Source organism: Staurois parvus, unplaced genomic scaffold (genome assembly GCF_062004578.1).
Source record: "Staurois parvus isolate SC_StPar_1 unplaced genomic scaffold, SC_StPar_1.0 ptg000209l, whole genome shotgun sequence".
In the NCBI taxonomy this organism is placed as follows: Eukaryota; Metazoa; Chordata; class Amphibia; order Anura; family Ranidae; genus Staurois; species Staurois parvus.
The window spans coordinates 12057956-12202134 of NW_028318005.1; the positions used below are offsets into that span (position 1 = coordinate 12057956).

At 41.9% G+C, this 144179-nt stretch overlaps 3 protein-coding genes and 1 long non-coding RNA gene across 7 annotated transcripts; all 4 read right to left on the bottom strand.

Moving 5' to 3' along the window:
* Positions 1–48470: 48470 nt before the first annotated feature.
* Positions 48471–79090, bottom strand: LOC149461176 (monoacylglycerol lipase abhd6-A-like). The gene is given in 8 exon segments (XM_089678780.1): positions 48471–51917; positions 52765–52865; positions 54527–54581; positions 64258–64418; positions 68054–68186; positions 74339–74452; positions 75982–76138; positions 78605–79090. Coding segments are annotated over 8 exon segments (1104 nt in total). The 5' UTR covers positions 78811–79090; the 3' UTR covers positions 48471–51740.
* A 1343-nt stretch (positions 79091–80433) lies between these two features.
* LOC149461177 (hydroxyacyl-thioester dehydratase type 2, mitochondrial-like) lies at positions 80434–81110 on the bottom strand. Its single transcript, XM_089678781.1, has one exon. It carries the CDS (start codon positions 81108–81110, stop codon positions 80616–80618), a length of 495 nt encoding a protein of 164 aa, XP_089534907.1. The 3' UTR covers positions 80434–80615.
* On the bottom strand, positions 81041–91663 carry LOC149461178 (ribonuclease P protein subunit p14-like). 4 transcript variants are annotated; one of them, XM_089678784.1, is made up of 6 exons: positions 91529–91663; positions 90700–90812; positions 90270–90354; positions 87079–87155; positions 81762–81840; positions 81041–81179 (listed from the first exon to the last, which is right to left on the bottom strand). In XM_089678784.1, exons 2-6 carry the CDS (start codon positions 90789–90791, stop codon positions 81123–81125), a joined length of 390 nt encoding a protein of 129 aa, XP_089534910.1. In that variant the 5' UTR covers positions 90792–90812; positions 91529–91663; the 3' UTR covers positions 81041–81122. The 4 variants fall into 4 exon arrangements, with proteins under 4 accessions (XP_089534910.1, XP_089534908.1, XP_089534911.1 ...); XM_089678782.1 differs by having other exon boundaries at positions 91478–91549; XM_089678785.1 differs by lacking the exon at positions 91529–91663 and adding an exon at positions 91221–91465.
* Positions 91664–103732: 12069 nt separating this feature from the next.
* On the bottom strand, positions 103733–106441 carry LOC149461179 (uncharacterized). Its single transcript, XR_016312948.1, has 2 exons — positions 106289–106441; positions 103733–103927 (listed from the first exon to the last, which is right to left on the bottom strand). It is a non-coding gene; the product is annotated as an uncharacterized LOC149461179 (long non-coding RNA).
* Between the last annotated feature and the right edge of the window lie 37738 nt (positions 106442–144179).

Below are 144179 nucleotides of genomic sequence, written 5' to 3' on the forward strand. Positions count from 1 at the left end.
TTGTGAATTAAAAACCCACCCTTTTTGTCTGTGTAATAAATCCCATTCTTTTAGAACATTCAAATTATACTTACTAGTTCTCTCCTCTAATTCCCTATATTGTGCTGGTACCCAAATACTTTTACTTAAACTTATTCCACTCAGTGCTTTCTCAATTTTAACCCAACTTTTCTCCGGATTATGGATCCAGTCAAAAATTGTCGCAATAATCCCCGCTCTATAATATCTCCTGAAATCTGGTACTCCCAATCCTCCTCTCTCTTTACTTCTAGTCAATATCTCATAGCCTATTCTAGGTTTTTTATTTCTCCATATATATTTTATCATCATTTTCCTAAGTTCTTTAAAATATGTCTCTGGGAGCTTAATTGGGATCATTTGAAATTTGTATAATACTTTAGGGACAATTATCATCTTTATCAGGTTTATGCGTGCCATCCACGATGGGTTTCCATTTCCCACCCTTCTCAGCTCCGCCTTTATCTCATTTAATAGTGCTATATAATTGGCTTTATATAAGTTCGTAGTTGAGGCTGATAATTTTATTCCTAGATATTTTAAATCTTTATCTCTCCAAAGGAGAGGGAATTCCTCTTTTAGTTTTTCCTTTTCTTCATTTTAAAGGTTGATATTTAAAATTGCAGTCTTTGTCGGGTTTATTTTCAGATTTGACAGTTCTCCATACTCACTCAATGCTTTCATTAAATTTGGAAGTGATGTTCTGGGATTTCCTACATAGAACATCAAATCATCCGCATACGCCGCTACCTTATTTTCTCTATCTCCTATCTTTATTCCTTTTATATCTATATTCTTCCTAATCCTAGACAGCAAGGGCTCCAGTGATAATACATATAACAGTGGGGACAATGGACATCCCTGTCTTGTACCATTTGACATCTTAAAATACTCTGATCTTCCTCCATTTACCATTATGGTGGCGGTAGGCCCTCTATCTAACTCTCCAATCCACCCTCTTATTCTATCTCCCATTCCTAATGCTTCCAGGGTGTCCATCATAAAACCCCAACTTACTCTGTCGAATGCCTTCTCGGCATCGATCGACATCAATATCATTGGGGTTTTCCCTTTCTTGCCCTCTTGTGTAAGCAGCAGTGATCTCAGAGCGTTGTCTCTACCCTCTCTTCCTGAAACAAACCCCACTTGATCTCTATGTATCCACTCCGGCATCCGTTCTTTTAATCTATTTGCCAACACCTTTGCAAATATTTTAGTGTCTACATTCAATAGCGCTATTGGTCGATAACTCGCACATTGCGAGGGATCTTTATCTTCCTTCTGAATCAGTACTATATTAGCCTGTAACGATTCTCCCCTCATCTCCATCCCATTCCCCAAGGCGTTCATATAAGTCTTCATCTTGGGTATTAAAAGCTCTATATATTTTTTATAGTATTTAACTGTGTATCCGTCTGGACCCGGACTTTTCCCTCCCGCCATGCTTTTTAACGCTATTTTTATTTCCTCTGAAGTTATTTCTTCCTCTAAAGAGTTCAGTTGTATTTCTCTTAATTTCGGTAGACCTGCTTCCTCTAGGTATATCTTTCTTTTCCCCCTATTTACTATTTTCATTTTCTTAAACTTATCCTGGGGTATAATATTATACAACTCATTGTAATACTCTTTAAATATTCTGGCAATATCCTTAGTTGAGTGTAGAAATTCACCCTTGGGGTTTCTTATTTTCTCAATATAATTTCTATTTTTCTTCTTTCTTAAAGTTCTCATTAAATACTTTCCCGGCCTATCTCCCCATCTATACCTTTCACATGTTATTTTATTAAAGACTCTTCTTTTTTCTTCCTCCATTACATTCTCTAGTTCTTCTTTCTTCTTTATTAACCCCTGCATTATCTCCTTAGATCTTTCCCTTTTATGCACCTGTTCAAGATCATTTATTTCATTTAATAATCTATTTATCTTTTCTTTCCTTTCTTTATTCTTTTTTGCCCCCATTGCAATGAGCAGACCTCTGATGTAAGCTTTATGAGCTTCCCACACCGTTGCTACCGATACATCCTCTGTCTCGTTCTCTTCAAAAAACCATTCAATTTCCCTCTCAATTCTTCGACTAATCTCTTCATCCATGAGGAGTGCCTCATTCATCCGCCACACATATCCCTCTCTCTCTTCTCTACCCCATCTTAACCTCATTTCTACCGGGGCATGATCCGATAGGGTGCTTACTCCTATTTTTACTTCCCCCACCCATTCTATCATTTGGTGTTCTACTAATATGTAATCTAGTCTAGAATAAGTCTCATGTACTTGCGAAAAGAAAGTATAATCTCTCTCTTTCATATGCCTAATTCTCCAGATGTCCACCAGTTGACACTCATGCATCCTTTTTTTTAACCTTCTCAAGGACTTGCTTTCCTCTCTCCTCACACAGGAAGTGGTATCCATCTTCAGGTCTATACAGAGGTTAAAATCACCCGCCACTAACATACACCCTTTTTTAAAGTCCATCAATCTCTTCAACACTTCTCTCACAAATGTCACTGGCTTCTTATTTGGACTATATATATTTGCTATTGTGCACTCAATTCCCTGTAATTTACCTCTCAAAAATAGGAACCTTCCCTCCGGGTCCGTCAATCTCTCCTCAACCACAAACCTTATATTTTTAGCAAAGCCTATAGCAACTCCTTTTGCTCTTTTAATTGGTGAATCCGCATAAAACCATGTCGGAAAGTATCTGGTTCTCAGTCTAACCTTCGACTCTATCTCTAAGTGTGTTTCTTGCAAGAATATCACTGAGGATTTTCTATGTTGTAGTTCTTTAAATAACCTAAATCTCTTTCCTGGACAATTTAGCCCTTTTACATTATAGGTTATATATTGGATTTCTTCCATCTTACTCTTTTCCTCCTGACTCCTTTTCCGCCTTACTTTCCTCTTTCTTATACCTGTAGAGCGTATTTATCCCGCTAACCTTTTCTCTCCCCTTATCCCTCCCCCCCCTCTTCCCACAATCCCTCCCCTCTCCCTCCCCTCCATCCCCTCCCCCCAACCTCACCACCTTCCTTCCCCCCTCCCCCTCTTTTTAGGCCTTCACTTTGCCTATTCATCATTTGTGGAACTAACATCCACCTTTGATTTGGTCCTTAGGGCTACACTCCTCCCATGGCTAGCCTCCCCTCCATCCAGATCTCCCTATTGACCCCTTTCTACTTGTACTTCTTAACAAAAAGGGGAAGAATTAGAGCAAAGCTAGAGGACTGAAGGATGAAACAGGAGGCAAATTAGGGAAACGGAGGGGCAGAGAGAAAAAAAAAAAAAAAAAAAACATCTCTCCCCTCCACCCCCTTCTTTATGGAGCTTCTATACTGTTCGCATGTACGTCTCTTAGAGGCTGATCCCTCTTTGCAGATCCCTCTCCTAGGTCGATCACTGTGTAAAGAGGTAAATCGCATCTTAGAGTTCGGAAACGAAGAGTTGGAACTCTGCACTGCTGTCCCGTCTGCGTGCCCAGTCTCGACTGTAAAAGTGGGAAGAAGGTATACCCTTTTACGGAGGATAGACAGCAGGACCTTTTTGCCCTGAATATCAGCTTTACATCCAATCAGCCCTTTTATCTTTGATGCATAGAAAAGTAGACAGACAAATATATAGATTGATAGATAGATAGATAGATACCAACCGGGCATCCGCTTTTACCACAGAGTAAACTCAGACCAAATAATGTTCCAGAAAAGTAATCCACTCTGGCCAGAGCACAACACATGTAAAAAGGACACAATACTGACAAGAACATTAGACGCCCCACGCTCAACATGTTTCTGGCTGACATATTTTTCATTGCTTATTCACAATCAAAGTAAAAAACTTAAGACCGACAAACACTAACTGTTTACTCTAAACAGTATATGTTACTCCTGGCCCCTTCTCTGCACTGTCTATTGTCTTTGCAATAAACTCCTCTCTTATCTTTCTATAGTCTGTGTTACACTGTACATTATACTTTTGACCCATTCTCTGGGTAGTGTATGTTGTACTCCTGACCTTTTTTCTGTATAGTCTTTATTGTACATTAAAAAGCTATGTTTCACATTACACTTCTGACCTCTTCTCAGCATATTCTGATTCTTTGATATGAAGGGCTTATGGAGCTTCTTTTTTTTTTTTTTTATAAATATTTATTTATTTTCAAGTCTTATACATGTCATTTCAACATTTCTATTATTATAATTATCAAAACAGTAATTTATATGATTTATTTGACCATATATATAAACTTCCTTTTCTTACCATCCCCCCTCCCAAAACTCCCCCTCCCCTCCCCCCTTCCCTCTCCCACCCACGCTCCACTTTCCTTTTTCTCTCATTAACTCCATATCTTCCTATTCTTCCTAAACCCTATTCTAATTCCACTTCCAGGAATATTATCTCCTCATATATTTCATCTTTACTTTATATTCTTCCCAGACTTTCCATTTTTTATTATACAACTCCAACTTGTCCTCATATGTATAATACAATCTTTCTGTCCCGGATAGCTGATTTACTCTACTTATCCAATCCTCCTAAGTTGGCACCTCTCTTTTCTTCCAGAACCTGGGATCAGACTCTTTGCTGCGGTCAAGTATTGCCATATCCCGAGACTCTTGTATACTTTCGTAGAGAGCTTCGAGATATGGAGGAGACATAGTTCTGGATCCAATCCTATATTGATTTTAGTCATTTTCCCTATTACATAAACTATCTTCCGCCAAAACACCTGTATTTCTGAACACTCCCACCACATGTGATACCACATGCCAACCTCACCACATCCTCTCCAACACATCCGTGACATCTCCGTATTCATCTTGTGCTCTACATTAGGGGTAATGTGCCATCTATTCAAACACTTATAATTTACTTCTATTTCCCTCATACTAATATTTTCATGAATTAATGTGAACATTTTCCTCTTCTCCTCCTCCTCTATTTTCCGTCCTATATCTCTTTCCCATTTCTCTATGTGCATTAATTTTGTGTCAGTGTCAATCTCCAATAATATCTTGTGTATTTTTGCCATTCCATGTCTACCATTTCCCCGTGTCTGAAATAATCTCTCAAATGGGTTTCAATCCTTTCTAGTTCTTATGGGCTTAGGGAGACTCTCAAAAAATACTTCAGTTGGTAATATCTTAATCTATCCATCTTATTAAAAACTTCTCCCTTTCTGTCTTCCATATCCTTATATGACCCAATTTCCTCCCCTACCAATACATCTCTCAATTGCGCCTCTTGTTTTATAATCCATTTCCCTGCTATACTATCCATACCCGGGATCAAATATTTTGTGTTCCTAAGTGGTATTAATTGTGAATTAAAAACCCACCCTTTTTGTCTGTGTAATAAATCCCATTCTTTTAGAACATTCAAAGTATACTTACTAGTGCTCTCCTCTAATTCCCTATATTGTGCTGGTACCCAAATACTTTTACTTAAACTTATTCCACTCAGTGCTTTCTCAGTTTTAACCCAACTTTTCTCCGGATTATGGATCCAGTCAAAAATTCTCGCAATAATCCCCGCTCTATAATATCTCCTGAAATCTGGTACTCCCAATCCTCCTCTCTCTTTACTTCTAGTCAATATCTCATAGCCTATTCTAGGTTTTTTATTTCTCCATATATATTTTATCATCATTTTCCTAAGTTCTTTAAAATATGTCTCTGGGAGCTTAATTGGGATCATTTGAAATTTGTATAATACTTTAGGGACAATTATCATCTTTATCAGGTTTATGCGTGCCATCCACGATGGGTTTCCATTTCCCACCCTTCTCAGCTCCACCTTTATCTCATTTAATAGTGCTATATAATTGGCTTTATATAAGTTCGTAGTTGAGGCTGATAATTTTATTCCTAGATATTTTAAATCTTTATCTCTGCAAAGGAAAGAGAATTCCTCTTTTAGTTTTTCCTTTTCTTCATTTTAAAGGTTGATATTTAAAATTTCAGTCTTTGTCGGGTTTATTTTCAGATTCGACAGTTCTCCATACTCACTCAATGCTTTCCTTAAATTTGGAAGTGATGTTCTGGGATTTCCTACATAGAACATCAAATCGTCCGCATACGCCGCTACCTTATTTTCTCTATCTCCTATCTTTATTCCTTTTATATCTATATTCTTCCTAATCCTAGACAGCAAGGGCTCCAGTGATAATACATATAACAGTGGGGACAATGGACATCCCTGTCTTGTACCATTTGACATCTTAAAATACTCTGATCTTCCTCCATTTACCATTATGGTGGCGGTAGGCCCTCTATCTAACTCTCCAATCCACCCTCTTATTCTATCTCCCATTCCTAATGCTTCCAGGGTGTCCATCATAAAACCCCAACTTACTCTGTCGAATGCCTTCTCGGCATCTATCGACATCAATATCATTGGGGTTTTCCCTTTCTTGCCCTCTTGTGTAAGCAGCAGTGATCTCAGAGCGTTGTCTCTACCCTCTCTTCCTGGAACAAACCCCACTTGATCTCTATGTATCCACTCCGGCATCAGTTCTTTTAATCTATTTGCCAACACCTTTGCAAATATTTTAGTGTCTACATTCAATAGCGCTATTGGTCGATAACTCGCACATTGCGAGGGATCTTTATCTTCCTTCTGAATCAGTACTATATTAGCCTGTAACGATTCTCCCCTCATCTCCATCCCATTCCCCAAGGCGTTCATATAAGTCTTCATCTTGGGTATTAAAAGCTCTATATATTTTTTATAGTATTTAACTGTGTATCCGTCTGGACCCGGACTTTTCCCTCCCGCCATGCTTTTTAACGCTATTTTTATTTCCTCTGAAGTTATTTCTTCCTCTAAAGAGTTCAGTTGTATTTCTCTTAATTTCGGTAGACCTGCTTCCTCTAGGTATATCTTTCTTTTCCCCCTATTTACTATTTCCATTTTCTTAAACTTATCCTGGGGTATAATATTATACAACTCATTGTAATACTCTTTAAATATTCTGGCAATATCCTTAGTTGAGTGTAGAAATTCACCCTTGGGGTTTCTTATTTTCTCAATATAATTTCTATTTTTCTTCTTTCTTAAAGTTCTCATTAAATACTTTCCCGGCCTATCTCCCCATCTATACCTTTCACATGTTATTTTATTAAAGACTCTTCTTTTTTCTTCCTCCATTACATTCTCTAGTTCTTCTTTCTTCTTTATTAACTCCTGCATTATCTCCTTAGATCTTTCCCTTTTATGCACCTGTTCAAGATCATTTATTTCATTTAATAATCCATTTATCTTTTCTTTCCTTTCTTTATTCTTTTTTGCCCCCATTGCAATGAGCAGACCTCTGATGTATGCTTTATGAGCTTCCCACACCGTTGCTACCGATACATCCTCTGTCTCGTTCTCTTCAAAAAACCACTCAATTTCCCTCTCAATTCTTCGACTAATCTCTTCATCCATGAGGAGTGCCTCATTCATCCGCCACACATATCCCTCTCTCTCTTCTCTACCCCATCTTAACCTCATTTCTACCGGGGCATGATCCGATAGGGTGCTTACTCCTATTTTTACTTCCCCCACCCATTCTATCATTTGGTGTTCTACTAATATGTAATCTAGTCTAGAATAAGTCTCATGTACTTGCGAAAAGAAAGTATAATCTCTCTCTTTCATATTCCTAATTCTCCAGATGTCCACCAGTTGACACTCATGCATCCTTTTTTTTAACCTTCTCAAGGACTTGCTTTCCTCTCTCCTCACACAGGAAGTGGTATCCATCTTCAGGTCTATACAGAGGTTAAAATCACCCTCCACTAACATACACCCTTTTTTAAAGTCCATCAATCTCTTCAACACTTCTCTCACAAATGTCACTGGCTTCTTATTTGGACTATATATATTTGCTATTGTGCACTCAATTCCCTGTAATTTACCTCTCAAAAATAGGAACCTTCCCTCCGGGTCCGTCAATCTCTCCTCAACCTCAAACCTTATATTTTTAGCAAAGCCTATAGCAACTCCTTTTGCTCTTTTAATTGGTGAATCCGCATAAAACCATGTCGGAAAGTATCTGGTTCTCAGTCTAACCTTCGACTCTATCTCTAAGTGTGTTTCTTGCAAGAATATCACTGAGGATTTTCTATGTTGTAGTTCTTTAAATAACCTAAATCTCTTTCCTGGACAATTTAGCCCTTTTACATTATAGGTTATATATTGGATTTCTTCCATCTTACTCTTTTCCTCCTGACTCCTTTTCCTCCTTACTTTCCTCTTTCTTATACCTGTAGAGTGTATTTATCCCGCTAAACCTTTCCCCCCCCCTAATCCCTCCCCCCCCTCTTCCCACAATCCCTCCCCTCTCCCTCCCCTCCATCCCCTCCCCCCAACCTCACCACCACCCCCCCCTCCCCCCTCTTTTTAGGCCTTCACTTTGCCTATTCATCATTTGTGGAACTAACATCCACCTTTGATTTGGTCCTTAGGGCTACACTCCTCCCATGGCTAGCCTCCCCTCCATCCACATCTCCCTATTGACCCCTTTCTACTTGTACTTCTTAACAAAAAGGGGAAGAATTAGAGCAAAGCTAGAGGACTGAAGGATGAAACAGGAGGCAAATTAGGGACACGGAGGGGCAGAGAGAAAAAAAAAAAAAAAAAACCATCTCTCCCCTCCACCCCCTTCTTTATGGAGCTTCTATACTGTTCGCAAGTACGTCTCTTAGAGGCTGATCCCTCTTTGCAGATCCCTCTCCTAGGTCGATCACTGTGTAAAGAGGTAAATCGCATCTTAGAGTTCGGAAACGAAGAGTTGGAACTCTGCACTGCTGTCCCGTCTGCGTGCCCAGTCTCGACTGTAAAAGTGGGAAGAAGGTATACCCTTTTACGGAGGATAGACAGCAGGACCTTTTTGCCCTGAATATCAGCTTTACATCCAATCAGCCCTTTTATCTTTGATGCATAGAAAAGTAGACAGACAAATATATAGATTGATAGATAGATAGATACCAACCGGGCATCCGCTTTTACCACAGAGTAAACTCAGACCAAATAATGTTCCAGAAAAGTAATCCACTCTGGCCAGGGCACAACACATGTAAAAAGGACACAATACTGACAAGAACATTAGACGCCCCACGCTCAACATGTTTCTGGCTGACATATTTTTCATTGCTTATTCACAATCAAAGTAAAAAACTTAAGACCGACAAACACTAACTGTTTACTCTAAACAGTATATGTTACTCCTGGCCCCTTCTCTGCACTGTCTATTGTCTTTGCAATAAACTCCTCTCTTATCTTTCTATAGTCTGTGTTACACTGTACATTATACTTTTGACCCATTCTCTGGGTAGTGTATGTTGTACTCCTGACCTTTTTTCTGTATAGTCTTTATTGTACATTAAAAAGCTATGTTTCACATTACACTTCTGACCTCTTCTCAGCATATTCTGATTCTTTGATATGAAGGGCTTATGGAGCTTCTTTTTTTTTTTTTTTTTATAAATATTTATTTATTTTCAAGTCTTATACATGTCATTTCAACATTTCTGTTATTATAATTATCAAAACAGTAATTTATATGATTTATTTGACCATATATATAAACTTCCTTTTCTTACCATCCCCCCTCCCAAAACTCCCCCTCCCCTTCCCTCTCCCACCCACGCTCCACTTTCCTATTTCTCTCATTAACTCCATATCTTTCTATTCTTCCTAAACCCTATTCTAATTCCACTTCCAGGAATATTATCTCCTCATATATTTCATCTTTACTTTATATTCTTCCCAGACTTTCCATTTTTTATTATACAACTCCAACTTGTCCTCATATGTATAATACAATCTTTCTGTCCCGGATAGCTGATTTACTCTACTTATCCAATCCTCCTAAGTTGGCACCTCTCTTTTCTTCCAGAACCTGGGATCAGACTCTTTGCTGCGGTCAAGTATTGCCATATCCCGAGACTCTTGTATACTTTCGTAGAGAGCTTCGAGATATGGAGGAGACATAGTTCTGGATCCAATCCTATATTGATTTTAGTCATTTTCCCTATTACATAAACTATCTTCCGCCAAAACACCTGTATTTCTGAACACTCCCACCACATGTGATACCACGTGCCAACCTCACCACATCCTCTCCAACACATCCGTGACATCTCCGTATTCATTTTGTGCTCTACATTAGGGGTAATGTGCCATCTATTCAAACACTTATAATTTACTTCTACTTCCCTCATACTAATATTTTCATGAATTAATGTGAACATTTTCCTCTTCTCCTCCTCCTCTATTTTCCTTCCTATATCTCTTTCCCATTTCTCTATGTGCATTAATTTTGTGTCAGTGTCAATCTCCAATAATATCTTGTGTATTTTTGCCATTCCGTGTCTACCATTTCCCCGTGTCTCAAATAATCTCTCAAATGGGTTTCAATCCTTTCTAGTTCTTATGGGCTTAGGGAGACTCTCAAAAAAATACTTCAGTTGGTAATATCTTAATCTATCCATCTTATTAAAAACTTCTCCCTTTCTGTCTTCCATATCCTTATATGACCCAATTTCCTCCCCTACCAATATATCTCTCAATTGCGCCTCTTGTTTTATAATCCATTTCCCTGCTATACTATCCATACCCGGGATCAAATATTTTGTGTTCCTAAGTGGTATTAATTGTGAATTAAAAACCCACCCTTTTTGTCTGTGTAATAAATCCCATTCTTTTAGAACATTCAAAGTATACTTACTAGTGCTCTCCTCTAATTCCCTATATTGTGCTGGTACCCAAATACTTTTACTTAAACTTATTCCACTCAGTGCTTTCTCAGTTTTAACCCAACTTTTCTCCGGATTATGGATCCAGTCAAAAATTCTCGCAATAATCCCCGCTCTATAATATCTCCTGAAATCTGGTACTCCCAATCCTCCTCTCTCTTTACTTCTAGTCAATATCTCATAGCCTATTCTAGGTTTTTTATTTCTCCATATATATTTTATCATCATTTTCCTAAGTTCTTTAAAATATGTCTCTGGGAGCTTAATTGGGATCATTTGAAATTTGTATAATACTTTAGGGACAATTATCATCTTTATCAGGTTTATGCGTGCCATCCACGATGGGTTTCCATTTCCCACCCTTCTCAGCTCCACCTTTATCGCATTTAATAGTGCTATATAATTGGCTTTATATAAGTTTGTAGTTGAGGCTGATAATTTTATTCCTAGATATTTTAAATCTTTATCTCTCCAAAGGAAAGGGAATTCCTCTTTTAGTTTTTCCTTTTCTTCATTTTAAAGGTTGATATTTAAAATTTCAGTCTTTGTCGGGTTTATTTTCAGATTCGACAGTTCTCCATACTCACTGAATGCTTTCCTTAAATTTGGAAGTGATGTTCTGGGATTTCCTACATAGAACATCAAATCGTCCGCATACGCCGCTACCTTATTTTCTCTATCTCCTATCTTTATTCCTTTTATATCTATATTCTTCCTAATCCTAGACAGCAAGGGCTCCAGTGATAATACATATAACAGTGGGGACAATGGACATCCCTGTCTTGTACCATTTGACATCTTAAAATACTCTGATCTTCCTCCATTTACCATTATGGTGGCGGTAGGCCCTCTATCTAACTCTCCAATCCACCCTCTTATTCTATCTCCCATTCCTAATGCTTCCAGGGTGTCCATCATAAAACCCCAACTTACTCTGTCGAATGCCTTCTCGGCATCTATCGACATCAATATCATTGGGGTTTTCCCTTTCTTGCCCTCTTGTGTAAGCAGCAGTGATCTCAGAGCGTTGTCTCTACCCTCTCTTCCTGGAACAAACCCCACTTGATCTCTATGTATCCACTCCGGCATCAGTTCTTTTAATCTATTTGCCAACACCTTTGCAAATATTTTAGTGTCTACATTCAATAGCGCTATTGGTCGATAACTCGCACATTGCGAGGGATCTTTATCTTCCTTCTGAATCAGTACTATATTAGCCTGTAACGATTCTCCCCTCATCTCCATCCCATTCCCCAAGGCGTTCATATAAGTCTTCATCTTGGGTATTAAAAGCTCTATATATTTTTTATAGTATTTAACTGTGTATCCGTCTGGACCCGGACTTTTCCCTCCCGCCATGCTTTTTAACGCTATTTTTATTTCCTCTGAAGTTATTTCTTCCTCTAAAGAGTTCAGTTGTATTTCTCTTAATTTCGGTAGACCTGCTTCCTCTAGGTATATCTTTCTTTTCCCCCTATTTACTATTTCCATTTTCTTAAACTTATCCTGGGGTATAATATTATACAACTCATTGTAATACTCTTTAAATATTCTGGCAATATCCTTAGTTGAGTGTAGAAATTCACCCTTGGGGTTTCTTATTTTCTCAATATAATTTCTATTTTTCTTCTTTCTTAAAGTTCTCATTAAATACTTTCCCGGCCTATCTCCCCATCTATACCTTTCACATGTTATTTTATTAAAGACTCTTCTTTTTTCTTCCTCCATTACATTCTCTAGTTCTTCTTTCTTCTTTATTAACCCCTGCATTATCTCCTTAGATCTTCCCTTTTATGCACCTGTTCAAGATCATTTATTTCATTTAATAATCTATTTATCTTTTCTTTCCTTTCTTTATTCTTTTTTGCCCCCATTGCAATGAGCAGACCTCTGATGTAAGCTTTATGAGCTTCCCACACCGTTGCTACCGATACATCCTCTGTCTCGTTCTCTTCAAAAAACCACTCAATTTCCCTCTCAATTCTTCGACTAATCTCTTCATCCATGAGGAGTGCCTCATTCATCCGCCACACATATCCCTCTCTCTCTTCTCTACCCCATCTTAACCTCATTTCTACCGGGGCATGATCCAATAGGGTGCTTACTCCTATTTTTACTTCCCCCACCCATTCTATCATTTGGTGTTCTACTAATATGTAATCTAGTCTAGAATAAGTCTCATGTACTTGCGAAAAGAAAGTATAATCTCTCTCTTTCATATTCCTAATTCTCCAGATGTCCACCAGTTGACACTCATGCATCCTTTTTTTTAACCTTCTCAAGGACTTGCTTTCCTCTCTCCTCACACAGGAACTGGTATCCATCTTCAGGTCTATACAGAGGTTAAAATCACCCGCCACTAACATACACCCTTTTTTAAAGTCCATCAATCTCTTCAACACTTCTCTCACAAATGTCACTGGCTTCTTATTTGGACTATATATATTTGCTATTGTGCACTCAATTCCCTGTAATTTACCTCTCAAAAATAGGAACCTTCCCTCCGGGTCCGTCAATCTCTCCTCAACCTCAAACCTTATATTTTTAGCAAAGCCTATAGCAACTCCTTTTGCTCTTTTAATTGGTGAATCCGCATAAAACCATGTCGGAAAGTATCTGGTTCTCAGTCTAACCTTCGACTCTATCTCTAAGTGTGTTTCTTGCAAGAATATCACTGAGGATTTTCTATGTTGTAGTTCTTTAAATAACCTAAATCTCTTTCCTGGACAATTTAGCCCTTTTACATTATAGGTTATATATTGGATTTCTTCCATCTTACTCTTTTCCTCCTGACTCCTTTTCCTCCTTACTTTCCTCTTTCTTATACCTGTAGAGCGTATTTATCCCGCTAACCTTTTCTCTCCCCTTATCCCTCCCCCCCTCTTCCCACAATCCCTCCCCTCTCCCTCCCCTCCATCCCCTCCCCCCAACCTCACCACCATCCCTCCCCCCCCCCTCTTTTTAGGCCTTCACTTTGCCTATTCATTATTTGTGGAACTAACATCCACCTTTGATTTGGTCCTTAGGGCTACACTCCTCCCATGGCTAGCCTCCCCTCCATCCAGATCTCCCTATTGACCCCTTTCTACTTGTACTTCTTAACAAAAATGGGAAGAATTAGAGCAAAGCTAGAGGACTGAAGGATGAAACAGGAGGCAAATTAGGGACACGGAGGGGCAGAGAGAAAAAAAAAAAAAAAACCATCTCTCCCCTCCACCCCCTTCTTTATGGAGCTTCTATACTGTTCGCAAGTACGTCTCTTAGAGGCTGATCCCTCTTCGCAGATCCCTCTCCTAGGTCGATCACTGTGTAAAGAGGTAAATCGCATCTTAGAGTTCGGAAACGAAGAGTTGGAACTCTGCACTGCTGTCCCGTCTGCGTGCCCAGTCTCGACTGTAAAAGTGGGAAGAAGGTATACCCTTTTACGGAGGATAGACAGCAGGACCTTTTTGCCCTGAATATCAGCTTTACATCCAATCAGCCCTTTTGTCTTTGATGCATAGAAATGTAGACAGACAAATATATAGATTGATAGATAGATAGATACCAACCGGGCATCCGCTTTTACCACAGAGTAAACTCAGACCAAATAATGTTCCAGAAAAGTAATCCACTCTGGCCAGGGCACAACACATGTAAAAAGGACACAATACTGACAAGAACATTAGACGCCCCACGCTCAACATGTTTCTGGCTGACATATTTTTCATTGCTTATTCACAATCAAAGTAAAAAACTTAAGACCGACAAACACTAGCTGTTTACTCTAAACAGTATATGTTACTCCTGGCCCCTTCTCTGCACTGTCTATTGTCTTTGCAATAAACTCCTCTCTTATCTTTCTATAGTCTGTGTTACACTGTACATTATACTTTTGACCCATTCTCTGGGTAGTGTATGTTGTACTCCTGACCTTTTTTCTGTATAGTCTTTATTGTACATTAAAAAGCTATGTTTCACATTACACTTCTGACCTCTTCTCAGCATATTCTGATTCTTTGATATGAAGGGCTTATGGAGCTTCTTTTTTTTTTTTTTTTTATAAATATTTATTTATTTTCAAGTCTTATACATGTCATTTCAACATTTCTATTATTATAATTATCAAAACAGTAATTTATATGATTTATTTGACCATATATATAAACTTCCTTTTCTTACCATCCCCCCTCCCAAAACTCCCCCTCCCCTCCCCCCCTTCCCTCTCCCACCCACGCTCCACTTTCCTATTTCTCTCATTAACTCCATATCTTTCTATTCTTCCTAAACCCTATTCTAATTCCACTTCCAGGAATATTATCTCCTCATATATTTCATCTTTACTTTATATTCTTCCCAGACTTTCCATTTTTTATTATACAACTCCAACTTGTCCTCATATGTATAATACAATCTTTCTGTCCCGGATAGCTGATTTACTCTACTTATCCAATCCTCCTAAGTTGGCACCTCTCTTTTCTTCCAGAACCTGGGATCAGACTCTTTGCTGCGGTCAAGTATTGCCATATCCCGAGACTCTTGTATACTTTCGTAGAGAGCTTCGAGATATGGAGGAGACATAGTTCTGGATCCAATCCTATATTGATTTTAGTCATTTTCCCTATTACATAAACTATCTTCCGCCAAAACACCTGTATTTCTGAACACTCCCACCACATGTGATACCACGTGCCAACCTCACCACATCCTCTCCAACACATCCGTGACATCTCCGTATTCATCTTGTGCTCTACATTAGGGGTAATGTGCCATCTATTCAAACACTTATAATTTACTTCTACTTCCCTCATACTAATATTTTCATGAATTAATGTGAACATTTTCCTCTTCTCCTCCTCCTCTATTTTCCTTCCTATATCTCTTTCCCATTTCTCTATGTGCATTAATTTTGTGTCAGTGTCAATCTCCAATAATATCTTGTGTATTTTTGCCATTCCGTGTCTACCATTTCCCCGTGTCTCAAATAATCTCTCAAATGGGTTTCAATCCTTTCTAGTTCTTATGGGCTTAGGGAGACTCTCAAAAAAATACTTCAGTTGGTAATATCTTAATCTATCCATCTTATTAAAAACTTCTCCCTTTCTGTCTTCCATATCCTTATATGACCCAATTTCCTCCCCTACCAATATATCTCTCAATTGCGCCTCTTGTTTTATAATCCATTTCCCTGCTATACTATCCATACCCGGGATCAAATATTTTGTGTTCCTAAGTGGTATTAATTGTGAATTAAAAACCCACCCTTTTTGTCTGTGTAATAAATCCCATTCTTTTAGAACATTCAAAGTATACTTACTAGTGCTCTCCTCTAATTCCCTATATTGTGCTGGTAACCAAATATTTTTACTTAAACTTATTCCACTCAGTGCTTTCTCAATTTTAACCCAACTTTTCTCTGGATTATGGATCCAGTCAAAAATTCTCGCAATAATCCCCGCTCTATAATATTTCCTGAAATCTGGTACTCCCAATCCTCCTCTCTCTTTACTTCTAGTCAATATCTCATAGCCTATTCTAGGTTTTTTATTTCTCCATATATATTTTATCATCATTTTCCTAAGTTCTTTAAAATATGTCTCTGGGAGCTTAATTGGGATCATTTGAAATTTGTATAATACTTTAGGGACAATTATCATCTTTATCAGGTTTATGCGTGCCATCCACGATGGGTTTCCATTTCCCACCCTTCTCAGCTCCACCTTTATCGCATTTAATAGTGCTATATAATTGGCTTTATATAAGTTCGAAGTTGAGGCTGATAATTTTATTCCTAGATATTTTAAATCTTTATCTCTCCAAAGGAAAGGGAATTCCTCTTTTAGTTTTTCCTTTTCTTCATTTTAAAGGTTGATATTTAAAATTTCAGTCTTTGTCGGGTTTATTTTCAGATTCGACAGTTCTCCATACTCACTCAATGCTTTCCTTAAATTTGGAAGTGATGTTCTGGGATTTCCTACATAGAACATCAAATCGTCCGCATACGCCGCTACCTTATTTTCTCTATCTCCTATCTTTATTCCTTTTATATCTATATTCTTCCTAATCCTAGACAGCAAGGGCTCCAGTGATAATACATATAACAGTGGGGACAATGGACATCCCTGTCTTTTACCATTTGACATCTTAAAATACTCTGATCTTCCTCCATTTACCATTATGGTGGCGGTAGGCCCTCTATCTAACTCTCCAATCCACCCTCTTATTCTATCTCCCATTCCTAATGCTTCCAGGGTGTCCATCATAAAACCCCAACTTACTCTGTCGAATGCCTTCTCGGCATCTATCGACATCAATATCATTGGGGTTTTCCCTTTCTTGCCCTCTTGTGTAAGCAGCAGTGATCTCAGAGCGTTGTCTCTACCCTCTCTTCCTGGAACAAACCCCACTTGATCTCTATGTATCCACTCCGGCATCAGTTCTTTTAATCTATTTGCCAACACCTTTGCAAATATTTTAGTGTCTACATTCAATAGCGCTATTGGTCGATAACTCGCACATTGCGAGGGATCTTTATCTTCCTTCTGAATCAGTACTATATTAGCCTGTAACGATTCTCCCCTCATCTCCATCCCATTCCCCAAGGCGTTCATATAACTCTTCATCTTGGGTATTAAAAGCTCTATATATTTTTTATAGTATTTAACTGTGTATCCGTCTGGACCCGGACTTTTCCCTCCCGCCATGCTTTTTAACGCTATTTTTATTTCCTCTGAAGTTATTTCTTCCTCTAAAGAGTTCAGTTGTATTTCTCTTAATTTCGGTAGACCTGCTTCCTCTAGGTATATCTTTCTTTTCCCCCTATTTACTATTTCCATTTTCTTAAACTTATCCTGGGGTATAATATTATACAACTCATTGTAATACTCTTTAAATATTCTGGCAATATCCTTAGTTGAGTGTAGAAATTCACCCTTGGGGTTTCTTATTTTCTCAATATAATTTCTATTTTTCTTCTTTCTTAAAGTTCTCATTAAATACTTTCCCGGCCTATCTCCCCATCTATACCTTTCACATGTTATTTTATTAAAGACTCTTCTTTTTTCTTCCTCCATTACATTCTCTAGTTCTTCTTTCTTCTTTATTAACCCCTGCATTATCTCCTTAGATCTTTCCCTTTTATGCACCTGTTCAAGATCATTTATTTCATTTAATAATCTATTTATCTTTTCTTTCCTTTCTTTATTCTTTTTTGCCCCCATTGCAATGAGCAGACCTCTGATGTAAGCTTTATGAGCTTCCCACACCGTTGCTACCGATACATCCTCTGTCTCGTTCTCTTCAAAAAACCACTCAATTTCCCTCTCAATTCTTCGACTAATCTCTTCATCCATGAGGAGTGCCTCATTCATCCGCCACACATATCCCTCTCTCTCTTCTCTACCCCATCTTAACCTCATTTCTACCGGGGCATGATCCGATAGGGTGCTTACTCCTATTTTTACTTCCCCCACCCATTCTATCATTTGGTGTTCTACTAATTTGTAATCTAGTCTAGAATAAGTCTCATGTACTTGCGAAAAGAAAGTATAATCTCTCTCTTTCATATTCCTAATTCTCCAGATGTCCACCAGTTGACACTCATGCATCCTTTTTTTTAACCTTCTCAAGGACTTGGTTTCCTCTCTCCTCACACAGGAAGTGGTATCCATCTTCAGGTCTATACAGAGGTTAAAATCACCCGCCACTAACATACACCCTTTTTTAAAGTCCATCAATCTCTTCAACACTTCTCTCACAAATGTCACTGGCTTCTTATTTGGACTATATATATTTGCTATTGTGCACTCAATTCCCTGTAATTTACCTCTCAAAAATAGGAACCTTCCCTCCGGGTCCGTCAATCTCTCCTCAACCACAAACCTTATATTTTTAGCAAAGCCTATAGCAACTCCTTTTGCTCTTTTAATTGGTGAATCCGCATAAAACCATGTCGGAAAGTATCTGGTTCTCAGTCTAACCTTCGACTCTATCTCTAAGTGTGTTTCTTGCAAGAATATCACTGAGGATTTTCTATGTTGTAGTTCTTTAAATAACCTAAATCTCTTTCCTGGACAATTTAGCCCTTTTACATTATAGGTTATATATTGGATTTCTTCCATCTTACTCTTTTCCTCCTGACTCCTTTTCCTCCTTACTTTCCTCTTTCTTATACCTGTAGAGCGTATTTATCCCGCTAACCTTTTCTCTCCCCTTATCCCTCCCCCCCCCTCTTCCCACAATCCCTCCCCTCTCCCTCCCCTCCATCCCCTCCCCCCAACCTCACCACCATCCTTCCCCCCTCTTTTTAGGCCTTCACTTTGCCTATTCATCATTTGTGGAACTAACATCCACCTTTGATTTGGTCCTTAGGGCTACACTCCTCCCATGGCTAGCCTCCCCTCCATCCAGATCTCCCTATTGACCCCTTTCTACTTGTACTTCTTAACAAAAAGGGGAAGAATTAGAGCAAAGCTAGAGGACTGAAGGATGAAACAGGAGGCAAATTAGGGACACGGAGGGGCAGAGAGAAAAAAAAAATAAAAAAAATCTCTCCCCTCCACCCCCCTTCTTTATGGAGCTTCTATACTGTTCGCAAGTACGTCTCTTAGAGGCTGATCCCTCTTTGCAGATCCCTCTACTAGGTCGATCACTGTGTAAAGAGGTAAATCGCATCTTAGAGTTCGGAAACAAAGAGTTGGAACTCTGCACTGCTGTCCCGTCGGCGTGCCCAGTCTCGACTGTAAAAGTGGGAAGAAGGTATACCCTTTTACGGAGGATAGACAGCAGGACCTTTTTGCCTGGAGTATCAGTTTTACAGCCAATCAGCCCTTTTATCTTTGATCCATAGAAAAATAGACAGACACATAGATAGATAGATAAACCCCCACCGGGCATCCGCTTTTACCACAGAGTAAACTCAGACCAAATAATGTGCCAGAAAAGTAATTCACTCTGGCCAGAGCACAACACATGTAAAAAACACACAATACTGACAAGAACATTAGACGCCACACGCTCAATATGTTTTTGGCTCACATATTTTTCATTGCTTATTCACAATCAAAGTAAAAAATGTAAGACCGACAATCACTAACTGTGTACTCTAAACAGTATATATTACTCCTGGCCCCTTCTCTGCATTGTCTATGCTGTGCATTAAACTCCTCTCTTATCTTTCTATAGTCTGTGTTACACTGTACATTATACTTTTGACCCATTCTCTGGGTAGTGTATGTTATACGTTGTACTCCTGACCTTTTTTCTGTATAGTCTTTATTGTACATTAAAAAGCTATGTTTCACATTACACTTCTGACCTCTTCTCAGCATATTCTGATTCTTTGATATGAAGGGCTTATTGAGCTTCTATACTGTTTGCAAGTACGTCTCTTCTCTTCCCATCACTCTGGTACAAGTTGATCTTGGTCTCATCTGTCCATAGGATGTTGTTCCAGAACTGTTAAGGCTTTTTTAGATGTCGTTTGGCAAGCTCTAATCTGGCCTTCCTGTTTTTGAGGCTCACCAATGGTTTACATCTTGTGGTGAATCCTCTGCATTTACTCTGGTGAAGTCTTCTCCTGATTGTTGACTTTGACACACATACACCTACCTCCTGGAGAGTGTTCTTGATCTGGCCAACTGTTGTGAAGGGTGTTTTCTTCATCAGGGAAAGAATTCTTCGGTCATCTCTCTTATGGGTTTGTTTTGTTTTTTCAGCCTAATGATGGCTTGCTTCACTGATAGTGACAGCAACAGATTCTAAATGCAGATAGCACACTTGAAATGAACTCTGGACTTTGTATCTGCTCATTGTAATTGGGATAATGAGGGAATAACACACACCTGGCCATGGAACAGCTGAGAAGCCACTTGTCCCATTACTTTTGGTCCCTTAACAAGTGGAAGGTACATATGCAAACTGTTGTAATTCCTACACCGTTCACTTGATTTGGATGTAAATACCCTCAAATTAAAGCTGACAGTCTGCAGTTAAAGCACATCAGGTGATTGACTTGGCCATTGCATAACATTCCACTTCTTTCCCTTAAAAAGCTCTTTGGTTGCTTTTGCAGTATGCTTTGGGTCATTGTCAATCTGCACTGTGAAGCAGCGTCCAATGAGTTCTGAAGAATTTGGCTGAATATGAGCAGATAATATTGCCCGAAACACTTCAGAATTCATCCTGCTGCTTTTGTCAGCAGTCACATTATCAATAAATACAAGAGAACCAGTTCCATTGGCAGCCATACATGCCCACGCCATGACACTACCACCACCATGCTTCACTGATGAGGTGGTATGCTTAGGATCATGAGCAGTTCCTTTCCTTCTCCATACTCTTCTCTTCCCATCACTCGGTACAAGTTGATCTTGGTCTCATCTGTCCATAGGATGTTGTTCCAGAACTGTGAAGGCTTTTTTAGATGTCGTTTGGCAAACTCTAATCTGGCCTTCTTGTTTTTGAGGCTCACCAATGGTTTACATCTTGTCGTGAACCCTGTGTATTCACTCTGGTGACGTGTTCTCTTGATTGTTGACTTTGACACACAAACACCTACCTCCTGGAGAGTGTTCTTGATCTGGCCAACTGTTGTGAAGGGTGTTTTCTTCATCAGGGAAAGAATTCTTCGGTCATCCACCACAGTTGTTTTCCGCGGTCTTCCGGGTCTTTTGGTGTTGCTGAGCTCACCGGTGCGTTCCTTTTTTTAAGAATGTTCCAAACAATTGTTTTGGCCACGCCTAATGTTTTTGCTATCTCTCTGATGGGTTTGCTTTGTTTTTTCAGCCTAATGATGGCTTGCTTCACTGATAGTGACAGCTCTTTTGATCTCATCTTGAGAGTTGACAGCAACAGATTCTAAATGCAGGTAGCACACTTGAAATGAACTCTGGACTTTTATCTGCTCATTGTAATTGGGATAATGAGGGAATAACACACACCTGGCCATGAAACAGCTGAGAAGCCAATTGTCCCATTACTTTTGGTCCCTTAACAAGTGGGAGGCACATATGCAAACTGTTGTAATTCCTACACCGTTCACCTGATTTGGATGTAAATACCCTCAAATTAAAGCTGACAGTCTGCAGTTAAAGCACATATTGTTTGTTTCATTTCAAATCCATTGTGGTGGTGTATAGAGCCAGAAATTTAGAATTGTGTCGATGTCCCAATATTCATGGACCTGACTGTATACTCTCGCCACATGAGGCCGGGTATTGTCGTGCACCAGGAGGAACACAGGACCCACTGCACTAGCGTAGGGTCTGACAATGGGTCCAAGGATTTCATCCCGATACCTAATGGCAGTCAGGGTGCCATTGTCTAGCCTGTAGAGGTCTGTGTGTCCCTCCATGGATATGCCTCCCCAGACCATCACTGACCCACCGCCAAAACCGTCATGCTGAACGATGGTACAGGCAGCATAATATTCTCCATGGCTTCTCCAGACCCTTTCACGTCTGTCACGTGCTCAGGGTGAACCTGCACTCATCTGTGAAAAGCACAGGGCGCCAGCGGTGGACCTGCCAATACTGATGTTCAATGGCAAATGCCAATCGAGCTCTATGGTGCTGGGCAGTGAGCACAGGGCCCACTAGAGGATGTCAGGTCCTTAGGCCACCTTCATGCTCATCCTGTTCCTCCTTGCACAAAGGAGCAGGTCCTGCTGATGGGTTAAGGACCTTCTACGGCCCTGTCCAGCTCTCGTAGAGTAACTGCCTGTCTCCTGGAATCTCCTCCATGCTCTTGAGACTGTGCTGGGAGACACAGCAAACCTTCTGGCAATGGCACGTATTGATGTGCCATCCTGGAGGAGTTGGATTGCCTGTGCAACCTCTGTAGGGTCCAGGTATCGCTTCATGCTACCAGTAGTGACACTGACAGAAATAGATGAGTAGGGAAAAAAATGTCAGTGGTCTCCACCTGTAAAACTATTCCTGTTTTTGGGGGTCATCTCTTTGTTGCCCATCTAGTGCACCTGTTGTTAATTTCATTAACACCAAAGCAGCTGAAACTGATTAACAACCCCCTCTGCTACTTAACTGACCAGATCAATATCCCAGGAGTTTCACTGACTTGATACTATACTCTGATTAAAAAATGTTCCTTCCCCTTCTATCGATATGAGGATGGATTCTGCTGTGATCCCCCCGGGGCCCCTCCCTCTCCGTTTTTTTTTTTTTTTGAGTGTCTGTGTGTGTTGTCCATGTATCTCTACTATTTGTCTTTTTCTACTCTTCTGTTTACTCTGTCCTTACACATATTTTACAGATTGTGCCTGCTGCTCTCTGTGCTGCATCCGCAAGGCTATTTATGCAATCTAGATTCCTTTTTACATTCTAGGTCATGAATATGTATTGTTTTTTTTTTATGCAGTCTTTTCTCAGGCCTCTCCTGTTTTTTATAATGTTGATGTAGCAATACTTCCCTTTGGAGTTTATATTATTATTGACCCACAAAGGTCTGTTATCCGTTCCTTCCCAACCTCCCTCCTCATCCCTTCCCTCAGGGCACCTTTGTAAACTTTTCGGATTTTGCTTTTATTTATGCATGCCTTGCATCAGTTCCCCTTCACTTATTGTAATGTGTACATGTTGGACATTGAATTTTTGCTTTGACTGCCTGTTCATCTTTGCTTGTTATTCAATAAAGCTTTTTGTAAAAGAAAAAATGTTCCTTCAATTTTTGTTTTGAGCAGTGTATAATAATATTAGCAGAAATCACTGTAACTATAAAATATTGAACACCGGACACACTGTTATAACAGAGGGAGGTTTATAACCCCTGTCAGGTTTTTTTTGCCATCTGTGTCCCATTTTGGAGATTTCCCTTCACTTCCTTTCCCTTAGCCAAAACGAGAAATGAGAGGAACTAGTCTCCCCATTGAAAGATTTCCTCTCTGTCCCTTTTCTGGTGACAACCCAAAAATTGGGATTTTCTTTCACTCTCATCAAAAATGGTAAACGGGACAAGAAGAGAGGGGGACACAGACAGCAATACAAAGCTGACAGGGGTTCTAGTCCCTCTCCACTCCATCAAAAACTAAAGAAAACAATGTTTTACCTTTAGTTATACTTTGATCTCCATGCTCTTGCTTACCTTTGGATCTTTTTAGGCAGCATATGTAAAATACAAAATGGGATGTATAGTGAGGAAGCTGTACAGGTAAACTCTCCCCACCCCCACCTCTCACGTAGTGCTCAGTGGCTCCATTCATTCTACTTACCTATTCATGCCATCTTGCATGTTGTCGACTCCAGGCTCACCTACATGTGTTGTCTGTGTTGGTGGTCTGTATTATAAGAAAGAGATTTCGAAAAACATTTAGGAGTTTTTTTCATATATTGAAACAAACTTTTCAAATATATATTTGCCACCTGACATTTGGCTGCCTGCTTTTGCCTTCAGGTGGTTTAAGAATTTAGCTTTAGCTTTAATAATTTTTTCCAAGGACAGATTTTCTTTAAAGACACCTGGATTTGGTTTGGTATCAGTCTCTTGTAATCCTCTGTGCAGGAGAAGGAGAGCCAATCAGGTCTGCTGCAAACTCGTGTGCTGACATGAACATGCTGATAGGAGGAGAGAGTACAGTGAGCGGGGAAGGGGGGGGGGATTCTTGCTGCTCCTCCTTCACTGTCCAATCACAGGCCAAGGGAAAAGATCATATGTACAGTGTACAGTCTGGCAGGTCTGTTTAAAGCTCAGGAATGGATGGACAGAATCCAAACCCGTCATATATGACTCTCATATACAATATCTCACAGACGTGAGTGCACCCCTTACATTTTTGTAAATACTTTATTATCTTTTCATGTGACAACACTGAAGAAATGACACTTTGCTACAATGTAATGTAATGAGTATACAGCTTGTATAACAGTGTAAATTTGCTGTCCCCTCAAAATAACTCAACATACAGCCATTAATGTCTAAACCGCTGGCAACAAAAGTGCGTACACCCCTAAGTGAAAATGTCCAAATTTGTCCCAAAGTGTCAATATTTTGTGTGGCCACCATTATTTTCCAGCACCGACTTAACCCTCTTGGAGTTCACCAGAGCTTCACAGGTTGCCACTGGAGTCCTCTTCCACTCCTTCATGATGACATCACGGAGCTGGTGGATGTTAGAGACCTTGCGCTCCTCCACCTTCTGTTTGAGGATGCCGCACAAATGCTCAATAGGGTTTAGGTCTGGAGACATGCTTGGCCAGTCCATCACCTTTACCCTCAGCTTCGTTAGCAAGGCAATGGTTGTCTTGGAGGTGTGTTTGGGATCATTATGTTGGAATACTGCCCTGTGGCCCAGTTTCTGAAGGGAGGGGATCATGCTCTGCTTCACTATGTCACAGTACATGTTGGCATTCATGGTTCCCTCAATGAACTGTAGCTCCCCAGTCCTGGCAGCACTCATGCAGCCCCTGACCATGACACTCCCACCACCATGCTTGTCTGTAGGCAAGACACACTTGTCTTTGTACTCCTCACCTGGTTGCCGCCACACGCTTGACACCATCTGAACCAAATAAGTTGATCTTGGTGTCATCAGACCACAGGACATGGTTCCAGTAATCCATGTCCTTAGTCTGCTTGTCTTCAGCAAACTGTTTGCAGGCTTTCTTGTGCATCATCTTTAGAAGAGGCTTCCTTCTGGGACGACAGCCATGCGGACCAATTTGATGCAGTGTGTGGCGTATGATCTGAGCACTGACAGGCTGACCCCCCCCATCCCTTCAAATGCTGCAGCAATGCTGGCAGCACTCATATGCAGAAATGTCCCTAGGGTTGGTGTCACCTGGTGCGGTAACACGTGGTGTCACCCCTCCAGAGGTGGGCGGTCCCTTTCATGCACAAACAGCCTAGCTGGTCTCTTCTCCTCCCTGTGTCCCTGTCGCACCTCCCGGAGTCCCAATCCAGTAGTTGCAACTTGCAAAATCAGTTAACACTTCCTAACATCCTTCCTAACAGCATTTAAGAACTGCAATAAAATAATGTTATTTTTAATTTTTATATAAGTCTTTAGTGAAGCTGATTGGCTCCAACTCTGATCCTCCAAGGCTCCCACTCCGATGACATGCGCAGTTTGGAACTGCCAGTTCCTTACCGTTCCTTAATCCCGGCGCCGCCGCATGCTATTATTCGTTTGAAATTAATTTGGTGCCATTGCCTTGCAAAAGCTCACGGAGAGGGCCAAAATATAATTTCTGCTATTTTTTTAATTTTGGTGTGTCACCCCGTGCGATTTTTGTCACCCGGTGCGGCTCGCAGCCCCGCACCCACCTAGAGATGCCACTGCTCATATGTTTATTTTCCAAAGACAACCTCTGGATATGACTCTGAGCACGTGCACTCAACTTCTTTGGTCGACCTTGGCGAGGCCTGTTATGAGTGAAACCTGTCTTGTTAAACTGCTGTATTGTCTTGGTCACAGTGCTGCAGCTCAGTTTCAGGGTCTTGGCAAGCTTCTTATAGCCTAGGCCATTTTTATGTAGAGCAACATTACTTTTTTTCAGATCCTCAGAGAGTTCTTTGTCATGAGGTGCCATGTTGAACTTCCAGTGACCAGTATGACAGAGTGAGAGCGATAACATCAAGTTTAACACACCTGCTCCCCATTCACACCTGAGACCTTGTAACACTAATGAGTCACATGACATCGGGGAGGGAAAATGGCTAATTGGGCCAAATTTGGACATTGTCCCTTAGGGGTGTACTCACTTTTGTTTCCAGCGGTTTAGACATTAATGGCTGTGTGTTGAGTTATTTTGAGTGGACACCAAATTTACAGTTATACAAGCTGTACACTGACTACTTTACATTGTAGCAAAGTGTCATTTCTTCAGTGTTGTCACATGAAAAGATATAATAAAATATTTACAAAAATGTGAGGGGTGTACTCACTTCTGTGAGATACTGTATGTATTTCAAATGTGTGGTTAGCTGTTTGCCAAGAGCAGAGCTGTAATATGTCAACTAACATCGTGCATAGAGATCAATAGCAAATGCCTCATTGTTTATGTTAAAAAGATTTAATCATAGATGAAAATGATTCGTCTTTTGACCCCTCTGTGTAAAAAGATGGAGCAAATTCTACTCCCGTAAATATTTATTTTTCCAGTTAGGTGCTAAGCCATAATTACAATTTTACCTTTAGCACCACCTACTGGTAAAATCTGGGACTATTACTAGTTTGGTCAGATGAAAATATGTCCTAAGAACATATTATATAGGATAGGAACACATTTTTGAGCACTGGGTTGAGAGTTTTACTTTCTTAGAAATAGGCTGATGGAAATGTGTATTCATCTTCCCTATATGGAAGGGGCCTTTAGCAAAATAAATATTACAAAAAATAATTTGATTGTTTCCTTTAGAACTCAATTGAGCCTTTGGTTTAAATCCACTAAATACATTCCTGGTGAATCAAAACAGAAGATGTTTAAAGTCTTACAGTTCATTTTCCTTGGGAGTAGCCACAGCTTGAGTAGTAAAGCCAGTCCCTTGCTAGCATGCTGCAGAAGAAGGACCCTTGATCTCTGCGTGGAAGCAATGATCTCTCTGCAGAGTTCCAACACATCCCCTTACATAGTCACACCGAGAGCCCTCCAGGTAGCAAGTCTTATGAACCTTGCTGACTGGACAGCTCTAGGTCTAACTTAGAAGGGGATGTGTTAGACCTCTGCAGAGAGACCTCTGCTTCCACACAGAGGACAGACTTTTCTTCTAAGGTTGTTCCTGCTTTGTAAAGAAAATTGCTTTGTAAAGCAAAACAAAACCCTCCTATCCTTTACAGCCAAGAAAGTTGATTCTGTTTGATCTGCAAATGCCGTGATGCTGCACATGTGATCAGTTATGACACCAGCCATTTGATGGTTTGACAGTTTGGTTGGGAGCAGAAGCAAATTTGGCATTCCTGGTATGCCTTGAATGTAACTGTTAAATGGATGGGTTTAGTTCCACTTTTACCGTAAGACTTTGCGCACCATTTTTTACATACTTGGAATATACAGTATTTAGCTGATTTTAGCTGAAAGTTCAGTTGAGCTTTAAACATGGCAGAAAGTTCTATTCAAAATCTAATTCAAGAGGAAGGTTTCAATTCAGTCCATGACTGCTAAAAGAAATACACAAAATACAAGCATCACCAAAATCTTACCTGCCCTCACTGTCATTCCTAGTCATATTGTGAAACAAATGAAACAGAAAAAAATAAATGAAGTGAATAATTAGATATTGATTTGTATTCTCATCCTGCTTCTATAGAACATCTCAGTACAAAAGTGGAATGACTATGAATGTAATGAATTTAGCATTTGTACATGAACAATACTACTGAATTCAAATGATACTGTTTTAACAAATTTTAGACACATAATAAGGGCTCGGTTCACCCTATTGCGAGCTGTGTTTTGTGCGTAAGCAGCCCCTTCAATGCAGTGGTGTAAAGCACGCTGCCACTTAACTCTAGAGCAGTGGAGACATGTTCTCTGGAGTGACAAATCACGTTTCTCTGTCTGGCAATCTGATGGACCAAGTGTAAAGTTTGGTGGAGGGGGGATTATAGTGTGGGGTTGTTTTTCAGGGGTTGGGCTTGGCCCCTTAGTTCCAGTGAAGGGAAATCTTAAGGCGGCAGCATACCAAGACAATTTGGACAATTTTGTGCTCTCAACTTTGTGAGAACAGTTTGGGGATGGCCCCTTTCCTGTTCCAACATGACTGCACACCAGTGCACAAAGCAAGGTCCATAAGGACATGGATGAGCGAGTTTGGGGTAGAGGAACATGACTGGCCTGCACAGTCCTGACCTCAACCCCATAGAACACCTTTGGGATGAATTAGAGCGGAGACTGCTAGCCAGACCTTCTCATCCGACACCAGTGCCTGACCTCGCAAATGCATTTCTGGAAGAATGGGCAAACATTCCCATAGACACACTCCTAAACCTTGTGGACGGCCTTCCCAGAAGAGTTGAAGCTGTTATAGCTGCTAAGGGTGGGCCAACTCAATATTGAACCCTACGGACTAAGACTGGGATGGCATTAAAGTTCATGTGCGTGTAAAGGCAGGCGTCCCAATACTTTTGGCAATATAGTATATGTGAACCTAGCCTTGAGAAGACCTCAATCTTGGCTAAAAAAACAAATTGCAACACAATCAGGTAGTTATATATTCTATTATATTTTTGGGCCCATGCACACTGGCTTACAAAAAGGCTGCTCCTAGAGGAATTTAGTGTTTTGCCTGTAGAAGCAACTAATGTGATCCTATGTGTCCATGCACGTTAGGTCGTTTTACAGGCATATTTTAAGCTCAGCGTTTAGAGGCAGAAAAAAAAACTTCTGTTTTGCGTTTTTGAGAGCAGTTTTCTGGCAGAAACAATGCTGAACGCTCCTAAATGCTAGTATAAAAAATGCTCAAAATTAGAGATTTATTTCTGCCAGGAGCACTGGCGTTTTTTTTTTAAGACAGTGTGTATGGCCCCTAATCTTTACAGACCTTAAGCTACCAAGGTTGCTTCTTTGTGATACTGTAACCAAGAGATGTTCTATGCATTGTTGGTGTACACAATGGCCCCAGAACTCTCATTTCCTGCTTGTGTGATTGGCTCACTGTTTTTGCCAGAAGCCTTCACAAATTTTAGGCATCTCACACTGTAAAGAGAGGGTTTCATTTAAAAAAAATTGCTGCCTAAATATACAGCATTTGAATAGAAGTCAAATAAAATAAAATAATAAAAATAAATATAAATTAGAAATAATGGAAATTTTTTTTAAATAAATACAAATAAATATATACTTAATATATAATAATATATTATTTAAAGAAATATAAGCGAATGCATATAATGAGATCTAATAGTTAGTGTTATACCTAGTAGTCATTAGTACTGTAGGGTATAGGTAATAATTTATATATTCATAAATTCACACAAAAAGAGAGTATAAAAACAAGTTCTAAAAAATTATATGTAAAATTATGTAAATAAATTAATTACGGATAAATTAAATAGCTGCTAGCAGTTAAGGTATCGGTAACTGTCCCAATGTAAACGTATATCATAAAAGTGCAGTGCTCTAAACTCATGAAACATAAATAACTTATATCATACTCGAATATATAAAGTGCAAACAAGTGCGTGAATAGTGCAATCAAATAAATAAATGAATCACTGAGAGTCCGTGACAACCACAAATATTATAGAGCAGGCAGTGAAAACTGCTAATGTCATTTATCCAAGTATGATATAAGATGTTTATGTTTCATGAGTTTACAGCACTACACGTTTATGATATACAATAATATATTATTAAATATTATAAAAAATAATAATAGAATATATAATATTAAAATATATAAAATATAAGTAAAAAATGGCCATAAAATAAATAATAAAAGTATTACCTTTGCAAATGTTTTTCATTTATGCAATTTTTTTTTTAACTTAACTTGTCTTGTCTTTGGGCTAAAAAAAGCCTAAAACAGTAGCTACAGTTCATTTGACCAGAAGAGAAAATACCTTTTGACCGCAGCCTAAGACCATTCAAGCAGAAATGACAATACCTTAAGAACATTCGATTTTGTCTCATTTGCAGAACAGGCACAGCTTTATACATTGTACAAAAAATCCCTAAAACTAATGATCCAATGCAGGTTAATTCACACAGAACATATGTACAGTACATGCAGTTTCAATGGACTACTCTTTTTTTTGATACACGCCTTCTGAGTGATGTCCAATGCCACCCACAGGTGTCAAACTGCATCCCTCCAGCTGTTGAGAAACTACAAGTCCCATCATGCCTCTGCTTTTGGGAGTCATGGTTTCCACTGTCAGCCCTGAAATGCCTCATGGGATTTGTAGTTCTGCAAAAGCTGGAGGGCTGCAGTTTGACACCAAAACCACTAGCATGATATAGAAGAAAATGGTCTTACCAGTCTCTACAGTCTCGTACAGCTAAGGGAGAGAAGGAATTGTTACATGATGGTATGTAAGAATAACATAAAATTTATTTTACAGATTATTTTCATTATTGTCTGCCTGTGTCCCCGTTGGGGAGATTTTCCCTCACTTCCTGGCCATACCCAGCCCAGCATTATTGCCTGCAGAAGGTTTTGCAAGAATCCAACCCTTAGGAATGTTACTAGACTAGAAATAATAATACATTTGTATTTGTAATAATTGAAGGTCTACATTACCAGCATCCACAGAGGGCCCACAGCCCATGGCTGCAGAGAATAATGGTCACTCTTTGAGTCACCTCCCAGCGACTGCTATTTCATTTAGAAGATTGGAAGATTATTTTCACAAAATATTTAATCTTCAAGGATTATGAATGGTTGGTATGATAAGAAGGCAGAAGCTGATGGTTTAGTGTTCTCATAAAAAGAAGGTTTAATTCTTGGGTCAGTCTGTCCAGAACTGATATTTCAGTTTTGTGTAGATGCTCCATACAAGATGCTTATTGTTGGAATACAGAGTTCATGTATTTTGTGCAATAACTACATCAGTATTCAGTAGAGATATGCTCTTCAACCAGCAGGTGGCAGTGTTTATATGTTTGTAGCTGCATCTATGGTATACTCTATGTCTTTTCTCTGAATAAAGTTTCCTGCTTCCTTGTTGCAGTGAAGCACAAAAGCACATGTGCACTGTCTGTTCTGTAGGGCTATATACAGATTTATAACACCTATACAAGGTGGAGTGATAACCAACTTGGTCCTGGAAGCTTCTTGTCTCCTCTGTATCACCAGGTATAGTACAATTAGATTGCTCAGTGAGATACCAAGGCTGTGCTGAAAACATTGCAAAAGTGCTAACGGGAGAAAGTCACTTCATCCACATTCCAGAGAGAACCTCATATGTAGGGTGGGTGGGTCTGCTGGGTGAATCAGTGCTGTGTAAGGCTCCGTTCACACCTATGCAGTTTGCTTTTTGTCCATTTTGCAGTGCTTTTCGAAGCTTGTTTTGCATTTTTCTACACGCTTTTTTGATGTGTTTTTACAGCATTTTGCATTTTTTTCTCTGCTTTTTAAAGTGGATTTTTTGTTTAGCTGGGCAGAATATTTATTTATTTCAGGTACTTATATAGCGCTGTAAATTTACGCAGCGCTTTACATATATATTGTACATTCACATCAGTCCCTAACCCTCAAGGGGTGTACAATCTAAGGTCCCTAACTTACATTCATACATACACATACTAGGGCCAATTTAGACAGGAGCCAATTAACCTACTAGCATGTCTTCGGAGTGTGGGAGGAAACAGGAGTACCCGGAGGAAACCCACGCAGGCACAGGGAGAACATGCAAACTCCAGGCAGGTGGTGCCGTGGTTGGGATTCAAACCAACAACCCTAGTACTGCCAGGCGGATGTGCTAACCATTTAGCCACTGAGCTGCCCATATAAATGCAAAATGCAAAACGTGGCAAAAAAGCACTACCATGCATTTCAGAAGATTCTCCATTGAACTCTACTGTAGCAAAAATGCTGCTTTTTGCTTTTGAAAAAGTCCCTGACCCTTTCCAAAAACGCAGAAGCTCAAAAAAACGTAGATGTGAACATGTTCCATAGGAAACTATGTTAAATGGACTGCAGTGCATTTCTGCAAAAAGCACTAAAAAACGCATTGGTGTGAACGGAGCCTAATGCAGGCCATAGACGGGGAGAAAACCGGACTTTTTTTAACAAAAAAAATGAAAAATCGGTCGTTCTATAGGCCGACGTTACCACCAACAGTAAAAAAAAAATCGGCCGATTTTCTTCCCGTCTACAGCCGGCATTTAATTACTTCTGTCCCTGAAGAGAGCCCCGCTATTATATTTGACATTAAAAAGTATTGTGGTTGCAACATTGTATCTATTTATATCCATTTCGGATACAGATGGGGTTTTTTCCCCGGATACAAATAGACACATTGTTGCAACCGCAATACTTTTTGATGTCAAATATAATAGGTGTGGCAGTGCGGTGTCCTGCCACGGTCAAACTCACGTTGAAAACCCTGGATTCTCAACCAGGCAGGTTGAGGGGCTCCAGAGAGTTAATGTATTGCAGAGGAAACTGGCTTTTCCGTTTCCTCATTTATCCATTAAGTTTGTTTTGGGATCTGGAGCCTGGAGATTTCAAAGAGATCTGGGAGGGATGAAATCTCCAATCCGGGGTCCGGGTTTTGAGAACCCCCAGCACAGTGATTGCACAGGTGTGTGCAGGCCTTTTTATAGAGTCCTGACCATAGTTCTGGGCTCCACCCCGGCAGATAGGAGTCAGGCGGGCTCCACCCCGGCAGACAGGAGGTCTCTGCCGTGGAGTCAGGTGGGCTACACCTAGGAGAGGTGGAAGCCAAAAGCAGCAAGGGGCTGCTACAGAATAGCTGTGTGCTAAAGGTTCGCTGGGTGCCAAAAGAACCTTTTGGGAAGAGTCTGCAGGAGGCAGACTTAAAACTGCTTGCAAGCCAGGAGGCTGAATACTATTAATTTGCTTGATGATGGATACCCCTGCGTGGGAAGCATTCTTGTTTATTTGAACTTTCTTGTAAATAAAATTGGGCAAAAAGGCCCTTAAACAGATGCGAGTTGCTGTGTTTTGAAGAAGAGCTCTACCACTTGAAGCGAGCTCCCACATAGGGGACTGGAATTCTTCTTCTTTATCTTCTTCTTCTTCTCTCTTCTTCTTCTTCTTCTTTCTTCTCTCTTTCTCTTCTTCTTTCTCTTCTTCTTTCTCTTCCTCTTCTTCTTATTTTTTTTCTTCTTATTATTTTTTTTCTTATTATTATTTTTTTTCTTCTTCTTTTTCTTCTTTCTCTTTTAATTTTCTTCTTCTTTTTCTTGCAGGTCATGGCTCATGATCAAATTTTTTATTGGTAAAAAGATCGGCCGATTTGCCCATCATTGCTGCGAAAATCGGCCGATCGGCAAAATTTTTTTCCAAAAAAAAATCGGCAAAATTTTTTTCCAAATTAACCAATCAAAAAAATCTGACAAAATCCAGAAAAACAGCCGACCAATTAACCCATTAACGGTGCAAAAATTGGCCGATTTTCAACCCATCTATGGCCTGCATAACTCTATATCTCTTACTCAATGACTGCTGTACAAAAGGAGTTGAGAATATTCACACAACAAATCAAGTGAATTTTCTCTTCAGCATATCCCTGTTCACATATTGCACCTGATTGGACCAGCGTTTCTCATCCTTTTCTCAGTCAGGGCACCCTTTCGAGGTGGTTGTGTGCATTGTTCCAGGCTCAGGTTACCCTTTGATTGGTAACATTTATTTTTTTTACATTTTAGACTGGGGTGCTGCGGCATTTTGCATACTTGTAGTATGCAAAATGCCGCAGCACCCCAGTCTAAAATGTAAAAAAAATAAATGTTACCAATCAAAGGGTAACCTGAGCCTGGAACAATGCACACAACCACCTCGATGAAAGTACCTTCACATCAGAAGCCCCATCATGGTGATTCACCAATCACATCAGAGCCCCCCCCCCATCATATCATCAGTGTTCTCCATATGTATTAGAGTAACCCTTAAATGTTAGTGTCCCCCCCATCATATGAGAGTACTCTGCATCTCAGAGTTCCCCCATCATGTCAGCGTACTCCCATAACGTCAGAGTCCCCCATCTCATCAGTGTTATCCCCATATATCAGAGCCCCCCCTATAAATCAGAGTCCCGCCATCAATCCCCTCATCTCATCAGAGCTTTCCCTATTTGTCAGAGTCCCCCCTATATGTCAGCGTCCCTCCATCACATCAGAATACCCCCATAAAACGCCAGAGTCCCCAGTCATATCAGAGTTTACCCCCATAACATAAGAGTGCCACGTCTCATCAGAGTTCTCCCTATTTGTCAGAGTCCTCCCTATATGTCCAAATCCCCCTATATATTAGTGTACCCCCATAACACCAGAGTCTCCCCATCTCATCAGAGTCCTCCCTATTAGTCAAAGTCCACCTTATACGTCAGAGTTCACCCTATACATCAGAGTCCCCCACATCATGCCAGAGTCCCCACATCTCATCAGAGTTCTCCCTATATATCAGAGTCCCCCCTATATGTTTAGAGTCCTCCATATGTCAGAGTCCCCCTATACATCAGAGTACCTCCATAAAGTCTGTAATAAATCTAAATTATGATTCGGCACTTATATTGATGGCAAGCTTGCAAAATATTTGGTTTTTATGATTAGTCATAATTAATATTAATATGTGTAAATGGTCTTTTGACAAATGGTAGTATTAGTATTCTTCAATTAAACTGAGACTGAAAAAGATATGAATAAGTTAAGCTGAACTAGCTAAATCAGTTGAAGGTTGAGTATACTATATTTAGGCATAAAGTATCTGGTAGTTACAGTATGTCAAGGTTATTAGAAGTGACTTACTATTACATTATGTATTTTAATAGTATCTGTGTGTATTTAGTATACGTTTCTAACATTGATACATATATAGTTTAGTGATTATACATTGATATGTTCTTAAGCTATATTATTCTTTAAATATATAGCTGAGGGTTACATCATTAGTACATCAGCATACATATGTTCCTGTCCATCAAACATCATATGTATAGCATCCCTTCCTTATATGAAATGGCTTTGCTAAGCAGTAATAATTTCCATAGAAGGTATTAAGATCACTAACTATGACGTACATTTGCCTCATAAAAGACAAGAAGGAACTCGCTCACACTCACGCTAACACGACACTCTTTCATACATAACACACACACACATGGCTGTTCATAAGAACTTTCTGAGATGCTGGAACAGGTGCTGCAAGACAAGAGATCATCATTATCGTCACGTCCGGCTTCTTCTTTCTCGGACTCTGTGTTGGACAAGGACATGGAGAATCGCACATGGCAAGGACAGCCATGACAGATAATGGTGACTTTATCTTTAAACGGTTGCCTTTTATTTCTACAGTAGTTTTATCTACATGGAACTGTTCATAATACGCTTTACATTGTTTATTTTACACCATTGTGTGATAGAATAAAATCACACTTCATTTTTATTTCAATGGCTCTTTCATTCATTATCGCCTCAAGACACTAGAAGTATTATATGTGTCTAAAAATCCAACAAAGTCAGTGTACCCCCATCTGATTAGACTTCACCCTATAAGTCAGAGTCCCCCATCTCATCAGAGTTTTCCCTATATATCACAGTCCCCCCTATATGTTTAGAGTCCCCTATAATGTCATAGTACCCCCATAACATCTGTGTCCCCCATCTCAACAGAGTTTTTGTATACTTCAAATTTGCCCCTTCATGTCAGATTCCCCCATCACTTCTGAGTACCCCCACCATGACAGAGTATCCCCATCATGTCAGAGTACCCCCATAGCTTCAGAGTCTTCCGATCTCATCAGAGTTCTCCCTATACGTCAGAGCCCCGCATCACATCAGATTCACCTCATCATTGAGTCTTCTCATCACATCAGAGTCCCCCCATCACACAATCCCCTCTCCCCATCAGAGCACTACCATTTGGCTCCAGCAGGGCAAGCAGAGGGCAGAAGGTGGAATAGGTCTGGGGGAACCAGACTTCTATCCTCTCCTGAGTGCTGGGAGTTGGTCCTGTATGCCGCCTGCTCTGGATGAGTGTCATGAGTAGCCATGGAGCGGGTGGGTTGGTCACCTTAGCACCATATAACACTGTGTGTACTGTCCTAGATCATCATTGGTTGCTATGGTGCTGGTGGTGGGCCCCGTCTGCAACATGGCAACTCATTCCACTGCTCCAGGGCAAACTGCTTACGGCACCCAAGGGAACGTAAACAGCACCCCAGGGTGCCATGGCAGCCCAGTTGAGGAACACTGGATTGCATTGCATAACTCCAGAATAAGAAAATATTGTCTAAATATGAAATACATGTGTATTATTACTTGAATCGTGGTGTGTTTTGTGTATTTCTTCCGGATCTGTGCAGTAATTCAGTGTGACACTTTACCTCTGTGCAGGACCTTCCTGTAATAAAGACCAGTCACTGCTGCTCTTTCCTTGTGCAGGGTGTCTGGTCTTGTCTCCGCCCCCTCCTGTAGTTTTCCGCAGGCAGCCTGTAGTGGATGGGTTGTGCTGAACCCCACCCATAGCTCTGTTCTCTGCACAAGCTATGTACAGCACAGTGATAATGGCACCGCTACATTTACAAGGTAATACCTGGGTTTGTAAAGGCATTTAGTGCACAAAAAGTATATAACCTTTATGGCTATTGATGAATTTATTTACATGGAAAGTGTTCAGGATTTCAGCTTTAAATCAAGATGATTATTGTGTGTTTTGTAAAAAGAAAAGTGATTTTAACATATAATTGAATAAAAGGTTTTCTTTGGATATTATGAAATATTGTTATTGCATGACAGAAAAACAAAATTGTAATGCCACCTTTAACCCGCTAACAATATATGTGTAATAAACACTTGTCTTGGCTGCACACTCTGTAATATTGGTCAACATGTCCCACAAAGCTATTCTTGTAGTAGTTATTGCAGCATGAGATCCCAATCTCCAGTATGGGAAGTTACAAAAGTTATTTAAAAAATTAATCATTTGCACAGTCTGTGTAGGATTCAAAGAACAAATTCTGTGGAGGTCTTCTCTGCTCCCTGGGGCTCTAACAGGAAGACCCTCCATCCCCCTCCACCCCCTACCTATAGCACCATGATGGGCAGAAAACGTAGGCTATCTGGAAAAATGATTGGAATTATAACAAAGGCCCTGTGCATATTTTTTGCATATGAAACAAATAACCACTTGACTACCGGGCACTTCTACCCCCTTCCTGCCCAGGCCAATTTTCAGCTTTTGGCACTGTCGCACTTTGAGTGACAATTGCCCAGTCATGCAACACTGTACCCATATGAAATGTTTATCATTTTTTTCACACAAATAGCGCTTTCTTTTGGTGGTATGTACTCACCGCTGGGTGTTTTATTTTTTGCACTATAAACAAAAAAAGAGCAAAAATTTAAAAAAAAAAAGTTTCTCTTTTTTTCTATTATAAAATTTTGCAAACAGGTAATTTTTCTCCTTCACTGATGTGCGTTGATGAGGCTGCACTGATAGGCAGCACTGACGGGCACTGATAGGCAGCACTGACGGGCACTGATAGGCGGCACTGATGAGGTGGCACTGAAAGGCACAATTTATGAGCTGGCACTGATATGCAACAATGATGGGCACTGATAGGCGGCACTGATAGGTGGCATTGACTGATGGCACTGACTGGCGGCACTGCTGGGCACTGACTAGCAGCACTGCTGGGCACTGACTGGCAGCACTGCTGGGCATCACTGATGGGCACTAATGGGTGGCACTGCTGGGCACTTGTGGGTGGCACTGCTGGGCACAGATAGGCGGCACTGGTGGGTGGCACTGCCGGGCACCGATCATCAGGGCACTGATCATCAGTGCCCTGATGATCGGTGCTGATCCCTCCCCTGACAATTGTCGGTTATTGGCAGTACTTTCCTCATGCTGTGACAGTGTGAAGAAAGTGCAGCCGAGAACTGGCAACTGCATTTACCGGTGATCTGCTGTGTCATTGGACATGGCTGATCACGTGGTGAAAGGCCGCTGTGATTGGCCGTTTACCACCTCACATGATCAACTGTGTCCATAGGACACAGCATTCAAAGAGATTGCCGGGTGGGCACGTTCTAGGAGGACGTCATATGACACCCTCCCAGAACTGGCTGGCCGCAGCGAAGCCGTCATTCAGCTATCTGCTGTCGGCAAGTGGTTAATAAAAAAAAAAGACACAAATTAATGCAACTCTGTATTCATTACCATGTTATTATTTTATATGCAGGTGGGGTAAGTATTTGAATTTGAGTCAGTATCATTCTCATAAAATCCCCTGTACAGTATAGCTAAGACTGGTAGAGGGAGACGCAGCACAAGAAACCAATCAGTTGTGCTGTAGACCTTATGAGAGAGATAGAGAGATGAGCTCACCAGTTTTCCACTTCTCCTTTCACTGTCCAATTATAGGCTGGGGGAGGGACAAGACCAGGAAGTGTTACTGAACTTTAGCGGAGGGAAATCAGGTCTCCCGCCCTGGCAGACAGGAGTTTGTTGTATGATGGGAACAAATCTCAGGACTGGATGGGTAGAAGGTTATAAAAAAATATCTTTGGTCAGTAAACGTGATGGGTATGCATATTTGGATGACTATACTTACCTATGTTGAGCTTACCATACATCTGAAGAGCAGTACTGGTGAATAGTGCTGGGACTGATGTGGAGAGTTGCCTTTGAGGTTGAACGTATAGAGGGCTTAAAACCACTCTGAATATGGGGGTCTTTACATCTGGTAAGGCCGCATCTAATACAAACATTGGACAAACTTGGACTTAGCCCTTGGGTGGTTCAGTGGATATGCAGTTTACTAAAGCATAGATACCAGAGTGTGGCTGTAAATGGGGTTCACTCGGAACAAAGACCAGTCACTAGTGGTCTATATCAAGGCTCCGTACTAAGTCCTTGTCAGGGCAGGGCTGTGGAACGGACAGGTAGGCCTAGTGGCAGGGTAACGCACTGGCTGACGACAACCACCAGCAACAGACCGAAGTCCCTCAGGGCGCGGAGTCTAAGTCCCAGGCTGCCCTTCACCAGGGCCCCTGATGGTGGGGATGGACTTGACGCAGCCAGGAACCAGGTCGCGGCCCCCGAGACACCCCAGCTGCGGTAATGGCCGCCGCCAATGGCGTGTAGCTGGTGAGAATGACAATAGCGTAGTCAGGCAAGCCGGGTCAACAACAACGGGACAAAACAGTACAGAACAGTAGACAGAGAATCACAGGTCACGGGTCGGGTTCAGCAACGGAAGGTCAGATCGAAGGAAAACACAGAGAATGGTCTTAGTAACAAGCCGAGTCAGAATACCAGAAGAGTCACAAGCATATACACAGAGCTGTAGCAAGACCAAGACACAAGACACAAGTGCAAAGAGCATGTGCAGATCCCAGGCTTATATGTACTCAGCCACACCCCTCTGGGGGATGGACCTCAGAGACCTGAAGGCATGAAAGATTCCCATCATGCTCAGCAGAAATCCAAGATGGATGCCAGCACATGGAGTAACATAACCTCTGGGAAAAGGTAGGACCTTGACAATCCTGTTCTATTTAATCTATATGTAAGACTGGCCATACATTATACAATTTTCTTGAGCCAAAAACCATATAATATGAGGTCAAACCTAAATGACACTTTCAATTGTATGCAATTAGACAGGCCCTTGCATTACATAGTTGAAGGTAAATCTAAAGGAAATTGTAAGAAAATTGTAAGAAAATTGTATAGTGATAGAACTAAAGGTTTGTTGGGTAACGTTTGTCTTTTTGCTGATGACACAAAGGTGTGTGATAGGGTTGATATCCCTGGAGGTGTTTAACATGGAACATGATTTAGCATTGCTGGAAGATTAATCAAAAAAGTGGAAATTGCAGATCAATGTTTCTAAATGTAAAATAATGCACCTAGGGAGAAAGAATCCCTAGAGAGAGTACAACATGGGCCAGCACTACAGAGGAAAAGGACTTGGGGGTACTTATTTCAGATGATTGCAAAATGAGCAAACAGTGTGGCCAGGCAGTGGGGAAAGCAAATAGAATGCTAGAATTCATCACTAGAGGGGTCACCAGCAGGAGGAAAGAGGTCCTGATTCCCCTACATAGCTCTTTAATTAGACCTCATTTAGAATGCTGTGTCCAGTTGTGGAGACCTCACTTACATAAATATATTGATAAAATCAAGAGAACAAGTCCAGAGGGCAGCATTTTCACCAGGAAATCAAAATCAAGAACACGGGGACATGACCCTAAAATAACTGGAGGAAAGTTCAAAACTAATCTCAGAAAGTAATATTTTACTGAAAGAATAGTTGAGGCTTGGAATAAACTTCCAGCAGATGGAGTGAGCCAGTCAACAGTAAATAGCTTCAAACATGCTTGGGACAAACATATGTTTCTATCTAATCCTCACTGTGGTGGTGGGTGACAATGATGTTAGCGGATGAAGAGAGATGTTGTGGAGAACTAATACTTTTGATTCACTCAATGTGGACTAAATTTGTTTATAATAGTTTATAATACTATATTTGTTTTTTTTCAGAGGAGGCTTACATCCTTTTCATTTTCTGTGGACTTTCCTTTATGCACAATTTTTTTAAAATATTTCTGTAAACAATTTTGATCATTTTATTAGTTTTATCAGCGCAAAACGTATTATTGTATTGCATGTAATTAGAGAGGATATGCTCTTATGTGTTCGCTGCTGTCTTTTAATTTATGTACAGTTTTGCATAGTTTCCACCTTGTTTTATTGACTGACAAATAGTAGACCCTTTAAGATGACCCGCTTTATATAGTACAAAATAATTTGCCCTTAAACATCTGTCATTGAACTACTGCAAAGAGTCAACTGTCATTTGATTTAATTTCCCTCAATGTAAGGCTGCACAGAGTCTGCTATAACTGTCAGTTGACTTTATTTCCTCAGCAGGGGCGGACTGACAACTCATGGGGCCCTCGGGCAATAGGGGATCATGGGGCCCCTGTGTCCTTGCCAGGGGTGTATTTACCACAAGGCAAACAAGGCAGTTGTCTAGGGTGGCATTTTTCAGGGGGGCAGCGGCATTTTTCAGGGGGCCGTGGCATTTTTCAGGGGGGCAGTGCCATCCCCTGAAAGAAGGAAAGGAAGAAGGGACACGCGCAGCATGGGGACCATGTGGGATCTGAGAGAGGCTGCGGGCTGCTTGATGGTGTATGCAGAGCCCGACTCTTGTTCCCAGGGAGCTGTGAAGGTGGGTGTCTTATCTCTTGCCAAGGTGGGGGGGGGGGTTTGCCAGTGTATGGGGGGCGGTGGTAGTGGAAGGCTCTCTCACCTGGGGATGGGCGGGGGACTGGGGTGTTGTTGGTCAATGTCAGGCTCTCTTCGTGGGGAAGGGGGGTGTTTGCTGGTGTCAAGGTCTCTCCATGGGGGTTGTGTTGCCTAGGGCAGCACAAAACTTAAATACACCACTAGTCCTTGCCCAAACTCAAAAAAGCCTATGAAAAAGGTACCAGGGGCATCTCACGCGGCCCCCTGCTGACCCTGGGCCCTTGGGCAGTGCCCGAGTTTCCAAATGGTCAGTACGCCCCTGTTCCTCAGTGATCTCTTGTAAAGAGTCTGTCAGTTGAGGTTAGTGGAACTATAGGCAAATTAAAAAATGACGCATGCTGCAGTCTAGCATTAGGCTCTGTTCACACCAATGTGTTTTTTAGTGCTTTTTGCAGAAACGCACTGCAGTCCATTCAACATGGTTTCCTATGGAACATGTTCACATCTACGCTTTTTTGAGCTGCTGCATTTTTGTAAAGGGTCAGGGACTTTTTTAAAAGCAAAAAGCAGCATTTTTGCTGCAATAGAGTTCAATGGAGAAGCTGCTGAAATGCATGGTAGTGCTTTTTTGCCGCATTTTGCATTTTTATTCTGCCCAGCAACAAAAAAAATTCCACTTCAACAAAAAAAAAAAGCTAAACAAAACGCAAAACTCTGTAAAAACACGTCAAAAATGCATGTAGAAAAACGCAAAACCAACTGCAAAAAACACTGGAGAGAGCGTCAAACGCAAAATGCATATGTGAACCAAGCCTTAAGGGGTCATTCACACTGGTGTAGAGACGTCAGGTTTTCTGCAAGCGTTCTGCAAGGGCACAACAGAATTCATTGTTCTCTATGTGCCCTGTTCACACCACACTAGTATCACGTGCAGATTTTTACTGTGCAGAAATCTGCAACGTGTATAATACTCATTGCAGAGCGCATGAAAACTGATGTAAACTGATGTCTCTGCAAGTGAAATCTGCTTGTCAGTTTCCATCAGTTGGTTCCAATGGTCCAAGCCCGTTGGCATTGTTCCTGGCATCTTCCCCCTTGGTCCTTCTGGGTGCCAGTCTACAGCCATTATGAGTGGTTGGCTCAGGAATACAGTCAGCCCGGCACGCTGCCTGGACACGCACAGCACAGTGTACATTCTGCAGAGGATTGCGAATAGACAGGTAAGTGTACTTTACTGTAGAAGAGATATTGCATGTACTCTGCAATAAAAAGCCGACCTGTTTTTAGTTTTTTAAATACAGTTCTACTACTAATGCAACATTCTTTTTTCTACACCCCCTTCCCCAGAAACAGTCATATCACCTGCCAGTAGATCTGTTATTTTTCCATTTCCTTCACCAGGTGCCCACACTGTTCATTCTGCACTGAAAATGCACAGCATCGTTGTCACCCTGTGGACAGGAGCTAACATGAAACAATCTCCTACAGGGTCCCTCCCCTCGGCCGCTCCAGCTGTCTGTCCGATCAGCCACTCTTCCATCCCCAGCGACAGCATTGAATTCTTCCCTCCTATTGGCCAACATCTGGCTAGGTTCACACCTGGCATTTTGTAAATGTGCGGGTTTTTTTGTGGCACATTTTTATGCTACACGTATAAGGCAGCCCATTCATTTCAATGGACTCCCCTACATGCTGCAGACACGCCAGAGTAACTCATGTACCCTTTTGGGAGTTGAACTTCATGCGTTTTTAAACCATGCACTTTGACATATGTTTTATCACATATGAAAATGCACATCTGCTTGCTGTTTTTGGGGTGCTATTAACAATGAATGGCATCATGAGTGTGACATGTTTTCCCTGCGTGCAAAAATGCGCTTTTGCAAGCGTTCACAAAATGCTCCAGTGTGAATGCAGCCTTCCATGGAGTCTGACATTCCCTGTACCTTTTATGCATGCACTAGGCCTGGCTACAGAGAGTTTTGGTCATCCCAGGCACATGCCATGAGAAACCCATTGCTGTCTATGGCTGGGCCTGGCACATAATAATTACTGACAATGCCAAGGCCCTAGTCTTGGACAGGCTGTGCCGTGAGAATGTTTATTAATATGAAGTCTGTATTACAATGTATTCTGTATATTTCATACATGTTATGGCCTTAGAGGTCGGACTTTTTACACGAGCGATAAGATAATGGCACAGAGCACAGTGATCTAGACTATAGGTCAGGAATGTAGCCAGATTATAATTCTCTCTACACTGGGATAAAGGTTATGAGATGTGTGCAGGGTTCAATGCAGAGTCCTGCCAGTCTTGCTGGAAGAGATCTCTAAAATATACCTACACTGATCAGCTGGAAAATTATGAACACCAACCTAATGTTGAGGAAGTCCCCCTTTTGACCCCAAAAAAACCCTGACCTATGGAGGCATTGACTCCACTGGACCTCTGTAGGGATGCTGTGGTATCTGTCCAGTTTGATGCTCACATACCAAGCTGCGGTTTCTAAAGTGAGCAAAATCCTCTCTTGTATTAGGAGAGGTATAGACTCCAGAGAGAGGGATATCATTTTACCCCTGTACAAATCATTAGTAATACCTCATCTGGAATATGCAGTTCAGTTTTGGGCACCAATTCACAAAAAGAACATTGGGGAACTGGAGAAAGTGCAGAGAAGGCCAACCAAACTGGAAAGAGGCATGGAGGAGCTCAGTTATGAGGAAAGTTACATAGTTGCATAGTTAGTCTGGCTGAAAAAAAGACAAAAGACCATCCAGTTCAAAAAAAAAAGTTATAATCCTATACCCACAATTGATCCAGAGAAAGGCAAAAAAAACCAGCAAAGCATGATCCAATTTAAAATATTAAAGGAATTTAATTTAAGGGGGGGATATGATCACCATGTATAAATACATCAGTGGTTCATATAGTGAATTCGGTGTAGATTTTTTTACCCTGAGGTCATCGCAGAGGACAAGGAGGCACTCTTTACATCTGGGGGAAAATTAATCTCCAAATACAGAAAGGTTTCTTTACAGTAAGAGCTGTGAAAATGTGAAATGGACTCAAGTGTTGGTTCTGGTCAGCTCAGTGGATTGCTTTAAAAAAGGCCTGTATTTTTTCTTAGATACACAGAATATAACTGGTTACTAACATGTTAACTTGATCCAGGGAATATCCGATTGGCTCTCGAGGGATCAGGAAGGATGTTTTTTCCCTGCAGGAGCAAATTGGATCATGCTTTGCTGGGTTTTTCCACTTTTGACACATCAGCTTCAGGGACAATATGTACACTTGTTGCCTAATATATCTCACACACTTTCAGGTGCTATTGTGACAAGATAATCATTGTTCACTTTTCTTGTCAGTGGACAAAATGTTATGGCTGATTGGTGTGTCTTTTTGTCCCAGAAAAAAAACTTCCAATATCCTTGTATAAATAAATGTGGAATATTTGAAAAATGAGAGTGCCACAACCCAACAAATGTTAGAGGTTTAAAACGCTCCCTTCACCAGCAACTAAGATGTCATTTCCCAGCCCTGATGAAGGGAGAGGAGTTTTGAGCCTTGGAAATGTGTTGACCTCTTCCTTTTCATGCCAAATAAAATTTCTCACTGGACTTATCAAACTTTTGTGATGCTCTCATCTTTCACATACCCCACAGACTACCCCCGAGATATCATTGTCATACCTCTGTCAACAGACAGCTGCCTTTCAAGACCTAACTTTGGACCACTGATTCTCATACACGCCGAAGGCCATTGGTCCTCCAATACATACTTTATTATACTGTGCTTACAGGAGCTAGTTGCTTTTTTTTTTATCAAGCCCCTGTGTGAATCCAGCTAAATGTACTGACTTTAGCTTTACACAAGCATTTACAAGACTTTTGGCTTGCTAAAATCTGGTTTAACCTCCCTGACGGTATTCCCGAGTGTAGCTCGGGGTAACATTTCAGTACCAAAAGCGGTAACCCCGAGCTACACTCGGGCTTACCCTGCGGCACTGCTCCGGCATGTGTTCTTCACTTACCTTACCCTGCGCTCCCACGATGTGTCCCCTGCAGCGTCCCCGGCCATCTCCTCCGGCCAATGCCGGCATCCAGCTTCTGTGTCCTGTCCCTGTGACGTCGGGACGTACAGGCGCCGCCGCCGCCGCCGGCGGGAAATTTAAAAATTTTAAAAAATGTCACTTTTTTTTTTTTACATTTTACACAGTAAAACATTGCTGTTTCAACCTATTTCACATACATATTGTCCCTAGTGCTTTGTCCTGCGCCCTGCCTGCATTTTGTCTGTTCTTTCTGCCTGGAAACTGAGAAATGTCCATGGCGTCCAAAAAGTGTCCCTTTAGGTCAAAAGCGGTTTAGATCAGCTAGAGAACAGCGATAGTAAATCAGAACCACTTGCAGAATTGAGTGATAATGATTCGTGGGGGAAATTCGTCATCAGAAACTGAAAACGATTTTGCGACTGAGCTCAGCAATGTGCGAACTTGGCGCTCTATTTCACATTTCAGTGTTTTTGGTTTGATTATATTATTGAATTAAATTTTTTATTATTTTTATATTATTTTTATGATTATTAAATTATAATTTATGATTTTGTGTTTCAAATTTTATCATACCCGGGATGTTTACTAGACTCTTGTTCGGACAGATTTCAGTGAGTTTTTCCTAAAAATTACAGCCTACAATAAAAAAAATACATATTTCCATGCAAAAAAATGGTACCGCTTTCAGCACCAAAAATCTGAAATAATCATACCGCCAGGGAGGTTAAAGCTACAGCCTGCACCCTTCTACAATCTGTGTTCAGATTGGTTCTGAACAAGTGGTTCTAAGCTTGTTAAATGTTTATTGTTGATGCTTTGAAGAACAGTGTGCAATGTGAGCAGTACAGGCAACACCTTGCACCTCTCTTCTAATCGTCAGCCTCTCCGCCTCCAGCTTCAGTGTGCCTTGGGTGGCACTGATGGTTAGGCATGAGGTGGATGGCACAAGACTGTTCACCCGGAACGGAAGAAAGTATAAATCTGAACCTGGTGATAACAGGACACAAGACCTTTCAATGCTTGTCCCATATCTAAATCCTTCCTTTATCTGACGGATAAGGAAGAGGAAGTAGAAGCTAACCATTACCCAGCATGTTTTTAAGGTGACACTTCTTTAGGTGTCTTGTTTATTTACCATTATTACATATTATTAAGGCAAGTCATAGACGGGTCATTTATCGGCCGAATTTTCGTCCGCACGAAAAATCGGTCAATAAGCACTCCAGCCCGTCGGCCGTTTTTTGCGGATCTCCACATTTATTTTTATTGTTTTTCGTGGACATTGGTGGCAGCATCGCTGCCAGCAATGACAGATCTTTTGTTTATCAGACGATTATGCCCTGATTATCAGTATAAGCAATGTACTCACTGTATCCTGTCAGACAAGCCTGTTTACATGTGACTAGCTGTGATTGGACACAGCTGATCTCATTGTATAGGGCTGCTGTGATTTCCCCAAAAGACATTTGGACATTTGTCCAAAAGACACAGCGGTCACAGAGTGCACTCAATGCATGCTCCAGGGGGAGGCGCACATGTCCATTGATGTCCTCCCAGAACTGGGGAGCAATGCCTATAGTACGGACGGGAAAAGGTTTAAAAACATTTGTTGCATGAATATCACAGATTTCAAATTTTAGCCATAATTGCTGTAATAGATTCATTTATATTATCTTCATCTCCATGTAGTGGCCAAAATGCAACATAGTTTTCTGAAATAATGAGAAAATATACCACATCCAGGCTACTAGACGGAGGTGACTATTATAGGAATAAATCTATTTCAGAATTTACAGCCAAAATTCATGTGACCTGCACAAATGGGTGGGCATTTGTCCAACAAATGTTTTATAAATAGATCCTTTGGAGCAGAGTCATTCTGAAATTGTTCAAAAATGTTTGCAGTCTGTCATGAGGCCTTCTCCTGGGGAACATCTAAACCAGCCTTTCTCTACCTTTTTTAACCAAGAGGAACCCTTGAAATAATTGTCACATCTCAGGGAACCCCTGCTAAGGTTAGTCCATTGCAGGTAACTCGAAAAATTTGACTCCTATGAACTTTTTTGCTGTTCTGCATAGACATTTATGTACACAAGGCACTTTCATTACTATGGTAATTGAAAACATTTATCTTACATTGGTGGTCCGTGGATGAATGTCCCCCTTATAGTGGTGGTTAGAATGCCACCCTTGAAGTCAGCTTTAAAGATCATTGGTGTCATTCTACCTGGCTCTGTCAAGTGATGATGGACCTGGAACTTTGTAGGCACCATCAGATGGGAGACCAATTAACCACAGCTCAAGGAGCCCCTAACAACTTCTGGCGGAACCCTAGCTGAAAATGACTGATCTAAAGGGTAAAATGTATATATTTTTAGGTATGCTGTGTGAATGGGAACATATAACAAACATATAGTGGGGTTTTCTCAAATTCGAAAAGTGTCTGCTTTGACATTAAACACAATAATTCCAGACTAGGTAGGACTGGAGGACATGGCCTTGTTAGGAGGGATGAAAGCGGTTAGAAGGAAGATTGGAAGAAATCACTTGGCATATAAAGTACATTAGATAACAGTATTTTCTATGTCAGTGCTAATTATTATAGCATGATTGATGTATTTCTATCTTACGGTTTAATTTCTGATGGTAAGAAATGCCTAGTTACTAAGCAACCTGCTGTTTATTGAACAAATTTGGGTAGGCGTTGTGTGGAGATCATAATTTCATACCGAACGTCAATTGTGGGAAAATGTGCACAGTGCCAGGACTTAAATGCCAGACAATTTGTTGGGTCTTGTGTTCAGTCTCAATAAGAATTACACTGTTCATAAATAAGGCTGACAGGTGGAATTGTTCTGCTTTTTAATGCAAAAGGTAGTTTATTGTTCCATACATTCATTCACGTAGGGTGATGGTCCCCAGAAATTGTGACACACTCATAAGTTATGCTGTTGAGCGGCTGGTAATAACTCATTAGTGGTTGTTAATGTATTGCAGTCTTAAGGTGACTTCAAAATTCTTAAAAACAAAAGGATCAACCCTGCCGCCGATCAAACACCGCTCTCCTCCACCTACAACCAGTGTTTTACTGCTTTCAAATTGTCTTTATTTTCATCAAACTGATAGATGAATAACATATTAGAAAGTGGCAGGTCATCTTTATTGCTTTAGGCAGTAATACATACAGCCCCAACCCACATCATTGCCAACATTCCAAGCAATAACCCAGGTGGCTACAGTAGACATCAGGGGATGCAGGGACCTGGGAATCGACCACTGGCTCTGATCCATCAAGTAGATAAAGTGGGTGACATAATAAATTACATACTGTATATGATGAACATGTCACTAGCAACTAGCAGCAGTTTTGTTATTCAGGGTCCCCCCCGTAACAGTTTTATTACCTGATCATGGCAGTAGATCTGTTGTATTTTCACTTCCTATAATAGGACAACACAGTTCGCTCTGCAGTTAAATCACATAGAGTGTTGTCACCCTGCGATTGGGTAGTCTCAAACCATGTAATCCTACATTGACTGTAAAGTCCAACCACGGGCACATAAAAAACTGTTCCTTGCAGCAGGGCTGTGCCCACACTGCAAGGGTTAATTGCTCATTTATGTCTAGGGGAATAATAACAGAAAATATACTTACTCGATCCTCTGCTCCTTCCCCCCCTAGACTAGTCCTTGCAGCTTCTGCACCCCTACATTCCCTGAGGTCATGAAGACCAGAGTAGGGTCCATAGACCTGCTTTGGACGTGAGGATGCCGAAGGACAGTCCACCATGGCAGGGGAGCACTGTCTGCTGGAGGATCAGGTAAATAAAACTTTCCCCTTTTCCCTAGACAAAATGAGCTGTAAAGGGGGGGGTCTGGGGTGTACAGCACCACTGCAAGGGATCATTTTTTTATCTGCTTGAAGTTGGGCTTTAAGAAATGTCAACAAAATTAAAGCCAAACTGGTGATTACACTAAAAAGGCCATTACAACAGTTTTTTTTTTCTTGTGGAAAAATGGTTTAGGCTGGGTTCATACTCTTGCACTGTGGTAACACGTATTAGCCCTGGTTCACATATATGCAGCCGTGCGTGTCGCGTTTTGCGCGGGCACGAGAGCCCATTCATTTGAATGGATTCCCTTGCCCTACAGCACGCAGAGAAGAAATCCCTGCACTTCTCCTGAACGCGCAGCCCACACGGGAACCTCGGGTCCCAGTAAGGTTGCGTTTTCCAGTGCGGGCGGCGTGCCATTAGAACTAATGGCACCCGTCCACGGGTCCGCATTTCTCTGTGCGGGTGGTGCGGCTGCATGGATTTTCGTGCAGATCTGCAGAGGCACCACCTGCACAGATGTGAACCTAGCTTAAGTGTACATTAATGCAACATGCAAAAACGTGTTTTGTGATTTGATGCACTGTGATGCCATTCATTCTTAAAGGCACCGAAACGCACCTTAAAAACAAATGTACATTGCAGCGCAGCACAATGGACAGTAATATACTAGTGTGCGGTGTGCAGCATTTCATGATACAAAAATAGTACAAGCACCTTTTTTTGGTGCAGTAAGCAGGCCATTCAAATGAATAGACTGTCTGAATGCAACGCATGTAATGATCAGGATCACAAGCAGCAACACACATGCACTAACTCAGTGCAACAGTGTGAACCCAGCCTAAATCATATGAATCAGTACCCCTCTCGATTTTACACAGCTTGTTCCAACCCCTACAACTGATACCTGTGCGGGACAGCTTGGCCTGTTAAAAGAAGTGAAAAAAAAAAACAGCTATTGCCAGGATCAATAGGTAATAATTCTATGTTGGGGGGGGGAGGGGGGTGTAGCTGAGAAATACGTAAACAGCTGTGTTAATGCTAATACATACTGCATCACATATGTATTTTCTGATTTTGCCCATGGTACTATTAGGCATGCTAAAGTCACCTTTCAGGCACACGTGTTATAACTTGATAGGCCACTTTAGCTTTCTCTATGAACCATGGCAGTCATTTGAATTAAACTCCATGGAGTTGATTTACTAAAGGCAAATAGATGGCTCACTTTGCAAGGGAATTTGTCCCGGACTTCCATCATTCAATCATGTGCAAGCACAAAAAGCTGTTTGTTTGTTTTTTATTTTCCTTGTACAAGATTGGGTATTCTTTGCAAAGTGAAACTTCCTTTGCAAAGTGAACAGCCTATTTGCCTTTAGTAAATCAACCTCAATATTCTTATCCCACGTCTTGGTAAGAACATCCGATTGTAATATCTACATAACAAATAATATCCATATTATGAGACGTATACAAGATCATCAGTCTCAATGGCAAATACTAAAATACAGCTCTGTAAATTGTTCAGTCCTTTTTGTGGCTGATGTGAACATGAAAATTTGCATATCAGTTAAGGACATTAATTTGTATTTCTCTGAGTGTGATATTTCATGGAAGCAGGTGTGGCTTCTGATCATTTACATCATGCAGTCCCTTAGATCACAGTGCGCATGTTATCAAAGCTGATTGGTGTATTGTGTTGTCTACACAATACTGCTTTGAAGGCACGGTACCAAAATATTCATATAGTATATTGCACACATTCCAAGCAGTGTGCTCATACTTGTATATCTCAGCAGCTTGAAGGACTGGTACTTCCATTGCACAATGACTCACCAGCATCACAGTAAGGGAAGTCTTCTACCTTTGAGGCCCTATCAACAAATATTTCTGCAACAGCAGTACATTGCATATAATAAACAGGTTCAAAAGATCATCCTGCATTTATAGTGGTTTTAAAGTGTTGGGTGGAGAGTTTCGGTGCATCACATTTGTGACTGGTTTCCGTTTGCACGCTTTAAATTTTAAAAGATCATGTTGACTTTGGAATCACCATCAGCATACCATACCATAATCATCCATGTCCGTCACATGCATTATCGTAAGCCTCTGACACATTGGAAGGGATCTGCATGTGGACTTTACAGGCAGATACTGAAGTCCCAGTCTTGTGTTCACAAGGAACTAAACTACTTTCCTAAGAGTTCTACAAGATCCCCTGAGAAACTCAGAGTGGTACAGTATACAGAGAGGAGCAGAGTTGTCCCAGGCATTTCCTGATTGTTAATCATGTTTTTTATTGTTCTCTGTGGTTTGAAGGGAGGATAAAAAGTCCATCATGAGCTTGGCTGTTTTTCTGGGTCTTTCCATCACTACTGAGTGACCACAGTTCTCTAGGATCTCCACCTGGCTTCCAGGTATGGCACTGGACAAGACTTCTGCTCCAGAAACATCCAAGACCTGTGACAGAGGAATAATGAATGAAACATATTAAAGATGCAGGGAAATCCATAAACTGGAAGCGGTGGTTAGCTTATGCACTGGTTATAGAACGTAGAACTAGTTTGGGATGCTTTGGAGTTTGGGAACATTGTTGGACATTCTAAAATTACTGTTAGTTTAGGAAGCTTTAGAGTTTGGGGGCATTGTTGAACATTATAAAATAGAATTTTACCCTGCGACATGATCTAACATGCTGTACACCCAGGTATGAAACAAAACTCACTTAAAGTGTTACTAAACCCGTAACAGTAAAATCAGTCTGTATATGCAGTAAAGCATGCGTGTTATATTCACTGTGGAACCTAAGGGGCTAATAATCTACATTGTGTAAAAAGGCTGTTTGATCCTGTATTCTCTGTTCCTCCCCTTCTTCAACTGTCCCCAATCCATGTGCTGATGGTACAGAGCCCTAGGAGTCACTCTGCACATGCTCAGTTTAGTGTGTATTGCAAGAGAGTTTTTTTCTTTGGGAGGGTGTATGTGATCGGCAAGGGGCCAATCAGCACTGTCCAGACAGAGGGTTAGGGGTTATGCAGCCTCATAGGACAGTCAGAGGAGAATGAAAAGTCCTCCTTCAAGCTCTAACCAGTGCTCAACTAGGCACTGATAGAAGTCACAAGACTGCTATATACTGCTGATGAGAAAAGGTATTTAGTAGTTTATATTTACTAAAATAATAACATTTCCATGTTCTGTGTTCTGTGGGAGACCAGATATAGTGAATTCAGGGTCCTGGATTTAGGAACACTTTTAACTATGTTTCTATATACTATACATATGTCACAAATAGAGCAAAGAGACCCACCTGGTCCTGTCGACCCCAGATGATCTGGGTGGGAACTGTAATTTTGTCCATGCTTTTTTGAAGAATGTGACGTGATTTTTCAGCAACCAAATCTAAAAACACTGAACAAAATATTGCTTGTTAGTTGTCACCATTATCAACTCAACAACAATATGCTCACAATTAAAACATAGCTAAACTCAAACACAAAAATGTAATAATTAGCAGCTTACTAAACCTTAGATGGTGGCTGTGATAGTTTCCTTTTTTCAAGATTTTTTTAACTTTATTTTTATATGGTATTCGTGCAAATAGCACAGTTCCTATCCCTGAGTGGGGTGATGGGATTAGTAGTTTACATTAGTAGTTTACATATGAAAGATAGCATTTTTCTTGGTCTTTGTCGAAGTACTGGTAAACTGTAAAATATTACATTTTTGTTCTTAGTTATGATTTAAATGGGGCCTTTTGTAGAGTAAAGCTGGATATACACTATTGGAAAAAGCTGATACAGTCTCCACTGTATACAGTGCAGATGGAGGAATCTTCATCATCTAATTGGATGTGGGCGCTGATTGGCCAACAATTTTCCACTCTATTCTATTTTATTTTCAGCTCTCTCCCTTTTTTATGTACTCTTAAAAGTATCAATGTCCTCATGCTTCACTATGGGATTCCCCCCCCCCCCTTTTTTTCCCCTTTTTCTTTTATACGTCATGGATTTTGTGGACAACCTTTCTAATCTATTTTTTTTATGTTTTTGTGACTCTAATGTGTAATATATGTAAAATGATTTGATATAATTTTTTGCAGTCATATTATTCAGACTTCTGATTGGATTAATATGAATAAGCCCATATTTTAGTGCCTATCCCAAAGAAGCAACCACATATAACGAAACATGTTGAGTTTAAGCACTGTGTAAATCTGTAAGATTGTGGACTAGCGTAAAGCGGGCCATAGATGGATCAAAATTCAACTGGTTCAGCAGGGACCTGACAAATTTTGATTCATCTATGGGCAGGTTGCTGTACAGAAGCCTGTCTCTCAATGAACTTCTTTTGGAAGCCTGTTGACAAATTGTTGCTTGATCAGTGTTGCTGGCTATCGCCAGAGGTCCTGATGAGTGTATTCTGATGGTGCGGATGCCTTTGTGGATGGGGGAATTGATTTATTTTCTTTTGTTTAACCCGCTGATAGAACGAAAGAAAATGTATGCATGGCCAGCCTTATTTATTTTAGATGAAGTCTGTTTACTATATATATATATATATGTTAATTGCATTCATTGTTTACATACAATAATATATGTTTTTATTCTTTATAAATCACTGTGTTTGCGGAAAATAAAACCTTCCCTGGAGGTAAAAAGTAGCAACGTCTTTAGACCTTATTCAAACAGGCTGTTAATATGGGCGCTTCTGGTGCATTTTTCCGTTCCCCCAAAAGCCTAACAAGGCAGCAAGAGGGGATCATACACACTATTTAACTTGGCTTGTTGTATTGGCAGGTGGTGCTGCCTGTCAAACCTGTCCATTAAAGTTCATGGGACAGTGCTGCACCTGCAAGTCAAATAATGCTTGGCTTGTAGTTCTGGTGTGTTCGTTCCATGCAAAATTGACATTTGGCAAAAAAAAAAAAAAGAAAAAAAAGAAAAAAAAAAAGGCATTCAGGACTGTACATATTTATCCAATATGGATCACTTTTTAAAGACTGCTGCCATGTGAACCTAGCCGAATACAGTAATTTTCTAATCTCTTACAGCAGATAGACTGTCACTTACACGTTCTGTAAAATTCATTATGAGGAATGCGAACATCAACGAGTCCTTGAAGCACCTAGGAATAAAAATGTTTCAATTGGATTAAACATTAAGGATGTGTTACTAATTCAACTTAGAAATAATTAAGTGCAGACTGGTTTCATGGCTTTCCTCTGCAGTTTTTCTCTTTTTACAACACTGGGGCTATGAATGTAGCAGACAGACACTCTCATAGCACTTCCTTGTAGTTGAACTAGGACCTTTCATTAAAGAATATAAATCACAGCAATTAATTATACTGTATGTGCATTCTTAGATTGTAAGCTCCAAGGATCAGGGCCCTCCTAACTCTCTTGTATTGAACTGTATTGTCTCCCGTTATATTGTAAAGCGCTGAGCAAACTGTTGGCGCTATATAATTCCTGTATAATAATCTGTATCTGCACTTACAGTTTTCTCTCAGTCCCCCTGCAAGGGCCCACAAATACCTGTTGAACCTACCAGTGAAATCAGCCAATGCAGCTTCCTGTGATGGTGTGGCAATGATGCTGCATTGCTCCTGAAATCAGGGCTGAGTTGCCACTCTCAGGTAGGCTGTGCCACCTTGCACTACAGTGGGTTGAAAAAAATGTTATAGACAGAGGGTCAGGGGTTATGCAGCCTCATAGGACAGTCCGAGCAGAATGAAAACTCGTTCTACAAGCTTTAACCAGTGCTCAGCTAGACACTGATAAAAGTCACAAGACTGCTATATACTGCTGATGAGAAAAGGTATTTATCAGTTTATATTTACTTAAATCATTGCATTTCCATGTTGTGTGTACTGTCGGAGACCAGATATAGTGAATGCAGGGTCATGGGTTAAGCAACGCTTTAAATTACAAGTAAAAAATTAAAGATTTGCCATCTTAAAGGAAAAGGTTAATTGTGCCTAAGCAGCACTTAGAAAATACTACCATTTTTAATTCCTTCTCCAAAATAGTGCACATCCTGACATGTGACTCTGCCTAGGCACTGCTGGATCTACAGCCTCATTGTTGCACATATGTGAGAATATTTAAGGTATATCCTACCCACACCTGCCTCTAATGACTGATCTAGTAATTATATTTGAATTGAGTTTGGTGATGTCACTACTGCTCCCTCATTGTTCACCTGATGGCCTACTGGAGAGAAAGCTGTAGGAAACCAGAGGATCTACAGTGCAAGGATCTCCCTGCTTCTGCTTCCCTCATTCTGCTGATCTGTGCTTCCTCCACCTCTGTTGCTGCTTCCTGAATATCCCCATCCCACACCAGTCATAAGATCACAGCCCTCAAAATGGCGGGAAACAAAGCCCTGTTCTACTACCAATTGCCCCCTCCAACAAGACACAAGAGAAAAAGGTATGGTAACACAGCCCTGGGAAAATTATCATCTTTTTTGTGCACAAAAAAGGATTAGGATGGATTAGAACTTTTGGCAAAATTGGAATAAGGATTAGGTAAAGGTTTAGATTTTCAGATGAAAACGTAGGTTAGGTCAATTGCTGAAGATTATAGATCACAACGAGGTTTGGGGTAAAATCACATGCATCATAAGCAGTAGTGCCAAATATATAGTGGCAAGGTACAGTTTATTTGTACAAAGATTTCAGGAGACGGAAATGTTTGCAAGGACTGCCAATGCTCCCCAGCAAAATTAACTGCATCTGTTTTAAGAAGCTAAAAATCAAAGCACATATGAAAACCACCAAACCCTTCAGTCATCTTTTTCACATACTGTCTAACTCAGTTGTTCTCAACCACAGGACATGGCTGCGGCCCACTGCTGGGCCCTTCCTTCCTTTCTCCCAAGCCTCCAGTCAGCTTTGGATCCCTTAACCTCCTACAGTGCCTCCCAGCTTCCATAGTGCCACCTAACTGCCCATAGTGGCCCACAGTGCCTTCAAGCCTACTATGAGCCCTCAGCCTCCACAGTGCCCCCCAACCTCCCACAGTGCCAACTAGCCTCCCACAGTGCCCACAGCCTGCTGTAGAGCTTCCAGACCTTCAGAGTGCCCTCATACCACATCAGTGTCCCACAGTGCCCCCCAGCTTCCTCCCGAAACCTCATCCCCATCACGGCCACCAAGTCTGCTGAAGAGTCCCCCTACCAACTCCAGAATTCCCATCCACAGTGACAACCAGCCCCATCCAGACCCTTCCAGACTTTCAATACATGTTTTGTATTCCCAGTCATAGTTTTGGCTACATTTACTGGGCCCTGATCTCAAGGTTAAGAACCACTGGACTAACCTATAATGAAACTCCTAGTGTCTGATGCAGTGGATCAAGTATATAACAATGATGTTTACCCAGAAGCCTCTTCCTCAGGGGTACAAACCTAGGTAACATTATTGGACAAACTGTCTGTCTCTCCTAAATACTTGATAGAGGGCATTTTGTAGGAAGCTTTGAAATAAACACAGTGAGTTAACTCTGGAATTGCTGGAATGCTAGCCTTGAAACAAAATCCTTCACCTTTATTTTAGTCTCTTTGTGTACATCTGATATTGTTCCCCTATAATTGGTGGATAGATCTACACACTTGGCGCAGCAATACATCCTATTATCCTGTGATCTTCACATTTTCTCAGCTGGATTAATTTCTTGGAAATATTCTCTTTTTATCTCACAACAATTAAGGTTATTTTCTGAGGGCTACAGATAATGCCATTGGCTTTTCATGGTTTAATAATATATGTATTTATTTCTGAATGCCAATAATATGTCTATTGTTGACTACAATACCCACATATTTTCTATGTGCCCTAGTGATGACTGGCATTCTTCCAATTTGAAAAATGTCAAATCACTGCTCTAGTGTGAATGGGCCCTAATATCATGGGAAACTGCTTGCTATGTATCTGTGCAAAATAAAAGTCCTGCTTTTAAGCAGACAAGTTTAACATAATTCAATGTTCCTTTAAAAGAAATCCAGGGCTACTTTGCCATCCTCACAACTCATCCCTGCACCAGGCATCAGTGACATATTTGGAGGTATTCAAATTAGAGCAAACAGCTACAGGTGTACAACTATACTTCTGGGAGCTGGAAATTAAGGCATGGAGGTTCCATTGTTGTAATATTCAAAACATATCGCCATCAGGTTCTGGCCCTAACTAAAATACATATGTAGTGCCCCCTATGGGTGCTAGAGAATTAAATTCAGTTTGGCTCACAGTAGTGAAGTAAGCAAGTCTGATTGTGTTACTTTAGGTCAGGCTAGAGGACTCTACTGGTCAGGTCTCTAGTACATCCCCAAGGTTCTGGAGTCTTCCAGGATATTCTTCAAGCTACTGGGCGGAGGGGTGGAGACTGAGATCTGCATATCCATGGGAGTCTGGCCAACCCCAGGCAGGAGGCCTGGCAGTGTGGCAGACAGACCCATAAGTATGGAAGAGCCTTGCTAGCAGCAGGAGTCTGGGAGTTGGATGAAAGATGGATTGTTGAGATGCTTTCGTATAGCCTGGGAAGGGACTACAGGGAACTGGGACCTGCACCACAAGTCCTATCCAGAGGGTACCTTGTTCAGCATGTAGGACTAGCACAGTTACAAGGCCTGAACAAGCAGTCTTATGCAAAACCATAGGATACAAGGGAGAGGGCTGCCAGGTGCCATACATGGAATTCCTTGCTCTGAGATACTCTTCAAGGCAGCCAGGTGGGTGGGTAGTTTCCAGCTGGGGTCTGAAGAGATTTACTTAAAGGGAACCAAGTGCTCCTTTAAAGAGACTTTGTAACTGATCCATTAAGAGACAAAAGTCACTTTGGAGGGAGTAGAGTCCAGGATCCATCCTTTTTGTACATAAAATAGGAAGTTTGTCATCAGAGTTGCTGTTTTTAAGTCAAATTTGGCGTCCCATATACCAGGGCCCAAAATTATCACTCACCTGCTCGCATTTGGCAAGTGAAAATAATGTGGGGCGAGTGTGTCCACTTAGGGCACCAGGATAGGAGCGGCTGCTGACATTCCTCCGGTGCCTCTTCCTCCCCCAATGTTTTGCTCTCTCTCCCTTCTCCCCCACAACTCCGCCTAAGCCCTCCATCTGCTTGTATTTCCTGCATGTCGGTACGGGACTCAATGCTCTTGTGGGTTCCTGATTGTGCACTGGCTGTGTGGCGGCTCCCTGCGGGAAAAGAGTGCTCTCCCCCGCCTAGGGACTTCACTCCTCTGAGACTCTGCTCCATCCCCAGCCCAGTCTTGTTTTATTATGTCTCCCCCCAGCAGCAAGAGCAGGAGAGGAGAAAGCCAAGACAAAGAGCTGCCAGCTGGATGTGTAATAATGGGCTGGCAAGGTAGCAAACAGGAATACAACTGAGCCTGCAGATCAGAATCGTCCCTCATGTAAGTGGATGCTTACCATTTGGAGACACCTGATGTAAAGGGGGGCTCTGATGGGACACCCAATGTAAAGAGGGACTCTGATGGGGACACCCGATGTAAAGGGGGACTCTGATGGGGACACCCGATGTAAAGGGGGACACCTGATGTAAAGGAGGACACTGATAGGGACACCTGATGTAACGGGGGGCTCTGATGGGGACACCCGATGTAAAGGGAGACTCTGATGGGGACACCTATGTAAAGGGGGACACCTATTTTTGTACCTTAATTCTGCATAAAACATTTAACAGTGTAATTTCATGAGATAATTTATGGGGGCATGTTTAGGGACGGAATTAGGAGCGGGGCAAGGTAGGGGTTTGGTAAGGCAACTGGTGGCGAGTAACTCTTAAGGCCTGGCTAGTAGTTTTGAGCCCTGCCATATACCCCTAGACATTATCCAAGTTGTTTACGTGAAATAAAACAACAAAAACAAGCCCAGAGGACTAGATACTGACTCTGAATGGAAGTTGAAAAATGTGTTTTGCCTAGCTGTGCAGCTATAGGGGACCAGAAAACTCAGTGGCTCCTTATGGGGTAGTGCCACACATATCACTGATGTGGATTATACCTTCAAAGTGGAACTAGACTCTCTCAATCCACATGAACTATTTTTAATCCTTTTTCTGCTAGCAATAGTAAATAGATAGGAAGGTATATCATGTTTACTCATTTTAAACTTTTTTTTTTAACGTCTTCAGTTGCTTCCTGGTTCCTGGCCTAGGCAAAAATCATTTCATGAATCCCAAGAGTCTTCATTGCCATTATATTATTCATCTGGAGGAGGGAAGCAATGAATTTCTCAACTAAGCACACCCTCCTGAATTCACACCTGAGCAAAGGATTCCAAGAACTAAATGCTGCTCCATGAATCATCTGCCCTTACTGATGATAGCTACAGCTAGAAATGCTGGGGGGTATTTTTCAGAGCAATTTCTCAACAAAATAAAGCATGGAGACATAGTTGGATGGGTGTTGTTTGCTTTTATATGAATATTAATTAATTATAGGTCAAGTTTTTAGGGTGGAACATGTAGAACGTTCCATCTCCTGCACCTTCTTTCCCCCGATCCTCTCCCTCCATGTGACATCAGACAGAGGATCCACTCCCTGCACCTGCTGTCACTTTTTAAATGTAGCACGGCTGTGCAGGGCTGCGCTCACACAACCATATCATTCATTCACAGTTTCCTGTGACTGAATAAACTACAAGTACTGTCACCCACTGTGGCAGACATCTTTGCAGTTTAAATGAACTGTGTGCTTGCTGATCAGCATGCCCATAGTTCATTCACACTGCATACAGAGGTACGGGCAACAGAGCTGCACAGTGTTTGCAGCAGCCTGGCACGGCACCTGCGATCAGCTCCCAGTTTTATAAACCATGTCCCATTTAAAAAAAAAATAATGCACATTTTTTACCTGCAAAAAAAATTTGCATTTATTATTTTTATGTAAAGGTGAACTTAGCCTTTAAAAAACATTTTCAGTTTAAGTTCTGCTTTAGGTTCGGAATTATGACAGGGAAGTTTCACTGCTGGAGTATCATTTTCATGACATTTTAGAAAAGAGTGGCTCATTGGGTCCAGCCCTAACCAAAATATCACATTTCAGTGGAATGGCCCTTTAAATGTTACTAAACCCAGGACCCCGCATTCACTATTTCTGGTCTCCCACAGTACACAGAACATGGAAGTGCAATTATTTATTTTAGTAAATATAAACTGCTAAATACCTTTTCTCATCAGCAGTTAGAGCAAACTTCTAGCAGTGTCCAGCCGAACACATGTTAAAGCTTGTAGTTTTCATTTTGCTCTAGGAGGATGCAGAACTCCTGACCTCTGTCTGGACAGTGTTGATTGGCCCTGTGCTGATCACATGCACTCTCAAAAGAAAAAATAAAAACCTCTCTAGCAATACGCACCAAACTGAACATGTGCAGAGTGTCTCCACACCATATGTCTTATCAGGAGATAAGAGGGGGAGACTGGAAGAAGGGGAGGATCAAAGTCAGGATCAAACAGCGTTTTTATACAATGCAGAGGATTAACCCCTTAGGTTCCACAGTGAGTATAACAAGCATGCTTTACTGCATATACAGACTGATTTTACTGTTGTGGGTTTAGTAACACTAAATGTAAAAGGTGTAACTTCTATGTTTCCTATAGGAATTTCCCATACAGAAAAGTTCCAGATAAGGAAATGACCAGGTTTCCTAGATACAGTGTGCCTCCTTTCTACTCAGATAGACCAGAGTTATGTATTATGGCTGAGGCACTAGCTGAGAGCCCCCAGACGCACACATGGTTCTCACTGTCAATCCCTGCTACCCACTGCCATCTGTGCAGACCAGGCTGAAAATAGCTCAGATTATGCTGTATTATGAAATGAACATTAGCTCGGTCTACCCATACGAAGAGAGATTTTATCAGCAGCAGATCTGAAAAAAACGTCACGTGGTCAAATCTAACAAACAACAGCGTTTCCTGGACTGTCATAAATAAAAATGATGCTTGAAAAACTTTCTTGCCACCAGGTGCTTTGATGGGTCTCATTTATCAATATGTCTGTTATGTCTGGGGAACAACTAATCAGATTCAAACCAGGAACATTACATTTGGACAGTGGATGGTTCAATTACTGTCTCTGGGCAATACATAAAGTTCTCATTGCAAAGTCTATTAGGGGAATTCATAAAAGTGTCTAAGGTGTTCTTTAAAATTCTGATGTGACTCCACACAAATGTTGGTGCGGGCAACAGATTCATGTAGCTATTGTAAACAGGTTCTCCTGTACTGAGAATTACTTATTCTGATTTTACTGCACACTGTGAGCTTTCCACATGTGCACTAGAAGCTGCAGCAAGTCGTATCAAGTCAGCTTCATTTTCTGGCTGGAGGACATCAAGCATCACCTAGCACTTTTTTCCTCAGCCTGCCTGTCCTTAGCCCACCCCTTATTGGATTTCAAGTTTTTCAGTCAATGAGGCTCAGCATCACATGCAGGCATTAGCACCGCTTCCTGTTTTCAGGAAGCTATGCCTGCACCCTGTCAGCCCCTCCCACCTGTCATGATCTGCCAGATTGCATAGAGATACACAGAGACCAGTCATGTCACTGGGTCTAAAATAAGATATGTAATGAAAACAGAAATGTTTTATTTAAAAGAGTTTCTTAACCCCTTCACGCCTAAGGGTAAAACAAATCTAAATGCCTAAGCACAATTTTGCAACGTTGACATGTGTTAGTAAAGCTGTACATATCATCACAACTACTTTGTACATCCAGGTGAATTATACCTTGTTTTTTTCAGGACAAATTGGGCTTTCATTTGGTGGTAAATGGTAATGGAGATCTCCTGATTTTTTTTTTATTATCAAAGGAAAACTGGCCCAAAATAGTAAAAAAAAAAAAATACTTTTTTTTTATTTAGCAGTGTGTTTCTTGCTACTACCATAACCTACCACCAAAGAACAACCCAAAAGAAATTCTCCAGCTCTTGACGATCGCAGCGATACCATATATGTGTTTGTTATTTGTTGTTTGTAGCCGTAGTACAGCCAAGAAACAATAGCGCACATTTTGTTTTTGTCTTTTTTTTTTTTTACCTAAAACACACAGACACTGACATTAACACTAATCCTGACCTTTGACCCTGACCTTGACCCAAACACTAACCCTGGCACTGAACTAGATCAAACCTTGATCTAGGTATTTTTTCTTTTATTTTTTAATATTTATTTATATTTTTTTTTATTTTACAAACATTTTTTTCCCTCTATGCCAGGAGTTAGAGATACAATGTATCTCTATCCTCCATTCATAGAGAGAGAAAAAACAAGGGGGCCGTGCTGTACAGTGACTGATCACTGTGATAGCCAATCAGAGGCTATCACAGCGATCATGTGACCCAGAATCGAGAGTCCCGAGTCCCGATCATTAGAATGGGACCCGGTGCTCTCAGTGCGGTGCGCTCTCAGCACAAAGACAGGTGTGCAAATATGCGACCCCACCCTAAAAAGCCCAGTTCTGTGAGGCCACATATTTGTGTTACGTCGGTGCAAAATGGTACAAATAAAAATGTTGCTGAGGGGGGAAAAGGAGGTGCCAGAAAAGGCCAAAACTACTAGATTAAACTTCAGCTTTAAAGTGATTGTAAAGGCTGAAGGTTTTTTTACCTGAAGGTTTTTCGTGCAGCAGCCCCCCCCGCCCCCCCCCCCAGCCCTCTCAATACTTACCTGAGCCTTGCAATCCAGCAATGTGAATGACAGCCTCGGCTGTCCTGAGTCTCTGCCTCCTTATTGGCTGAGACAGCAAGCGGGAGCCATTGGCTCCTGTTGCTGTCAATCACGGCAAGTCAGCCAATGAGGAGAGGGTAGCTCCGTGTGTGATTGGACACACGGAGCAGCGGGTGTCCCCATAGCAAGCTGCTTGCTGTGGGGGCACCCGACAGACAGGAGGAGCCATGAGAGCCTGTAGGGGACCCAAGATGAGGAGGATCCAGGCTGCTGTGTGCAAAACCACTGCACACAGCAGGTAAGTACAGACATGTTTGTTATTTTACAAAAAAAAAAAACCCTTTAGAATTGCTTTAAATATTGTACTCAATAGTCACAAAGAATATAAATGCACTTTGTGTTCCTCAAATGCTTTTGCAAACCCAGTTATTACCTTATTAAAAGTAGCAGTGTCATCACTGCTGTGCTGTACGTGTGCAGGAGGGACCCAATAGACCTGATCACTTGTGTTTAGACAATATTTGCTTATCCCAAAGTTGCGTCTGTTTAGAATAAAAAACTGTCTTGTCTACAGTGATAAATCTGAATTTGTAAATCTGTCTCAGATGTTTTCCCAGTTTCATTGGTGCAGTGGAGGTCCGCAAATAAAACTATTGCACAGGCTAAATGAGAGGCAACCTGATCTGAGTCTATACGGGCTATACGGGCACAGTGGCTAAATGGTTAGCACTTCCTCCTGGCAGTACTAGGGTCAATGGTTCAAATCCCAGCCACGGCACCACCTGCCTGGAGTTTGCATGTTCTCCCTGTGCCTGCGTGGGTTTCCTCCGGGTACTCCGGTTTCCTCCCACACTCCAAAAGACATGCTGGTAGGTTAATTGGCTCCTGTCTAAATTGGCCCTAATATGTGTATGTATGAATGTAAGTTAGGGACCTTAGATTGTACACCCCTTGAGGGTTAGGGACTGATGTGAATGTACAATATTTGTATGTAAAGCGCTGTGTAAATTGACGGCGCTATATAAGTACCTGAAATAAATAAATATTATATGTGTCACCAATTTACTCAATAAATGTCCCCCAGTTCTGTGTAGTCAGCACCATTTACCTGCTGTGGAATCTTAAAGCGGACATACGAGCACAGTTTCATCATCTGCTCCATCTCTTCTGCAGTGGATGGAATGAGGGGGATTTTTGGATTTTCTTCTCCAGATTCTTTTAAGTCCTGTAGCTGTTTCAGGAATTTGCTTTCTGTCGGATACTGTAGACCTAATCATTGAGAATTAAAAAAGACAAGAAAAATAAACAAGAAATGGCCACATTTCAATACATGTATGGCAATTCCTGTTCAGGAGAAGTCGATCTATCGATTGACTTTTCATAAACGAGATTGTTGGAAATTCCCTGCTTGATCAGCCATGCTGCCAATGGGCTGCAGCACTGATCAGTGTATTCTGATGAAGGGAGAGTCAGCTGTCAGATTACAAAGACACAAGGGGAGGATTTTTCCATTCACCTCGACTGTGTGGATGGGGAAACCAGCTCAGTTTTTTTCTGAGTAATGAATGGCCAGCATTAGATAGCCTTTTATTTCATCAGGTTCGGTCAGCACCAACTCGCAGAGATTCATTACCCCGCGGAGTAATAAAAACCAAAAAACTGTCATATACAGTATTGACTTTTTTTGGTTAAACGTGCATTAATTTGACTAATATTGGCTTACTTGGGGGTTAAAGTGACACCATCAGCACAGACTCACTTATATAGAATTACATACCTGCTGAAGGAAATCACTGTACTTTGGGTAGACCCATTTGTTGAAAAGCCGTTTCTATGCTAGTTACTTGGCACTGCAGGTATTTGACCGGTCAGATGGGTGGAATACCTGGTTCCCCACAAGCTGTGGTTCTTCCTGTCAACTCATATGTCCTGTAGTGATGTATGAGACGACGGGAAATCCACAGCATGCGGTCAGGGAACAGGTATTTCACACACCTGGAACTGGCAGCGTTTTAACAAATGGGCCACTGAAAAGGTATAGTGACTCTTGTATTAACATGCTTGTTTAGAATTCTATAAAATGAGTCCTGTGTCGACAAGGTCACTTTAAAGAATAATTTGAAAAGCAGATTTACAGGTAGATATAAAAACCTCATAATAAATCAAATTCTGCAGTCATTAAAAAATCCTTAAAGCTGAACTTCAGCCGGCTTCCAAAAGAAAAAAAAAAAAACACTCGATATTGCCTCTTCCCAGTCCCCCATTCCCCACACACACTCCTTGCTCATAAGCATTCTGTAGCTCATTTTCAAATATAAATAAAGTTTATAACACAAGCTATGGACACGGGATGCATAGGTGTTCTGTCCATCTGTATGCAGGCAGCCCAATTTATGGGCAGCACAGTGGCTAAATGGTTAATGTGACGGGCGCGGCGTCAGACCCCCAGCCCTTCTCACCAACTTGTGACTGAAGGACTAGCCAATCTAAAACCGCGCTGTCACGTGCGTAACAATGCCACGCTCAGCTACAACCTGCACAAAGATTTTCCAGCTCACTGGACCACAATCCATGTGCCGCAGCCTGAGAGCGATTGTTACTGGGTCAGGTTAATTACGCAATTAATCCTTCACACTGCCACCACCGCCTTTTTGTACAGAGTAGGAGGAAACTGGCCAATCTTAGTAGTAACACTATGATGTTTGAATAAGCATCTGTATACACACTGCCACCGCAGGCAGATGTATGCAGAAGTTTAAATCACACAGTAGCGCTCTTCAGAGACAGGGATTCTTGGTTTGCATTAAAGAGCTTTAGAAACAGTTAAACACTTTTCAGAAAATAGGATTTATTACTAAAAAGGTCAAAATGGTGCAATAAAAATATTTACAGAAAAAGCTGTAGCATATATATATATATATATATATATATATATATATATATATATATATATATACAGAGAGCAATAACACAGCAGAGAAGTTTAGAGAGGTAGAATACTTGCCAGACTAATGGGTTTCAGCAGATTCAAGGGTCCTGAGCAAGAGGGTACCGTTTCTCCCAAAGTTGGTTCCTGATGTGAAGAAATCTCTTCATCTTTTTCCCCAGGCATACCAGCCTTTTTCTAGGAACCCAGCAGGGTGTCTCCTTAAAGCAGAGAACCAATTGCCTCATTTGGGGAGGGGTGTTTAGGCGGGGAACTCAGGCTATGACCAAATCCCTCTCAGTTTATATCATGGTCAATAACCTTCTATAGGTGCATGCAGCAGCCTAGCCACTGGCAAGATAATATTCAGAATGATATTCTGAACGTCCAGACACCAGATATGACATATCTGGCTGTGACGGTTAAAGAGATATAGCTTTCTGCTCCCGGGTAGACGAAATCTAGGGGTGTAAGGTATCAGGTGACTTGACCTCTCTGAATATATGCTTTGTATTCTTGTACGTATTTCTTACGAGAAATTATGAAAGTGTATGGTCTCCAAATGAGATGTTTTACTGCTATCCCGGAATGCTTTTGAAGTCCAGTGACTGACGGGTTTATAGCTTTACGATCAGCTTCAGAGCAAGGAGTGGGACAGACACCCTGGCATCAGCTAATTGGGTTTACAACCATGAAGGGTATCCAGCTGTGCCCTGTGCACTCCTGAACTCAGCCACACCAGACCACCTGCCACTCAACAGAAAGGGAGGGGGCTGGTTTTGTAGTGAGAATGACACAAGATGGAGGATCTTTAGCAACATGGACGTCCGCGTCCATATTTGTGCGCACGATTGCTACAGTTAGCACTTCCGCCTGGCAGTACTAAGGTCATTGGTTTGAATCCCAACCATGTCACCACCTGCCTGGAGTTTGCATGTTCTCCCTGTGCCTGCGTGGGTTTCTTTCGGGTACTCCGGTTTCCTCCTACACTCCAAAGACATCCTGGCAGGTTAATTGGATCCTGTCTAAATTTTCCCTAGTATGTGTATGAATGAATGTAAGTTAGGGACCTTAGACTGTACACCCCTTGAGGGTTAGGGACTGATGTGAATGTACAACATATATGTAAAGCGCTGCATAAATTGACGGCGCTATCCAAGTATCTGAAATAAATAAATAAAATAATATCTATTGGGATGCAGTGGCTGCCTGGACACAGCCACTAATACCTATTGTACATCAGTGTGGGTGCTGGTGCATTTGGGTGTGTGTCCCTGAACTCACACTGTCTGCATTCTGGGATACACATCTGCACCCGCATGGATGTCAAATTGGGCGCAGTGGCTGTGTCTGTTCAGCTGCTGCATCCCAGTTGACATGAAAGGGACTGCCTGCATGCAGATGCACAGTCCTGTGCAGGCAAACACACCCCTTTGCTTGGCTGCATGCTTAAGTACATAAGAAAGTCCTTTTCGTGTCACAGTGCTCTGATCTACAGAGTTGAAATGCTGGTACCTCTAGGATTTGGGTGGTGAATAGTGAAGGTAAAGTAAAGGCATCAGAAAGCAAGCAGTGAGATAACATTTAGGAACAAGTGGTGGTTATATAATCATTTTTATGCCTATGAGGATCTGTAAAAACATAATTAACAGTTTTTGTAATATAGCTACACTATTTTTTTTTGTTGGGGGGGGGGGGGGATTTAAAATTATATATTTATTTCATAATTTAGAAAAACAACTTGAAATGCTAAATAATTATGAAATACTTATACTTTTCTATTAAGTACACCCTGTTATTTTTATTAACATGTGCCTACAAAGTCGACAATAGCCTGTCAGCCTGTAGGTCATATACGTATCTGACATTCCAATTGATACTTTACATAATAACATGATTAAGGGTTACATTCATACATCACAGGAAAGCACAACTGATCCAGCCCAGAAGTGGTAAACATGTGATTATTGGGACTTACCTGCAGGACAAATTAGAGTCAAACTGCCAATGTCTTTTGGATACTGAGCAGCGTATACCCCGGCCACACTACCACCCATCGATGTACCAACAAGATGGAAAGGCCTCTTGTTCAGGTTTATGCTCTCAACAAACTGTCAAGGAAGAAAACGTGTTATCCTAAATATGACACATTAGCTTAATGCAAATCGGTTTTGCCGGTAGTTTTCTGGGGGAGGCTCCGACACCACAGAACAACACAATTGTAAGTAGCAGCAGTTGAAGAACATGGATGAGACTCTATAAGAGGCAGACAAATGGTACAGGTAGAAAAGAGGAGTAGCCAAACACAGAACACGGGGAGAAGAGATAGAAGGCAGAGTAGGAGCTGATCTTTAACCAGGAGGAAAGATGAAGAGGAAGAGAAAGAGCTTATCATAGATTGGAGACTAAAGAGAGGAGGAAGAGTGGGAGCTTATTGGGAACAGTGGGAAAGAGAGAGGAGCAGAGTGGGAACTTATTGTGGACAGTGGGAAAGAGAGAGGAGGCAGAGTGGGAGCTTATTGAGGATAGCAGGAAAGAGAGAGGAGGCAGAGTGGGAGCTTATTGTGGACAGTGGGAAAGAGAGAGGAGGCAGAGTGGAAACTTATTGTGGACAGTGGGAAAGAGAGAGGAGGCAGAGTGGGAGCTTATTGTGGATGGCAGGAAAGAGAGAGGAGGCAGAGTGGGAGCTTAATGAGGATGGCAGGAAAGAGAGAGGAGGCAGAGTGGGAGCTTAATGAGGATGGCAGGAAAGAGAGAGGAGGCAGAGTTAGAGCTTACTGAGGATGGCAGGAAAGAGAGAGGAGGCAGAGTGGGAGCTTATAGAGGATGGGAGGAAAGAGAGAGGAGGCAGAGTGGGAACGTATTGAGGAAGCAGGAAAGAGAGAGGAGGAAGAGTGGGAGCTTAATGTGGACAGTGGGAAAGAGAGAGGAGGCAGAGTGGGAGCTTATTTTGGACAGTGGGAAAGAGAGAGGAGGCAGAGTGGGAGCTTATTTTGGACAGTGGGAAAGAGAGAGGAGGCAGAGTGGGAGCTTATTGTGGACAGTGGGAAAGAGAGAGGAGGCAGAGTGGGAGCTTATTGAGGAAGCAGGAAAGAGAGAGGGGGCAGAGTGGGAGCTTATTGAGGATGGCAGGAAAGAGAGAGGAGGCAGAGTGGGAGCTTATTGAGGATAGCAGGAAAGAGAGAGGAGGCAGAGTGGGAGCTTACTGAGGATGGCAGGAAAGAGAGAGGAGGCAGAGTGGGAGCTTACTGAGGATGGCAGGAAAGAGAGAGGAGGCAGAGTGGGAGCTTACTGAGGATGGCAGGAAAGAGAGAGGAGGCAGAGTGGGAGCTTATTGAGGATGGGAGGAAAGAGAGAGGAGGCAGAGTGGGAGCTTATTGAGGAAGCAGGAAAGAGAGCGGAAGCAGAGTGAGAGCTTATTGTGAACAGAGGGAAAGAGAGAGGAGGCAGAGTGGGAGCTTATTGAGGATGGCTGGAGGCAGATTGGGAGCTTATTGAGGATGGCTGGAGGCAGATTGGGAGCTTATTGAGGACGGTGGAGAGGCAGAGTGGGAGCTTACTGTGGACCATGGGAATAAGAGAGGAGGCAGAGTGAGAGCTCATTATGGACTAGATAAAAATGAGAGGAGGCAGAGTAAGAGCTGAGCATGTTAAGAAGTAGGTGCTATGCCAAGAAATAATCCCCACAAAAGGTGGAATGTCGGTGCTCTGGCTCTGTGTGTTTTCCCAGCAGAGATGCAACTGAATGATTAAGATTGGTATAGCTGGCACTCGTCTTCCCGAATAATAAACTTTATTGAACAAGTAAAATGTGCATATAAAATGGCTTACGCATTTTGGCAATAAGCCTTAGTCATAGCCATGACTAAGGCTTATTGCCGAAGTGCGTAAGCCATTCCAGAGCCAGGAAAAAGAGGGGAGACAGAGTGGCAGCTTTTCATAGACCAGGAAGAAAGGGCAGAGGTAGGAGTAAAGAAAGGAATATGGGGAAAAAAAGAAATGAGGCAAAGTGGAAGCTGATCATGGACTTTCTGAGGAAAGCAGAGGAAACAGAGTGGGAGCTGATTATAGATTTGGGGAGGAAGAGGAAGGTGAAAGAGCTGGAGTCAATCTTTGACTGGGGAAGACAAAGATGGAAGATGGGAGCTGATCATGGACTGGGGGGGGGGGGGGGGGGGGGAGGGAAGGCAAAGTGGGAGCTGATCATGGATCAGGAAAAAGAAAATAGACCAAATGGGAGCAGATTATGAATCAGGAAAGAGATGAGAGAGAAGGCAGAGTGTTTGCTGCTCATTGAATAGGAGGTAAAGAAAAAAAGGCAGAGTGGGAGCTGATCAAGGCTCTTAATTTATGTTAAGTACATGTAAAAGTGCATTAAAAATGATCTGTCAGAGAGGAATAACCCATGAAGATTTTGGAAACATTTTCATTCACCATTTCCCATTGACAAACAACAATTGCTTTAAAGTGTACCTGTCAGCTTTACTTACGTTACCCATAAACAATACAGTGTGGTCGATTGTGTGAGCACTATCTAGAAGCCAAATTTTTATTCTCTTTTTGGAAGTTGGTTGCATAACATTAATCCTTGAAATCCTTTTCTAATGACCCATGCACACGATAAGAAAATTTTGTGTCAATTTCCGTACGAGGAACAATCGCCAATTATCTGATAGTTAGTATTGTGCTTTCAATAGCCAATTCCGACTTTTCGGACAACAAAAACTGAGGGTGCAAGCTATAAAACTTTTATTGTACGTAAACACAATGTCCGATTTTCATTTAATGTGTACAGTAATCATATGGAAATAATTGAATAGAAAAAAAATGAGCGTGATCAGAAGCAAAGAAGGACCCTACACTTCCTCTTCTACTAGTACGTAGCTACATTTGCCTACTTTTTCCTTTGTCAGGCTAGCATTTTCTCACAAGTCAATACCATTCCGACTACATCATGATTTGCGCTTTTATGAAAAATCAGACATTTGGTCGTCCAATTTTCTCATTAAGCTTTAGAACTACAGAGGGTGGTGCCCAGAGCCAGGAAACACTTGGCCTGATGTTCTGAGTGATCAGATTTTGGGTTTTTAACAAAACATGAATACTGACATTCAAAGGGATTTCATAAACATGGTAGCTAGCTGGACAAAATGAATGCCAAATGTAGGCAATAAAAGAAGTACTTCTGAGCTGTATTTTCTAAATTAAGAGGTAAATCTTGATGGCTTGGAGCATACCTTTGAATTAGTAACATTTTCAGGTAATTAGGTTACAATGGTAGTACATTCAAAGATGAAATGATAATTATGACATTAATTCACGAGGATGTGTTTTGTTAAATTCATCACAACTTTGCCTGAGCTTTTTGATTCTATTAAGTGAAAGATGAAGCAGATGGAATGTAATCATCTTAGACGTGGCATGACAGGGAAGATTTTAATCTGGGAAGAATTAGGGAGCAGTGGCAGATCTGTAGAAGAGAATGTGACATGTGTTTATCAGCAAGAGCAATTTATCAGAGTGCTGTTAATGTGATTTTGTTGTTCTTCCTCACATCAGATTTACATTCACAAATACATTTATGGAACAGTTACGTAGTTGTGTTGAAGCTGGCTTCAAGGTTGAGCAGAGCTTAGGGGCTCACCAATCCTCTGTTTTTAAATATCACATCAGATGATAATATTTTAGAAAGCCACAAACTAATTCATAGCTGTGAGCACTGCTGTCATCAGGGGAGAATTCTGACCAAATAATTACATTAGTTAGGCATTGCATGTGATGATCTTCAAATGAATCCTACAAAATAAACTTCAGCTCATGTAGGGTTCAGTATGAAGTACGTTTCGCATTTCAAGCCTAAGTTTGCATCTCTTAAAGAGTAGCTCTCGTCCATGCCTTACATTTTAGTTTTAAATAGACTGAAGAAGGATTACAATCTATGTCAGATTTTTTACTGCTGTCTTCTTTCAAGTTGAAAATGGTTGTAAACCCTTACATATACCCAGAGAAGAGAATAGCCTCAGATGATACACAGAGATGATATGTAAGCTGTACCTGTTTATCTGCAGCCTCTGTCTTGTACAGCCTTCTAAAGTATACACTTTACACAGAATTTCTGATTGTCAGAAGTTGGGGGGCTTTGATGTCACGCTCCACAGCACAGAGGGAACAGCTGTGGAATGGACACCCCCCTCATCACAGTCTCATAAGGAAACATGGACAGCTGAGGCTGTCTATCACAGGCTGTGTCCTGGAGCATCCTTCCCTTCCCCCTGGATCCCTTGGAGTCGGCATCAACTGTCAGAAGTGCAGATAGCAGAGGAAGGAGAAAGGAGACAGAAATCACACTAAGTGTTTTGGATTGAGGCATGTACACACTATAGAATGGTTTGCTTTGTTCATTTTTTTATTTCGGCAGTGTACAACCACTTTTCTCATTATACCTTGTCTCTGGAATAGCAGTCACCAGAGAAAAGTCTTCAATAAAAACACAGAGACAGCAATATAAACCTGAGATAGGTATTAACTCTTCCTCCTTCTATCCAAAAGTAAAATAAAAGGGCCTCCTACCTAGACATTTGTTCATGTGAATATTGTTGAAGGAGAAAATCATCTCATTTAATTGTTATAGTTTCAACAGAAATCACATTACTAAATAACTAGGTAACTGGCCCCAAAGTAGGCAAAAGAGGATACCCAGAACAGCATTTTGTCCTGGATAGAACTTTATGTTAGCCCATCTTAATTCACCAATCCAATCCACCGAGAATGGTAACTTTTAAACAAAGAGTGATGCATTTTCATGGACACAGATTCCCATGACAGGCCAGATAGTAGGTGTTCCTATGGAGGTGGTTCACATACATGCAATTAAACTGCACTGCGTTTTGACTGCATTTCTAAAAGGAGTCCTGTGAGAGTTTGGAGCGATACACTACAAACTCACAGCTCATAGAGTATAGTGACCTTCTGAGATGAGAGGAATGGGTTTTTGCATAGAAGAGGGAAAACAGAGGAGGAAAACAAGAAAAAAAATATTCTGAACCAATGGACTGCAGACATAGTACAGGAGATGACCAGAGACTGCAGACACAGTACAGGAGATGATCAGAGACTGCGGACATAGTAAAAGGAGATGACCAGAGACTGCGGACGTACTACAGGAGATGACCAGAGACTGCGGACGTACTACAGGAGATGACCAGAGACTGCGGACGTACTACAGGAGATGACCAGAGAATGCGGACGTACTACAGGAGATGACCAGAGACTGCGGATATACTACAGGAGATGACCAAAGACTGTGGACGTACTACAGGAGATGACCAGAGACTGCGGACGTACTACAGGGGATGACCAGAGACTGCGGACCTACTACAGGAGATGACCAGAGACTGCGGACATAGTACAGGAGATGACCAGAGACTGCGGACATAGTACAGGAGATGACCAGAGACTGCGGACATAGTACAGGAGATGACCAGAGACTGCGGACATAGTACAGGAGATGACCAGAGACTGCGGACATAGTACAGGAGATGACCAGAGACTGCGGACACAGTACAGGAGATGACCAGAGACTGTGGATACAGTACAGGAGATGACCAGAGACTGCAGACCTTTGGGGAGGGGGGGGGGGCGGGTACCCGAATTTGACAGGTACCCACTACTACTTCCGTGTAGATGTCCTCCCCCCTCCCTCCCCGTAGTATTGTGGGACATGCGATAGGTCCCTGAAGACTATGGGGCCATTCAGAAAGTGCAGCGCTTCTCACGCATGCACAGTGGGCACCCGGCTGTGAAGCGCAAGCTGTTACAGCCGGGTGCCGGCACTGAAGATGCCGGCGTGAGGGAGAGAAGACGGCCGGTGAAAGCGGAACACCACTGGACCGCGGGACAGGTAGGACCAAGGAGCGGGTTCTTCTGCACAGTAGAGCCAAGCGGCCGGCCCGGTATTCTGACACAGCAGCGGCGGGAATACCAGGCCAGCCGCTCCATATTCGCTCCATAAGACGCACACACATTTCCCCCCATTTTTGAGGGGGAAAAAGTGCGTCTTGTGGAGCGAAAAATACGGTATGTGTTTTGGGTACAATGGCCTTTTTACTTTCAAGATGAACAGTAAAATATAATCTCAGAATATAAGAATGTTCCAAAATCTTATAACCTAAAACAACATGAAACACCCCCTCCATCCACCCCAATCATTATTAGTTAATTCACCCTATTCCATTTACAGACATAACATAGTATAAGCAAGTACCTGGTGTATCCGGTTCACCTGTCCGATGACTGAGTAGTCATCGAAGGGTGAGCGCGTGGTACCTTCATGACCGGGTAGATCCACACAAATCAGATGCAAGTTCTTAGGAAGGAACTGTAAATAAACAGCATTTCTAAACGGACTATATTCACATCAGCAATATACAGTATATATACAGTACTGTGCATAAGTCATAGGCAGGTGTAAGAAATATTGTAAAATAAGAATTATTTCAGAAAAAGTGTTAGTTCCACTTATCAAAATGGAAAGTAAATGAGCAGAAGAGAAATCCAAACCAAACAAAAGTTTGGTGTGACCACACTTTGCCTTCAAAACAGCATCAATTCTTCTAGGTTGTACGCTCTAACAAGAAGGGCCCTCTGTTTCTTCTGGTACCAAATTGTATTAGAACTGTAATGTCTGCCTTAATTTTGCAAAGCGCTGCAAAAACTGTTGGTGCTTTAGAAATCCTGTATAATAGTAATAGGTGCACTTGTACTCTTGTTTTTGAAGGACCTCGGCAGGTAGGTTGTTCCAAACATCTTGGAGAACTAACCTCAGATCTTCTGTGGATGTAGGCTGCCTCAAATCCTTCTGTCTCTTCATGTAATCCCAAACAGACTCCATGATGTTGAGATCAGGGCTCTGTGGGGGCCAAACCATCACTTCCAGGACTCTTTACACTTTGTTCTTCTTTACACTGATGGTAGTTCTTAATGACATTAGCTGTATGTCTGGGGTTGTTGACCTGCTGTAGAATACATTTGGGGCCAATCATACGCATCCCCGATGGTATGGCATGATAGAGAAGTATCTGCTTGTATTTTTCAGCATTAAGGACACCATTGGTCCTGACCAATTCTCCAACTCTATTTGCAGACAGGCAGCCCCAAACTTGCAAGGATCCTCCACCATGCTTCACAGTTGCCTGCAGACACTCATTGCACTGCTCTCCAGCTCTTCACAAGCAAACTGCTGCCTGCTACAGCCAAATATTTCAAATTTTGATTCATCAGTCCAGAGCACCGACTGACATTTTTCTGCACCCAGTTCCTATGTTTTCTTGCATAGTGGAGTCACTTAGCCTTGTTTTCATGTCCTATGCACAAGGAAATATAACTGCAGCAGCTTTCATTTACCCCTCTACACCTGAATTGGTCTCTTCTAAAAGGGAAGAGCTTCAACACCTCTACGTAGTGTCAGAGCTGGGCCCCTTCCTCACACAACATCTCTACACCCAATCCTACTATTATCTGGCTCGACAGCCAGCAGAAATATGGTAGAGACATGAGGGTGCTGGCAATCTCCTTCACCACTAGGAACTGCTGGAACTTTGTATAGTCACCAGCACTTCATATAGCTAGGCACCAAATAGGAGAAGGAAAAAATGTTTCTTGAACTATATTGAGCCTTAGGACTCCTCTCCTAATTTTGAGGATTGGTTCTGCACCCCTTACCATGCTACTCTAGGCACTGGCCTGCAAGTACCATTACGATGAATAAAGCCCTGAATATAGGGAACTGGTCCACTTCTGCTTCACATATGGTTTATCAGGTTTTTTTTTTTTTCAATCAACTCACTTCCAATATATAGCTATGAGCAATTAAATATTCCAATAAACAAGGTTAATGTCCTCTCTCACCTTGGCTATAGCCAGCCACATGTCCTTATGGGCAGAAAATCCATGTAACATAAGGATGGATGGTTTGGGCCCCGGTCTACCTCAACATGTGTAGCAGAATCTGTAGTTTCCATAGTTGGCAAATTTTACTTGCATTCCCAAGGCCCTGCGCCAGTACCTGAAACAAAGAACACGTGTCAGCACTGGAAATCACAATCAGACAAATTAAAGTGTTACTAAACCCAGGACCCCGCATCCACTATATCCGGTCTCCCACAGTACACAGAACATGGAAATGCAATTATTTTAGTAAATATAAACTGCTAAATACCTTTTCTCAGCAGTGAGAGCAGTCTTGTGACTTCTATCAGTGTCCAGCCAAGCACTAGCTAAAGCTTGTAGGAGAAGTTTAGTATAGGTCAAGTTTTTAGGGTGGAACATGTAGCATGTTCCAGCTCCTGCACCTTCTTTCCCCCCATCCACTCCCTCCATGTGACATCTGGCAGGGGATCCACTCCCTGCACCCGCTGTCACTTTTTAAAATTAGCAAGGCTATGTGGGGCTCCGCCCAAATAGCCACATCATTCATTCACAGTTTCCTGTAAGTGTTAATAAACCCAGGACCCTGCATTCACTATTTCTGGTCTTCCACAGTACACATCACATGGAAGTGCAACCATTTTAGTGAATATAAACTGCTAAATACCTTTTCTCATCAGCAGTTACAGCAGTCTTGTGACTTCCAGCAGTGTCCAGCCGAGCACATGTTAAAGCTTGTAGGAGTTTTCATTCTGCTCTAGGAGGATGCAAAACCCCTGACCTGTGCTGATTGGCCCTGTGCTGATCACATGCACTCTCCCAAAAAAAAAAAAAAACCTCTCTAGCAATACACACCAAATTGAGCATGTGCAAAATGTCTGTCTTCTCAGGAGATAAGAGCAGGTTGCTTGAAAAAGAGGAGGAACAGAGAAGAAAGGGTCAAAGGGCCTTTTTACACAATGCGGAGGATTAACCCCTTAGGTTCCACAGTGAGTATAACAAGCATGCTTTACTGCATATACAGACTGATTTTACTGTTGTGGGTTTAGTAACACTTTAATGAAATCAAATCAATTTTAGGGCTGAGCTATAATGAGAACTATGCCTATGACTGTACATTGATCTTGTCAAACTGTTAAATCTGTTAAAATACTCATTTGGTAGTTAATTATCAAGGAGATTCCGGTTAGTCTCTTGGCAGTTTGTTTCAGAGTGATGGGCTTCAGAATGGGCACAACATATGGCAAAATATTGACAGGCAGAAATAACATAAGAATAGTATACAGAATCATCATATGCCTCGATATAGAGACACAGTGCAGATCAAGGTATGGGGAGTCAATCCCTGGGGTCAGCCCCCTGACCATGTTTATTGTGGTTCTCGACATCCTGAGTCCTGGCTCCCAGGAACTTTAGCTTAGTTTATACCATGCAAAGGGCAACCATGTGGTTGTGTAAAACAAAAGGTAACCTAATGCACATCCAAATCACAACCTCAGTGCATAAAGGGTTAATTCCATAGAACCACAGATTGGTTTTCCTCAAGAAAGACCCAGGAATCATACTTCCATAAATAAATAGTAGGCAGCACTCCAAACAGCTAACGTTTTGATTTTCATATATTTAAGAATGAAAGCATAGTATAAAAAACAGACAAGTACATCATTGTACATAGACAGGGAGGAGATCCAGGTTAAAAGAGTGCAGGGAGAAGAGGCTGTGGGGACTGGTCTAGCAGTGCTTAGGAGCCTGCAGGAGCAGAGGGTCGGGTAGGTAAAACTGCTTTAACAACCCCCTAGACATAAACAAACAGTTAAAGTATAACTAGGCAAACCTTCTTTTAGTTTTTGCATAGAGTGGAGAGGGATTAGAACCCCTGTCAGTTTTCTATTGAAGTCTGTGTCCCAGTTAGGGAGATTCACCTTCTCTGTTTGTTCGGTTTATCAGTGAAAGTACAAGAAAATCTCAAATTTTGGGCTGTCCCCAGAAAAGTAACAGAGGGGAAATCTTCCAATGGGGACATTTAGTTCTGGTGACCTGGAAGTCCCCAAGGAATTCCCTTAATTTGCAGGGATTTCCAATCACTTCTTGTTTGACAATGGGACAAGAAGTGAAGGGAAATCTCCCCAATGGGACACAGATGGCATAAAATAAACTGAGAGGGGTTAATTTTGGGCTGTCCCCAGAAAAGGAATAGAGGGGAAATCTTCCAATGGGGACATTAGTTCTGGTGACCTGGACGTCCCCAAGGAATTCCTTTAATTTGCAGGGATTTCCGATCACTTCCTGTCTGACAATGGGACAAGAAGTGAAGGGAAATCTCCTCAATGGGACACAGATGGCAAAAAATAAACTGAGAGGGGTTAATAACCTCCCTTACTCTATCTAAAATGTAAAATAGTGTTGCCTGTAGTTCTACTTGAACCTTTGCAGTGTGCTACAAGGGATGATTTCAAGTTTCCTGGAGTTCAGCCTTTAAGAGAACAGTCACCAGTGGGCGTTTGTAATCATCAGAATCACTACTTTTGGGCTCCAGGTACCATATACTAGTGTCCTATATTACAGTGCGTGCATTTTCATCTCACATTCAATAGCGCAGCCTTACCAATAATAAATCTTGATGAGAGCGGCGGGCCACAGGAAAAAGGAAGTCACAAAAGCCAAAATCGGGATCAGCAAAGTACCTCCAGCTATTAGGAACATATTCAGTACATCCAGGTCCATGGTCCTTAGACCTTGTGCGGAAAGAGAGGAAACAGACTTTAGTGTGAAATTCAGCAGTGACAGTACAGCACTTCTTCCAATATCCATACATCTGTGTGCAGAGAATCAGCGCAGGTGTCTATAGTTCTGTAGAACATGAAATGAATGGGCAGACATATAATTTTTATGACAGAAGAATCATGAACAGCTAATTCTCAGAGCAATCATCCAGCATTAAAAAAAACAACACTATTACTCCACACTAGATTTATTCTTATATTCCTTACTTGGGCACATTTAATTTCCAATTGTTCTGTATTTTTATTGACTTACAGAAATATTTGAACACCCTGCGATTTTGAAAGTTCTACCACTTAGAAATCATGGAGGGGTCTGAAATTTACATTGTAGGTGCATTCCCACTCAGAGACAGAATTTAAAAAAAAAAAATTCAGAAAATCACATACAATCATAAAAATCATACAATGCGATTTCCTGAATTTTTTTTTAAATTCTGTCTCTCAGAGTGGGAATGCACCTACAATGTGAATTTCAGACCCCTCCATGATTTCTAAGTGGGAGAACTTGCAAAATCGCAGGGTGTTCAAATACTTCTGTTCCTCACTGTACATTGTATTGTGAATCGTTATCTTTTAGTCCTCATGCACATTGGACGTTTTACAGCGGCTGTTTTTGGCTTTGAGGGTTTTTTTCTACAGCCAGTAAACCCCCAGCATGTTATCCTATGTGTCCATGCACGAATAGACTGTAAATCAATGTTGTCTGGCAGAGGTGTTTTTTGGCTGGAAAACCCCTCAGAACTAGTTGGTTTCTAGAAGAGTTTTTTAGCTATAAAAACGCTTTAACGCTGAAAAATAGTAAATCGTGGTAAACCAGCGTTTTTGGACTTTTTTTTTTACCACAAAAAATTTTTTGCGCGGTAAAAAAAACCTCTAAAAAAAATGCAAACACGAAAAAATACAGCAAAATGCCACTAAACGCTAAAAAACGTTTTTAAACATGACTTTACATACCAGCATTATTAAAACACCCAGTGTGCATGAGCCTAATAAATCCAATTTACAGAAACTTGAAACAAATCAGCACAGCCAAGAATTATAAGAAATTAAAGAACTACATATTCCAAAGTTGTCTCCGTGCTGAACCTTCATTTCTTAGCCACTGTACCTAGGCAAAGCCTTGTACACACGGGCCGAATGTCAGGTGGCATTGGCCGGTTCAATAGAAACTGGCCGACATTCGGCCTGTGTGTATGGCAGCCCGTCTGACAGAAGCCAGCCAATCGACCAGCTTCTGTCAAAGGGGCATGGTTGTGGGGGCCTGCGGGCAGGGGGCTTATCGGAATCTGGAATCCCCCTTTAACAAGGGGGCCCCCAGATCCCGGCCCCCCCATGTGCATGAGGTACATAGTACCGATACTCATTCACAAAAAGTGTAGTGTGCTAAAAAGACAGGACATAAAATAAATGTTATGTGCAATTAAACCATGGCAACATCTAATGTTTGTGTAGTATTATGTTCAGCAGACTGTGTTCTTCTATTGTTGTGACTTAGATGACGTTCAGAGCACATTTTATGCCCAACTCATGCAAAACTCCACGTAATCCCAAGGGGTTCACATACTTTTTCTTGCAACTGTACACTTATTGGTATTTTTACAAAAATATGTAGCAGAATACATTTTGGCCTAAATTTCTGAACAAACTTGACTTTTTTTTACGTGAATTTTTTTTTTTTATTGGATATGGTTTAGAGCAGAAAGTAAAAAATATTGTTTCCAAAATGTTGACGCAAAGTCTGCCATCACAACACTCTATGCCTAGGCAAGATATGGTTTTGAACAGAATGGACACATTTCAGCTTTTTTCCTTCTTTGCTGTTGAACTACAGAATCAGTCTTCAGGCACAAGAGCTTTTACTGTCCCCTCCATTACAGTCTGTCCGCTTTGCGTTGCAACACAAGATACTCTAATAAAAGCCAAGGATTTCTTTAGAGATGTAATCTGTGCTCTTGCTACAACCTCTTCCCCAGCATGTAATGGAGCTGGAAAGTGAATGTCCTGGGAGAGAAGCACACAGCCTCCCCCAGGTAGTTTAGTGCCCAGGACCGCAGACACTAGGCCATTGAGTAGAACACCATGAACAACAGGTTTCCCAAATCTTGTCTTCTTGGCAAACTCCTCATCCAGGTGCAGTGGGTTCGTATCCCCAGTAAGTTCAGAGAACAGGGCGACGTCCTTCTGAGTGAAGATCCTAAGGAGCTCAGCACTATCACCAACCCGCAGGTGTAAAGGCCGCCACAATGCAAAGTTGTACCATTTGTATGATGATAATGGACAGCTGGAAATACCAAGTATTGTTCCTCGGGTGACCAAGTTGCGGAACATTTTTCAAAATAGCTAGTCAAGGACTAGTTCTCTGCTGTTACCTGCCAGTGCCAACAAGAAGGGAGAAACCTATATATATAGAGAAAAAATAATACTTTATTTAATAATCAACATGAATCAATATGTTTGTATATTTTATAAACACTGCTTGCGTTTATAGTTTTATATGTAATTTTATATGCTTTTGAGACCTGTCATGCCAGGATGCAATATAATGCATACTGCAGGGGTGAACAAATGTAGATGAATTCCAGTCTGTCTAACCCAGGAGCCAGATACACTAACTAGAGTGGACCTCAAAAGGTTAGAGACATTGTCTACCTGGTTCCTGGGATTTGTTCAGCCCTGGCATTCTATGATGAAAAAAAAAAAAAAAACCTGATATGTTTGTGATGGACTGATCCCTTAATATTTAAATGCTACTTTATAGCTGCATATAAATACCAGGTATGCTTTCTTGCAAACATGAACTTGAACAGTAACAATAAATCTGTGGTGTGTTAGGTTTTGTTTCCATTCCAGAAGCTCAGAAGGATCACAGAACAAGTCTGTCCAGTTAGAAAGTTCACTGGCAGGAGCTTCTGATCTCAGACCTGCATGAAAACCCAGTGTTATTGTTCTGTACAGTGACAGCTTGTCAGATAGGTTTACCTGTAAAACACGCAAAGAGCACTCCTGGTTCTGATACCGTCCCAGAAGGGTCAGCGATGTCCACAGCTTCACAAATCCACTGCAAGAAAAGAATGTCAACTTAATCAGACATGCAATAAACCATTGACAATACATAATATGGAGTTCTGAAAATACATTTACAATAGTGTGCTGCTAGCAAGTATAGAACTTTAAACTAATCACACAATTCTCCATAGATAAGATCTCATGCTTAGTATGTAAAGACTCCTTTTCAATGAAAGACGAGACCCCCTTGGATTGTGCAATTTTTAAATGTTGGGAAAACGATTCTAATCCTACCTCTTTGCATTAAAGCAGTCTCCTAACTTACTCATCTGCAATTAGAGGTTTGTTTACATACAGTGAGGAAAATAAGTATTTGATCCTCTGCAGAATTTTTAGGTTTGCCCACTTACAAAGAAATGAAGGGTCTATAGCTTTTATCGTAGGTGTGTTTTAAAAGATACAGGCAAAATATCAACCAAAATTCCAGAAAAAACACATGATACAAAACGTTATAAATTGAGTTGCAATTCAGTGAGTAAAATAAGTATTTGATCCCCTACCGACCAACAATAATTCTGGATCCCACAGACTAATCTGTGTACCACATGAGCACATAGCCAGTCATGTCAATTTAAGAAGGCACTCCCAACGACAACTTGTTATGTGTATAAAAGACACCTGTCCACAGAATCTCTTTCTTCCATTCAAACTCACCATTAAACCTAAAGAGCTGTCAAAGGACATCAGGGAAAAGATTGTAGAGCTGCGCAAGGCTGGAATGGGCTACAAGACCATTAGCAAGAAGCTTGGTGAGAAGGATACTACTGTTGGAGCAATTATTCACAAATGGAAGAAATACAAAATAACTATCAATCGCCCTCAGTGTGGAGCTCCATGCAAGCTTTCACCTCATGGGGTAAGGATGATCATGAAAAAAGTGAGGGATCAGCCCAGACCTATATGGGAGGAGCTTGTGAATGATCTCAAGGCAGTTGGGACCACAGTCACCAGACAAACCATTGGTAACACAATACGCCGTAATGAAATCCTGCAGTCCCCGCAAGGTCCCCCTCCTTAAGAAGACACATGTACAGGCCTGTCTGAAGTTTGCCAATGAACATCTAAATGATTCAGAGAAGGATTGGGACAAAGTACTGTGGTCAGATGAGACCAAAATTGAGCTCTTTTGCCATTAACTCAATTTGCGGTGTTTGGAGGAAGAAAAATGCTGACTGTGACCCCAAGAACACCGTCCCTACAGTCAAGCACAGAGGTAGAAACATTATGCTTTAGGGGACATTTCTCTACTAAAGATACAGGTTGACTTTGCTGCATTAAGTGGCTCAAGAAGAAGCACATTAAGGTCATGGAGTGGCCTAGCCAGACTCCAGACCTCAATCCTACAGAACATTTTTGGAGGGAGCTGAAACTTCAAGTTGCCAAGCGACAGCCATGAAACCTGAAGAGAAGATCTGTAAAGAAGAGTGGATCAAAATTCCTCCCGAGATGTGTGCAAACCTGGTAACCAACTAAAAGAAACATCTTACCTCAATGTGCTTGCCAACAAGGGTTTCTCCACCAAGTACTAAGTCATGTTTTGCTTGGGGATCAAATAGTTATTTTACTCGCTGAACTGCAGCTCAATTTATAACATTTGTATCATGTGATTTTTCTGGGTTTTTTTTATTGATATTCTGTCTCTATCATTTAAAACACACCCATAATAAAAATTATAGACCATTTCTTTGTAAGTGGCCAAACGTCAAATATCTGCAGGGGATCAAAGAATTATTTTCCCCACTGTATGTGTTTAGTTTTGCAAATAGTATAAGACCTTTTGAAAAAAATTGCAAATGTATGATCCTATGTGCTTGCTTTATAAAAAACATCCATCTTTAGAATTTTAGTTTACAGATCTATCCCCTATGGCAGAAATTCTCAACCAATGGAAAGTACTGATAGCCGAGACAAGCTGCAGCAATGAATCAATCAACTCTTTTCTAGCTTTTGTTTATTCGGCTGCGGCAGGAAAGAAGGAGGGGTAGGTCGGACCTCATAACTAAGGTTAAAAAGCACCTAAAACATGGGACAAAGTACTACGTGTACTTTGACTCACCTGGGAAGTGGTTCCCAACCACTGGGTGATGGCCTCCCTCCTCCCAAATTTCCAGCCAGCTGTAGATTGCCTAACCAAAATAGTGCCCTCTACCTCCCATAATAACCACCTCCTGTCCAGCTGTTGTATATAAACGTCTGGACGGTGGCAGTGCAGGGTCAGGTGGCCATTTATAAACAGCCTCCCTGCCCCCTGCTTGTGCCCGCTCCCTGGGAGCGCGCAGCACTGCAACCCGGTGCCCGCTGTGTCCTCCGGGTACAGTGGAATACCGATCGTCAGACGGGACCTCTGTGCAAGGTCCCGATCATGTGATCACTGATTGGCCAATCAGTAATCACATGGAGAGTAGTAAGCAAGATGTAATTTCTGACACCTCTGCTTACTATGTGTGAAATCTATGAATGATCACAGAGGTCACATGGTACAAGGCTATTCACAACAGCCTTGTACCATGTGACAAGCTGTGATCAATCACAGCTCACACAGTAGTTCTCAATGGCTGCAACAATGCAGCCAGAGAGAAGGAGAAATGTTTGCTTTTACAGCCTTTATGGGTGTAAAAGCAATCAGTGTAAAATAAAAAAATAAATAAATAATCTTCATCACCCCCCCCCCCCCACACACAAGTAGTACAGTGTCACCATGTTGACACTGTACTGCTAGGGTGACAGTATGTATATAAAAATAAATATAAGAAAATAAAATAAAAATGTAAAAAAAAAAATGTTTAAACATTATAATTTTTGGTTATAGACTAATTTGGGTTTGTTTTTTTTACTAAAGAGATAATGGAATAAATTTTGGTCAAGATTTATTATGAAATATTTATTTGCAAAATTTTATAAGAAAAACAATTTTTTTCAAAATTTTTGGACATTTTCATTTACATAGCAAAAAAAATAAAAATCCGAGCGGTGAATAAATACCATCAAAATAAAGCTTTATCTGTCTCAAAAAAATGCTAAAAAATTCATATGGGTACAGTGTTGCATGACCGCACAATTGTCATTCAAAGTGTGATAGCGCTGAAAGCTGAAAATTGGCCTGGACAGGAAGGGGGTAAAAGTGCCCGGACTGGAAGTGGTTTTAATATGACTTTTTTTTTGTACACAAAGTTGTCACTTTAATGATATATTGCTCGCACATGCCATGGGTATATGTGGAATAACACCCCAAAACACATTATTCTACTTCTTACAAGTATGGCCATATCACATGTGAGAGACTTTTTGGCAGCCTAGCTACATACATGCCCCCAAAAACCAATGACCACCTCCAGGCTTTCAAAGGGCATATTTCCTCATAGTACAAATGACCCCTTTTGGAAAGTAGACACCCAAGGAATTTGATAAGAGGCATGGGGAGTATTTTACAGATAAAATGTTTGTCACCAGGGTTTTGAAAAAAAAAGAAAATGTTTTGTTTTCTTTCTTCATTTTTCAGAAACATGTGGCAACAAATTAGATCTGAAAAACACTCGCCATGCCTCTTAGCAAATACCTTACACATACATACATACATACACACACACTTCCTTTACACGTTCTTCACATACAGTTGTGGCCAAAATTATTCAACCCCCAATGCTGTAAAGGGGTTTAGGGACTATAGTGTACATTTGGAATTGTATTCAGAATCAAATCCTACAAGGACGTTGTAACTACCCAAATGCAACTAAAATGACATCAATTGTTTATGTAATACAGTAGTAAATGGTTCTTATGTGGTTTCTTCATTGCCACAATTATTCAACCCCTTAAAGACTACCACTCTGAAGAACAGAGGTTCATACAGGTGCTTTCCATCAGGTATTGAAAACACCTGTGGATGTCACCGAGCAGCAATCAAGCATAATAAGCACCAATTAGGCAGCTTTAAAATGACTGTGATACTCAGCTCCTTCTAGACATTTACTGGTGTGGTTACAAACATGGTGAAGGCAAGAGAATGGTCCAGGAAGACAAGAGAAGAGGTGATTTCTCTTCACAGGAAGGGCAATGGCTATAAGAAGATTGCAAAGATGTTAAACATACCAAGAGACACCTTAGGAAGCATCATTCGCAAATTCAAGGCAAAGGGCACTGTTGAAACGCTACCTGGTCGTGGCAGAAAGAAGATGCTGACTTCGACTGCTGTGCGCTACCTGAAGCGTAGAGTGGAGAGAAGTCCCCGTGTGACTGCTGAGGAACTGAGAAAAGATTTGTCAGATGTGGGTACAGAAGTTTCAGCCCAGACAATAAGACGCACACTGCGTAATGAAGGCCTCCGTGCCAGAACTCCCAGGCGTACCCCCTTGCTGTCTCCAAAGAATAAGAAGAGTCGACTGCAGTATGCCAAAAGCCATGTGGACAAACCACAAAAGTTGTGGGATAGTGTTCTGTGGACTGATGAAACAAAATTAGAACTGTTTGGGCCCATGGATCAACGCTATGTTTGGAGGAGGAAGAACAAGGCCTATGATGAAAAGAACACCTTGCCTACTGTGAAGCATGGTGGAGGGTCAATCATGCTTTGGGGCTGTTTTGCTTCTGCAGGTACAGGGAAGCTTCAGCGTGTGCAAGGTACCATGAATTCTCTTCAGTACCAGGAGATATTGGATGGAAACGTGATGCAGTCCGTCACACACCTGAGGCTTGGGAGACGTTGGACCTTTCAACAGGACAATGATCCCAAGCATACCTCCAAGTCCACTAGAGCATGGTTGCAGAGGAAAGGCTGGAACATTTTGGAGTGGCCATCGCAGTCACCAGACTTAAATCCGATTGAGAACCTCTGGTGGGACTTAAAGAAAGCAGTTGCAGTGCGCAAGCCTAAGAATGTGACTGAACTGGAGGCCTTTGCCCATGAAGAATGGGCGAAGATACCCGTAGATCGCTGCAAGACACTTGTGTCAAGCTATGCTTCACGTTTAAAAGCTGTTATAACTGTAAAAGGATGCTGTACTAAGTACTAAGATTGAATGTCACTTGGGGGTTGAATAAAACTGATAATGCTGTGAGCACAGAAAAGACATTTGTGGTTATTTCATTATAACTGTTATGTTATATTTGTCTGACCTACAAGTGCCTCTTTAATGTAAATGTAAGCAAGATGACTGAATGATCAAAAGCAATGTCAAACTGGCCAAAACACTCAATTTCAGTGGGGGTTGAATAATTTTGGCCACAACTGTACCTGCTGTTGATTCTCAATATTGCACACAACGTCTTATCATCATATTTTAACAAGTCCAAGGGACAAGAGGCTCCCACCTAGAAACAAAAACACAAAGAAAAGGATAACTCAGTGGACTGAATAGCAGAAATTGTCATGAACTAAACTGTATATAAAGGATTTTTTTTAGCTAGTGTAGGGAAAAGTTAAAACCTCTGTCATGTTTTTATTGAGGTCTCTGACTATGATAGGTAGATTCACCCCTCTGTCATGACAATAAATGAGCAAAAATCCAAAATGTAAGTGTTGTCTCCAGAGAAAGAGGTGAGGAAAAGTCTTCCAATGGGGACAGCTGTTCCTGTGGCAAATTTCTAAATGGAATTTCTGTTCCCTGAAATGGATTTCCTCTCACTTTCTGTTGCATTTCCAGGACAGGAAGTAATGTCCCCAGATGAGCAAATGCAGCAAAATAACTGCAAAGGGGTTTTAGCTCTTGATACTCTTTCCAAAACAAAAAGTGTTGGCTTTACATATTATGGCCAGGGATGAAATATTTTATTCATAGGGGCTCATTCATACGAGTGATCAGACCTCATCCGTATAAACCCAAACACTTATTAATTACACAGGTTCTGTGGCTGATTAAGGAGGCAATTAAACTCACATAGTGCCTTGTCTGCATTAAATAAGCCTCAGAACCGGTGTAATTAATAAGTGTTCGGGTTTAAAAGGATGAGGTGGCAACCCTAGATCAGACCCATCCTCCGATCTAAGCTGCTGCCTGCTGCGTGTTATCCAACTTGGAACTTCATACAGACAGCCCACAGAGGTGGATGCACGTGCAGCGGCTTCACAGACACAATCACATGTCATAATTTCACATGCAAGCAGGTGCATGGATCCGAATGCACAGGTTCTGTGTTCGTGCAGCTACTGCGTGTGAATCCACTTCTATGAGCTGCCTACATGCAGCTCTGAGGTGGATTCACGCACAGAAAATGAGTCCTTAGTGTCTGTCTATTAGTTGCTCTTTACACCAGTTAATAATGAGACAGGCAATTATAACCAATCACAGAAAAATAAGATAAAATCACAGGTAACAATGGAGTATTCTGCATGTCACAATCAGTTAAAAAGGAAACTACAATGCACCCTCAGGCAGTTCTCAATTTGAGTTAAAGTGGTTGTAAACCTCTGACATGAAATATGAACAACATATATCCTTCTATATTGTGTATTTGTATCACCCAGGGCACTAAGCGTAATTTCTTTTTGCTGCCTTGTTCCTCTATCTGCAGTCACTTGTGACAAGTTTTCCTGACCCCAAGAGAAAAAAGATGACAGGAGAGGGCACATCCTGTAACTGACAGCCTTGGCAATGTTCCTGTGTGCTGTGTGAAGGAGGGTGTGTGTCCCTTCCCTCTAATCGGCTTTGGAAACGCTTCTCACTGAGTGTAACTTCAGCTCCCCGACCCCTGTAATTCAGAGCTGAGAGATCCTGTGTAAATTCTGCACTTTGAATGGATTTAGAGGACAGATAGCTGTAGATAAACAGGTCCAACTTATGAAGGAGGATTTGTTTCATCTCTGTGTATCACCTGAGGCTAGTCACTTCACTGGGTATGTGAAAGGGCCAATTCACACCATAGAAACGCAGTCCAGATGCGCTTTTTCACCCTTTTTTCTCTTCAATTTAAATAGGGACATGTGCAATTCAGTGCACTTTTGGTGCATTCCAGTGCGTTTTACTGCGTTCCAATACAGTTCTGTGCAGGAAAAATGCAATCTGTTCTACTTTTTTTCTGCAACTGGAACTGCAAGCACTGATGTGAACTATGACATTGACAACCATATAACCTACTTTCTGTGTAATGTGGAGGCAGAAAAAAAGCAACTGAAATGCATGTAGTGTGAACTGGCCCTAAGGGTTTACAACCACTTCAATTGTTAAGAGGACCATTTTTACTATGAGTTCACATATTTACATGTGTTGTGCCTGCTGTGCCACATTTTTATGCTTTTTTTTCATGTACAGATAGGGTGGCCTCTGATAGAGTGGTTTACTGATTAGCATCCACATTGAAGAACCAAAGGGATAAAGACAATTATTCACAAACAGAATCAGTTGTCGTGAATCATTCCAACTGAATGATAGTCTTGCACTGAATACAACTGTAAAGCTAAGTTCACATTTGTGTGATGTGGTAATGCATGAAAAAAAATCACATGAATTCCCGCAATGAACAAAAAGCGCGCATCCTTTTTGCAGGCACATAGCGACACCCCAACACACCTTGCTAAAATGTGTGTGATGTGTTTTGGTGCAGTGGGATTAAGGGGAAAAAAAGTCAACTTTCGCACATGAGAAGCCAAACAAAATGAATGTATACCCTAAATGTGATGCACCAAAATACAGAAACACCTGCATAGGCGTGAACAGAGCCCTACACACACTGCACTGAGACTATGCACTACTAGATCCATGGAAACGTGGCTGCTATGCTGTATGCTTGAAATCAATTAAAAAAAAATACTAAAATCAGAAAAGTGAAAATAATTCCAATGATGGGCTCATGCACACAGCTGATTTGGGCCGTACACTGCCCAGACCAACATAGTTCTGCGGAGGTAACACAGGTGTTCCAATCAGCAGTGGAAGGGCAGGAAACCTGTATAAATCAATAACAGGCTGACAAGGTCTGTATCTGTTTGCATGTAATTGCACATGGAGTGGTTATCTGCTGTTCGGGATGGATGTGCGCTCCAGGACATGGACATTCTGGGGTTGATTTACTAAAACTGGAGAGTGCAATACCTGGTGCAGCAGTGCACGGTAGCCAATCAGCTTCTAAATTCAGCTTGTTCAGTTAAGCTTTGACAAAAACCCTGGAAGCCGATTGGTCTCTATGCAGAGCTGCACCAGATTTTGTCCTCTTCAGTTGCAGTAAATCAACCCCTCTGTGTCTATAGGCACGGATCCATCCCTGCACACATGACTGCTTTATATGTAATTACATCTGAACACCAGTGAACAGTGTCAGCCTAGTCGGCTGTGTGCTTTTTTTTTACTAAAGAGCATAGGAAGTTATGGTGATGGGAGATTAACAATTTTGTCATGTAGGGATGTGAAGAAAAATTCTCAGTCTTCTATCCTGGTACTGGAAGCCATAAAAGTGGACAGTCCATGAAGATCAGACACAACCGGTACTTACCTCTCCATGCAATTCCTTTACAGCAGACACAATCAGTGATTTGTACTGAGCTGCAGTCAGCTTGACACCTTCACGCTGAAATACTCTGCAGACCAAACACAAGTATATCAGTAAGTACACAGAGCTCCTATAATTAGGGATGAACACGGGCGTGGTTGGATCCTAGCCTGAACCCAGGTCAGCAAGCCCATCAGGAACTGTTACCTGTACTGGGCTAATCATCTGCAGCTAAGGCATTCCCCACTCCACAGCCAGATGTATACACGCCCCTGGTATATGTGCAGCTGCAGGGAATTACTCGGCCACCGATGATTGGACCAGTACAGGCGACAGCTTCCTGGCAGGCTCGCTCCTTGGGTTCAGACTAGGATCCAAATATGGCCAAGTTCATCTATAATTATATTTAGTGTATTGTGCCTGAGCAACTCACAGCTGGATCTTCAGGTACTGATACTCAGAGGGGTTCTTCAGCACAGTCCTTTCACATGAAACTGGTTCCGATGGAACGGGTCGCCCTTCCATGTTTACACAATCCAGTTATTTCTAGGAATATAAATCACAGGAAAATAAAATGCTTCCATTTAGATATATAGGCTCCCTAATAGAAACTAGTGGAAGTGCCCAAACGTGCCCCCTATGCTCCTTCATCCAGAGTGGGGGCACTCTAATACAGGAGGTGTGTTACTGGCCAGATCACCTGGTGAAAACAGAGGGGGAAAAAAGACTAATTTAGCACATCTAGTGAATGGTAAGCTGCAATATATTTCATGTTTGGGGATAATACCACCTTATTGACAGCTGGCATTATACAGCCCACTTCCTGTGAGCCCAGGTTGTCATGGACACACCACCCTTAGGGTGCATCATCATTGCCAGTCCTGAGCTCACAGTACACAGGATGGCGCTCACATTAGATCACTTCCGGGGACCTGGAATCTTTCTTCCATGAACCTGACTCATCTGTACAGGAGAGCGGGCCGCACTGACATCCTCATCCTTCTCTCAGCTCAGTCATCTGGGAAGTACTGCAGCCAGCCAGAGCCAGGAGATGTGTATTGTAGGAGGAGGTCAGCCATGGCAGCCCCTGGCTTTCCTCTATCACATGTACACCAGCCTTTCTTCTCAGCTGTATAATCCAGACAACCTATAAGAATCACCATAACCCTCTGTACTCTGTATGTCCTACACCCCGGAGCCACTACACTCACCATCCCTCCACCTGGACACCTCTCACACCGAACACCAGAGGAAAGACAAACCTGCACATGGCTAACCAAACATGTCTGCACTGCCGGGGCAGCGAGTTCTCCAGGATCCAAGGCGACCGCCATATGTAAGAGGACCAAAGAACCATTCATATTGGCTGCAATGTCCTCCGCAAAATGGCTCCGAAATGGAGACAAAATAAGAACTACGCATGACCTCTATGGACTGTGTCCTGCGGGCGTAACTTTGTAAATTGTCCCTCTAGAAACTGTGACTGTGACTTCCTACAGCTAAAGTATATTCTATGCAGTACAAAACCTGGTGTGTTACTGCCATCTAGTGGACAAATAGGAATTTACACTAGCGATAGAAAACATCACAATGCTATAGTTTTCACTCCTTACATTTCAGAACCATGAAATAAACTGGTTCAATAACCGGCGTGTTACTGCCACCTGGTGGACAGATAGGAAGTTACACTAAAGTCATAATACTGAAATTTGTTCAATAAAAGGTGTGCTACTGCCACCTAATAGAAAAATGGGAAGTTACACTAACATTACTATTATTATTATTATTATACAGTATTTATAAAGCGCCAATAGTTCGCTCAGCGCTGTACATTACAAAGGGGGACAGAACATGTGACAGAACAATACCAATACAATGTGATACACGAGGGGTTCGAGGGCCCTGCTCTTTCGAGCTTACAATCTAGGAGGGAGGGGGTGGTGGCACAGGAGGAGATAGCTGTGGGGGATGGAGTGGTAGGAAGAGTGGAGGAGGTCGGCAAGTTAGCAGGGGGTGGGGTAGGCTTCCCTGAAGAGATGGGTTTTCAGGGTGCGCCTAAAGGAGAGGAGAGTAGGTGATAATCTGATGGGTTGGGGCAGGGAGTTCCAGAGGATGGGTGACACCCTGGAGAAGTCCTGGAGGCGGGCATGGGAGGAGGAGACCAGGGAACTAGAGAGAAGGAGGTCTTGTGAGGAGCGGAGTGTGCGTTCTGGGTGGTACTTGGTTATTAGGTCAGTGATGTAGTTCGGGGCAGTATGGTGGACAGCTTTGTACGTCAGCGTTAGGATTTTGAATTTGATCCGTTGCGCAATCGGAAGCCAGTGGAGGGATTGGCAGAGGGGGGTGGCGGAGACAGAGCGGTTGGAAAGGTGAATGAGTCTGGCAGCCGTATTCAGGATGGACTGAAGCGGGGATAGCCAGCGGCGAGGCAGGCCAGTGAGGAGGGAGTTGCAGTAGTCGAGTCGTGATATGATGAGGGAGTGGATGAGCTGTTTAGTGGTTTCTGGGGTTAGGAACGTGCGGATTTTGGCGATGTTGCGGAGGTGGAGTCTGCACGAGTTTGTTAAAGATTGGACTTGGGGCTGGAAGGATAGGTTGGAGTCCAGAATGACACCCAGTACTCTGGCCTGCAGGGCGGGTTTGATGGTAGCGTTGTTGCATGTGACGAAGAAATCAATGGGGGGTGGTGTCCGGGCTGGGGGGAAGAAAAGAAACTCGGTTTTGGAGAGGTTCAATTTAAGGAAGTGGAGCGACATCCAGTCTGATATGTCGCTCAAGAAAACAGAAAATAAGCGAGCGCTTGAAATAGATATAATGAGCAGCGGCTGTACACCAGAAAGGCACCGTATCAAACCTTCAGGGACATAAATATAAAAAGGGGGGGGTGCAGCGCTACATCTTAGCAAAATGATAAATCAAACACAGATAATAAACAATAAAACAGTGACTGTGTGCTAATAGAGCCACTGGATGGTGGCTATGAAGTGAAGGAAGTGAAACAGTCCAATGGAGGAGTGCTCTTAAGATCCAGGATGATCCTCAGACGTCCAATATTAGGAACCGTCAGGTGATAAAAAATGTAAAGACTGCGCACTCACCAGATACGCAATCTTTATGCGCATTTGTGTATAATATCACTGGACCTCCTGTGTCATCATCCTGGTCTGGTCAAATCTGGTCAGCATATCCTCCCTTGCCTGATATCCGGATAGATGCAGCTATTCCATGGATCTGGCTGGCTCCCACCAGAACTCAAATAAACAGAAAAGGCCACATAGTGTGATATCCTCAGGTATCTTTATTGTAGGCAAAGGATAGCAGGAAAACCAACATGTAAAAAATTACTGACCCAGATGCAAAATCAAAGATGGCCGCCGGGGCCCCTCGTGGTGCCAGCGGTGAAGCGTCCAACCTGCTGTAGCTCTCCCTGACGCGTTTCGAGCGAAGGCTCGTACTCATAGGGGTGCAGCTTACAGTGGTGGACGCAAATGACAATTTTAAATACGAGCGATGGCGCATGCGCAGTACGCCGTGCGCCATCTTTCCTATGCTGAATGTCCGCGCGACGGGCGCCATTTTATTGTAGCCCAACCCGATGGCGCATGCGCAAACGCCCTGTCGTCGGGTACGCAGAGACAACCAGCAGAAACGAATGCTATGAGCACCAGGGATGACTCACTCATATGCTATAAGCGCCAGAGATGATCAAATCAATAATTTGACGCTATAGATCACCTATGTGGAAACCAACCAAGATAATATAATTATGGGCAAGAACAAAGATGGATCTTAATGAACAGATCCAAATTCATGTTATATAGCCCGTGTTTATCACAACAACAGTAATGCAAATGTATAGATACTCCGTATGAAAAACTATATTCACATAAATGAATTAAAAAATTATTAAGTTAAAAAATTAAAAGATTATATTCATGTGAGAACCTGGTGGTCATACATATGTAAACGTTGGCAAAAAGTCTGCCAAACATAAGTACCCATATATATAAAGTTATACCTGAATACTAAAAATCCAAAAATACATAAATCCACAGTATATATAATCAATACAAATATAAAATAATACATACATCTGTAGACCCATCGGTCATTAGTGCATGTAGAAAGTTAGAATAATAAAACATTAAATATTAAAATTACCTGAATAACAAAAATATATCATCAGAATAACAAAGGAATAAAGTTATATAATATTAAGTGAAATACACACTAGGATCAATGGCAAAAATACATATGTGTATATAGAAAGATATCTAGATAGTCCCAATCAGCTGTTATCAATGAAACTATTGATATCCAATTCTATATTAAGTCCATTGGGGCGCATACAGTCCATCTGGAATATCCATTTCGTTTCCATTTGCGAGACTGCTCTTTTCTTATTTATGCCTCTCCAATGGGCTTGCACTGTGTCAATACCCACAAACTGCAATGAAGATGGGTCCCTGTTATGATGGGTCCTGTAGTGTAATGATAAAGAATGATCTTTAAAGCCCTTTTTTATGTTGTTAACGTGTTCACGGAGTCTATCCCTAAGTCTTCTAATGGTGCGCCCAACGTACTGTTTTTTGCACGGACATTGCAAAAGATACACGACATTTTTGCTGTAGCATGATATAAAGTTTTTAATTTTAAATGTCCTGCCAGTACTAGTTGATAGAAAATTGTCGACCCTCTTTTTCCTTTTGCCATTACAGGTGCATATAATACACTTGTTGCATGGGAAGAAACCAGTAATATTATTCAAAAAGGAAGTGTTCCTAGGAGGGTCGATAATATTTGGCTATAAGATTTCTCAGAGATTGTGCTCTTCTATAAGTAATCTCAGGTCTATCAGGAAGGATATTAGTTAGCACTGGATCCGCCTTCAAAATCTTCCAGTTCTGATTAATGATTCTAGAAATCGTCCTGTATTGTCTAGAAAAAGTAGTAACAAAGGGGCAGATTTTTTGTGACTTTTGTGAGGTATTGTTAACAAGCAGAGAATCTCTATCCATATTTCCTATCTCATGCATAGTGCGAGTAAGACATATCTCATCGTATCCCTTTTCCAAGAATCTATTTTTTAATATAGATGCCTGTGACAAAAAGGTATCAACAGAGGTACAGTTTCTTCTCAGCCTTAAGAATTTCGGTATGTTTGAAAGCCATAGTGGATGATGGCAACTGCTAATGGGAATGTATCCATTCCGATCTGTTCCTTTGAAGAAGGAGGAGGTTATTAGGGTGCCCTCTTGGTTCATTAATGTCAGATCCAAGAAATTCACACTAATCTTACTGTAGTCAAAGGTTAATTTAATATTTAAAGTGTTGTTATTAAGGGTACCGAAAAAGTTAACCAATGTTTGTTCATCCCCTTTCCAGATAAGCAGTATGTCATCAATATATCGTCTATAGAAGTATAATTCTGGCCAATCCCTGGCATATATAATGTCCTCCTCCCATCTAGCCATGAACAGATTTGCCAGGCTTGGAGCGAATTTCGCTCCCATAGCCACGCCCCTAGTTTGTAGGTAAAAATTACTGTCATACCAAAAATAGTTTCTAGTCATAGCGAAATCCAGAAGGGTAAGTATAAATTTTTTATGAAGAAGAGGCAAAGTAGATTCATTAAGATAAAAATCCACTGCTTGCATACCCTCTGTGTGGTCAATGCTCGTGTACAGAGAAGCCACATCAGCTGTAACTAGAAATGTATCCTTATCAACATAAAGACCTTGGATGTCTTGTAACACTTGTTTAGTGTCTCTCAGATAGGATGGCGTTTTCCGTACTAGCGGTTGTAGGAAATAATCTATGTATTGTCCTACTCGAGAGCACAGAGATCCAATACCGCTTATGATAGGTCTACCGGGAGGGTTCTCTAGGTTCTTATGTATTTTAGGGAGAATGTACATAACTGGTATCCTAGGAGCCGATGGACATAAAAACTCCTTCTCTTTCTTATTTATAACATTATCCGAATAGCCTTTGGCAATAATGTTTTTAAGTGATTTTTTATATGTACTCAAAGGATTCTTTGGTAAACGGCAGTATGTGTCTACATCTCCAAGAATATTATATACTTCCTTATTGTAGCTATCTTTATTCATTAGTACAACTCCTCCTCCCTTATCCGCAGGCCTTATGACTAGGTCTTTCTGGTCAAGGAGGGAGTTAATAGCTTTGGAAGTCCCATGCTGATTTTTATGGTTCTTTACCTTCACAGCAGCTAAATCCTTCAGTACCGTTTCTTTGAAGGCATTAATATAACTATAATTTTGTGGGGGAGGATTGAATAGGGAAGCATTCCTTAGGTTAGAATAAGTGTTCATGCTAGTGTTATTTCTAGCGATAGGGTTCGAGTGAAAATATTTTTTCAAAGATATTGATCTTACAAATCTATGTATGTCAATATATGTATGGAATTTGTCCAATTTGTTATTTGGTGCAAATTTTAATCCCCTATCTAATAAATCCAACTCTTGGGAAGTTAATATTTTCCCACTAAGATTAAAAATCCCTTTACCCTTTATAGTTTCCTCTTTTTTGGGTTTGTTGACCCTTTTGCCTCCCCTTTTTCCCCTGCTCGAACGTTTCTTTTGCGTGAGCTTTCCTGGTCTAAAAAATGAACCGGAGTGGGATTCCAATTCTCATTTTGATATGTGGAATGGTTAGTTGTAGGAGGATAGTAAGTATCATTTCTATATGGTGGGGCATATGGTGGTTGCCTAAATGACTGCTGAGGTGTTCTAGGTGTAGGTGTCCTGAACTCATCCTGTCTATATGAGGCTCCATAATTCCTTCTCGGGGAGTTATAATTGCCATACCCTCTGTTATAATTATTGTTGGGGGGTCCAGTACCCTGTTGTTGAAATGGTTTCTTGAATTGGTTATCCCTATAACCTTGATTGGGATACCAATCATAGTTTCTTGAGCCTATATTGTTGTCTGACATAGACCTCAGTGGTTCAAAACGGTTGGACGTGGGTATATTACTATTATAGGTGACCCTAGTTTCCCCAGATGGCTGAGATTGGTGATGATATGTATGACGAGAATGATTGGGGACCCTCCCGCCTTTATTATTTTTCTTTGGTTTAGATGTATATGAATTAGTCTCCATGGGTATAGGAGGCTCATTCGTGGGTTCATCTAAGTCTGTTTGCCATTTAAAAACTTTATTTTCGGCATAGTCCCTATGATCACGTATGTATTTCTTACATTTTTTTGTCTTTTGTTCCTTTTCCGTGTGTTCTAAAAATTGTTTGAGTTTCTCAGATTCTGATTGATAGTCATTCCTATCTTTAAATGGAATGAGTTTCTCTCGTACTTTATTAATTTCCGTGTCTAGATAGATGATCTATAGCGTCAAATTATTGATTTGATCATCTCTGGCGCTTATAGCATATGAGTGAGTCATCCCTGGTGCTCATAGCATTCGTTTCTGCTGGTTGTCTCTGCGTACCCGACGACAGGGCGTTTGCGCATGCGCCATCGGGTTGGGCTACAATAAAATGGCGCCCGTCGCGCGGACATTCAGCATAGGAAAGATGGCGCACGGCGTACTGCGCATGCGCCATCGCTCGTATTTAAAATTGTCATTTGCGTCCACCACTGTAAGCTGCACCCCTATGAGTACGAGCCTTCGCTCGAAACGCGTCAGGGAGAGCTACAGCAGGTTGGACGCTTCACCGCTGGCACCACGAGGGGCCCCGGCGGCCATCTTTGATTTTGCATCTGGGTCAGTAATTTTTTACATGTTGGTTTTCCTGCTATCCTTTGCCTACAATAAAGATACCTGAGGATATCACACTATGTGGCCTTTTCTGTTTATTTGAGTTCTGGTGGGAGCCAGCCAGATCCATGGAATAGCTGCATCTATCCGGATATCAGGCAAGGGAGGATATGCTGACCAGATTTGACCAGACCAGGATGATGACACAGGAGGTCCAGTGATATTATACACAAATGCGCATAAAGATTGCGTATCTGGTGAGTGCGCAGTCTTTACATTTTTTATCACCTGACGGTTCCTAATATTGGACGTCTGAGGATCATCCTGGATCTTAAGAGCACTCCTCCATTGGACTGTTTCACTTCCTTCACTTCATAGCCACCATCCAGTGGCTCTATTAGCACACAGTCACTGTTTTATTGTTTATTATCTGTGTTTGATTGATATGTCGCTCAGTAGGTGTGTGATTCGGGCTGAGACCAAGGGGGTGAGGTGGGGGGTTGAGAGATAGATTTGTGTGTCGTCGGCATAGAGGTGGTAGTTGAAGCCGTGAGAGTGTATGAGTTGGCCAAGGGAGGAGGTATAGATGGAGAAGAGAAGGGGCCCGAGGACAGAGCCTTGAGGGACCCCAACAGAGAGGGGGAGTGAGGGGGAGGTGGTAGCATTATAGGTAACGCTGTAGGAGCGTTGTGACAGGTAGGATGAGAGCCAGGAGAGAGCAGAATCTCTGAGGCCGAGGGAGTGTAGTTTTTTGAGGAGGAGGGGGTGCTGTGTCGAAGGCCGCAGAGAGGTCAAGGAGTAGGAGCACTGAATAGTGGCCATTAGCTTTGGCGGTTAGCAGGTCGTTGGAGAGTTTGAGTAAGGCGGTTTCGGTGGAGTGTAGGGGATGGAAGCCGGACTGTAGGGGATCGAGGAGGTTGTTGTCGTTGAGGTGAGAGCATAGGCGGGTGTAGACTAGGCGCTCGAGGAGTTTAGATGTAAATGGGAGCAGGGAGATGGGTCTGAGGTTGTTCGGGTCATTGGGGTCCAGGGAGGGCTTTTTAAGTATGGGGGTGATGTGTGCATGTTTCAGAGGGGAGGGGAAAGTGCCTGAGGAGAGGGAGAGATTGAAGATGTGGGTGAGGGAGCGTAGGATGGAGGAGGAGGAAGGTTGTAGGAGTTGTGAGGGGATAGGGTCGAGGGGGCAGGTGGTGAGGTGGGCATCAGAGAGGATCTTGGAGACTTCCTCGATGGTAGTAAGGTCAAAGGTGCGGAGTGTGGGGGGAGCTTCAGTATGAGGAATGTAGGGTGGGGTGGAAGAGGAGGTCAGAGCAGTGGTGGGGCCATGGGAGAGGGGTGATGAGGGGGTAGCTGAGTGAGGGTGAAGGGGCTGGAGAGAGTTTGAGCAGCGACGAAGTCCCTGCGGGTTATGTCGAGGGGGAGGGGGGATAAGGGGGTAGCTGTGTGAGAGGGGACGGGTTGAGAGGGTGTGTGAGTTGCGGCAATGTCCTTGCGAATTGTGTCAATCTTGTTTTTGAAGTGATTGGCAATCTCAAGGGCAGTGAGTGAGGTGCTGGGTGGAGGTGGGGGTGGAGAGAGTAGAGAGTTGAAGGCAGAGAAGAGTCGGCGAGGATTGGAGGAGAGGGCCTTGATGAGGGTCAAGAAGTAGGCCTGTTTGGCAGCATGGAGGGAGGAGGTGTAGGTGCGGAAGGCAGATTTATAGCTGGTGAAGGCTTGTTGGGATTTGGTTTTGCGCCATAGTCGCTCCAGGGCATGACTTTGTCGTTTGAGGGTTTTGGTGTGATCAGTCTGCCAGGGCTGGAGCGGTCGGGGTCTGATGTTGCGTGTGGTTAAAGGCGCTAGTGAGTCAAGGGCTGTTGAGAGCGCATTGTTGTAGGCGGTCAAAGCCAAGTCGGGGCAGGACAGGGGGAGGATGCGGTCGTGGAGTTGATCAGCTGCAGAGTGGAGGGAGGCAGGGTTAAGGTTGCGGAGGTTACGGCTGGTAGTAGTGTGACATTTGGAGGGGTAGGCGTTGGAGGACGAGGAGATAGAGAAGGTGATCAGGTTGTGGTCAGAGAGAGGGAAGGGGGTGTTAGTGAGGTTGTGGGGAGCGCAGCGGTTGGAGAAGACAAGGTCCAGGATATTTCCGTCGGAGTGGGTGGTGGATTGTATGCACTGTGCAAGTGCAAAGGAGGAGGTTAGGTGGAGGAGACGGGCTGTGTCTGGGTTGTCGAGGTTGACAGGGATGTTGAAATCCCCAAGGATGATGGTGGGTAGCTCAGAGGAGAGGAAGAAGGGTAGCCAGGAGGAGAAGTCATCCAGGAAGCGGGGTATGGATCCAGGAGGCCGGTATATCACAGCAATCTTCAGGGGGGTTGGGGAGAATAGTCGGACGCAGTGGGCCTCGAAGGAGGAGAAGGATAGGGAGGGGGGGGTTTGGGAGGACTCGGAAGGTGCTCTGCGGTGACAGGAGCAGACCAACCCCACCACCTTTACGACCGTTAGGCCTGGGTGAGTGGGTCCAGGTGAGACCTCCGTAGGAGAGTGCAGCAGGGGAGGTAGAGTCAGTGGGCTGGATCCAGGTTTCCGTGATCGCTAGGAGGTTGAGGGAGCGGGAAACAAAGAGGTCGTGGATGGCGGTAAGCTTGTTGCACACCGAACGGGCGTTCAGGAGTGCACATGAAAACGGGGGGGAAGGAGATTTTAGGGAGCAGGGGGACAGATACTAAGTTGCGGGGGTTGCAGTAGGACGTGGACGTGGGAGGGTGTTGAGCGGGTGAGGGAGGTGGAGGGCCAGGATTCAGGGAGATGTCCCCCGCGGCTAGGAGGAGGAGAAGGGTGAGAAAGGTGGCATGGGAGCGGGATGTGCAGGAGCATGAGAAACTCCTAGTGGAGGTGTTGGGGTCAGTGGGAGAGCGGAGTAATAGGAGGAGGTGGTGGGTGCCATAGAGGGGCGAAGGAAGCAGTGAGGACACAATATACAATTGTTTGGGAGGGGCAGAGGGATATAGTGAATGGATTTTGGGAACGGAGGAGAGGAAAATGAGAAGGAGGAGTGGAAGAGGCATTTTGGGGAGGTGAAGAGAGCAATAGTAGGGAGATGATAGCAGTGAGGGGGAGATGTACAGGTTGTGGGGTGGAGCAGAGGGGTAAAGAAATGAGATTTGGGAACAGAGGATAGTAATATGATAAGGAGAAGAGGGGGTGTATTATATAAAGGTACACGGAGTGGGTCTCAGGCATGTAAGAGGTTTCCCAGGGTGATTGCTTGCAGTCTTCCAGCATGCAGTAGAGCTTCTTGCTGTTGTTGTGTCTTCCTGCTGCTTGAGTTCTCCTGCTTTAGTTCAACTGCTGCGTTTAACTGCTTCTTCTATGCACTCGTTCTAAGCCGCACTCAATCTGAAGCAGCACCCCCATCAGAGACTGTGCCCCCCATCAGATCATAATCATATACAGTACTGTATTTTTTACTTTATAAGATCATTGAAATATTTAAACTAGTTCAATAACTGGTATGAGACTTCCACCTAGTGGAAGAATAGGACATTACACTAAGGGAATAATATGTCACAATCTTTATGTTTTTTCACTCCTTACATCAGCCTATTTCAACCTTTTTCAATGCAGAGGAACCCTTGACATAACTTTCCAGTCTCAGGGAACCCCTGCTAAAAAGGACTTTAGTTACAATTCATGATACATTAGTGTGATAGTCAGAGGTAAGAATGCTCCCTACACTTGTGGTCATTGGGAAGAGTTAAAAGAGTGAAAGGGTGCTGCCCTACTTAGTGGAGGATATTTTTGTATAGTTTTGCAGCACTGGATGTTTCACAGCGTGCACTGAAGATTTACTGTGTTTTTTTTCTGTGTTTTGGGACTGTCATATTTTTGGGACTGAGTCACTTTATTTATTGGTATTTTTTGGTATTTTTTATCCCATTATACACATCATCATTATTATTATGTTCACCCCTGTCACCAGCACATTATAGTGTGCTGCCGTTTTTGTCATTGTTTGCACCCATTCACATGCTTTTTGGATATGTTATGTTTACACTTGGATGAGGGGCATATCTGTATTCAGTACATATTCTATTTATGTTTTTATGGCGCATTGTTCATACACTAAGTAGCGCAGCACCCTTTCATTCTTTTATTTGTTTTCACTATTTGGGAATATAGTCAGGTGTTTGCGGCCACTTTTTTTGGGGTCATTGCAGGTAGGGCACAGGATGACCACCTCTATACCATTAGGAAGAATTACCCCCTTACAGATAGCTAAAAAGATCAATGGTGTCAGTGGGAACTTACCTGAGAGGCAGAAACTACTCATTGCGCAAGGAACCCCTGCCTTACATAGTAGAACAGTGGTCTCTAAACTGCGGCCCAGGGGCCAGATGCGGCCCTTTGATTGCCCTTATCCAGCCCTTAGGGCACAATTTCTCCAACTGACCCCAACGATGGGGCATTTTTTTTCACACTGACATTGAAACCTTTTCTACTCCCAATGGTCGCAGTAGCTCCCCCCCCCCCCCCCCCCTTAAAGTTTGAAGGCATGTAAACTGGCCCTTTGTTTAGAAGATTTGGAGACCTCTGTTTTAGAACATTTAAATAAATAGGTTCAATAAACAATGCGTTACTTCTGCACCTAGTGGAGGAATAAGAATTCACACTAAGGTTGCAATTCATCACAATTATATACTGTATTTTTCACACCTTTCATTTTAGTGGTCTCCAAACTGTGGTCTAGGGGTTGGATCCAACCCTTTGCTTGTTTTTTTCCAGCCCATGGGCCGTTATACCCCCCACTGTCAGCTACAGTGGGGACTAGTTCCTGCCCCTGACACATACAACAAGGTACTATTCCTCCCACTGACCCCATCGATGAGGCACTATTGCTCCCACTAATACCAATAATGAGGCACTATTCCTTCCACTGACACCAACAATGGAGTACTATTCCTCCCACTGACACCAACAATGAGGCACTATTCCTCCTACTGACACCATCAATGAGGCCCTATTCCTCCCACTAATACCAGTGATGGGGCACTATTCCTCCCACTGACACCAAAAATGCAGTACTATTCCTCCCCCTATTACCAAAAAGAAAACATTGTTTACTACCACTGGCACCAAGACAATTTCTACTCCTGCTGGCCACAGTCTGCCCCTCCTAAAATTTGAAGGACATTAAACTGCCCTTTGTTTATGCTGAAACAGTTTTATTCGGTGTTTAAACAGTAAAAGTTCATGTCTATGTCCAATAAATGTACAGAGATGCATAGAGGCCAGAGTAATGTAAGATGAGACATCACAAGGTTATGAGAAAGTAAAGGTCATTAAGACATGTGAAGATTAGGAAAGCATTTGCAGATATTGTCAGCTCTATAACCATAAATAATATAATGTGAGAGATCACAATGAAAAAGTTATACTGGCTTTTTGTTTAGAAAGTTTAAAGACCCCTGTTTAAGATCATTGAAATAAACTGGTCCAATAACTGGTGTGTTACTGCCAGCTAGTGGAGAAATAGAAATTTACACTGATTATAATAAGCCCAATCATATACAGTACAGTATGTTTTCACTGCTTACATTGTAGAACAGACTGGTTCAATAACTGGTGTGTCACTGCCAGCTAGTGGAGAAATGGAAATCCACACTGAGGTTTTAATCCATCACAAAAATACATTATTCAGTCTTTGCATTTTAGAAGAACATTGAAATAAACACAGCTATACACTTAATAAGAATCTTATTTTGTTTATTTATTTATTTTAGAATGGCATGGTGCGTAAAGAAAGTGTATTTAGGACAGTCTCAGTTGAATAAACATTTGTATGTATATTTGTAATACGTTGAATCTTGTTTTCTCATTCCATTGATACATTCTTTTCTCAAGTCTTCAAATAATAGAGTATTCCCCTAGGTGCCACCAGTATCTGCAATGTGATGTCAAATTATTTTTTTTAATAATTATATTACAATGATTTTTTTATCATAAACATTTGCCATTTTTAAATAAAGTACAGTTTTCACCCATTTTTTGTTGCTTTTTAGTGTTGCTGATTTTCTGCATCTTCTTTGCAGCCTCTACCTGTCTACGTGCACACCAGCGATAGCTGTATGGCATTTCTCAGGATGGTGACAGCAATGTACCATGCCTGTGCAATGTGCATTTGAACAGTTGCTTGTAGTTTCAATTGCATTGGCATGTGACAGGGTGACAGTGCAGCTGGGAGGTAGAGACAGCATGTTGTCACCCTGTACTAGGAAGTGTCTGAACAAGGACTGTCATGTCAGGATCACCAGATAGTATTTTAATAAAAGCTGCAAATTTAAAATGGTTTTAAAAACCCTCTTTTCGGTTGCTTTAATATGGTAAATCTTATATGAGATTGTAGTGATTGGGATACATATTCTTTAACAACAGGGATGTTTTTTCAAATTGGCCTAATGCGTTAAACTGTCTAAAGAAAAAGTATTGATTTTTTTTGTCCCCAATGAACTTTTTGGTCTGTTAAATATAACATTTAATTCATTTTGTTATATCTGTTTATTAAGTACTAAAAAATCTTGTTGATCCTGCCAGAAATCTTATGAGCTGATAACGTACTGAGCTCTCTCTCTCTGTGTGGACTGTTATCAGTTACAATGCTCACAGCCATCTTTGTGGACAACAGAACACCCCCATGTTATGGAGAAGAGGAGAGGGGGAGATGTTCCCTAGTCCCATCCTAGGGTGACAACACTGCTCTATTGATAAAGTACAGAAATAAGTGTTGTCACACTAGGAATAGAAAGTGAGTTACCAGCAGGATCAATAAGTGAAAAAAAGGAAAAAAAAGCCTGAAGGAAAAAAAAAATAATACAGCCACCACATCCAAGGAGCTGCAATATATTACATTTTTATTCCTGAATTTAGATAAACGTTAAAGATTTTCATTAGAATTAGTTACTAGTAAGCCACGAGTCCACTTATCTACCAACCTACCCACCTACCCAGCTGGGCGTACTCACCTTTCCTTCACTCTTCCGCCACTTCATTCATCCACCAGTATCAGGAGCTTCTGGTAAGGGAGGAGCATGTGACTCATTTCCCCTCCCCCCTGCCTCCCTTGTAGAATGCTAATACTAGATTGGGGCTCAGCAACCCGTAGATTGCCGTCTGGGCTTGCTGACCATCACTGACCCACCACCAAAACCGTCATGCTGAACGATGGTACAGGCAGCATAACGTTCTCCATGGCTTCTCCAGACCCTTTCACGTCTGTCACGTGCTCAGGGTGAACCTGCTCTCATCTGTGAAAAGCACAGGGCGCCAGTGGTGGACCTGCCAATTCTGATGTTCAATGGCAAATGCCAATCGAGCTCTATGGTGCCGGGCAGTGAGCACAGGGCCCACTAGAGGATGTCGGGTCCTTAGGCCACCTTCATGCTCATCCTGTTCCTCCTTGCACAAAGGAGCAGGTCCTGCTGATGGGTTAAGGACCTTCTACGGCCCTGTCCAGCTCTCGTAGAGTAACTGCCTGTCTTCTGGAATCTCCTCCATGCTCTTGAGACTGTGCTGGGAGACACAGCAAACCTTCTGGCAATGGCCCGTATTGATGTGCCATCCTGGAGGAGTTGGATTGCCTGTGCAACCTCTGTAGGGTCCAGGTATCGCCTCATGATACCAGCAGTGACACTGACAGAAAAAGATGAGTAGGGAAAAAAATGTCAGTGGTCTCCACCTGTAAAACTATTCCTGTTTTTGGGGGTCATCTCTTTGTTGCCCATCTAGTGCACCTGTTGTTAATTTCATTAACACCAAAGCAGCTGAAACTGAAAAACAACCCCCTCTGCTACTTAACTGACCAGATCAATATCCCAGGAGTTTCACTGACTTGATACTATACTCTGATTAAAAAATGTTCCTTCAATTTTTGTTTTGAGCAGTGTATAATAATATTAGCAGAAATCACTGTAACTATAAAATATTGAACACCGGACACACTGTTATAACAGAGGGAGGTTTATAACCCCTGTCAGGTTTTTTTTGCCATCTGTGTCCCATTGTGGAGATTTCCCTTCACTTCCTTTCCCATAGCCAAAATGAGAAATGAGAGGAACTAGTCTCCCCATTGGAAGATTTCCCCTCTGTCCCTTTTCTGGTGACAACCCAAAAATTGGGATTTTCTTTCACTCTCATCAATAATGGTAAACGGGACAAGAAGAGAGGGGGACACAGACAGCAATACAAAGCTGACAGGGGTTCTAGTCCCTCTCCACTCCATCAAAAACTAAAGAAAACAATGTTTTACCTTTAGTTATACTTTGATCTCCATGCTCTTGCTTACCTTTGGATCTTTTTAGGCAGCATATGTAAAATACAAGATGGGATGTATAGTGAGGAAGCTGTACAGGTAAATTCTCCCCACCCCCACCTCTCACGTGGTGCTCAGTGGCTCCATTCATTCTACTTACCTATTCATGCCATCTTCCATGTTGTCGACTCCAGGCTCACCTACATGCGTTGTCTGTGTTGGTGGTCTGTATTATAAGAAAGAGATTTCGAAAAACATTTATGAGTTTTTTTCATATATTGAAACAAACTTTTCAAATATATATTTGCCACCTGACATTTGGCTGCCTGCTTTTGCCTTCAGGTGGTTTAAGAATTTAGCTTTAGCTTTAAGAATTTTTTCCAAGGACAGATTTTCTTTAAAGACACCTGGATTTGGTTTGGTATCAGTCTCTAGTAATCCGCTGTGCATGAGAAGGAGAGCCAATCAGGTCTGCTGCAAACACGTGTGCTGACATGAACATGCTGACAGGAGGAGAGAGTACTGTAGTGACTTTTGAAATTATGTATCAAAAACATAACTTTATTTCAACAACAAACCAGCCTAGCCGCCCGTTAAGGGTTAACTCTTTTTGGTTGAAAATTTAAAGGACCCTCCAACTAAGACATGCAAATAATGGGTGAAGTGAGCTTTTTCTAAGACAATAGACTGTTTGACTATCCACAGGTGGTCTAAGACTAGGTTTATAAAAAGTTTAAATTGGAGACTATGAGAATAGCTAAAGTGTGGATATGTCAACAAATACTGTTTATATATTGGGGTTGAGTTGAAGACGTCTACAAAAGTTAAATAGACAGTCAAATAGGACTTCGACCTTCAAACATTAAGTCATAACAAGTGAACAATAATGAGACGGAAACTCAACTGGTTGAAAGTTTACCCAAAACCTTGCAGAGTGTGATGAACCAACAAACTTCTCGAACTGTCACAATATGCTATTATCCACTAAGGTTGAAAGTATAAATAGTTGTTTACTCTGACTCCAACACAATAGACAGGTAAACAGAGGGTCTTTTCTCCTCATGGGAATTTTGGTTCTAAAACAAAAAGGTTAAATTCAGGACATATAAGGCTAAGAACTGGATATATCTACCCACAGAGATATTACCAAAAAAGCATATTATCAATGGATGTTATAAAGAATATGTTTCACACACCACAAAATATTCAGCAGAATGGGGATTGTATATCACTAAATTGAGTATTGAGATGAGGAAAAGGAAGATATATTGTGAATTAGCAGCAGTTGTATGTCTTACCAGGAAACAAATGCTTTCACACAAGTTTGTATATCAGGGAGATGAATAACTGAATATACACATATATTCCATGGTTCCTATTTAGAACATTATAGCTATGATCACCTATATATATCTGGATAAGACGTATATTTAATACCTGAAATCACCTTGAGTTCCACCCGAGGTATGAGTCATCATAAATACTCAAATTGTTCTATGAGCTCTGACTGCCACTTAGTGGACAGGTGAGAGATAGCTTAAATACATACATTTCTCAACCAGCCAATCAAAAAGCCTGGTTGGAGGGTCTCTTAGAACAATAGTTTAGATGGTATAAAAACCCATGCACCTGATTTGAAGAAAAAACCTCATTGAAAAAAAACTCACTGAAGAACCTCACTGAAAAACAGCAAAGAGAGACAAGCTGAAGGAAATCTGACGAGGCTGAAATTCATCTGAAGAGCTACCGATTAACTCTTTTCAAACTTCTAAAACTTTACTAAATTTCTAAATCTCTGTACCTCTAACTTCCTACATTTTCCTACACTATTGAATTATATCTCACTTCCCCTTGTGGTCATCCCTGAAGGCGTTCCATTGCCAGCTGAATCCATTGGGAAAGTGTCATAGTCTGAATTCCGGGTGTGGTGAGACTGCCCATTTAATTTTGCATTGCATATTTTCTCTGTTGTGTAGAGTAATAAGAATTACCTTAGAGTGATCACAACTGTATTGGGTGGTTATATATAAATATAGAGAGATCCCGTATTATTGTTAGATATTGTCGGTGTCATATTACAAATTTTTCACATTTCATAAATTATTAAATATTAGTAATTAGAGTATAATTTATCAGGGAATATCTTCTTCCATTGCTATGGCCACGTGATGAGAGAAAATAACCTCTGAAATACTCTAAAATTATTAGTTATTACTAGATTTAAATTTTTATAATCATTATCATCTAGAAGATTGTTATATTGTTTCCCATTATTTAGAAACATTATATTGTGTATGATATTGGTATAGTATATCTTTGACCGTGTGTATCAGTATTCATTCATCACCAGTCTTTTGCGTTTTGTGTTAATATATATATAATTTTTGTACATAAATAAATTTTTATATTTATCTATTATAAGGCAAATTTTGTGTGTATGGTACGAAATCATACTGGCTAAAAGAATTCAAGGTCTAATAATAAGTGGTGATCAAATTATCAAGGTGTCCAAATTATTGGTTTACTAAATATTTGCCGTATTTTAACGGCTGGAGGCACTATAATATTTCATCTAAGGGAAAGGGACACCGCCCTTTACAAGTAGAATAAATCCCTACATAAACCACCACAGGATAAATTTGAAGGCACTGCTGAGATCCATAGAAATCGTACCATAATACAAAATGCACTGGTGATTGTATATTTGTACACTTTGTCAAACATATATTTTGTATCAAAATGGCATCCAGTAATCACGGATCCACCTCTTCCAAGCTATAAGCACATTTGAGGACCTGTTGAACCAAAAGGGTCGGGTTATTGAGTTTTTAGTAGCATTTGCTAGAGCAGAAAGTGATAAAAACCATGACAGACTTCTCTTAGAAGCCTGGCCTATGTTATGGTTTATGAGCACTGGAGCTGCCCAGCAAACCATAACTTTAAGGGAAGAGTTGTCAGAAGCCCGCCTCTTGTTGGAAAGCAGAAATCAGGACATTGAGTCTTTGAAAGGGAAGCTTGGTCATGCCGGTATTCGTTTAGACGAATCCAAGGAGTATCAAGATAGATTGGTCAGAGACTTTCAAAGTGCTCAAGACCTGTATGAAAGAAATTTTCAGGAATTGAAACGATTTCAAAAGAAATATCAGGATTTAAAAGATGAAGTGGAGTACTTCAGATCAGAAAGGTTATCTCCTGTTGAAATTAAAGTCCACCCAGGGGATAAGCATGACCAGTCAGAACTTGCGTTGATAAAATCTGAGCAGAAAACTCTGGAGGAGCAGATTGTGAGGTTAACGGCCCAAATAAATTCTGGAGTCCAAAACCGGACCAACCCAGTCAAGCAGGAGGCTGATGAGCGGGGATACCCATATCACAGTGAAGTACCTGATAGTGAGGCAGAGACAGAATATAGGTCGCCCCCTAGGCTCCCAAGATACACTCCAGAGCGCTCAGAAGAAAAGTATGAGGTTTTCATATAGGCAAGAAGCGAAATCCCAGGGGTCATTCAGAAGATATGACACCCCAAAGGTCATTAAGTTCCTGAAGGACACTGTTCCTATGTTTACTAAGAAAGGGTCCCTTGAGATCACCGAACACATGAAAACATACGAACAGACGTTAGAAATTCTGGGCATTAGAGATGACCACACCAAAATAGAATTGCTGCCATGGGTATTTGAAGAAAAGTACCGGCAATTTTTTGATACCTTGAGGACCTATTCCAATCAGTCCTGGAGAGAGGTTAAACATAAGTGCCACATGGAATTTGGGCCTTATAAAACTGTAACCTCTGCCAAGGCTGCGGCCTACAATTTAAAGTGTGGTCCTCACCAAAGTCCTGCAGAATTTCTGGCTGTCCTCAGAAATGCCTATTTCCTGGCTGAAAAGGATCCCAATCCTGACCAGCCAGAATTCAAGACCTTATTTTATGAAGCATTACCCGCTTACATAAAATTGGGACTTGCTCAGGATTACAGAAAGGGATGCTCTCTTGATTGGTTGGTGAGAGAGAGTGATCTGTTCTCAATCCAACAGTCCAGAGAGGGCGGGATAAAAAGAGAACCCAAAAATAGTCCCAGGATAGTAGCAGCCACTACCGTTTCCCCTCCAAATCCAAATTTGCAGGCAGAGAAGAAATCATATGCAGAAGTAGTCCGTGGGGGTAAAACCAATGGTTCCCCTAGATTTGTACCTCAAACCCAGCAAGTGAAGGAGGTCCATAACTTTGCACCCCAAAACCAGTGGGTGAGGAAGGATAGACAAAAGCAAGGGAACTACGGTAGTGGAAGTGAGAAGAATAAAAAGTATGGTAAGGGCCAGTATAGTGATGGGAATCAAAGGAGTCAATGGTATCCTCGGAGGTTCTACTATCCTCGCCAAGACCAACATGGAAATTTTTATGGGAACCCCAATTTCAATAGGAACCATAATTTCAATAAGAATCCCAATTTTGGTAGGAACTCTGACTTCCAAAGATTCCCTCCACGCCAAGAACACCCTCAAGCTCAAAGGGTGGATACAGTACCCCAGGCTCCCCTCAATGACAGGGAGAACCCGAAACCTCAGAGAGAAAAATGGCGTCGGGACCGGAGCAGTAGTTCTGACTCTGAGTCTCATTACCAGTCACGTCCAAAATACAAACGTAAGTACAGGAAAAGGGAGAATCAACAGAATGACTCCTCTAAGCGTATTGAGCAAATAGAGGCACAGGTCAGCAAAATGGCTGAACAAATAGACCGGCTTGTCACTAACAATTCTTCCAATCCTTTTTTAGGAACAACTCCTGTGACCAACCAAGGGTCACAGAATTAACAGGCAACCAAGCCTTAAACAAACAGGGGAGAACACTGAGTCAAATGACAGGAGATGTGTGTCCCGTCCCTGACACGCCTACTAATGGAGAATCTAGTTCTCGGGCAAAGGGGGACCAGTTGTTGGTTATTAACGATTCTCCTGTTTTTCGGTGTCCATCTATTGCCCCTAATATAGTCGCGGCATCGGAAGTCGTCGGGATTGACGAGCCAGACGGAGCACCAACTTCTAGTTGTGCTTCTGTCTTGAAACAGTCCAAGAATCCCACCAGGGAGGATAAGAGTGATGTGTCCACCACATGCGGTGAGATAAGAGCCAATCATATGTCATTGAAGGGCCCACAGATCTTCAACCACGCCAATTTCATGTGTGAGCTGACTGAATCTGATGGGAGATATTATGCCACGGTGCAGGTGCAGGATGCCAGTGATCTTTCTATTGTCGGCCTAATAGACACTGGATCCCAAGCAACCATCATGTCACAGGAACATTTTAATAAAGTGGCGAATGTCATGCCCACTAAGCCAAGACTTAAAAGCTTTGACAGCTCATTGATTGGTGTAGGTGGAGACCCTTTACAAGTTACGGGTACCGCCTGGCTTAAACTGAAACTGGGTAATAAGGAACTGAGACACCCCATCATCATTGCCAGTATCTCCCAGCACCACATGATTATTGGGATGGACTTTCTAAAAAGGCTGAACACAATAGTTGACTGTGTGAACCAAGTACTGTGGTCACAGGTAAATACCCCGATTAAATATGGGAAACTTAAAACTCCCCATTCCCGACAACACTGCCACCTGGTGGAAGAAAGGCCTGGATCATTAGAAATCCATTTCAGGAACAGTCAACTTCCTGATGTAACGGTTATCAAGCCTGATGACCATAACCCTATCAGAAGAGATGAGGATCACATTTTTAGAATTCCCCAAGATAAAATAAAAGATATTTCCCTCCAAGATGACATCCTTACGATATCTTTTCATCAGGAGGATAAACCAAGAAAAGGGGGAGATCACACCCAATTCTTGACAGGCATTGAAAGGGTTAACAGCGACTTGTTTATCCCCATCCGGATAAATGGTCTTAATAGGTCAAAATATGCCAAACTAGATTTGAGACAGGAACACAGCTTTGTAAGCCACGGGCTGATAAAACACCTGACTGAAATGGAAATGATCTGTTTCTCCACACCTCAGCGTCATTGGATTTCAGACTCCATTGATGACTCTGATGATTACAATTCAATAGCTAGGTGTCTCTTAAACGTCACTGTAGGAAACAAAACAGCCACCCATGTGTTCCTAGTCTTGGATAATCCCCAAACTAAAATGTATTTTGGCAACGATGTATTACATCGATTTGCAATGCAAGTCGACCTAATTAATGACTGTTTATGGAGTCGACTAAAGGGGGACCCCGAGAAATACCAAAATCTGGACTTAGCTTTAAAATCCCAGCAACAGATGCCTTATGCTGTTGAAGTCCAGGTAGCCCAAAAGATTACAATTCCTAAGGGCATAAATAATTTCATACTCCCCATCCAAGTTAAAAAGGGACATAGACTGAAGGGGTCAGATGCATTAGTATGCCTCTCCCATAAAATGCAGGGGGAAGGACTGAACATTACACACACGCCCCTAGTCAACACACATCAGTCCCCAATGTACATTTACATACATAATCTGTCCAACCAGGACATCGTCTTACCCAAAGAGACCCTTATTGGTCTAGCAGTAGAGACTGAATATTACACCTTTGGGGTCACTAACCAGGTGATTGGACTCATCCCCGATGAATATTTGTCGGAGGAACAATTAATTGAACAAACATTCCATTCATTACCAGAGGGTATTTTCACCATAGAGTCCATTTATCCTTTCGATTCTAAAGATGGTACCTGTCGAATCGAAGAGACATCAATTGTCTTTGATCACCCAATCAAAGAACAAGAGTACCCCAAAGGACACGAATGGCAGGAGAACACACACACACATCACATGCCCAATGACCTCACCACAAAACTTGAAGAGGCATATGAGATAGGTCAGCCGGAAAGCTTTCCTGGATTCAAGGAGTTAGTTGAAGAGATGGTGGCCCTCGCCAATGCGTGTTCCAATGATCTCGACCGACAATTGCTCCGAGAGCTTCTCCTTGAATTCCAAGAGATCTTTGCCAAGGATTCTTACGATTGTGGGACTACTGACCTACACATCGCTAGGATCCAAACAGATACAGATGCCCCACCAGTATTCGTAAGACAGTATAGGTTGCCATTAGCTTCCTATGAATCTCTAGCTGAGATTATCAGGAAGTTACATGAAAGGGGAATAATTAGGCCCATCCACAGCTCCTATAACCACCCGATCCTGGGTATTTTAAAACCCAATGGACAATGGCGGTTGTGCGCTGACCTCCGTCAGCTGAACAAACGTGTGTACATGTCAGGATGGCCTGTCCCATACATAGACCAATGTCTAGCCCAGCTCCAAGGATCCCAAGTTTTCACAGCCTTGGATTGTGCACAAGGGTATTGGACCATTAAGGTGAGTGAGGAAGACCAATACAAACTGGCCTTCAGTTTTGGAAATCGACAGTATTGTTGGGTGCGAATGCCTTTCGGATTCATAAATTCCGGACATGAATTTGCTGTGTTTATGCACAAGGCCATGCCAGACGCCTTCGAAAGGGGGACGTTGGCATATGTGGACGATATCTTGATCAAAAGTACTGATATGGCCAAGCACATTACAGAACTTCGGCATGTTTTGGGCCAATTGAAAGCAGCAGGAGTTAAACTGTCCTTACAAAAAGCCCAGTGGTGTCGCACAAAGGTAAACTTCCTAGGCCATGAAGTTACTGCTGAAGGTTTGAACCCACAAAAGAAGAAGGTAGAGGCGGTTCTAAACTGTAAAGTCCCTACTAACCTTAAAGAATTGAGATCATTCCTAGGTATGGTAAACTACTCGCGTAAGTTTATTGATAATTACGCCGAGATAAGCAAGCCACTGCTTCACCTACTGAAGAAGGATGTCGAATGGTCGTGGGGTAAGAAACAGGAAGACGCCATGAAGGAGTTAAAGGAACGTCTTACACAAGCGCCGTGTCTCGGATATCCCAAAGGGGGTAAAAACTTCTATCTAGAGACAGGGTTTACGCAGGTAAGTATGAGTTCCGTTCTTTACCAGAAACGAGATGATGTCAGTAAAGTGATTGCCTATGCCAGTAAAACGTTGTCCCCGGTAGAGGTAAAATTCAGTGACTGTGAAAAAGCTCTATTGTCCACCGTGTGGGCATTACAGAATTTCCGCAGTTACATTCAAGGAGAGAGAATCATTGTTGAAACGGCACACCAGCCTTTACAGTATTTAAAGAGTGAACGTATCAGGGGAGGAAATGTGTCTAATAGCCGCATCACTGCTTGGACTTTGTCTTTGCAAGGGTGGCCTCTTGAAATTCATTATAAACAGAACAAGGAAAGTCCAGTAGCCCAGGGCCTAGCCGAGCTCCATGATTGTTCCGCAACTACGCCTGCTATGGAGGCCCCGGACACTGACTTTTTGGAAGAACAACTGTTCTCTCCCTACAAGGTTTATGATGAAGAATACTGTAAACAGCTGCCGTGTGTATATGTAGATGGTTGTGCTTTTCATCATAAGGATGGGGAACAGCTCCAACTAGTGGCAGGTATTGGAATCGTTTGGACCCAAGGTGTCACCCCAATTTCTGTGGGATACAAACTTGGACCAAAAAGCAGTCAGGTTGCTGAACTCACTGCAATCCTTAGAGCAGTTGAGATGGCTATAGAGTTCAACATTAAAGAATGTGCCATCATAACCGATTCCAATTATGTCAGGAATAGTTTTGTGGAGTATTTCCCTAGGTGGAAGCGAAACAACATGACCAAGAGTAATCACAAACCCGTGAAACATGGTAAGCTCTTTTGTCACATCGATGAACTGGTAAGGTCCAATGATATCACCCTACACTTCAAGAAGACCAAAGGCCACTCCAAGGTTCTAGGTGCCGAGAAAGAAAGGAATGATCTGGCCGATTCTTTAGCCAAGGAAGGGGCAATCACCGGTAAATTGTTAGACATCGATCAATTTTTAGGTACCGTACAGGTTGAAGCCATCACCAGGCAACAGGCCAGAACAGCTGGTGATCCAAATACATTACAGTGGAGTCACGAATCTCCTAGTGAGGATTTAATTACTGCCCAAAAAGAAGACCCAATAATTGGCTTGTTTTATAGTCATATAGAAGATCCCAACCAAAATCCCATAAATAAGGAAGTATGTAGTGGGAAGGAGGATTTACGTATCTTAATGAAATCCAAATCCCAATTCACTTTGTACCAGGGATTGTTGATACGAACCTCAAAGGGTGGCGTACAACAATGGGTCGTCCCACTTAAATTTAGAGGTTTAATGCTACAGCATGCCCATGATGCTCCTACTTCCGGGCATCGTGGAGAGAAAATCACGTATGAGATCCTGCGGGATTATGCCTACTGGCCTCATATGTTACGTGATGTGAAGGAGTACTGCCAAGGTTGCCTAATATGTCCCCAATTTCAACCTACCAAACCAACTCACAGAGCACCTCTCCAGAAAAGGGGGATATGTATGCCTTGGTCAGACCTTCAAATGGATTTTATTGGGCCTGTAACAAAATCTTCACGAGGAAATCGGTATATGTGAACAGTTACATGTTTATTCACCAAGTATGTCGAATGTATACCAGCACCGAATAATAGCTCCGAGACATGTGCTGCATTATTAATAAATCATGTCTTTTCACGTTTTGGTCTCCCACAGAGGATAGAGTCTGACAGAGGATCACACTTCACTAGCGAAGTGATGGCCAAATTGTGGAAAATTTTGGGGGTTAAAAGGAAATTGCATATCGCCTATCGGCCAGCCTCTAGTGGTGGTGTAGAATGATACAATCAGACCATCGTTAACGTCCTTAAGAAATTTGTTAAGGAAACAGGCAAGGATTGGGATGTCAAACTTCCGCTGGTCCTGATGGCGTTGAGGGCTACTCCGAATACAGTTACAAAAATGTCATCCTTTGAACTGATGACAGGTAGACGGATGGTACTGCCCCAGCACTTATTGTATCACACTACAGATCAAAATTTGATCAATGCCACCACCACACACCAGTACATAGAGGATTTACGTAAACATTTGCAATATGCTTTTGCTTTTGCCCAGCGAAATTTGGAAAGAGCTGCAACTAGTGCTAAGACATACTATGATCTCAAAACCTCTAAGAAGGAATATGAGATTGGTGACAAGGTCTATCTATACAACTTCGCAAGAGACCAGATCAAGGAACGGAAATTCCTTCCATCTTGGAAAGGTCCGTTCTCTATCATTGATAAAATCTCTCCGGTCGCATATAAATTACAGATTCCCCGGTATGGTGAAATCAGTGATAGATGGGTGCACATCAATCAATTACGTGCTTGCCATCCGAAGTCTCAATTGCAGTTGTTGGAAGACTAACCCACCAGTTCCTATCTGGAGATATTGAGATCATTATTAAATTTCTTTTGAACATATATTATTTATCTTTTGCCTTACAGGATCCAGTAATATAATTTTATATATATCCAATACTTAAACTGTTCATTTTAATAATTTAGAAATGAAGGCCCAGACGATGACCAGACCGGCGATCGGAGGTGTCAATGACCAGACCCTAGAAGGAAGCTATAATGTCCTGTGGGAAAGACCAGATGCCAGAGATCGATCCGGAGACGATAACCTGATGTCCCAGGCCACCAAGGGCCAGTTCAGAGGAAAGGACCCGCCTAGGAGACCGTCTAAGAGACCTGTCGTGCGGAGGACCCATGGATCCCAAGGTGGATGTGCCAGGCCAGGCCGGCCTCATCGCAAAACCAGGATCGTCATCAGAAGTGTCCGTCTGAGAACGCCGAGTCAAGTTGAGGACCAAACCAGCATCACCGCTGCCACTTTTTCTATTAAAAATTCTTTATTTTCATTCACCCCATATGAGAAGACGAACGGTCACCCTAGTCAAAAGTCCCACTCATGGTTTGCAATACAGACACCCATCTATACGTGCCTGTACCCCAAAAAAGGGGGATTTTGTAGTGACTTTTGAAATTATGTATCAAAAACATAACTTTATTTCAAAAACAAACCAGCCTAGCTGCCCGTTAAGGGTTAACTCTTTTTGGTTGAAAATTCAAAGGACCCTCCAACTAAGACATGCAAATAATGGGTGAAGTGAGCTTTTTCCAAGACAATAGACTGTTTGACTATCCACAGGTGGTCTAAGACTAGGTTTATAAAAAGTTTAAATTGGAGACTATGAGAATAGCTAAAGTGTGGATATGTCAACAAATACTGTTTATATATTGGGGTTGAGTTGAAGACGTCTACAAAAGTTAAATAGACAGTCAAATAGGACTTAGACCTTCAAACATTAAGTCATAACAAGTGAACAATAATGAGACGGAAACTCAACTGGTTGAAAGTTTACCCAAAACCTTGCAGAGTGTGATGAACCAACAAACTTCTCGAACTGTCACAATATGCTATTATCCACTAAGGTTGAAAGTATAAATGGTTGTTTACTCTGACTCCAACACAATAGACAGGTAAACAGAGGGTCTTTTCTCCTCATGGGAATTTTGGTTCTAAAACAAAAAGGTTAAATTCAGGACATATAAGGCTAAGAACTGGATATATCTACCCACAGAGATATTACCAAAAAAGCATATTATCAATGGATGTTATAAAGAATATGTTTCACACACCACAAAATATTCAGCAGAATGGGGATTGTATATCACTAAATTGAGTATTGAGATGAGGAAAAGGAAGATATATTGTGAATTAGCAGCAGTTGTATGTCTTACCAGGAAACAAATGCTTTCACACAAGTTTGTATATCAGGGAGATGAATAACTGAATATACACATATATTCCATGGTTCCTATTTAGAACATTATAGCTATGATCACCTATATATATCTGGATAAGACGTATATTTAATACCTGAAATCACCTTGAGTTCCACCCGAGGTATGAGTCATCATAAATACTCAAATTGTTCTATGAGCTCTGACTGCCACTTAGTGGACAGGTGAGAGATAGCTTAAATACATACATTTCTCAACCAGCCAATCAAAAAGCCTGGTGGGAGGGTCTCTTAGAACAATAGTTTAGATGGTATAAAAACCCATGCACCTGATTTGAAGAAAAAACCTCATTGAAAAAAAACTCACTGAAGAACCTCACTGAAAAACAGCAAAGAGAGACAAGCTGAAGGAAATCTGACGAGGCTGAAATCCATCTGAAGAGCTACCGATTAACTCTTTTCAAACTTCTAAAACTTTACTAAATTTCTAAATCTCTGTACCTCTAACTTCCTACATTTTCCTACACTATTGAACTATATCTCACTTCCCCCTGTGGTCATCCCTGAAGGCGTTCCATTGCCAGCTGAATCCATTGGGAAAGTGTCATAGTCTGAATTCCGGGTGTGGTGAGACTGTCCATTTAATTTTGCATTGCATATTTTCTCTGTTGTGTAGAGTAATAAGAATTACCTTAGAGTGATCACAACTGTATTGGGTGGTTACATATAAATATAGAGAGATCCCGTATTATTGTTAGATATTGTCGGTGTCATATTACAAATTTTTCACATTTCATAAATTATTAAATATTAGTAATTAGAGTATAATTTATCAGGGAATATCTTCTTCCATTGCTATGGCCACGTGATGAGAGAAAATAACCTCTGAAATACTCTAAAATTATTAGTTATTACTAGATTTAAATTTTTATAATCATTATCATCTAGAAGATTGTTATATTGTTTCCCATTATTTAGAAACATTATATTGTGTATGATATTGGTATAGTATATCTTTGACCGTGTGTATCAGTATTCATTCATCACCAGTCTTTTGCGTTTTGTGTTAATATATATATAATTTTTGTACATAAATAAATTTTTATATTTATCTATTATAAGGCAAATTTTGTGTGTATGGTACGAAATCATACTGACTAAAAGAATTCAAGGTCTAATAATAAGTGGTGATCAAATTATCAAGGTGTCCAAATTATTGGTTTACTAAATATTTGCCGTATTTTAACGGCTGGAGGCACTATAATATTTCATCTAAGGGAAAGGGACACCGCCCTTTACAAGTAGAATAAATCCTTACATAAACCACCACAGTACAGTGAGCGGGGAAGGGGGGGGGGAGTCTTGCTGCTCCTCCTTCACTGTCCAATCACAGGCCAAGGGAAAAGACCATATGTACAGTGTACAGTCTGGCAGGTCTGTTTAAAGCTCAGGAATGGATGGACAGAATCCAAACCCGTCATATATGACTCTCATATACAATATCTCACAGACGTGAGTGCACCCCTTACATTTTTGTAAATATTTTATTATCTTTTCATGTGACAACACTGAAGAAATTACACTTTGCTACAATGTAATGTAATGAGTGTACAGCTTGTATAACAGTGTAAATTTGCTGTCTCCTCAAAATAATTCAACACACAGCCATTAATGTCTAAACCGCTGGCAACAAAAGTGAGTACACCCCTAAGTGAAAATGTCCAAATTTGTCCCAAAGTGTCAATATTTTGTGTGGCCACCATTATTTTCCAGCACCGACTTAACCCTCTTGGGCATGGAGTTCACCAGAGCGTCACAGGTTGCCACTGGAGTCCTCTTCCACTCCTCCATGATGACATCACGGAGCTGGTGGATGTTAGAGACCTTGCGCTCCTCCACCTTCTGTTTGAGGATGCCGCACAAATGCTTTAATAGGGTTTAGGTCTGGAGACATGCTTGGCCAGTCCATCTCCTTTACCCTCAGCTTCTTTAGCAAGGCAGTGGTTGTCTTGAAGGTGTGTTTGGGATCATTATGTTGGAATACTGCCCTGTGGCCCAGTCTCCGAAGGGAGGGGATCATGCTCTGCTTCAGTATGTCACAGTATATGTTGGCATTCATGGTTCCCTCAATGAACTGTAGCTCCCCAGTGCCGGCAGCCCCTGACCATGACACTCCCACCACCATGCTTGTCTGTAGGCAAGACACTTGTCTTTGTACTCCTCACCTGGTTGCCGCCACACACACTTGACACCATCTAAACCAAATAAGTTGATCTTGGTGTCATCAGACCACAGGACATGGTTCCAGTAATCCATATCCTTAGTCTGCTTGTCTTCAGCAAACTGTTTGCAGGCTTTCTTGTGCATCATCTTTAGAAGAGGCTTCCTTCTGGGACGACAGCCATGCAGACCAATTGATGCAGTGTGCGGCGTATGATCTGAGCACTGACAGGCTGATCCCCCTCCCCTTCAAACTCTGCAGCAATGCTGGCAGCACTCATATGCAGAGGCATCCCTAGGGTTGGTGTCACCTGGTGCGGTAACACATGGTGTCACCCCTCCAGAGGTGGGCGGTCCCTTTCATGCACAAACAGCCTGGCTGGGCTCTTCCCCTCCCTGTGTCCCCGTTGCACCTCCTGGAGTCCCAATCCAGTAGTTGCAACTTGCAAAATCAGTTAACACTTCCTAACATCCTTCCTAACAGCATTTAAGAACTGCAATAAAATAATGTTATTTTTTATTTTTCTATAAATCTTCAGTGAAGCTGATTGGCTCTGACTCTGAGCCTCCAAGGCTCCGACTCATGACATGCGTAGTTTGGAACTGCCAGTTCCTTACCGTTCCTTAATCCCGGCGCCAGCACATGCTCTTATTATTCGTTTGAAATTAATTTGGTGCCATTGCCTTGCAAAAGCTCACGGAGAGGGCCAAAATATAATTTCTGCTATTTTTTTAATTTTGGTGTCAGTAAAACCGTGGGTGTCACCCCGTGCGATTGGTGTCACCCAGTGCGGCTCGCAGCCCCCGCACCCACCTAGAAACACCACTGCTCATATGTTTATTTTCCAAAGACAACCTCTGGATATGACTCTGAGCACGTGCACTCAACTTCTTTGGTCGACCTTGGCGAGGCCTGTTATGAGTGAAACCTGTCTTGTTAAACTGCTGTATGGTCTTGATCACAGTGCTGCAGCTCAGTTTCAGGGTCTTGGCAAACTTCTTATAGCCTAGGCCATTTTTATGTAGAGCAGCATTACTTTTTTTCAGATCCTCAGAGAGTTCTTTGCCATGAGGTGCCATGTTGAACTTCCAGTGACCAGTATGACAGAGTGAGAGCGATAACACCAAATTTAACACACCTGCTCCCCATTCACACCTGAGACCTTGTAACACTTACGAGTCACATGACACCTGGGAGGGAAAATGGCTAATTGGGCCCAATTTGGACATTGTCACTTAGGGGAGTACTCACTTTTGTTTCCAGCGGTTTAGACATTAATGGCTGTGTGTTGAGTTATTTTGAGAGGACAGCAAATTTACAGTTATACAAGCTGTACACTGACTACTTTCCATTGTAGCAAAGTGTCATTTCTTCAGTGTTGTCACATGAAAAGATATAATAAAATATTTATAAAAATGTGAGGGGTGTACTCACTTCTGTGAGATACTGTATGTATTTCAAATGTGTGGTTAGCTGTTTGCCAAGAGCAGAGCTGTAATATGTCAACTAACATCGTGCATAGAGATCAATAGCAAATGCCTCATTGTTTATGTTAAAAAGATTTAATCATAGATGAAAATGATTCGTCTTTTGACCCCTCTGTGTAAAAAGATAAAGCAAATTCTACTCCCGCAAATATTTATTTTTCCAGTTAGGTGCTAAGCCATAATTACAATTTTACCTTTAGCACCACCTACTGGTAAAATCTGGGACTATTACTAGTTTGGTCAGATGAAAATATGTCCTAAGAACATATTATATAGGATAGGGACACATTTTTGAGCACTGGGTTGAGAGTTTTACTTTCTTAGAAATAGGCTGATGGAAATGTGTATTTATGTTCCCTATATGGAAGGGACCTTTAGCAAAAGAAATATTACAAAAAATAATTTGATTGTTTCCTTTAGAACTCAATTGAGCCTTTGGTTTAAATCCACTAAATACATTCCAGGTGAATCAAAACAGAAGATCTTTAAAGTCTTACAGTTCATTTTCCTTGGGAGTAGCCACAGCTTGAGTAGTAAAGCCAGTCCCTTGCCAGCATGCTGCAGAAGAAGGACCCTTGATCTCTGCGTGGAAGCAATGATCTCTCTGCAGAGTTCCAACACATCCCCTTACATAGTCACACCGAGAGCCCTCCAGGTAGCAAGTCTTATGAACCTTGCTGACTGGACAGCTCTAGGTCTAACTTAGAAGGGGATGTGTTAGACCTCTGCAGAGAGACCTCTGCTTCCACACAGAGGACAGACTTTTCTTCTAAGGTTGTTCCTGCTTTGTAAAGAAAATTGCTTTGTAAAGCAAAACAAAACCCTCCTATCCTTTACAGCCAAGAAAGTTGATTCTGTTTGATCTGCAAATGCCGTGATGCTGCACATGTGATCAGTTACAGTATGACACCAGCCATTTGATGGTTTGACAGTTTGGTTGGGAGCAGAAGCAAATTTGGCATTCCTGGTATGCCTTGAATGTAACTGTTAAATGGATGGGTTTAGTTCCACTTTTACCGTAAGACTCTGCGCACCATTTTTTACATACTTGGAATATACAGTATTTAGCTGATTTTAACTGAAAGTTCAGTTGAGCTTTAAACATGGCAGAAAGTTCTATTCAAAATCTAATTCAAGAGGAAGGTTTCAATTCAGTCCATGACTGCTAATAGAAATACACAAAATACAAGCATCACCAAAATCTTACCTGCCCTCACTGTCATTCCTAGTCATATTGTGAAACAAATGAAACAGAAAAAAATAAATGAAGTTAATAATTAGATATTCGTTTGTATTCTCATCCTGCTTCTATAGAACATCTCAGTACAAAAGTGGAATGACTATGAATGTAATGAATTTAGCATTTGTACATGAACAATACTACTGAATTCAAATGATACTGTTTTAACAAATTTTAGACACATAATAAGGGCTCGGTTCACCCTATTGCGAGCTGTGTTTTGTGCGTAAGCAGCCCCTTCAATGCAGTGGTGTAAAGCACGCTGCCACTTAACTCTAGAGCAGTGGAGACATGTTCTCTGGAGTGACAAATCACGTCTCTCTGTCTGGCAATCTGATGGACCAAGTGGAAAGTTTGGTGGAGGGGGGATTATAGTGTGGGGTTGTTTTTCAGGGGTTGGGCTTGGCCCCTTAGTTCCAGTGAAGGGAACACTTAAGGCGGCAGCATACCAAGACATTTTAGACAATTTCATGCTCTCAACTTTGTGAGAACAGTTTGGGGATGGCCCTTTCCTGTTCCAACATGACTGCACACCAGTGAACAAAGCAAGGTCCATAAAGACATGGATGAGTGAGTTTGGGTAGAGCAGTGCTTCTCAAATAGTGGGGCGCGAGGCTCTGTCAAGGGGGGCGCGTTTGACCTCGGGGAACATACCGTATTTTCCGGCGTATAAGACGACTTTTTGACCCTTGAAAATCTTCTCAAAAGTCGGGGGTCGTCTTATACGCCGGTATACGTTAGGATGGAACTTTTTAGGGGGGCGGCACTGTGCCGCCGCCGCCCCCCCCCCCTTCCGACAGAAGGGACACTAAGTACAGGGGTGGGCAGAGGGCTGCTGTCTCTTACCTGGCTCCCACGATGATCCATCCAGGAAGCGCTGCTCCTTCCGTCACTCCGGCCACTCCCTCACTCCTGCCGCTCGGCTTTGCCTCCTCACCGGTGATTGGCTGCCAGAACTGTAGCTCAGGAAAGGTACACAAGCGGCCAATCACGGGCGAGGAGGCGGAGCCGAGCGGACCCGCGAAAATCGAGTGAGGGAAAAGCCGGTAAGTGTGCAGTGCAGAGGTGCTGCTGCAACCACATATGCTGGCTGCAGCAGCACCATACTGCAACAGGGGTCAGCAAGTGTCATTGGTGTCAGTGGGAAGAATAGTGCCGCATCATTGGTGTCACTGATACTAATGATGGGGCATTATTCCTCCCACTGACACCAACGATGGGGCACTATTCCTCCCACTGACACAAACGATGGGGCACTATTCCCCCCCCCCACTGACACCAACAATGGGGCACTATTCCTCTCCCCACTGATAGGGTACTATTCCTCCCACTGACACCAATGTTGGGACACTATTCCTCCCACTGACACCAATGTTGGGACACTATTCCACTGACACCAATGATGGGGCGCTATTCCTCCCACTGACACCAATGATGGGGCGCTATTCCTCCCACTGACACCAATGTTGGGACACTATTCCTGCCACTGACACCAATGATGGGACGCTATTCCTCCCACTGACACCAATGTTGGGACACTATTCCTCCCACTGACACCAATAATGAGGCACTATTCCTCCCACTGACACCAATGATGGGGCGCCAATGATTAGGTCCTAAGTAAATGTTGGTGATCGGTTTGAATTCATTATTATTTATTGATTTTATGTATTTTTTCAGTATCATATGGTTTGACATGTCCAATCAAAAAATGTTTATAGTTTAATTAAGGATTTAATTTTTTTTGAATTTCTAATGCACTTTAAATCTTTTCTGCTACAGTTAATAAAGCTATTCTTTGTTGTAAATTGATCTACATTTCTTTCTTTTTTTATTCTCTTATACGTTAATAAGGATACAGTGTTATGCAGAGGTGTACTTATAACAATTTTATAGACAAATGATACTATTTACAGTCGCGCGGGGGGCGCAAAATGTTTTCTTCTTCCTAGGGGGGGCATGACAGAAAATAATTGAGAAGCACTGGGGTAGAGGAACATGACTGACCTGCACAGAGTCCTGACCTCAACCCCATAGAACTCCCTTTGGGATGAATTAGAGCGCAGACTGCGAGCCAGGCCTTCTCATCGGACATCAGTGCCTGACCTCACAAATGCATTTCTGGAAGAATGGGCAAACATTCCTATGGACACACTCCTAAACCTTGTGGACGGCCTTCCCAGAAGAGTTGAAGCTGTTATAGCTGCAAAGGGTGGGCCAACTCAATATTGAACCCTACGGACTAAGACTGGCATGGCATTAAAGTTCATGTGCGTGTAAAGGCAGGCGTCCCAATACTTTTGGCAATATAGTATATGTGAACCTAGCCTTGAGAAAACCTCAATTTTGGCTAAAAAAAACGAATTGCAACACAATCAAGTAGTTATATATTCTATTATATTTTTGGGTCCATGCACACTGGCTTACAAAAAGGCTGCTCCTAGAGGAATTTAGTGTTTTGCCTGTAGAAGCAACTAATGTGATCCTATAGGGTAGATTTACTAACACTGGTTCCCTCAGATTCTGGTATAGCTGTGCATGGCAGCCAATCAGCTTCTAACTTCAGCTTCTTCAATGAAGCTTTGGCAATAAAACCTGGAAGCTGACTGGTTTGTATGCAGAAGTGCAACTAATTTTGTACTCTCCAGCTTTAGTAAATAAACCCCTATGTGTCCATGCACGTTAGGTCGTTTTACAGGCATATTTTAAGCTCAGCGTTTAGAGGCAGAAAAAAAAACTTCTGTTTTTCGTTTTTGAGAGCAGTTTTCTAGCAGAAACAATGCTGAACGCTCCTAAACGCTAGTATAAAAAATGCTCAAAATTAGAGATTTATTTCTGCCAAGAGCACTGGCGTTTTTTTTTTAAGACAGTGTGTATGGACCCTTAATCTTTACAGACCCTAATCTACCAAGGTTGCTTCTTTGTGATACTGTAACCAAGAGATGTTCTATGCATTGTTGGTGTACACAATGGCCCCAGAACTCTCATTTCCTGCTTGTGTGATTGGCTCACTGCTTTTGCCAGAAGCCTTCACAAATTTTAGGCATCTCACACTGTAAAGAGAGGGTTTCATTTAAAAAAAAATTGCTGCCTAAATATACAGCATTTGAATAGAAGTCAAATAAAATAAAATAATAAAAATAAATATAAATTAGAAATAATGGAATTTTTTAAAAAATAAATACAAATAAATATATACTTAATATATAATAATATATTATTTAATGAAATATAAGCGAATGCATATAATGAGATCTAATAGTTAGTGTTATACCTAGTAGTCGTTAGTACTGTAAGGTATAGGTAATAATTTAGATATTCATAAATTCACACAAAAAGAGAGTATAAAAGCAAGTTCTAAAAAAATATATGTAAAATTATGTAAATAAATTAATTACGGATAAATTAAATAGCTGCTAGCAGTTAAGGTATCGGTAACTGTCCCAATGTAAACGTATATCATAAAAGTGCAGCGCTGTAAACTCATGAAACATAAATAACTTATATCATACTCGAATATATAAAGTGCAAACAAGTGTGTAAATAGTGCAATCAAATAAATAAATGAATTACTGAGAGTCCGTGACAACCACAAATATTATAGAGCAGGCAGTGAAAACTGCTAATGTCATTTATCCAAGTATGAGATAAGATGTTTATGTTTCATGAGTTTACAGCGCTGCACGTTTATGATATACAACAATATATTATTAAATATTATAAAAAATAATAATAGAATATATAATATTAAAATATATAAAATATAAATAAAAAATGACCATAAAAAAATAATAAAGGTATTACCTTTGCAAATGTTTTTCATTTATGCTATTTTTTTTTTAACTTAACTTGTCTTGTCTTTGGGCTAAAAAAAGCCTAAAACAGTAGCTACAGTTCATTTGACCAGAAGAGAAAATACCTTTTGACCGCAGCCTAAGAACATTCAAGCAGAAATGACAATACCTTAAGAACATTCGATTTTGTCTCATTTGCAGAACAGGCACAGCTTTATACATTGTACAAAAAATCCCTAAAACTAATGATCCAATGCAGGTTAATTCACACAGAACATATGTACAGTACATGCAGTTTCAATGGACTACTCTTTTTTTTGATACACGCCTTCTGAGTGATGTCCAATGCCACCCACAGGTGTCAAACTGTGTCCCTCCAGCTGTTGAGCAACTACAAATCCCATCATGCCTCTGCCTTTGGGAGTCATGGTTTCCACTGTCAGCCCTGAAATGCCTCATGGGATTTGTAGTTCTGCAAAAGCTGGAGGGCTGCAGTTTGACACCAAAACCACTAGCATGATATAGAAGAAAATGGTCTTACCAGTCTCTACAGTCTCGTACAGCTAAGGGAGAGAAGGAATTGTTACATGATGGTATGTAAGAATAACATAAAATTTATTTTATGGATTATTTTCATTATTGTCTGCCTGTGTCCCTGTTGGGGAGCTTTTCCCTCACTTCCTGGCCATACCCAGCCCAGCATTATTGCTTGCAGAAATTCTTGCAAGAATCCAACCCTTAGGAATGTTACTAGACTAGAAATAATAATACATTTGTATTTGTAATAATTGAAGGTCTACATTACCAGCATCCATAGAGGGTCCACAGCCCATGGCTGCAGAGAATAATGGTCACTCTTTGAGTCACCTCCCAGCGGCTGCTATTTCATTTAGAAGATTGGAAGATTATTTTCACAAAATAATTAATCTTCAAGGATTATGAATGGTTGGTATGATAAGAAGGCAGAAGCTGATGGTTTAGTGTTCTCATAAAAAGAAGGTTTAATTCTTGGGTCAGTCTGTCCAGAACTGATATTTCAGTTTTGTGTAGATGCTCCATACAAGATGCTTATTGTTGGAATACAGAGTTCATGTATTTTGTGCAATAACTACATCAGTATTCAGTAGAGATATGCTCTTCAACCAGCAGATGGCAGTGTTTATACATTTGTAGCTGCATCTATGGTATACTCTATGTCTTTTCTCTGAATAAAGTTTCCTGCTTCCTTGTTGCAGTGAAGCACAAAAGCACATGTGCACTGTCTGTTCTGTAGGGCTATATACAGATTTATAACACCTATACAAGGTGGAGTGATAACCAACTTGGTCCTGGAAGCTTCTTGTCTCCTCTGTATCACCAGGTATAGTACAATTAGATTGCTCAGTGAGATACCAAGGCTGTGCTGAAAACATTGCAAAAGTGCTAACGGGAGAAAGTCACTTCATCCACATTCCAGAGAGAACCTCATATGTAGGGTGGGTGGGTCTGCTGGGTGAATCAGTGCTGTGTAAGGCTCCATTCACACCTATGCAGTTTGCTTTTTGTCCATTTTGCAGTGCTTTTCGAAGCTTGTTTTGCGTTTTTCTACAAGCTTTTTTGATGTGTTTTTACAGCATTTTGCATTTTTTTTCTCTGTTTTTTTAAAGTGGATTTTTTGTTTAGCTGGGCAGAATATTTATTTATTTCAGGTACTTATATAGCGCTGTAAATTTACGCAGCGCTTTACATATATATTGTACATTCACATCAGTCCCTAACCCTCAAGGGGTGTACAATCTAAGGTCCCTAACTTACATTCATACATACACATACTAGGGCCAATTTAGACAGGAGCCAATTAACCTACTAGCATGTCTTTGGAGTGTGGGAGGAAACCAGAGTACCCGGAGGAAACCCACGCAGGCACAGGGAGAACATGCAAACTTCAGGCAGTTGGGGCCGTGGTTGGGATTCAAACCAACGACCCTAGTACTGCCAGGCAGAAGTGCTAATCATTTAGCCACTGAGCTGCCCATATAAATGCAAAATGCAAAACACAAAACGTGGCAAAAAAGCACTACCATGCATTTCAGAAGATTCTCCATTGAACTCTACTGTAGCAAAAATTCTGCATTTTGCTTTTGAAAAATTCCCTGACCCTTTCCAAAAATGCAGCAGCTCAAAAAAGCGTAGATGTGAACATGTTCCACAGGAAACTATGTTAAATGGACTGCAGTGCGTTTCTGCAAAAAGCACTAAAAAACGCATTGGTGTGAACGGAGCCTAATGCAGGCCATAGACGGGGAGAAAACCGGACTTTTTTTAACAAAAAAACAAAAAATCGGTCGTTCAATAGGCTGACGTTACCACCAACAGTAAAAAAAAAATCGGCCGATTTTCGTCCCATCTACGGCTGGCATTTAATTACTTCTGTCCCTGAAGAGAGCCCCGCTATTATATTTGACATTAAAAAGTATTGTGGTTGCAACATTGTATCTATTTATATCCATTTCAGATACAGATGGGGTTTTTTTCAGATACAAATAGATACATTGTTGCAACTGCAATATTTTTTAATGTCAAATATAATAGCGGACTGGAATTCTTCTTTCTCTTCTTCTTCTTTCTCTTCTTATTTTTTTCTTATTCTTCTTTTTCTTATTCTTCTTTTTCTTCTTTCTTTATATTTTTCTTCTTCTTTTTCTTGCAGGTCACGGCTCATGATCAAATTTTTTATCGGTAAAAAGATCGGCCGATTTGCCCATCATTGCCGCGAAAATCGGCCGATCGGCAAAATTGGCCAATTTTTTTCCAAATTAACCGATCAAAAAAATCTGACAAAATCCAGAAAAACAGCCGACCAATTAACCCATTAACGGAGCGAAAATCGGCCGATTTTCAACCCATCTATGGCCTGCATATCTCTATATCTCTTACTCAATGACTGCTGTACAAAAGGAGCTGAGAATATTCGCACAACAAATCGAGTGAATTTTCTCTTCAGCATATCCCTGTTCACATATTGCACCTGATTGGACCAGCATTTCTCATCCTTTTCTCAGTCAGGGACCTTTAGATACAAGTATGCAAAATGCCGCAGCACCCCAGTCTAAAATGTAAAAAAAATAAATGTTACCAATCAAAGGGTAACCTGAGCCTGGAACAATGCACACAACCACCTCGATGAAAGTACCTTCACATCAGAAGCCCCATCATGGTGATTCACCAATCACATCAGAGCCCCCTCTCCCCCCCCCATCATATCATCAGTGTTCTCCATATGTATTAAAGTAACCCTTAAATGTTAGAGTCCCCCCCATCATATGAGAGTGCTCTGCATGTCAGAGTTCCCCCATCATGTCGGAGTACTCCCATAACGTCAGAGTCCCCCCATCTCATCAGAGTTATCCCCATATATCAGAGCCCCCCCTATAAATCAGAGTCCCGCCATCAATCCCCTCATCTCATCAGAGCTTTCCCTATTTGTCAGAGTCCCCCCTATATGTCAGCGTCCCTCCATCACGTCAGAATACCCCCATAAGTCCCCAGTCATATCAGAGTTTACCCCCATAACATAAGAGTGCCACGTCTCATCAGAGTTCTCCCTATTTGTCAGAGTCCTCCCTATATGTCCAAATCCCCCTGTATATTAGAGTACCCCCATAACACCAGAGTCTCCCCATCTCATCAGAGTCCTCTCCATTATTCAGAGTCCACCTTATACGTCAGAGTTCACCCTATACATCAGAGTCCCCCACATCATGCCGGAGTCCCCACATCTCATCAGAGTTCTCCCTATATATCAGAGTCCCCCCTATATGTTTAGAGTCCCCCATCATGTCAGAGTACCCCTATAATACTAGAGTCTCCCCATTTCATCAGAGTTCTCCCTATTTGTCAGAGTACCTCCATAAAGTCAGTGTACCCCCATCTGATTAGACTTCACCCTATAAGTCAGAGTCCCCCATCTCATCAGAGTTTTCCCTATATATCACAGTCCCCCCTATATGTTTAGAGTCCCCTATAATGTCATAGTACCCCCATAACATCTGTGTCCCCCATCTCAACAGAGTTTTTGTATACTTCAGATTTGCCCCTTCATGTCAGATTCCCCCATCACTTCTTAGTATCCCCATCACGTCAGAGTACCCCCATAGCTTCAGAGTCTTCCCATCTCATCAGAGTTCTCCCTATACGTCAGAGCCCCGCATCACATCAGATTCACCTCATCATTGAGTCTTCTCATCACATCAGAGTCCCCCCATCACAAATCCCCCCATCACACAATCCCCCCATCACACAATCCCCTCTTCCCAGCAGAGCACTACCATTTGGCTCCAGCAGGGCAAGCAGAGGGCAGAAGGTGGAACAGGTCTGGGGGAACCAGACTTCTATCCTCGCCTGAGTGCTGGGAGTTGGTCCTGTATGCCGCCTGCTCTGGATGAGTGTCATGAGTAGCCATGGAGCGGGTGGGTTGGTCACCTTAGCACCATATAACACTGTGTGTACTGTCCTAGATCATCATTGGTTGCTATGGTGCTGGTGGTGGGCCCCGTTTGCACCATGGCAACTCATTCCACTGTTCCAGGGCAAACTGCTTACGGCACCCAAGGGAACGTAAACAGCACCCCAGGGTGCCATGGCAGCCCAGTTGAGGAACACTGGATTGCATTGCATAACTCCAGAATAAGAAAATATTGTCTAAATATGAAATACATGTGTATTATTACTTGAATTGTGGTGTGTTTCGTGTATTTCTTCCGGATCTGTGCAGTAATTCAGTGTGACACTTTACCTCTGTGCAGGACCTTCCTGTAATAAAGACCAGTCACTGCTGCTCTTTCCTTGTGCAGGGTGACTGGTCTTGTCTCCGCCCCTCCTGTAGTTTTCTGCAGGCAGCCTGTAGTGGGTGGGTTGTACTGAACCCCACCCACAGCTCTGTTCTCCGCACAAGCTATGTACAGCACAGTGATAATGTCACCGCTACATTTACAAGGTAATACCTGGGTTTGTAAAGGCATTTGGTGCACAAAAAGTATATAACCTTTATGGCTATTGATGAATTTATTTACATAGAAAGTGTTCCGGATTTCAGCTTTAAATCAAGATGATTATTGTGTGTTTTGTAAAAAGAAAAGTGCTTTTAACATATAATTGAATAAAAGGTTTTCTTTGGATATTATGAAATATTGTTATTGCATGACAGAAAAACAAAATTCTAATGCCACCTTTAACCCGCTAACAATATATGTGTAATAAACACTTGTCTTGGCTGCACACTCTGTAATATTGGTCAACATGTCCCACAAAGCTATTCTTGTAGTAGTTATTGCAGCATGAGATCCCAATCTCCAGTATGGGAAGTTACAAAAATAATAAAAAAAATTAATCATTTGCACAGTCTGTGTAGGATTCAACGCGAAAGAACAAATTCTGTGGAGGTCTTCTCTGCTCCCTGGGGCTCTAGCAGGAAGACCCTCCACCCCCTACCTATAGCACCATGATGGGCAGAAAACGTAGGCTATCTGGAAAAATGATTGTAATTATAACAAAGGCCCTGTGCATATTTTTTGCATATGAAACAAATAACCACTTGACTACCGGGCACTTCTACCCCCTTCCTGCCCAGGCCAATTTTCAGCTTTTAGCACTGTCGCACTTTGAGTGACAATTGCTTGGTCATGCAACACTGTACCCATATGAAATATTTATCATTTCTTTTCACACAAATAGAGCTTTCTTTTGGTGGTATGTACTCACCACTGGGTGTTTTATTTTTTGCACTATAAACAAAAAAAGAGCAAAAATTTTGAAAAAATAATGTTTTTCTCTTTGTTTCTATTATAAAATTTTGCAAACAGGTAATTTTTCTCCTTCACTGATGTGCGGTGATGAGGCTGCACTGATAGGCAGCACCGACGGGCACTGATAGGCGGCACTGATGAGGTGGCACTGAAAGGCGCAACTTATATTATATGGTTTTTGGTAAATCTATAGCAAAATTCTCAAGAAAATTGTATTGTCTTAGACTGGCCATACATTATACAATTTTCTTGAGATTTGTGCTATAGATTTACCAAAAACCATATAATATGAGGTCAAACCTAAACGACACTTTCAATTGTATATAATTAGGCAGGCCCTAATTTCTGTGGACTTTCCTTTATGCACAATTTTTTTTAAATATTTCTGTTAACAATTATTGATCATTTTATTAGTTTTATCAGCGCAAAACGTATTATTGTATTGCATGTAATTAGAGAGGATATGCTCTTATGTGTTCGCTGCTGTCTTTTAATTTATGTACAGTTTTGCATAGTTTCCACCTTGTTTTATTGACTAACAAATAGTAGACCCTTTAAGATGACCCGCTTTATATAGTACAAAATAATTTGCCCTTAAACATCTGTCATTGAACTACTGCAAAGGGTCAACTGTCATTTGATTTAATTTCCCTCAATGTAAGGCTGCACAGAGTCTGCTATAACTGTCAGTTGACTTTTTTTCCTCAGCAGGGGCGGACTGACAACTCATGGGGCCCCTAGGCAATAGGGGATCATGGGGCCCCTGTGTCCTTGCCAGGGGTGTATTTACCACAAGGCAAACAAGGCAGTTGTCTAGGGCGGCATTTTTCAGGGGGGCAACAACATTTTTCAGGGGGGCAGTGGCATTTCTCAGTGGGGCAGTGCCATCCCCTGAAAGAAGGAAAGGAAGAAGGGACACGCGCAGCACGGGGACCAGGTGGGATCTGAGAGAGGCTGCGGGCTGCTTGATGGTGTCTGCAGAGCATGACTCTTGTTCCCAGGGAGCTGTGAAGGTGGGTGTCTTATCTCTTGCCAGGGTGGGGGGGGGGGGTTTGCCAGTGTATGGGGGGCGGTGGTAGTGGAAGGCTCTCTCACGTGGGGATGGGCGGGGGACTGGGGTGTTGTTGGTCAATGTCAGGCTCTCTTCGTGGGGAAGGGGGGTGTTGGCTGGTGTCAGGGTCTCTCCATGGGGGTTGTGTTGCCTAGGGCAGCACTAAACTTAAATACACCACTGGTCCTTGCCCAAACTCAAAAAAGCCTATGAAAAAGGTACCAGGGGCATCTCATGGGGCCCCCTACTGACCCCGGGCCCTCGGGCACTGCCCGAGTTTCCAAATGGTCAGTACGCCCCTGTTCCTCAGTGATCTCTTGTAAAGAGTCTGTCAGTTGAGGTTAGTGGAACTATAGGCAAATTAAAAAATGACGCATGCTGCAGTCTAGCATTAGGCTCTGTTCACAACAACGCATTTTTTAGTGCTTTTTGCAGAAACGCACTGCAGTTCATTCAACATGGTTTCCTATGGAACATGTTCACATCTATGCTTTTTTGAGCTGCTGCATTTTTGGAAAGGGTCAGGGACTTTTTTAAAAGCAAAAAGCAGCATTTTTGCTGCAATAGAGTTCAATGGAGAAGCTGCTGAAATGCATGGTAGTGCTTTTTTGCCGCATTTTGCATTTTAATTCTGCCCAGCAACAAAACAAATTCCACTTCAAAAAAAAAATAAAGAGCTGGCTTGTAAGCAAGGATTAGTACCTCTTTTAGCGAGACACCACCCCTGGGTGGGTACTGTGGATTGGGCCAGCTTATCTCTTTATAAGCAGGGTCCCGGAAGAACCATAGTGGGTTGACTGGAAGTCTGCAAAACAACACCATGTAGGTACACAGTCTGAGTGGAGCATGCCCCTCAGGGTAGGCCTAATATAGGCCCCAATGAGAACCCATCTCAGGAAACCAAAGGATGAGATAAATGGAAGCATTGTTAACTTTGAGTTTGAACTGAACAGTAATGCTAATGTCTGATGAAAAGAGGAAGAGGTGTACGTGTGTATGGGGAAGAACTGAGCATAGTAAAGCATTCAAAAGGCTGATTGTGTGGACATTCTTCTATTCCTGGAGGAGGGTATTTTGGCTGGGAGCATGTAGTTAATCAAAATGGCTGAACACATTTGTTGTACAGGTGAACGATACCCCATCTCGTTCGTGTTGCAGGAGTATGATGAGAGGTGCCCTGAGCCAACATGATTGTTGCTGGTGGCGAATCCGGTCCTTGATTATAAGCTAGGTACATTTGGCTCTGTCCTGGCTGCCTTGAGTTCTGGCCTGACTGGTTGGGCTGAGATTTGCTCTGGTTGGCTAGGATCGGCCCATCAGAGCAATATATTATTTAGTTAGGATAGCACAGCGGTCAGGAGTAAGTAATGCAGAGTGCAGAGCAGGGGCGGCTGACAACTCACGGGGCCCCCGGGCAATAGGGGATCATAGGGCCCCTGTGTCCTTGCCCACACTCAAAAAAAGCCTATAAAAGGTACCAGGGGAATTTCTTGGGCAGTGCCAGAGTACTCAAATGGTCAGTCCGCCCCTGGTGCAGAGTTGAGTAACAAGTAATGCAGAGTGCAGAGGTCAGTAGGAAGTAATACAAAGTGCAGAGGACAATAGGAAGTAATACCGTGTGCAGAGGTTTTCAAATCTGACAGATAGTACAGGGGGGACTTCTCCCCATATTATGTCAGAGAAATGGGGGGGGGGGCAGCGGGCGCAGCTACAGCTATAGGAACATGTTACATGTTTCACCCTAAAAACAGGTGGAACATGTAACAAGTAAAAGGTGAACCTATCCATTAAGCTCAATGCTACCTTTTTAACAACTACTTTCCTTTGCTTCAGCAGGCAAAACATTTAGTATAGTGTGACCTTTTTGTTAGATAAAGTGGATGTGAACTAGGTGCAAAAGCTGGCGTCCAGGGAGACCAGATATAGTGAATGCAGGGTCTGGGGAGACCGGATATAGTGAATGCGGGGTCCGGGGAGAACGGATATAGTGAATGCAGGGTCCGGGGAGAACGGATATAGTGAATGCAGGGTCTGGGGAGACCGGATATAGTGAATGCGGGGTCCGGGGAGAACGGATATAGTGAATGCGGGGTCCGGGGAGACCGGATATAGTGAATGCGGGGTCCGGGCAGACCGGATATAGTGAATGCGGGGTCCGGGGAGACCAGATATAGTGAATGCGGGGTCCGGGGAGAACGGATATAGTGAATGCGGGGTCCGGGGAGACCGGATATAGTGAATGCGGGGTCCGGGGAGACCGGATATAGTGAATGCGGGGTCCGGGGAGACCGGATATAGTGAATGCGGGGTCCGGGGAGACCGGATATAGTGAATGCGGGGTCTGGGGAGACCGGATATAGTGAATGCGGGGTCCGGGGAGACCGGATATAGTGAATGCGGGGTCCGGGGAGACGAAGCCGACCCTGATTCCTTTTTTCCTCGTTGCTACAGACTGGGGGCTGAAGATGAGAAGAGGACTTTCATTGGTAAGGCCTTTTATCACCTCTAAGACTTTGTGTACATGGGAAGTACAAGGAGGTTATATACATGTGGATGCAGTGCTACAAAACATCTCCTCCATATGTGATATATGATGGGTATGCAAAAAAATTATAAACTATAAAATTAACGCACAAAAACAAAACAAATAAAGATAAAAATCCACATGGTGTTAAAATTACCAAAATATATGTACTATTAAATCCTAATGTTTCACCATCCTCAGAACATATTTATTCAGTGTAAATCCAACCAAATATCATTAGTCATGCAACAACAAACAGTTAATAAACACAATTTTGTGTGGAACTACAACACACCTCCCCCCATTACAATATATGACATTATAAAAGTCCTATATGGTGTTAATTAAAAGTCCAATAAAGTGCTTAATAGTGACACGTTTGTTATGTTGATCTGTTTTGTTTTTGTGGGTTTATTTTATAGCTTAGAATTTTTTGCATACCCATCATATATCACATATGGGGGAGGTGTTTTGTAGCACATCCATGTGTACATAACTTTGATTGGTTGTATCTCTTTTTGGATATGATTTTTAGGTGCTGGCAGCCACATGTTAGGAGTTTGTACACCATAGCGCTGGACCTATTGCTATTTATCAATAAAAGGGGGTGCCCAAATTCCATTCTCTATGCCCTTTGAGCGCCCCTTCTACTTCTCCATGTCATAAGGATGGATCTCAGCAATTCTTAGTAGAGTGTTACATTTTGCAGTCTTCAATGTTACCTGTAATATGTGGCCAGAGAGAGAAGTCCCTTAAATATCATGTCTACCCTATTAAAGTGTTACTAAACCAACAACAGTAAAATCAGTCTGTATATGCAGTAAAGCATGCTTGTTATACTCACTGTGGAACCCAAGGGGTTAATCCTCCGCATTGCTTACAAAGGATGTTTGATCCTGTCTTCTCTGATCCTCCCCTTCTTCTACTGTCCCCAATCCATCTGCTGATAGTACAGATCCTTGGGGGCATGCTGCACATGCTCAGTTTGGTGAGTTTTATTTTCTCTGGGAGAGTGCATGTGATTAGCACAGGGCCAATCAGCACTCTCCAAACAGAGGGTTAGGGGTCATGCAGCCTCATAGGACAATCAAGGGTGAACTAAAACTCCTCCTACAAGCTTTAACCAGTGCTCAGTCGGACACTGATAGAAGTCACAAGACTGCTCTAACTACTGATGAGAAAAGGTATTTAGCAGTTTATATTTATTAAAATAATTGCATTTCTATGTTGTGTGTACTGTGGGAGACCAGATATAGTGAATGCAGGGTCTGGGAAGACCAGATATAGTGAATGTAGGGTCCTGGGAGACCAGATATAGTGAATGCAGGGTCCGGGAAGACCAGATATAGTGAATGCAGGGTCCGGGTAGAGCGGATATAGTGAATGCGGGGTCCGGGGAGACCAGATATAGTGAATGCAGGGTCCGGGGAGACCAGATATAGTGAATGTAGGGTCCTGGGAGACCAGATATAGTGAATGCAGGGTCCAGGAAGACCAGATATAGTGAATGCAGGGTCTGGGGAAACCAGATATAGTAAATGCAGGTTTCGGGGGAGACCAGATATAGTGAATGTAGGGTCCTGGGAGACCAGATATAGTGAATGCAGAGTCCAGGGAGACCAGATATAGTGAATGCAGGGTCCGGGGAGAGCGGATATAGTGAATGCGGGGTCCGGGGAGACCAGATATAGTGAATGCAGGGTCCGGGGAGACCAGATATAGTGAATGTAGGGTCCTGGGAGACCAGATATAGTGAATGCAGGGTCCGGGAAGACCAGATATAGTGAATGCAGGGTCTGGGGAAACCAGATATAGTAAATGCAGGTTCCGGGGGAGACCAGATATAGTGAATGTAGGGTCCTGGGAGACCAGATATAGTGAATGCAGAGTCCGGGGGAGACCAGATATAGTGAATGCAGGGTCCGGGGAGACCAGATATAGTGAATGCAGGGTCCGGGGAGACCAGATATAGTGAATGCAGGGTCCGGGGAGAGCGGATATAGTGAATGCAGGATCCGGGGAGACAGGATATACTGAATACAGGGTCTGGGGAAACCAGATATAGTGGATGCAGGTTCCAGGGAGACCAGATATAGTGAATGCAGGGTCCGGGGAGACCAGATAAAGTGAATGCAGGTGTTGGGTTTAGTAACACTTTAAGAGAGTGTTAGAAAGCCAGGTGGAATATTTCCACAAGCCACACAAGTGTTGAGGGGTTCTTGAGTCCAGCATAAGGTCTAGTTGCTGTGATATCCATTGTCCTCTGGGATGGACACCATCAGTCAGTAAACTCTGAGACAAACCCTAAATGGGTGACCATCAAGGCCCCTTATGTATAGTCCTTCTTTTTTCTTCAGCTGTCACTCTGTTTGGTCCAAAGTCAGGATCTGTAGACGTAATGGTCTGTTCTACAGCACAATACTACAGTATATGGGAAATATTTCTGTGTAAGATTTTATAACTACCAAATTACAAATAAAATAATTATAAAATCACAACACATTCTTTCTAAAATTTCACTTTGCACAATAAATATATCCATTTCCGTGGGAATTTTAACCTTTAGAAGATTTCTGGCTTACGGCTGCTCGGAGTATTCTCAAGAGAGTGTCGGGAAGAAGAAGCATTTCGGCTACAGATACAGAGATCATCGCGTTGATCCCGGAGAATGCAACTAATCCAAAGAATGAACTAGGTAAAAACAGATCCCAACATGTTGGCATTGGACTGATGTAAAACGTACCTGTCACCAGATAAATAAAAACAGAAGAACATATAAAAATAAAGAAGATGGTGGCCAAAAACAAGTGTTTTTCCGTACATTGCCTGAGAATAGACATGTTTATCTCGAGTATGGGAACTGCTGGGCCTGTTTTGAAAATATTGGTTCCTGGTGTCATTGAAGGGTCTCATTTATCCAGGCCATGGTATAACTAGTAGTAGTCACATTGCACCTGAATTGTTCTGTAATGTTGAAGACATTTGTAGCTTCTACAAGCCACTTCTTCAGTTCTACCGGATGTTAGGAAGATAACCCAGCATCCATACGCACAGACATATTAATCCAGGTAACAAAATCAAAACAGGGCACACTCTCTTAGTGCATTGACGTAGTACACCAAGAATTTAATATAAAGCATAAAAATGCATACTCACAAACCGATGGGGGATAAAAACAGACAAGAAGAGTCCATAATAACAGTCCAAAGTGACGATAGACCCTTAGTGAGGTAAGCTAACGCATTTCAGGAGACGAACTCCCTTCATCAGAGCCAGTTACCATGAAACGTGTAGATGTTGATTGACCAAGAACAGGATGGGAGGTGAGAAAAGATGTGATACTTAACTAGAACTTGGTGGTACCACAACTTTCCCATCTCCGATCCAGTTCTTGGACAATCAACATCTATATATTTCTTGGTAATTGGATTAAGGTGTCTGTGCTACTGATGTAGGATTAAATGTTGGGGTATCTTCCTGCTAACCATTGGAGCTGAAGAAGTGGCTTGTAGACGCTACGAAATGTCTTCAACATTGAAGTTCAGCTGAATATGACTTACTACTACTAGTTGTAGTTCCCTGGCTGTACCTGGTTCTAATACCTTTGAGTCACTGACCTGCTGTATAATGTTGGAATTCCTTATCTCTTGTTCCAGATCAGTGATTCAGAAAGTATTAAAATGCTTGTAAACCACAGACATGAACTATGAACAAAGCATATCCTTCTATAGTGTGTACTCATTTCAGAGCACTAAGTGTCATTTCTGTCTTCTGCATTGTTTTCTGCTATCAGCATGAATCGCTTCTGACAAATTTTCCTGACACCAAAAGAAAAATGGTGACAGGGGAGGGACCTTCAGTTGACAGCCTCAGCTCTGTTCCTTTGAGTTTTCTGGAGGGTGGTGTCTTTTCCGTCCAATCAGTTCTACAGAGCTCTCCTCACTGAGCTCTGCAGAGTGTAACTTCAACTCTGCACCCCCTTTTTTTATTTTTTTTTTAACTCAGGCTTTAAAAAAACTGGACTTTGAACTGATACAGAGAAGAGAATACTGCAGATAAACAGGTACAACTTATGTACAACATATGTAGGAGGATTTGTATCACCAGAGGCCAGTCACTTCACTGGGTATATGGAAGGGTTTACAACCACTTTAAAGATAATGTATCAACATGACAACTATTCTCAAGGAGATAGTCAACAAGGGGAGCCCCCATACTTTTCCCCTAACGAGGTCACTTTAGATTCACTTGCAGTTCAAACTCACAATTGACCTAAACACTGCATGCATATTTCTATTATGTTGCCATTCTGAATGAGGTAATTGAATTGTACTATAAACCATGTGATGACCCAGGTGGGACTTGAACCCACAATCTCCAGCTCTGGAGGCTGATGCCTTCTCCCAGGGGCGTATATACAAGGCAAACAAGGCATTTACCTAGGGCAGCATTTTTCAGGGGGGCAGCACTGTCCCCTGGAAGAAGGGACTGAAGAAGGGACACATGCGGCATGGGGATCAGGTGGGATCTGAAAGAGGCTGCGGGCTGGTTGACAGTATATGCAAAGCCCAACTCTCATTCTCAAGGATGTCCAGAGCTGTGAAGGCGAGCGTCTTTCTCTCTCTTGCCAGGTGGGGAAGGCGGTGTATGGGGGGCAATGGTAGTAGAAGGCTCTTTCAGGTAGGGGGGGCAGGGGTGTTGTTGGTCAAGGTCTCAGGCTCTCTCCACCACGGTGGTGGGGAAGTGGTGTTGGTTGGTGTCAGGCTCTCTATACAGGGGGGGGGGCGATTTTTGTGTTGCCTAGGGCAGTACAAAACCTACATACACCACTGCCTTCTCCATTAGGCCACTGGGCCAACTATAGGGAAGCTATGTAACGCCGCAGTATCTTTCTGCAGTTTCTGTGGACCCCTTGACGTGCTATAGGTAATCTAGGTCTATTGAGATTCTTGCTGTTAGGGAGATTGCTGAAAGATACCCTCTAAAAAAAATTGGAGCAAACAAAAAAAATGTCCTTTTGCCCATAGCAGCCAGAGAGGTTTCATCTCTTTTATCGTAGATAAGAAAATGAAAAGAGGAACTTGATTGGTTATTATCTTTCACACCCCTGCCCAAGCTCTACTTGTATTTTTCTCTAATGGAGAAAGCATGAGCTCTGGAGGCTCTTTTAGGCCACTGGGCCCACTATAGGGAACCTATGTAACTCAGCAGTATCTTTCTGCAGTTTCTGTGCACCCCCTGATGTGCTATAGGTAAGCTAGGTCCATTGAGTTTCTTGCTATGAGGGAGATTGCTGAAAGATACCCTCTAGAAAATGAAAGAAGGAACTTGATTGGTTATTATCGTTCACACCACTGCCCAAGCTCTACTTGTATTTTTCTCTAATGGAGAAAGCATGAGCTCTGGAGGCTGATGCCATCTCCATTAGGCCACTGTGCCCACTATAGGGAACCTATGTAACTCCGCAGTATCTTTCTGCAGTTTCTGTGGACCCCTTGACATGCTTTAGGTAAGCTAGGTCCATTGAGATTCATGCTATTAGGGAGATTTCTGAAAGATACCCTCTAGAAAATGAAAGAAGGAACTTGATTGGTTATTATCATTCATACCACTGCCCAAGCTCTACTTGTATTTTTCTTGTTTTCTTTTTGTCTGCAGATGCCAAAAGAACAAATAAACATGGAGGACGTTTGTCAGCTCAGGTGATCAGTACCGCCATCCAGGCCTGTGAGGCCTACCTGAACAGCCTGGAACATGATGACATTGACATGGAAACATGCTCAGCTTCCATCATGACAGATACAGCGTGGGAAGAATTTCTGCGTCATTATTATCAGGTCATCCAGTAAGTGAACACCCAAGGAATCATTTATGATGTAATTTTTTTTTTTACATCCAAACATGATGTCATTTTTATATTATCAGACATCTGGCGTGAACTCAAAATTCCAGGCAGATATAAAAAAAAACATTCAAAATAAAAATTATATTATTAATGAATAATAATATTTAGTGCTGTGCTCCCGTGCTAAATTAATTATATAAAAAAATTTGCAACAGTGATTATCAGTTCATAATCAAACTATATACTCAAAAACATATTAAAATAACAAAAACAATATAATATAATAGCCTTGATGCAAACAATTTGTGTGCTAAATGAACAGTCCTCTTGATAAATCCAAAAACTCGTGTCACCAAATGGGGAAAAACACCGATGAATATTAATATATATTGCGCTCACCTCCAATTTTTCCCTGATATATAAATAGGCAAAAAACACTTTTTGTCCTGACAGGACAGATGAAAACTACTCCTGCTCCAGATCTCTCACTCAGCTGGTTGCATGTTGTTGTATGCTAATGATCCACCTGGTGTCTCTCCACAATGCTGCTTAACCTCCCTGGCGGTTTTCCCGAGTGTAGCTCGGGGTAAAATTTCAGTACCACAAGCGTTATCCCCGAGCTACACTCGGGCTTACCATGCGGCGCTGCATAGGGAGTCCGTGCAGCACTTACCTTGTCCTTCGTTCCCTCGATGTGTCCCCTGTAGCGTCCCCGGCCATCTCCTCCGGCCGATGCCGGCATCCGGCTTCTGTGTTCCGGTTCCCGTGACGTCGGGACATACGGGCGCCGCCAGCGGAGGGAAATTTAAAAAATTTAAAAAACGTCATTTTATTTTTTTCAATTTTACATAGTAAAACATTGCTGTTTCATCCCATTTCACATACATATTGTCCCTAGTGCTTTGTCCTGTGCCCTGCCTGCATTTTGTCTGTTCTTTCTGCCTGGAAACTGAGAAACGTCCATGGCGTCCAAAAAGTGTCCCTTTACGTCAAAAGCGGTTTTAGATCAGCTAGAGAACAGCGATAGTAAATCAGAACCACTTGCAGAATTGAATGATAATGATTTGTGAGGAAATTTTCCTAAAAATTACAGCCTACAATAAAAAACTATTTCCATGCGAAAAAATGGTACCGCTTTCAGCACAAAAAATCGGAAAGAATCATACCGCTAGGGAGGTTAATAAGATGGATATGGAAGGATTCCTCACTCGCACCTCCAGGGCTCTATTTGTCTATATATCCCCTCCAGAATATTCTGATCACTGGAGCTGGGTGTAAGGTGCCACCATAGCATGACTTCTGTAGTACTGAAATGGAGCTGAGTAACTTCACCAAAAAAAAAAATATCACTTGATTTTTATAAAAAAAACATTGTTTAATTCTGGGAGGTATTCATTAATAAGTTAATACATTTTTTAAAATGCAACTAGTGTAACAACCTGAATATGACTTGGTAGCGGCCTCTTGCGGTCCTTGTTCAAACCTAGAGGTAGGAATAGCCGTAGGAACACTTCAGGTGTGCTGCATGCAAATATACTAAAAGGGAACAAGATGAGAGGAAGAGCAAGCAGGAGGATGATCTCAACAGTCTGCTGCTATCTTTATCCAATCAGTGGGATAGGAGTAGAAAGAGGACATCACTGTATTTCTGAACTGTAAGTGGCATATTCACCTGGCTGTGATGTATGATGGGGCTGTGTCAATCTTTGGACTGGACAGACAGATAATAAAAATGCATCAGAATGGAAGAGCAGGTTGAAGTGTTTCTTGACTAAATAAAGTTGTTTAGGAGATGAAGGTTTGCAGTATGTTGTCTTGCCTCGTAGAATATGCTAGCAGAACAAGGTAACAAGCCCCAATGCTTGGTCATGACTGGAATGTGTAGCTTGGGGGGATGGGTGAATGGAATCATGGAACCGGAAATACCTACCGTAACATTATAATAGTACAGTATGTTCTGGCTGTTAAATAATCACTTCCTATCTCATTGCAGTGATGGAGCTGTGATAGACCAATCGTCCTCCTATGTGGACCAGTGTGATCATGTTTTAAGACGATTGGCAGACATGAACCCACAGCTGGACATTGAAGGAGACAGAAACATCTGGATTGTTAAACCGGGTGCCAAATCCAGAGGTAGAGGTGAGAGAACAAGAATCACATGGCCTTATGTCCTACCATACCTTGCCATACTGGCGTACCCAATCCATTTTGTCTGGAAGTTTCGT

Excerpts from the sequence above, each read along its gene's own strand:
- LOC149461177 (XM_089678781.1), bottom strand. The coding sequence starts at position 81,110 with ATGTTCCGCAACTTGGTCACCCGAGGAACAATACTTGGTATTTCCAGC.
- LOC149461178 (XM_089678784.1), bottom strand. The coding sequence starts at position 90,791 with ATGGAAGGGCGACCCGTTCCATCGGAACCAGTTTCATGTGAAAGGACT. Across the intron at positions 81,841-87,078 it reads ATATTGAGAATCAACAGCAG|TGGATTTGTGAAGCTGTGGA; the intron begins GTACAGTTGTGG and ends CTTTTCTTGCAG. Across the intron at positions 81,180-81,761 it reads GCTCTTTGCGTGTTTTACAG|GTTTCTCCCTTCTTGTTGGC; the intron begins GTAAACCTATCT and ends CTATATATATAG.